The sequence below is a fragment of the Carcharhinus amblyrhynchos genome, chromosome 3 (assembly GCF_965287045.1).
Source record: "Carcharhinus amblyrhynchos chromosome 3, sCarAmb.v2.hapA, whole genome shotgun sequence".
NCBI lineage: Eukaryota > Metazoa > Chordata > Chondrichthyes > Carcharhiniformes > Carcharhinidae > Carcharhinus > Carcharhinus amblyrhynchos.
The window spans coordinates 138830264-138974442 of record NC_137326.1 but is presented as its reverse complement, the minus strand read 5'-3'; the positions used below and the strand labels follow the sequence as shown (position 1 = coordinate 138974442).

The 144179-nt window shown below is 45.6% G+C and overlaps 2 protein-coding genes across 4 annotated transcripts; one reads left to right on the top strand and one right to left on the bottom strand.

The window, feature by feature from the left end:
• The first annotated feature begins 17264 nt into the window (after positions 1–17264).
• Positions 17265–31582, top strand: LOC145341582 (claudin-16-like). Its single transcript, XM_080186556.1, has 5 exons — positions 17265–17496; positions 23655–23757; positions 26567–26731; positions 30200–30391; positions 31409–31582. The coding sequence occupies exons 1-5, from the start codon at positions 17383–17385 to the stop codon at positions 31492–31494; spliced, it is 660 nt and encodes a 219-aa protein (XP_080042682.1). The 5' UTR covers positions 17265–17382; the 3' UTR covers positions 31495–31582.
• Positions 31583–60835: 29253 nt separating this feature from the next.
• On the bottom strand, positions 60836–143624 carry ccdc50a (coiled-coil domain containing 50a). 3 transcript variants are annotated; one of them, XM_080186104.1, is made up of 12 exons: positions 143521–143624; positions 110406–110468; positions 103810–103939; positions 102074–102164; positions 90704–90809; positions 87043–87645; positions 83054–83178; positions 81188–81232; positions 80800–80937; positions 78484–78563; positions 73328–73407; positions 60836–68032 (listed from the first exon to the last, which is right to left on the bottom strand). In XM_080186104.1, the coding sequence occupies exons 1-12, from the start codon at positions 143567–143569 to the stop codon at positions 68013–68015; spliced, it is 1530 nt and encodes a 509-aa protein (XP_080042230.1). In that variant the 5' UTR covers positions 143570–143624; the 3' UTR covers positions 60836–68012. The 3 variants fall into 3 exon arrangements, with proteins under 3 accessions (XP_080042230.1, XP_080042232.1, XP_080042231.1); XM_080186106.1 differs by lacking the exon at positions 87043–87645; XM_080186105.1 differs by lacking the exons at positions 60836–68032; positions 73328–73407 and adding an exon at positions 76172–76197.
• Between the last annotated feature and the right edge of the window lie 555 nt (positions 143625–144179).

Below are 144179 nucleotides of genomic sequence, written 5' to 3'. Positions count from 1 at the left end.
ATGCATTAGTAAAACTTTCCCAAATGGCCCTGATAAATCCCCCCAGTCCCAGATCACCATCGGCTGTTTCCCCTTTGAGACTGAGAACCAAACGGTGGTGATTTAACCTGAAGGTCTCACACCTTAGACAAGGGGCAACTTTGGGAAAGAATAATCCTAGCTGGGACAGGAATTTGAACCTGTATTGTTAGTGTTCTTCTACATAGCAAACCAGCTGTCCACCCAACTGAGCTAACCATCAGGTTATGTATAACTTTGATCAGCACGGTGGTACAATGGTTAGCATTGCTGGCTCAGCTCCAGGAACCTGGAGTCATTGTCTGTGTAGAGTTTGCATGTTCTCCCTGTGCCTTTGTGGGTTTCCTCCCACAGATGTGTGCATTGACCATGCTAAATTGCCCCTTAGTGTACTGGGATGCATAGGTTAGAGGTATTAGCGGGGTAAATATGTGGGGTTACGGGAATAGGGTCCAAGTGGGATTGTTGCCAGTGCAGACTCAATGGGCTGAATGGCCTCCTTCTACACTGTAGGGATTCCATTTTGATCCAGAAAGTATCAGTTTGTAAATGACACTGAAATATTCTCAATAAGAGCTCGTCCAGATGAATAAGCCATTAATGACACCGTTATTGGTGAGTAGCATGGCTCCAGTTAGTTGGAGGCGACTGGGGAATGGAACCTCCTGCCTGCACCGTGATAGGGCAGACATACTCATCTAATGTCCATTCTAATAATGTTCATTTGTTCTTGATAAGAGAGGGGATTAAGGGTTATGGGGAGAGGGCGGGAAAGTGGAACTGAGCCACAACAGATCAGCCATGATCTTATTGAATGGCGGGGCAGGCTCGAAGGGCTAGATGGCCTACTCCTGCTCCTATTTCTTATGTTCTTATGTTAAACAAAGTATTAGAAGATTCTGAACGTGTGCAGTGAGAGAAATGCAAACGAGGTCATTTGTAATTCAGTTAGCAAAGCAGGTGACTCTGAGTCAACATTTCCAGTGAATTTGTCTCTTCCCAGAACTTCAGAACATGGACCTTTGAAGAATCATACAGACTCGCAATATTAACCTTACCTCCCTCCACAGAGCTGCCAGACCTGCTGAGTTTTTGCAGCGTTTTCTGTTTTGATTTCAGATTTCTAACATCCACAATATTCTGCTTTTCTTTAAAGTGGATGAAGTGTCAGCAAGACAGAAACTCCTCTGGTCATTCAATAACAGCATCAATATTTCAAACTTCCCATTCCGCATATAACTTTCTCATCATTACTACCCTGGGAGTGATTTTTAATATGTTAATTCCCAGAGCGTGAATGTCAGTTCCCAGGCCAACATTCCCCGCCTGTCCTTACTTACTCAACTTTAATACAACTCGGTCAGTTCAGATGCATTCCCGTCAGTTTGGAACTGGAATGACTTCTTTTATTCTTTCCAAGGACACTTGGTTTTGATGGCTGGCCAGTGTTTATTATGATGTGGGTATGCCGGCGTTGGACTGGCGTAAACACAGTAAAAAGTCTGACAACACCAGGTTTTAGTCCAACCTATTTATTTGATAATATTCTCACAAGCTTTCGAGGGGACAGCCTCTTCGTCAGGTGAATGGAGAGTTCTGGCCTCAGACAGAGCATATAAAGCACAGTAATCTCTAAACTGTCTGTGCTTTATATGCTCTGTCTGAGGCCAGAACTCTCCATTCACCTGACGAAGAGGCTGTCCCCTCGAAAGCTTGTGAGAATATTATCAAATAAATAGGTTGGACTAAAACCTGGTGTTGTCAGACTTTTTACAGTGTTTATTACCCATCCCTAATTGCCCTTTGAGAAGGTGGTGGTGAACTACCTTCTTGAACTGCTGCTGAACATGTAGTGTAGGTACACCCACTGTGCTGTTAGGGTGGGAGGTCCAGGAATTTGATCCAGTGACAGTGAATATGACATATTTCCAAATCAGGATGCTGGCTGACTCCAAGGGGAACCTGAGGTGGTGTTGGTCCCCATGTATCTACTGCTCTTGCCCTCGATGATAAATAGTGATCCAACACTCCCAGGACAGGTACAGCACGGGGTTAGATACAGAGTAAAGCTCCCTCTACACTGTCCCCCCATCAAACACTCCCAGGACAGGTACAGCACAGGGTTAGATACAGAGTAAAGCTCCCTCTACACTGTCCCCATCAAACACTCCCAGGACAGGTACAGCACGGGGTTAGATACAGAGTAAAGCTCCCTCTACACTGTCCCCCCATCAAACACTCCCAGGACAGGTACAGCACGGGTTTAGATACAGAGTAAAGCTCCCTCTACACTGTCCCCATCAAACACTCCCAGGACAGGTACAGCACGGGGTTAGATACAGAGTAAAGTTCCCTCTACACTGTCCCCCCATCAAACACTCCCAGGACAGGTACAGCACAGGGTTAGATACAGAGTAAAGCTCCCTCTACACTGTCCCCCATCAAACACTCCCAGGACAGGTACAGCACGGGGTTAGATACAGAGTAAAGCTCCCTCTACACTGTCCCCCATCAAACACTCCCAGGACAGGTACAGCATGGGGTTAGATACAGAGTAAAGCACCCTCTACACTGTCCCCATCAAAAATATGATGTGGAGGTGCCGGTGTTGGACTGGGGGTGGGGGCGGTGGGCACAGTAATTAGTCTCACAACACCAGATTAAAGTCCAACAGGTTTATTTGGTAGCACGAGCTTTCGGAGAGTTGCCCCTTCATCAGGTGACTGTACCATTAAATATTGAGAACAACCCAGCTGCTTCACACAGGGACCCGGGTTCGATTCCGAGCTTGGGTCACTGTCTGTGTGGAGTTTGCACATTCTCCCCATGTCTGCGTGGGTTTCCTCTGGGTGTTCCGGTTTCCTCCCACAGTTCGAAAGATGTGCCAGTTAGGGTGTATTGGCCGTGCTAAGTTCTCTCTCAGTGTACCCCCACAGAGTGTGGTGGCTTGGGAATTTTCACAGTAACTTCATTGCAGTGTTAATGTAAGTCTACTTGTGACTAATAAATAAACTTCAAACTTTATTGGGCCACTTACTGTTCACTATTTAAAAGGACATTAAGTAATGATTCGGAAATGGCATTTGGTTCGTTGTGATTAATCTGCTAACCCGAAACCTGTTTCCCTTGGTCACGGTTTCTATGATGCAGCATGGTCCAGAAAACAGCAGGTTTATTAATGAACTCTACTGTCATTCTGGAACTTTTCACCAATCACAGTCTTTGGGAAAATTGCCAGGCTCTGATAAGTGGGACACTCGGCTCCTGTCTCTCGCTGTGAGATCACCCAGACAGAAAGAGGAATGAGTGGAAAACCTGCTCCGAGAAGGTGAATTGTTTGATAAAGTTGGCAAACCCTCGGCTGCGGAGAGCCCAAAGTGCGAATGATGGAGCTGTGTGAGCGCTCGGTGAGGAACGGCTGCCTGTAAACACAAGCTGCAATAAACTGCTCAGGAATCTGATTTGTTGAAGTAAACAACAACAACTCAGATTTACGTAGCACCTTTAATGTTAAGGCGACCCAAGGCACTTAACGAAGCGGCTGGTAGCGAAATGAGACACTCAGCAACAGCAGGCAATAGGGGGACAGCTGGTCAAAAATAGCTTGGCCCAAGCGACAGGTTTTAAGGAACAAGAAACAGAAAGGCAGGGACACAGAGACAGAGAGAGAGACAGAGACAGACCAATACAGAGAGGCACAGAGACAGAGAGATGGACAGACAGTGAGGTAGGGAGACAGTGAGGCAGGGACAGATTGGCAGGGAGACAGATAGAGGTAGGGAGACAGATAGAGAGATAGATTCATAAGAAATAGGAGCAGATTCAGGCCATTCGGCCCATCTTCAGTGAGATCTTCGTGAATCTGACTGTGGCCTGACTCCGCCTTCCTTCTGCCCCCCCCCCAATAATTTCAATTCCCTGTCAGGGAGGTAGTGTAATGTCATTAGAGTGGTCATGCTGGGAGCCAGGCCAACCTCTGGGGACACAGGTTCAAATCCCACCATAGCAGCTGGTGGAATTTAAATTCAACTCATAAATCTGGAATTGAAAGTGAGCCTCAGTAATATTATTTTAAGTTGAAATTAAACTAAATGAAAGAAATAAAGATCAAAGAACAACACAGCACGAGAAACAGGCCCTTCGGCCCAACGAGCCCGTGCCGCCATTTTAGCATTGAGTCCCCCCCTCCACCCATGACCCTTGTCTATGCTTATGGCATTCCACATTGAGGGAAACTAATTTAGGGACAATTTATTACCTCCAATCAGCCTAATAGCACATCTTTGGGGTGTGGGAGGAAACCGGAACACCCGGAGAAAACCCACGCAAGCACGGGGAGAATGCGCAAACTCCCACAGACACCGGCCCAAATCCATGTATCTGCACAGCAAACAGTGATAGTCACTGAGCTGTCGTGTTGCCCATCAGCTGGTCCAGTTTAACCGTACACTAACGACATGAAGCACTAGGCTACTCTCAAAACATCCAAGAGCAGCCCTCGCACGACCCACCCCATGTATGCCCCTTGTTGGACAACAAGGCGGACCAAAGCACCTGTGGATTAAAGGAGAAAAACATCAATAACATGAACATCGTATGCAAACATTCGAGGGAATCCCCAGAAGCGCAAAAGTAAAACAAGTGAGCCAGAAAATATGCTGGAAGGTCCATAGGAATCAATTGATTCGCAGGGACGTCCCAAGGCTCCTGAACCTTATTTAAAACAGTCTCCTATATCCCTCCATCTCCATCCCACTCATGTGCCTGTCTAATGAAGGAACAATTCAAGGGCCTCATAAACGGACACTGCATCAAACACAAAACAAAGTGTAAAGCAAAGTGTGATCAGTGGGGCTGATGAAAGCTCGGTCACTGTGGTGCCCACTGGGCATGAAATGTCTCACTGGCACTGGCAGACTCTGCACACTCCCTCTCCAGGGACAGACAGCCATGAAGATAACCACAGAGCAGAGGGTCGGGCTGGGCACATTGATGGCAAGTTTGGCTAGACCCAGGAGCAGGTTCATGATGAGGTTCTCCTCCTTCCCTGCCCCTCTCTGCACTGGGTGCAGAGTCTCAGTTATGGTGAGCATGAAATCATTGTCGATTATTATAAAAACCCATCTTGTTCACTAACGTCCTTTAGGGAAGGAAATCTGCCTTCCTTACCCGGTCTGGCCTACATGTGACTCCAGAGCCACAGCAATGTGGCTGACTCTCAACTACCCTCTGTAATGGGCTGAGTGAGACACTCAGTTCAATGCTCTGAGTGGGCAATAAATTTCAGCTCAGTGAGTGATGCTGAACAAATAGAACAAAATATATCCAATAGTGAATAAAGATGAAGATGTGTTGTAAATAGTCCTTCTTTGGAAGGGGTAAAAGTATCTTCAAAAAGGAGGGGAATGTCATATTATGCCTTAAGCAAAGCAGAATGACATCACTAGAAGGGAAACATGTCATGTGATTAAGTTTTAGTTTTGTTTTTGTGTTGAGCAGAGCACAGACACACAGCTCTGCCGCTGAGCTCGTCAGCTTTTCTATCCTTGTATGAATATTCTCATGTTCTGAGTCTAAATGTGAGGATGTGTCTAGGGCGGTGGATAGAGGAGAGCCGGTGGATGTGGTCTTTCTGGATTTTCAGAAGGCGTTTGACAAAGTACCTCACAAGAGGTTATTGCAGAAGGTCGAGGGACATGGAGTTGGGGGTAGGGTGTTAGCGTGGATAGAGGATTGGTTGTCAAATAGGAGGCAGAGAGTGGGGGTCAACGGGTGCTATTCGGATGGGCGGATGGTGACTAGTGGAGTGCCCCAGGGGTCGGTGCTGGGGCCTCAGCTTTTTACCATTTATATAGATGATCTGGAGGAGGGAACCGAGTGTATGGTGTCGAAATTTGCTGATGACACCAAGATTGGGGGAACGGCAAATTGTGCGGAGGGTGTGGAGAGTCTGCAGAAGGATCTAGATAGGCTGGGCGGATGGGCCAGGAAATGGCAAATGGAATTTAATGTTGGCAAGTGTGAGGTGGTCCACTTTGGTAGGAATAATGGTAGGAAGGACTATTACTTACGTGGCGAAAAACTGCAGCAGGTGACGGTGCAGAGGGACCTCGGGGTCCTTGTGCATGAGTCGCAAAAACCCAGCTTGCAGGTGCAGCAGATGGTCAGGAAGGCGAATGGGATGCTGGCCTTCATAGCGAGGGGGATTGAATATAAAAGTAGGGAGGTCTTGCTGCGGCTGTATAGGGCATTGGTGAGACCACAGCTGGAGTACTGTGTGCAGTTTTGGGCGCCGCACCTGCGCAAAGATATTTTGGCCTTGGAGGGAGTGCAGAGGAGGTTTACTAGGCTGATACCGGAGTTGAGGGGGTTGAGCTATGAGGAGAGGCTGAATAAACTAGGCTTGTACTCGTTGGAGTTTAGAAGAATGAGGGGAGATCTCATTGAGACGTATAAGATGATGAATGGGATGGATAGGATAGAGGTGGAGAGACTCTTCCCGCTCAAAAAAGACAGTAGGACTAGGGGGCACAGCCTCAAGATAAAGGGGGGGCGGTTTAGAACGGAGTTGAGGAGGAACTTCTTCACTCAAAGGGTGGTGAATCTCTGGAATTCTCTGCCCGTTGAAGTGGTGGAGGCTGCCTCGCTAAATATTTTTAAGACGCGGGTTGATGGGTTTTTGATAAGAGAGGGGATTAAGGGTTATGGGGAGAGGGCGGGAATGTGGAACTGAGCCACGACAGATCAGCCATGATCTTACTGAATGGCGGGGCAGGCTCGAAGGGCTAGATGGCCTACTCCTGCTCCTATTTCTTATGTTCTTATGTTCTTATGTTCTAAATGAAGGAACTCACATCCACTTTACACAATCCCTTAAGAGCAATTGGCGCCTTTATATCATTATAAAAACATGATAGATACAACCAACAGGAAGGATTGCACAAACTGGAACTCAGCTTTAGTACAGATTACGCTGGGGTGACCTGAAAGAGAACTTTAAGAATCGATCGAGAAAATGTTTCTATTCTCGGGAGAGACGGGACTGGGAGACCATCGTTATAAGATAGTCACTGACAAAATAAAACAGGGAATCCGGGTGAAACCTATTTACCCAGATTGTTATAGAATCATATAATTGTTACAGTACAGAGGGAGGCTGTTTAGCCCATTGTCATGATACTGCACATTTGAGAAATATATTCTCATCATGTTTCCTGTGCAGGGTCTGTTCTATGTACTCATAGTAATCGGGTCTGAATCTAGAAGCACTGTGTGGTTACTGCCTGGGCTGGGGTGTTTCAGCTGTGAAGAGAGAGGGGTTAGGCTGGGGTTGTTTTCCGTGGAGCAGAGAAGGCTGAGGGGGGACTGATGGAGATGTACAGAATCACTGGGGATTCAGAAAAGGAAGAAGATTTTCACCCAAAGGGTGGTGGGAATCTGGAACTCTCTACCTGAAAGGGCGGTAGAGACAGAAACCCTCACAACATTTAACACAGAAACAGAAGATAGGAGCAGGAGGAGGCCATTTGGCCCTTCGAGCCTGCTCCACCAATCATTACCGTCATGGCTGATCATCCAACTCAATAATTTAATCCTGCTTTCTCCCCATAGCCTTCAATCCCGTTCACCCCGAGTGCGATATCCAGCTGCCTCTTGAATACATTCAATGTTTTGGCATCAACTCCTTCCTGTGGGAATGAATTCCACAGGCTCACCGGGTGAAGAAATGTCTCCTCATCTCCGTCCTAAATGGTCTACCCTGAATCCTCAGACTGTGACCCCCTGGTTCTAGACTCCCCCCACCCTCAGGAATATCCTCCCTGCATCTACCCTGTCTAGTCCTGTTAGAATTTTATAAGTCTCTATGAGAATCCCCCCCTCATTCATCTGAACTCCAGTGAAAACAATCCTAACCTGGCCAATCTCTCCTCATACATCAGTCCCACCATTCCCGGAATCAGCCTGGTAAACCTTCATTGCACTCCCTAGAGAGCAAGAACATCCTTGCACAGAAAAGGAGACCAAAACTGCCCACAATACTCTAGGTGTGGCCTCACTAAGGCCCCTGTATAGTTGCAACAACACATCCCTGCTCCTGTACTCGAAACCTCTCACAATGAAGACCAACAGACCATTTACCTTCTTCACCACCTGCTGCACCTGCACGCTTACCTTCAGTGACTGATTCACAAGGACACCCAGGTCCCTCTGCACACTCCCCCATCCCAATTTACACCCATTCAGGTAGTAATCTGCCTTCTTGTTCTTGCTCCCAAAGTGAATAACCTCACATTTATCCAAATTAAACTGCATCTGCCATTGATTTGCTCACTCACCCAACCAGATCATTCTGAAGGATCTCTGCACCCACGTCACAGTTCACCCTCCCACCCAACTTGGCATCATTTGCAAACTTTGAGATGTTACGTTTTGTTCCCTCATCCAAATCATTAATCTATATTGTGAATAGCTGGGATCCCAGCACCGATCCCTGTGGCACCTCACTAGTTACTGTCTGACAATTAGAAAAGCATCCATTCATTCCTACTCTTTGTTTCCTCTCCACCAACCAGTTTAAGAAGCATTTACGATGAGTACTTGACGCACCACAGCATACAAGGTGATGGACCGAGTGCTGGAAAATAGGATTAGAATAGATAGGTGCTTGATGGCCAATGTGGACGCAATGGGCCGAAGGGCCTCCCTCTGTGCTGTATGACTCTGTGCCTACAAGGCCATCAGTGTCAGAGCCATTAACATTTGGAAACTGAAGAGGGCAGAAGTGGAGGAGTGCAGATAACTTAAAGGGTTGGAGGATGTGACAGAGGTAGGGAGAGGTGAGGAGGTCATGGAGGGATTTGAAAACAGTATCAGACTGACCGCTGTGGTTCGAGAATCAGCCCATTGGCAACTTGACAAAGGTAGCTAGGAATGGACAATAAAATTCCAGCCTTGTGTGTAAGACCCGTGGCCTGGGAATGAATTAAAAAGCAGAGGCACCTTCTGGATAATCGGAGTTTCCTCTGCTGATGGAGGGGCTGCAGAATCCACTCAAATTGTGGAATGTAAACAGACACTAGAAACTATGGCAACATGGGCAGGTCCGTGTGTTGTGGGACAATATTACTGCACCCCCAGGCTCTACTATCTGTGTCTGGGGAATGTGTGCGAAAGATAAAGAGTTTCGAGAAGGAGGCAGATGCTAGCAGGCAATAAGAACATAAGAACATAAGAATTAGGAGCAGGAGTAGGCCATCTAGCCCTTCAAGCCTGCCCCGCCATTCAATAAGATCATGGCTGATCTGTCGTGGCTCAGTTCCACTTTCCCGCCCTCTCCCCATAACCCTTAATCCCCTCTCTTATCAAAAACCCATCAACCCGCGTCTTAAAAATATTTAGCGAGGCAGCCTCCACCACTTCAACGGGCAGAGAATTCCAGAGATTCACCACCCTTTGAGTGAAGAAGTTCCTCCTCAACTCCGTTCTAAACCGCCCCCCCTTTATCTTGAGGCTGTGCCCTCTAGTCCTACTGTCCTTTCTGAGCGGGAAGAGTCTCTCCACCTCTATCCTATCCATCCCATTCATCATCTTATACGTCTCAATGAGATCGCCCCTCATTCTTCTAAACTCTAACGAGTACAAGCCTAGTTTATTCAGCCTCTCCTCATAGTTCAACCCCCTCAACTCCGGTATCAGCCTAGTAAACCTCCTCTGCACTCCCTCCAAGGCCAAAATATCCTTGCGTAAGTGCGGCGACCAAAACTGCACACAGTACTCCAGCTGCGGCCTCACCAATGCCCTATACAGCTGCAGCAAGACCTCCCTACTTTTATATTCAATCCCCCTCGCTATGAAGGCCAGCATCCCATTCGCCTTCCTGACCACCTGCTGCACCTGCAAGCTGGGTTTTTGCAACTCATGCACAAGGACCCCGAGGTCCCTCTGCACCGTTGCCTGCATGAAAACTAGCAATAAAAAAGAGGGAGAAGAACAGGAATGAGAGGAGTTAAGGATGCAGCAGCGTTCCTTCCTCAGAGGACAAGCTGATACTAACTCTTCCCAGTGAAGAGGAGGTGTTAATATTCAATGTTGTCTTCCAATGCTCACTGGCTGACCATCCAGAAATTACTTGATTTTAAAATTCTCATCAAATCCCTGCATAATCTCTCTCCCTAACTCTGAAACTTCCTCCAGACCGAGAACCCGCTAAGATATCTGGGCTCCTCCGGTTCTACCTGCTTGTGAAACAAAAATTTTAACTGTTCCATCATTGGGAGCCATGTCTTCAGCTTCCTGGATCCTAAGATCTGGAATTCCCTCTCTAAACCTCTCCAGCTCTCTACCTCTCTCTCTCTCTCTCCTTTCTGATACGAAGCCTAACTCTAAAACCAAGCCTTTGGTTATTCATTTCAATTTGCTCCTCATGTAATCTTGGTTGATAATGCTCCTCTGAAGAACCTTAGGACTTTAAAGGTGCTATATAAATGCAAGTTATTGTTAGATTTTACATGACCGTGTTCATTTTTTGTGCAAAGTGTGTTTGGAGAAATTCTTTTGTGTACGGCTACGTGTTGTGTGCAGTGGTTTGCCGTAGTTAAGTGCTGTTATATATTTAAGCAGTTGCATGATTGCTTTAAGAGCAGGTCACACAATTTGATGATGATGTCATTAAGGTGTTCAGGCTATTGATTTTAGTTTCAGTTTGTTCTCTGTACAGGAAACAACGCTTTCAATAAACCCGATGTGGAGATGCCAGTGTTGGACTGGGGTGGGCACAGTAAGTAATCTCACAACACCAGGTTAAAGTCCAACAGGTTTATTTGGTAGCACGCGCTTTCATAGCATTGCCCCTTCATCAGGTCGATAAACCTGTTGTTAGTTTAAATCTACATGTGCAAACCACATCTTTTCATTTTGTTTAAAATCCACAATCTCAAAATAGTTAGGATGTAACATGTGACTCCTGATGCTATATTCCCTTGTCAGTAAAGGATTCTAGCAGAAGTCATTTTTACCCAGCACATGGAATATGAAGTGAGGCGTGTGCAGTTAAACTTGAGTGGATATAAGAGAGCCAGCTGCTTTAAGAAACAGCACAGAATAATTAAAACAACAGTCTGCAACTTAGCAGAGGGCATTGACTGCTGGCTGAGTTTGTATGGATTCGAATGCTCCAGCGCTGACTCCTGCAGAGGTGCAGGGGCAGATTTGAGAATGAATTGGGAAAGCTTCCAGTCTCAATGGCAGAACAGTGAAATTGCCATAGTGCCAAACACGAAACCTGAACAAACAAGGGTAACAACTCTTATTAGCTCTGGGGAAAGAGTGTTATACTCTGTCTAGCACCTGAACCTCACTGCGAAGTAGAAAAGCCACACTTACGACATTTTAGAGGCCTTGAGTACCCAATTTATACTCTTAACCAATGTTATTTATGAATGCTATGTGTTCAAAAGCAGAGCTCAGGGAGAAGGGGGGGACATTGTTTGGTACGGGACTGCACTGAGAGACTTTGCTGAATTTTGTGAGGTCGAGTAACTGCACGGTGATGTGATCAGAGACAGTGTTGTTTTAGCAGTAGGAGATCCTACTGTGAGAGCACATCTACAGAGAGAAAAGAAACCTATGGTTATCTCTGAAACCTGTCTATTCTAATGGTACAGGTGTTCTCTGTCACCTCCAGCAGTCATTGTGGATTCCAGTTTGTCCAATGCCCTGTTCTAACACACTCAGACTTCCTGCGTGGCAAATTTCAGGAGCTGAAACAGTAAGAGGTGATGTGGTTACTCTACCTTCGAATGAATGGACCAAAATATTTTAGACTTTTCTCTCTGTAGATACTGATGTCACTGCTGAGCATTTCCAGCATTTATAGATTTCCAGAATCGGCAGAATTGTGGCTCAGGATCGGGGCTGTTCCTGATTTTATTTTGCCCCCCTGTAATTCAAAGAACAAAGAACAAAATCAGCCCGGGAAACAGACCCTTCGGCCCATCAAGCCCGTGCCGCCGTTTTAACATTACCAGTCCCCCCCGTCCACCCATGACCCTTATCTATTGTTTATGGCAATCCACATTGAGGGAAACTAATTTAGGGACAATTTATTACCTCCAATCAGCCTAAGAGCACATCTTTGGGGTGTGGGAGGAAACCAGAGCACCCAGAGAAAACCCACGCAAGCACGGGGAGAATGCGCAAACTCCCACAGACACTGGCCCAAATCCATGTGTCTGCACAGCAAACAGTGATAGTCGCTGAGCTGTCATCTTGCCCAGTATCTGGTCCAGTTTAAGCACACACTAACGACATGAAGCACTAGGCCAATCTCGAACATTCAAGAGCAGCCCAAGTACGACCCATCACGTATGTGCCCCTCGTTGGACAACAAGGCGGACCAACTTAAAACCTGTGAATTAAAAGAGAAAAAACATTATTATCATACCATCCATTTACATTACCAGGGACGTCCCAGTGCTACTGAACCTTATTTAAAACAATCTCCTATATCCACCCATCTCCAACCCACTCATGTGCCAGTCTAAGTTACTCTTAAACAACTCCAGCGTGCCTGCCTCCACCACCTTACTTGGCAGAGCATTCCATACCCCCACTACCCTCTGTGTGAAAAACCTCCCTCTAATATCTGTGTTATACCTCTCCCTCCTCACCCTAAGCCCTTGGCCCCTCGTACTATGCGTTTCTAACATAGGAAATAGCTTACCTCTGTTTACTCTATCTATACCCTTCATAATCTTATATACCTCTATTAGATCCCCCCTCAGTCGGCGTCTTTCAAGGGAAAAGAGCCCCAATTTCTTCAATCTTTCCTCATACCCCAGTCCTTCCATACCAGGCAACATCCTGGTAAACCTCCTCTGCACTCTCTCCAGAGTCTCCACGTCCTTCCGGTAGTAAGGCAACCAGAACTGGACACAGTACTCTAAATGCAGCCTAACCAACGTTTTATACAACAGCAGCATTAGACTCCAGCTCTTATATTCTATACCCCTTCCTATAAAGGCTAACATACCGTAAGCAATACCATAATTCAGGGGGTAGGTGGGGGGAGGTCGGGTGGGGGAGGCTGTGGGGGTCAGGTTGGGGGTTATGGGAGTTGGGCAGAGGGGTTGTAGGGCTTGGGTGATGGAGGTTGTGGGGGTCGGACGGAGGGGTTGTGGGGGTCGGACGGAGGGGTTGTGGGGGTCGGACGGAGGGGTTGTGGGGGTCAGGTGGAGGGGTTGTGGGGGTTGGGCGGGGGGGTCGTAGGGGTCGGGCGGGGGGGTCGTGGGGGTTGGATGGAGGGGTTGTGGGAGTCGGGCGAGGGGTTGTGGGGGTCGGGCGGAGGCGTTGTGGGGGTCGGGCGGAGGGTTGTGGGGGGCGGGCGGGGGGGTTGTGGGGGTCAGGCGGAGGGGTCGTGGGGGTCAGGTGGAGAAGTCAGGGGGGTCGGGCGGAGCGGTCGTGGGGGTCGGGCGGAGGGGTCGTGGGGGTCGGGCGGAGGAGTCATGGGGGTCGGGCGGAGGGGTCGTGGGGGTCGGGCGGAGGGGTCGTGGGGGTCGGGCGGAGGAGTCATGGGGGTCGGGCGGAGGGGTCGTGGGGGTCGGGCGGAGGGGTCGTGGGGGTCGGGTGGAGGGGTCGTGGGGGTCGGGCGGAGAGGTCGTGGGGGGTCGGGCAGGGGGGTCGTGGGGGTCGGGGTTGGGGGAAGATTGGGGGGGAATGTAACTGGTATTCCCAGTTTTAATGCTGTCACTCCAATCGCTGCTGAATTCAACCTTATTTCCTGATTTTTCTGGAGCTGCCACTCGGATTTGAAAGATTTATTTGGAAGGAGGAGTCTGAGATACTGACTGGATTTTCCATCTTGTCTTGTTCATTCTTTGGAATGTCCTTTCCGCACTGGGATAGGACGGTTATATTTCCCACAAATACAGCAAGTCCTGGATGGGAGAGGCAGGGTTGAGAGGAGCTGTGATCCTGGTGGTCAGTGGAATGGACAGGAGGTGGTTAACTCCGGATGTTGGTCAGAGAGCCCAGCCCTGTGCAGCCTCAGTCCTGACACCTCCACCCCCGGGCAAATTCATTGCTCGCCCGAGGTCTCAGCATCACCGCACGCTGCCCTCGAAACGGCTGCGGGGCTGATGAGACGGTCGCACACCTCCTTGTGGAATGTGCCTTTGCAAAGAAGGTCTGGAGTGAGATGCAGTGGTATTGGTCGAGGTTCGTCCCGAGCAGCTCAGTGACACAGGACTCTGTGCTCTACGGGCTGTTTCCGGGGACGCACACCGAGACAAATATCAACTGCTGCTGGAAGGTCATCAACTCGGTGAAGGACGCACTTTGCTCCGCCCGAAACTTGCTGATCTTCCAGCTGAAAGAACTGTCCTTGACCGAGTGTTGCAGATTGGCACGTTCCAAGGTCCAGGACTACGTGCTGAGGGACGCGCTGAAGCTTGGGGCAGCCCCCGCAAAGGCACAATGGGGAAAGGCCACACTGTAAGGCCTTTTAACGGAGGCAGACCGAGGGCCTGGGAACTGCAGAATACCCTCGGCCTGCGGAGCTGTGTGCCAATCTGAGCACTAACGGCACACAGTAAAACCTGAGACATGGATATAGCTTTAAGTAATGAAATGAAATAACTGTAATTTGTATAGAACTGTAAATCTGTTTTGATTCTGCACTGTTTGCAATTCATAGACATGTAGATTTGCAATGGGTTACTTGAGATTTTTATGAATAAAGTATATTTTTTGGAAAAAAAATTCAGCAACTTCATGCCCCCTGCTGGGCCAGTGTGTGAATGGCCTGGGTCGTCAGAATCTGGGGAAATCGGGCATTATTTGTCTTGAGTCATTTATAAATTGTAATATTCTGTGAACATTTGTAATTGCCATGTTAGACTGAAACATACACTGAAGTATATTTTAAACAGTGTGTGTAATGTACTGTGGATAAAAGAGGCCAGTCTGAAAGGGAATTAGGGTTAGGATTTGATATCACTGATTATTTATGAGTCAGGTTTTATACTGAATAAAATCTACCCGCTGTCATTAGCAGGTGTCATCACTCTGAGCAGTGATTCCTGGCAGTTAAAGGGTTAATTGACTTTCAAACCCCAAATTTCGACAAATGATGGGAATTGGAACTCTTATTATAACATCAGTGATTGGGCAGCACACTGATTAGCACTGCTGTCTCACAGCGCCGGGGACACGGGTTCGATTCCCGGCTTGGCTCACTGTCTCTGTGGAGTTTGCATGTTCTCCCCGTGTCTGCATGGGTTTCCTCCGGGTGCTCCAGTTTCCTCCCACAGCCCAAGGATGTGTGGGTTAGGTTGATTGACCATGCTAAAATTTCCCCTTAGTGTCCTGGGATGTGTAGGCTTAAGGGATTAGTGGGGTAAATGTGTAGGGATTGTGGGGTTAGGGCCTGGGGTGGGATTGTTGTCATTGCAGACTTGATGGGCTGAATGGCCTTCTTCTGCACTGTAGGCTTTCTATGATTCTATCTGACACTGTCTGAGTAATTTAAAATACATCTAAAATCCGGGCCAGTAGCTCAACTGCAAAGATAGAGCATAAACTAACCCATTCACTGCCCATTTATGTTCTTATGTTCATTTGGAACAAACCAGGCTGCCTTCCTCGTCTGTATCAATTTCTGTGACAAACCACTCTTGAGGTTGTCTCATGAGAACTTGCTCGCTCCTCCCCAGGCTTCAAGCTTCTCTGTACACAATGAATTCTCCAATCTGTGAATAATACAGGACCAGCCAGCTGGCCAAATCCAGTCTGCTAATCCAGCTTTTCCCACTCTGCCTGCTCTATCCCCAATATCTCTGCAATTTCTTCCTTCAGACATTTAACCAATATTCTTTCGAAGGATTGGGATTGGGATTTGGGACTGCTAACCTATCAAGAATTCAAGCCACTCGCTGCGTTAAAAATACTTTTCCTCGTGTCCGTTCTCCAATCACTTTAACTTTCTCTGCCTTGGTTATTGAGCCTTTATGATGTGGGTATGCCGGCGTTGGACTGGGGTAAACACAGTAAAAAGTCTGACAACACCAGGTTTAAGTCCAACCGATTTATTTGATAGTAAACTCACAAGCTTTCGAGGTTTCCCTCTTCGTCAGGTGAATGGAGAGTTCTGGCCTCGGACAGAGCATATAAAGCACAGACAGTTTACAGATTACTGATTAGAATGCGAATCTTTACACCTAACCTGCTGTTCAAGTCTTAAAGTGGCCGACAATGTGAGTGGAAGGAGCACTGATCACAGGTTAAAGAGATGTGTATTGTCTCCAGACAGTACAGTAAGTGAGGTTTTCCAAACCCAGTGGTCACGGGCATTCGGCCCCTGACCTTCGGGTAAGCATTCTCCAAGGCGGCCTTCATGACACACGACAGCGCAGAGTCGCTGAACAGAGACTGATAGCCAAGTTCCGCACACATGAGGACGGTCTCAACAGGGATCTTGGGTTCATGTCGCACTATCTGTAACCCCCGTGACTTGCCTGGATTTGCAAAACCTCACTTACTGTACTGTCTGGAGACAATACACATCTCTGTAACCTGTGATCAGTGCTCCTTCCACACACATTGTCAGCCACTTCAGGTCTTGAACAGCAGGTTAGGTGTAAGGATTTGCATTCTAATCAGTAATTTGTAAACTGTCTGTGCTTTATATGCTCTGTCCGAGGCCAGAACTCTCCATTCACCTGACGAAGAGGGAAACCCCTTGAAAGCTTGTGAGTTTACTATCAAATAAATCAGTTGGACTTAAACCTGGTGTTGTCAGACTTTTTACTGTGCTGAGCCTTTAACCAGTGGTGACTTTCTCTTCATTCTATCAAAGTTGTTTTGATTTTAAACACTACCAAATGTCGATTCCCGATCAAAGTCTTGTGGTAGTTTTTTTGTGGAGATTTGGAAAGAATGTTGTTTTTTGAATATATTATGTTTATATTACAACATTCTTGATTTTTGTCTCTGACGAGTGTCCCTGTCCCCCAGGTGCCGCTCGTATCCTTTATTTATCAAGGCTCCAACATTCCGGTTTGTGAAATAATTCACTAACCTCGACCTTTCCCGTCATCCCAGTTTCCCTCCCGTTGTCCTATACAATGTCCTTGAATTCCTCACCAACTTCTTAAAACAACAACAACATGGTGTGATTTGTATTAATGGGGCAGCTCGATTGGCCAGAGTCTCGGACCACATGATGCTGTTGGCTGGTGGCCGGGTGATAGTTTGGGCAGAGTCAGTTGGTCCACGGGGTCTGCAGTGAGTCTGACAGACTCAGCGAGCCCTCGGAGGGGACCAGTTCGACCTGTGCGTCCTGCTCACACCTCCGTGGCCCAGGCTGTGATGAGGGAGGTTCTCCAGTTTGTAGCTTTCTTTATCTCTCTGGTGTCCGCGGCCTTCCTCGTTGTGGCCACATGGACACACTGCTGGATGGTGAATGCTGACGACAGTTTAGAGGTGAGATTGGGCCCGGGAATGTGGAGGGAGGAAATCCAAGTCCAGACTTTTAAAACCCAAAATGTCGACCTTCTCTCTCTGGGCAACAGTGACGTATTTCCAATATTGATCAGAGATTTATTTTAGGTTTAAAAAAAGCCATCTTATTGGAACAGTTCCTCCTGAATCTTGCCAATGCTTTGGTTCAGACGGTGCAGGAATCTTGGTAACTCAATGCAAACTCTGATAGAGTTCTAGAATCTTCCATCAAGTTAAATCAGAATTGAAAGGTTTTTGTTTAGGAAGGAGACGGAGTGATATGAAAGCAAAGTGGACAGATGGAGATAAGATGCAGATCAGTCACGGTCCCATTGAACGGGATTGAGGTGCTGAGTCCTGCTCTCCCTGTTTGTTGGGGGATACAATTGCCTCTTCTCATTCCTGCGTTCCTGCAATGGGATAACTGCAGCTCGCTGGCTGTGGGATAGTCAAGGAGGAGTCAGTTCAGTGAAACCAGGATTGGATTTCCCAATTTAACAGCAGACAGTGAACGTTCGATCCAGGGCCAGAGCTATTGGTGAGGTGATCCGATCATTCTCTGATTGGATCATTCCATGATCAGATCAGTCCCTGATTGGATGATTCTCTAGATCTTTCTCTGACCAGATTCTCCCCCCCCCCCCCCCCCCCCCACCCCGGTCAGAGATCTGCCCAATTGACTCATTCACTCATCTCATTGGTCACTGACCGAGTGTTTTTTCCAGCCAAACACTTTTGTATAAAATGATTCCGCTTCTTGTCATTAAAACATCGTGTTCCCTATTCCGGACAGTCCCGATTCCCCACATTCCCAACAATCCCACTTTCCCCAGTCCCAACAATCCCGCTTTTCCCATTCCTGACCATCCCAATTCCCCTATTCCAGACAATCTCACTTCCTCCATTCCTGGCAATCCCACTTTTCCCATTTCCGACAATCCCGCTTTCTGCATTCCTGACAATCCTGCTTCCCCCATTCCTGACAATCCTGCTTCCCCCATTCCTGACAATCCTGCTTTCCCCATTCCTGGCAATCCTGTTTTCGTCATTCCCGTAAATCCCACTTTCCCTATTCCTGACAATCCCACTTTCTGCATTCCCAACGATCCCGTTTCCCCCATTCGCGACAATCACGTTTTCTGCATTCCTGACAATCCCGCTTCCCCCATTCCCGACAATCCCACTTTCTCCAATCTGTTAATTCCTGCTTTTCCCTTGTCCTCCGCGGTATTTGCATTCCGCTATTTGTCTGCGACTGTCCTGAACTTTCAACCTGAAATGTCTCTGAGCTGAATGTCTCTCCTGCTCTGTTCTGCATTGTACTCTCCAACAATCTCTGTGTTTCCACATGTCTGATTTTCTTTAGAATAATTTTCTCCTCTCTTTGGAGACTTGTTCTCACTGTCAGATCTCTTGCACCAAAGACAATTCTAACTTTATTGCGATCATCTTTTATTTGTCCAGTTTCACAGGATTCTGTGAGCTGTGTCACCGCAGTCACATACTGATCCATTCACAGTTTTACACCATGATCTCTAATGTTGAACACATACTGTTCATAAGTTACACTCACTTGGGGTTGGAAGCATGCCTTCAAGGCTTTCAAAATTCCTGCACTCTGTTTTTTTCCTGTTCCTTGGGTGGATTTAGGGTGGAATATAATTTGTCGCAGTCACTCCCCAGTGAAGTTCAAATGGTTGCGACTTTTATTGGCTCGAGCTTGTTAGTTAAATGTGGTAGTTTTACCAGTACATAAACACCAGTTCAGCCTCATATCGTCTTTCATTTCGACAGGAGCTCGAAGTGACAAATTTACAGCCATTTTTGTCTCTCCCAATATTTTACTTTAATCTTTTGCTTTGTGTTAGCTTTTCCTTGGAGAATTGCAGTGTTCCTCTTCCTGGCTTCCCTTCCAGCTTTTAAAGCTCAATCTCAGCTCCACTCTTAACCTCATGTTACCCGTTTAATGATGACACTATTTCTGGTGTTGTGTTTTACTGTGGCTGTTTACAGACATTCCCACAGGACATGATTATAGGAGGCCAGGTAGGATACTTAACATTTCAACCCCAAACTGCAATAATCATACAGGTAAAACAAAATACTGCGGATGCTGGAATCTGAAACAAAAACTGAAAAAGGCTGGAAAATCTCAACAGCTTTGACAGTGTCAGTGGGAAGAGAATAGAACCAACACAGGGTCATCCAGACTTGAAACTTTGGCTCTATTCTCTCACCATAGATGCTGTCAGACCCGCTGAGATTTTCCAGTATTTTTGTTTAAGCTTATAAAGCTTCGTATGATACTGATGTGTTAGAATAAGTTGCTCACTTATTCTGAAAATGTGTACAGTATTTAAGGCAATGATTAACTTCATTTGATACACATTAACTTGAGTCATTTCAGCCTGATTGGGGATATTACCCCCCCACCCAGAGAATCAGAAGGATGTGAGGATCCCCTTCTTTCAAACTCAATTCTAGCAGCTTACTGGTGATTGGCTGTGACATTATCACTGGGCTTGGATGCTGATGAGAACTTACATCAAAGTCAATGCACAGAAAGAGTCAAATAGTGTGCGCTGTTCACCCTCATATCCCAGTGCAGTGCTAGAATTTCCCACTGATTCACTTAAATCTGGATTGAAAAGTTTTTGTTAAGTAAGGAGATGAAGGCAGGGGTGGCACTGTGGCACAGTGGTTAGCACTGCTGCCTCACAGCGCCTCAATTCCAGCTGTGGGTCACTGTCTGTGTGGAGTTTGCATGTTCTCCCCGTGTCTGCGTGGGTTTCCTCCGGGTGCTCCGGTTTCGCCCCCACAGCCCGAGAGACGTGCTGGTTAGGTTGATTGGCTGTGCTAAATTCTCCCTCAGTGTCAGGGGGATTAGCAGGGTAAATATCTGGAGTCACAGAGATAGGACCTGGGTGGGATTGTCAGTTGCAAAGGTTGAATGGACCACGATCAGTTCAGGAGTGGGATGTTATCTGGTTGGCCACTGGAGTGGGAGTCAGCAGGAATCATCCCTGCACTGGATCGGAGGCAGGAGTGTGCCCGAGTGAGGGCCGCATTGTCCAATAACAGCCCACCATGAAGTTTAAAGGCACATTCAATATTAGACCCACATCCCATCAGCCACTCAGGATAGATCATAGAACATTCCAGCGCAGTACAGGCCCTTCGGCCCTCGATGTTGCGCCGACCAGTGGAACCAATCTAATGACCCTCTAACCTAAACTATTCCAATGTTATCCATATGCCTATCCACTGACCATTTGAATGCCCTTAAAGTCGGCGAGTCCACAACTGCTGCAGGCAGGGCATTCCACGCCCTTACTACCCTCTGAGTAAAGAACCTACCTCTGACATCCATCCTATAATTATCACCCCTCAATTTAAAGCTATGTCCCCTTGTGTTAGCCATCACCATCCGAGGAAAAAGGCTCTCACTGTCCACCCTATCTAACCCTCTGATCATCTTGCCTCAATTAGGTCACCTCTTAACCTTCTTCTCTCTAATGAAAACAACCTCAAGTCCCTCAGCCTTTCCTCATAAGACCTTCCCACCATATCAGGCAACATCCTGGTAAACCTCCTCTGCACCCTTTCCAATGCCTCCACATCTTTCTTATAATGCGGTGACCAGAACTGTACGCAATACTCCAAGTGCGGCCGCACCAGAGTTTTGTACAGTTGCAACATGACCTCACGGCTCCGAAATTCAATCCCTCTACCAATAAAAGCTAACACACCGTACGCCTTCTTAACAACCTTATCAACCTGGGTGCCAACTTTCAGGGAGCGATGCACACAGACCCCGAGATCCCTCTCGGGATATATTCGCTGGAATTCAGACTGGACTCTCCTCCTGCCCAGCCTGAATTCTAGCGAATGTAATCCCATATCCTCCTGTTACATCACTGATCACAGCATTCCCAATGACTCCCGCTCTGGAACACCATTCTCCATATGGTTGATAGATTTATCCATGGCTTCCTGAGGGATAAACATGATCAGAGAGTCAGAGCGGGATTCCTGATTGAGGTGGTGACAGCCAGGCAGCCCCCACCTGGCAGAGGAGACCCTGGGCAGAGGTGGCAGCTGGGGGCAGTGGGTATAACCGGTGTGCCTGGATCCAGTGCTGGTAAAGACTCAGTGTGTTTCTATGCTTGGCCTGGGTGAGTAATGATTGTGTCCAGTGTGGGCACTGGGGAAAGGTGCCCGTCCGTTCAGCATGTGGTTTCGGGGAGTTTCAGATCACAAATCTGCTCACACATCCCTAAAGTGACAGAGATGAGCCGGAAGCCCTGCGTCCATCAAAGGGTCAGATGTCCAGAGGGCTGGGAAGGCTGTCCATCCTTTCGGGGGGTGGTTGGAGTTGGGGGAAGGGTGATGTGGTACTGGCGTGAGGAATTCAGTATCCAACACTCAGAGCCACAGCTAATGGGAGAGAGCGGCAACTGGTTCTGGAGTGCCAGTCCCCTGTCCCGAATGCAGCAGCTCCCTGTGCCACGCACTAAGTATGCACATCACGAGCGACACTCTGCCCATGAAATGGTTAATTGAGTGTAATACAGATGAATGTTGAGCCTCAGAGAGTTTGGTTATATTCAGAATGCATTAATCAGGCAGAGTGGGTTTTATATTCCGAGTGTCAAAATATCCTGCTCACTCATTCTGCAAACTGCAGTGTAATTCAAGGCAATGATTAACTTCATTTCACACACATTAACTTTCCTCATTTCACCCCACTGGGGAAACTCACAGGTTTGGTGAACTCACGTTTTTCAGTCACTGTTAGATCCGCATCCCTTCAGCCACTCAGGACAGCTCCGACTCTCTGATCTTGTCCGAACCTCAGGAAGCCACGGATAAATATATTATCCATATGGGGAACGGAGTTCTAGAGGGGGTGACAATGGGAACGTTTCCAGAGCAGACACTGTTACAAAGGGTAACCTATTGAAACAATAACAATTCTTATCAGACTGGTCAGCATTCGGGATTCTACACCCAGACATGATTGGGATCAGATCAGAAATTGTAAGGAATAAAGTGAAGTTAGACTAGACTCTAATTGTTTTTGATTTTGGTATTAGGGTAAGAATAAGATGTTTCACTCCAGGTCAGATCCTGTTGACACACTAGGAACCTTCTGTTAAAACAAATTTTATTTAACAATACAGTTTAACTATAACAAAGAGTATTAGCAAAATTTTACCAATTGATATATGTACATGACAAGCTACTATTCTTAATTGCTAGATTATCACCATTCGTTCCAATTTAAGCAATATTCCTCATAGACATAAACTCCTCTTTCAAATCAGTTAGCAAAGAGCAGACTTACATGCTGGTACGCTTGTTGCTAGGCTTCAAGCCTCCACAATACCTCTGGAGAGAGATATCTATTTTCTGGCAGGTCCCAAATTACACTCTCCAGACAGAGAGAGAGAGAGAGAGAGCTCCTACTCCTTGCAGACCCAAGCAGAAAACTGCCTGCTTGTCACTGTAAGTGTAATGCCACTCATTGGCACATGCCTCGGCCTCTGTGAATCAACTTAATCAAACCCTACTCTGAAATCCCAAGAGGCACCAAAATGGAGAGTATTCCATCACACTTCAGACTTATCCCTTGGAGATGGCGGACAGGCTTTAGGGAGTTAGGAGGTGAGTTAGTTACTGTTGGGTTCCCAACTTCTAAAGCCACAGTATTTATATGGATAGTCCAGTTCAGTTTCTGGTCAATGGTAACTGCAGAATATTGATAGTAGGGAGTCAGCATAGTTATGTCATTGAATGTCGAGGGGGAAATTGTTAGATTCTCTCTTGTTGGAGACAGTCATTGCCTGGTGTTTGTGTGGTACAAACATTCCTGCCACTTGTCAGCCCAAGTCTAGATATTGTCTGGATCTTGCTGCATTTGGACATGGATTTCTGTGACATTATTCAGAAACAATTGGTGAAATGCTGGCCAATATTAGAAACCCGGTTCCAGAGGCTACAAATCTTGTGGCTTTGTAAAGGTGGAAAGGCCAATATTCTCCAGGTCTGATAACCAACGTCACCTTTGGACGGATTAGTTCCTCCTGGATTCATTTATTTTTCAGCTCTGACTATCTGTTTGTGATATTTTTGCTCAGGTGAGTCAGAAGTGTCGTGGTCTCTGGTGGGAATGTGTCACAAGTACAGTTGATGGGATTCGAACATGCGATGACTATGATTCAATTCTATCCGACCTTCCCTGTGAGTATCGTCTGGACTGCTGTTGTGCCTTAGTTCTGTGATACGTTCAATAAATTCAATTTTTGTCAGTTTCCATCAGATAACACATTCTAGTCACCCAGACAGTGTAACTCCAACCCTAACCCACAGACTGAGAATGGTCTGAGCGCCTGAACCAAACTCGACGGTCGTCAGTGGTGGTGGAGGCGAACTCGCTGGGGTCTTTTAAGAGGCTTCTGGATGAGTGTATGGGATTTAATGGGATTGAGGGTATAGATAGGCCTGGTAGGTTGGGATATGATTGGCGCAACTTGTGGGCCGAAGGGCCTGATTGTGCTGTAGTTTTCTATGTTCTATGTCCTATTCAGACAGGAAGTGAGCTTGGATTTCAGTCAGGCCAAGTACTCACGCCGACACATTTCCACAAGTAAACCGAGCGAGTTGTGTATTTCCTTGGCTTTGGCCTTTGGATCCTGAGGTGGGGGGAGGGGAGGAGAGGAAGTTCTCCCAGAAATGAAGTTGAGCGCAAGATCCCGCTCACTGTAAACCCACCGCTCCACACTCCCATCCAAACAATCTCAAACCTATTGGCCAATAAATTGTGGCTCTCCTACACCTAAGGAGATGTGAAGAAAGCTTGGTCAAAGAGGTGGATTTAAGGAAGGTGTTTAGCGAGAGGATTCCAAAGCTGAGGGACCAGGAATCTGAAGGCATGGCCAACACAGACTGAACTTTTAAAATTGGGGATAATTAAGAGGCCGGAATTGGAGAAGTGCAGAGATCCTGGAGGGCGGTAGGACTGATGGAGGTTACAGAGATGGAGAGCGCTGGGACTGTTGTCATATTACATGTTTCATGTAGCCTGTGGTCATACTACATGCTTCATGTCACCCCATTATCTCTCTGTTTTGTTGCGGCTTCCCTGGGCCAAGTGTTTTTCAAAGGGAATATTGTGCAATGTCCAACAGAGCGGAGCCACTTTTCCAGCTCACACTCTGTCACCCGGCAACAGCCACCAAATGGATCCAAAAAGTGAAAGGTCCCTTTCATTCCAGCTCTGCCTCACTAATGTGTGATTATAGGTGCACCAGAGGGTTTCCCAGAATAACAGACACCGCGAGTGGGGATCCACGATTCCCAGGATTCGGGTTTTCCCTTTAAGCCGTTAACAGGATGTTACATCATAAGAAACAGGAGCAGGAGTTGGCCATTCAGCCCGTCGAGCCTGCTCTGCCATTCAATGGGGTCACAGCCAACACTAATGTGGCCCAAACTCCACATTGCTGCCTATTGCCCCAAACCCTTGACCCTCTTATCAATAAAAATCCGTCTAACTCAATGTCCCAACATTCCCTCTCTCTGGTCCAGAGAATCCCAGAGGTTACTGACTCTCTGAGGAGTGAAATTCCCCCTCATTCCCATCTAGAAATTGTGCCCAGAGTTCTAGCTCCCCCCACAAGAGGAAACCCCCACCTCACCCCCAGCCTTTACCCTGACAAGTCACCCCAGAATGTTAGGTTTCAACAAGTTCAGGAAATCTCTGCTGGCCCCGAACTCCCCGTCACCAACTGCTTTGGTGATTTTGAACAAACTGATTTGATAGGTCAGTGCGGAGAAATGATTCCCACTAACTGCGATCCAATCATCAAAATGGAAATCTTAAAATTCCAGCAAGGCCTTTCAGCCAAACAGGTGACACCTAAAAGCTGGAACGGGTTGGTTTATTTTGATAAGGATAGTCACGGATACGGGGTTCACAGGGTGTGGGCATCATTGGCCAGCCCTATTGCCCATGCGGAGCTCCAGGTGAGCTGCTGATTTGATGTCCTGTGGTTGGTAAATAGAGATGAAATATAATCCAACCACAATCTAATTGAATAGTGGAACAGGTTGGAAGGGCTGAATGGCCTCCTGTTTTTGAATTGAAAATTATAAAGATTTCACAAAACTCCTTTCAGTTAATAGACAAACTGACAGACAGATAGAAAGATAGACAGGTAGAGAGATAGAGAGATAGGTAGCTACATAGATAGAAAGATAGATAGCGAGATAGACAGACAGATAGAGAGATAGATAGATAGATAGATAGAATCATAGATAGATAGACAGACGGATAGATAGATAGACAGACAGAGAGATAGATAGATAGAATCATAGACAGATAGATAGATAGATAGGCAGACAGAGAGATAGATAGATAGAATCATAGACAGATAGATAGATAGATAGGTAGACAGAGAGATAGATAGATAGATAGAATCATGGACAGATAGATAGAATCATAGATAGATAGATAGACAGACGGATAGATAGATAGATAGAATCATAGATTCATAGATAAATAGATAGATAGGCAGATAGATAGATTAATAGATAGATAGATAGATAGACAGATAGACAGACAGATATAGATATTCAGAGAGACAGGCAGACAGAGACAGGGAAAGGGGCAGACCCTGGGGTGGTCTGCATTGGTCTGGGCTGTTTTCACAGTATTTGTGATGAGCTGGTTCCCCTCACTTTCACCCCAGGATGTCTGGCTCTGATATCACACAGGCCAAGTTACAAAGTGAATATTGATGCTGGCTGCTAGAACTTTCCATTGGCTGTGACGGAGAGAGAGTTGGACAGACCGTAAATCAGGGAATTGACTGAGCCTTCCGATTTTGTATTCCCGGTTCCAGATTAAATATCTGCCCAACACCATCACATTCCAGAGCAAATACTCCCAGCTCCCAGAGCAGCCCAACCAAATGGATTTATTCTGCAGGATAATTGTGATAAGGAACAAGGGGTGAAAGGTGAACCCGGTTTGTTTTTGTTCTGACAGTGAAGTTGGTGATGACTCGGGCACTGATGATTACTGCCGATATCCTGGCTGGATTTTCCTTCATCATCCTTATCCTCGGCCTGGACTGCATCAAGTTCCAGAGAGACAATCCAGACATGAAACTGAGGATGTGTTTTGTGGCGGGGATTACGTTGCTGATTGGAGGTAACTATCCGGCCCCTTACAGACCTGGAGACAATAAGCTTCCAATCCTATCCTCCAATCACCATCGTGGAACGTCCCAGTTGCTTCACAACCAAGAAACTTCTCTCAAATTCTAATCACTAATGTTCTGGGAGAGATCAGTTTGCTGAGAGCTGTTCTCACGGACCCCAGTGTGATAACGATCAGATAACCTCCCTCAGTGATGCTGATTGTGGGATTAATTTTGGATCCAGGTACACGATGGAGAACAGTAACTCGGCATCTTCCACACGAGAGGACAGAGGGGCCTCAGATTAGCATCTCCAATGACAGTGCTGTAACAGAGCAGCACTCCATCGGTGCCGCGCTCCCTCGGTGCCGCGCTCCCTCGGTGCCGCTCTCCCTCGGTGCCGCACTCCCTCGGTGCCGCACTCCCTCGGTGCCGCTCTCCCTCGGTGCCGCGCTCCCTCGGTGCCGCTCTCCCTCGGTGCCGCTCTCCCTCGGTGCCGCTCTCCCTCGGTGCCGCTCTCCCTCGGTGCCGCTCTCCCTCGGTGCCGCTCTCCCTCGGTGCCGCGCTCCCTCGGTGCCGCTCTCCCTCGGTGCCGCTCTCCCTCAATGCCGCTCTCCCTCGGTGCCGCTCTCCCTCGGTGGCGCTCTCCCTCAATGCCGCTCTCCCTCCAAGCCGATCTCCCTCGGTGCCGCTCTCATAGAATCACAGTCATAGATATTTACAGCATGGAAACAGGCCCTTCGGCCCAACTTGTCCATGCCGCCCTTTTTTTAAACCCCTAAGCTAATCCCAATTGCCCGCATTGGCCCATATCCCTCTATACCCATCGTACCCATGCATTTCAAAAGACAAAATCAAACCAACGTTACTACTGCCTCTGGCAGCTTGTTCCAGACACTCATCACCCTCCATGTGAAAAACTGCCCCTCTGGACACTTTTGTATCTCTCACCTCTCACCTTAAACCAATGCCCTCTAGTTTTAGACTCCCCTACCTTTGGGAAAAGATATTGACTATCTCGCTGATCTGTGCCCCTCATTAGTTTATAGCCTTCTATAAGATCACCCCTCAGCCTCCTACGCTCCAGAGACAAAAGTCCCAGTCTATCCAGCCTCTCCTTATAACTCAATCCATCAAGTCCCGGTAGCATCCTAGTAAATCTTTTCTGCACTCTTTCTAGTTTAATAATATCCTTTCTATAATAGAGTGACCAGAATTGCACACAGTATTCCAAGTGTGGCCTTACCAATGTCTTGTACAACTTCAACAAGACGTCCCAACTCCTGTATTCAATGTTCTGACCGATGAAACCAAGCATGCCGAATGCCTTCTTCACCACTCTGTCCACCTGGGACTCCACTTTCAAGGAGCTGTGAACATGTACCTCTAGATCTCTTTATTCTGTAACTGTCCCTCAGTGCCGCACTCCCTCAGTGCCGCTGACCCTCAGTGCCGCTGACCCTCAGGGCCGCACTCCCTCAGTGCCGCTGTCCCTCAGTGCCGCTGACCCTCAGGGCCGCACTCCCTCAGTGCCGCTGACCCTCAGTGCCGTGTCCCTCAGTGCCACACTCCCTCAGTGCCGCTGACCCTCAGTGCCGTGTCCCTCAGTGCCGCTGACCCTCAGTGCCGTGTCCCTCAGTGCTGCACTCCCTCAGGGCCGCACTCCCTCAGTGCCGCTGTCCCTCAGTGCCGCTGACCCTCAGTGCTGCACTCCCTCAGTGCCGCTGTCCCTCAATGCCACACTCCCTCAGTGCCGCTGTCCCTCAATGCCACACTCCCTCAGTGCCGCACTCCCTCAGTGCCGTGCCGCTGTCCCTCAGTGCTGCTGACCCTCAGTGCCACACTCCCTCAGTGCCGCTGTCCCTCAGTGCTGCTGACCCTCAATGCCACACTCCCTCAGTGCTGCTGTCCCTCAGTGCCGCTGACCCTCAGTGCCGTGTCCCTCAGTGCCGCACTCCCTCAGTGCCGTGTCCCTCAGTGCCGCACTCCCTCAGTGCCGTGTCCCTCAGTGCCGTGTCCCTCAGTGCCGCTGACCCTCAGTGCCGCACTCCCTCAGTGCCGTGTCCCTCAGTGCCGTGTCCCTCAGTGCCACACTCCCTCAGTGCTGTACTCAAGTCTGAAACTAGGAAGCTTGGATTGTGAATCCAGTAAGGAGAAAGCTAGCACGAGGGGGCATGGCTTTAAATTAAGGGGGGGTAGCTACAGGACGGATGTCAGGGGTAGGTTCTTTACCCAGCGGGTGGTGAGGGATTGGAATGCCCTGCCTGCTGCAGTTGTAAATGCGTCTAGTTTGGGGGCGTTTAAGAGATCTCTGGATAGGTTTATGGACGAAAAGGGATTGGTATAGGCTAGTGGGTCATTGTTTTTGTAACTGGTCGGCGCAACATCGTGGGCCGAAGGGCCTGTTCTGCGCTGTAATGTTCTATGTTCTATGTTCTATGTTCTATGTAACTCTGCCCTCAGGTGTTGAACCAGGAACACTTGTGCATCAGTCAGTCTCATAGCTCAAAGGATGGTGCGATTCGAAAGAAATTATAATCCTCAGAGTTATCAGATCTTCACACAGAGAGTGTTGGGTGTGTGGAATGAGCTGCCGGATAAAGTGGTAAACGTGGAGTCACTTTTAACATTTAAGGAAAACTTGGACAGGTTCATGGATGAGAGGGGTGTGGAGGGATATGGTCCAAGTGCAGGTCAGTGGGACTAGGCAAAAAATGGTTCAGTACAGACAAGAAGGGCCAAAGGGCCTGTTCCTGTGTTTTAATGCACTCGTCTGACATACGGATGACATGACCTGCCCACCGGGTCTGCATTCTCATCAGCAGTGTGTGGACTGATGGTAGACTTGCTCTAGAGAGAACTTCAGTGTCTGGCTCTTTGTCTTGCCATCGGATGTGTAATATTCTGCGAAGACAAGTCATGTGGAAATGATTGAGCTGTCTTGCATGCCTTCGATACATTGTCCACATTTCACAGGCATACAGGAGGGTAGTGAGTACCACGGCGCTGTAGACCTTCAGTTATGTTGCTGGGCTGATTCCTCGACATTCCCATACAGTGGAGTGCAATCTACCAAAAGCAGAACTTGCCTTTGCTATTCTGCAGTTAACTTCTGCATCAATAGTCACTGTTCAGGAGAGAGCGCTGCCGAAATAAGTGAACTGGTCCACTGCATGTAGTTTCTGCCCGTTGATTGTGATTATGGATTCTGTGTACGGTGCATGAGGAGCAGGCAGGTGCATGACTTCGGTCTTTTCAATGTTGATGGTGAGTCCAAAGTTGTCACAAGCTTGGAAACTTGTCCGTACTGACTTGCATCTCTGGCTCTGAGCCAGCATACAGGGTGCAGTCATCAGCAAAGAAGAAATCTCTCAGAATAGTCTCTTTCACATTGGTAACAGCTTGAGGTCTCCGCAGGTTGAAGAGCTTCCCATCCACTCCAAACAGATAATAACTGGTTGCTGTATTGAACCTGACAGGGATCCCGGGGATGGCTGGTTCCGTCTTGTACGCTGTCGATGTGTATGTGGAGAGATCCACTCTGGTGATTCAGAATGTCTTCCTCGGTGTCCAGTATCAGTGGGGCTGGTCTTGCTGGCTGGCCATGGCTGGATCAATGGGCTGTTTCCTGTCGGGTGCTGTCCTTACCTGCTGCCTCTATCCTTTTAAAGGTAAGAAACTCTCCCTCGTCCTTGCACTCCGATATTACTCTGTTCTCTGGGGAACCTGTGGAGAACAAGTGTCTCCTCCTTCTGCCCATTCTCCACGAGCTATTTAGCTGTGGCAAAATGTAAGCTGGGCCCAGTATCATAGAACGATAACTCTAAGAGTCCCATGACCTTGTTTCAATAGATCTCACTTGATCCCGGTGAGAGACTCTCTCTTTGTTGTAGCTGAGGGGAGTTCCTACATTAGAGGTTTGACGTGTTCTGGACTCTAAACCAGAGGATGTCTCTTCAGGATGGCAGCTCACCACCACATTCTCCAGGGATGAGCGATAAACACTGGCCTTGTCCCATCAGCAAATGCTGTAAATCTCATTCGGACAAATAGTGAAACCAAATCCATTAAATTTGGTGATTTGGCAACAGTAAACCAGCTGCGTTGGTGTAAAAAGTCAAATGTCTCCCATTCTGGCAGGGGGTAAGATCCTTATCCCCAGTGTGGGCTGTTCCTCCCTCACTGCTTGGTCAACTCTCTACTGCAAACTACAATGTTTTGCTGATGCCATTTAGCGAGAGGGGGACTCCCCTCTCTGTGTCAAATCGCAGCAGCAGTGACGGCGCTGAGCTCAACTGCTGGAGCGAGGTCAGGAGAAGCTCAGTTTAATCAGCGGACATAACAGCAGGGGATGTGTCAGTACCAGGACCCCAGCTCAGTGAGGAGAGGGAGACTGAGAGAGGGAAGAATATCAGAGAAAAAGGCAATGACAGAGACAGACAGAGCAAAAGATGAGAGAGAAGGGAGAGGGGAGGCAGACACAAAGAGGGGGGAGATTTCTAGGGTATCTGCTGGTGAAACAGTGGAATAATAAAGACTTTGTAATGATTTCTCACGAGATGTGAATAAAATGTCTGATGTGTTGACACAAACTGGACTGGAAAATGTTGACTTCAAACTTCCCCGAATATCCCTGAGAATCAACTCAATAGAGAAACTTTTCACAATTGTCTTCATTCTATCCACAGACACAACTAGCAGAAGGAATCAGCCCCTGTATCAGACTGGCAGGAGTGAAATTGGAAAGATGTACGCCATTGATTCTCGGGTGTAGGAAACGGCAGGATTCTAAACCATCCACCCGAGGCCAGGGAGAGTCGGTGCAACAATGTGGAACATTTCACATCAGACCAGCACACACACACACACACACACAGGCCATTCAGCCCCCCGAGGCCTGTGCCAAGAGGTATCCCACACACCAACTTCCATTTGGGAATAAAGGAAAAACAGTCTGAAAGGAATTCCAACAAGGCTTTTTAATGATTTATTGTGAAAAGCCAAAATAATCTGCATCAGCATCAAACACTCCCAGGACAGGTACAGCACGGGGTTAGATACAGAGTAAAGCTCCCTCTACACTGTCCCCCATCAAACACTCCCAGGACAGGTACAGCACGGGGTTAGATACAGAGTAAAGCTCCCTCTACACTGTCCCCCATCAAACACTCCCAGGACAGGTACAGCACGGGGTTAGATACAGAGTAAAGCTCCCTCTACACTGTCCCCCCATCAAACACTCCCAGGACAGGTACAGCACAGGGTTAGATACAGAGTAAAGATCCCTCCACACTGTCCCCCATCAAACACTCCCAGGACAGGTACAGCACAGGGTTAGATACAGAGTAAAGCTCCCTCTACACTGTCCCCATCAAACACTCCCAGGACAGGTACAGCACGGGGTTAGATACAGAGTAAAGTTCTCTCTACACTGTCCCCCATCAAACACTCCCAGGACAGATGCAGCACAGGGTTAGATACAGCGTAAAGCTTCCTCTACACAGTCCCTATCAAACACTCCCAGGACAGGTACAGCACGGGGTTAGATACAGAGTAAAGCTCCCTCTACACTGTCCCCCAGCAAACACTCCCAGGACAGGTTCAGCACGGGGTTAGATACAGAGTAAAGCTCCTTCTACACTGTGCCCCATCAAACACTCCCAGGACAGGTACAGCACGGGGTTAGATACAGAGTAAAGCTCCCTCTACACTGTCCCCATCAAACACTCCCAGGACAGGTACAGCACAGGGTTAGATACAGAGTAAAGCTCCCTCTACACTGTCCCCATCAAACACTCCCAGGACAGGTACAGCACGGGGTTAGATACAGAGTAAAGCTCCCTCTACACTGTCCCCATCAAACACTGTAAAATGTCTGACAACACCAGGTTTTAGTCCAACCGATTTATTTGATAATAGACTCACAAGCTTTCGGGTTAGTCCCTTCGTTAGGTGAATGGAGAGTTCTGGCCTCAGACAGAGCATATAAAGCACAGACAGTTTAGAGATTACTGATTAGAATGCGAATCCTTACACCTAACCTGCTGTTCAAGACCTGAAGTGGCTGACATCAAACACCCCATCAAACACTCCCAGGACAGGTACAGCACAGGGTTAGATACAGAGTAAAGCTCCCTCTACACAGTCCCCCCATCAAACACTCCCAGGACAGGTACAGCACGGGGTTAGATACAGAGTAAAGCTCCCTCTACACTGTCCCCCCATCAAACACTCCCAGGACAGGTACAGCACGGGGTTAGATACAGAGTAAAGCTCCCTCTACACTGTCCCCCCATCAAACACTCCCAGGACAGGTACAGCACGGGGTTAGATACAGAGTAAAGCTCCCTCTACACTGTCCCCCAGCAAACACTCCCAGGACAGGTACAGCACGGGGTTAGATACAGAGTAAAGCTGATTAACTTATTTTAATTTGTGATAGGCAACAGTGTGATAAACGTGCATGAATCCTGGATAAAACAAGCTGATCTCTAAATGGTGAAAATGTAGAAACAGCGAAGGTTCAAAGAGGCTCATTTCAGATGATTGAAATGTCTCAGACAGGTCTAGAGAATAACCTTTATATTGGGAGGGTGTGGAGGGGAGGGGGGGGTCAGAGACCACGTCCTGGTTAGAGCGATCCTGCTGTTACTGTGAGTGAGAAAGTGAAGTTGTGATTGATAGAACTGACAGGGTGGACTGAGAGAATCTGATCAGGGTTACTATTGCAACAACACTTTGTATCATCAGTAGGGTAAAACCAATCTGCCTCACGATGGTCTAAACCCAGCTCAAGTTCCCTATTAGTGGGTGAAGGGCCTCAGCCCTCCAAGCCTGTGCTGATCACGATGCTCCAACACAACTGAAAAAAACCTTCTGCCCTTTCTCAGTCCGTATCCCTCTGTTCCCTCCCTATTCCTGTACCCATCTAGATTCCTCTTAAATGTTGCTAATGTGCCTTTATATAAATCACAAACAACAGAGATCCCAGCACTGATCCCTGCGGAACACCACTAGCTACATATCTCCACTCTGAAAAACACCCTTCCACCGCTACTCTCTGCCTTCTAGAACCCAGCCAGTTCTGTATCCATCTAGCCAGCCCACCCCAAATCCCATGTGATTTTTAGTTTTTATACCAGTCTGTCGTGTGGGACCTTGTCAAACACCTTAGTAAAGTCCATATAAACTACATCCACAGCCCTTCCCTCATCAATTATCTTTGTCCCCTTCAAAAACAACTCAATCAAGTTGGTAATGACATGACCCTCCCCATACAAAACCATGCTGTCACTAACTAGTCCATTTTCCTCCAGATGTGCATATCTCCTAGCCCTCAATATCTTCTCCAAAAGCTTCCCCACCATTGACGTCAGACTCACCGGCCTATCATTTGCTGGATTATCCCTGCTTCCTTTCTTAAACAAGAGAACAACATTGGCTATTCTCCAGTCCTCTGGAACTTTGCCTGTGGTCGAAGAAGATGTGAAGATATCTGTTAAGGCCCCAGCTATTTCTCCCCTTGCCTCCTGTCGTAACTTGGGATGGATCCCATCCAGCCCCAGGGACTTGTCTATCTTAATGCAATTTAGGATACTCAGCATTTCCTCCTTTGATATATTGACACTCTCTAGAGTGTTCACACACCTACTTCTGACTTCAACATCTGTAATATCCTTCTCCTTGGTGAATACTGATACTAAAAGTACTCAAGGATCTCACCAACTTCCTGTAGGTCCACACATAACTTCCCTCCATTGTCCTTGAGTGGGCCTACTCTTTCACTTGCTATCCTCTTGTTCCTAATATATGCGTAAAAAACCTTGGGATTCTCCTTGACCTTTTTTGCTGAAGGTATTTGATGGCCCCCTTTTAGCCCTCCTAATTCCATGTTTAAGTTCCTTTCTACTTTCACTGCCTGCCTCAAGGGTTTGTCAGTTTTTTAGGTGCCTCGACCTATCGTATGCTTCCTTTTCTCTTTTGACTAAGCTCACAATTTCCCTTAATCCTGCCATTTCTATCCTTCATGTTTACAGGGACACGCCTGTCCTGCATTTCAATCAACCGGCCTTTAAAAGCCTCCCACACGTCAGACATGGATTTGCCCTCAAATAACCGGTCCCAATCCACGTTCCCCAGTTCCTGTCTAATTTGAATGTAACACCCCGATCCGAGGGCCACTCTTATCCTTATCCACGACTATCTGAAATCTTACGGAATTATGGTCACTCAGCCCAAAATCTCCCCCACTGAAACAGTGCCCAGCACATCAGTGCAAAAGATAAGGCATTTGCAACATGGGTAAGATGGGTATAGAGGGATACGGGCCAAAGGCAGGCAATTGGATCTAACTTAATGGTTAAAAAAAGGGTGGCATGGACAAGTCGGGCTGAAGGGCCTGTTTCCATGCTGTAAACCTCAATGACTCTATAATAATCTTCAGCTGGAAGTGCCGAGTGGATGATCCATCTCAGCCTCCTCCAGTGGTCCCCAGCATCCCAGATATCAGTCTCCAGCCAATTCCATTCACTCCCTGTGATATTAAGAAACAGTTGAAGGCACTGGATGCTGCAAAGGGAATGGGTCCTGAGAACATTCCAGCAATAGTACTGAAGACTTGTGTTCCAGAACTTGCCACTCCCCTAGTCCAGCTGTGCCAATGCAGTTACAACACTGGCATCTACCCGGCAATGTGGAAAATCGCCCAGGTATGACCTGTACACAAAAAGCAGGACAAATCCAACCCTGCCAATTACTGCCCAATCCGTCTACTCTCGATCATCAGTAAAGTGATGGAAGGGGTCATCGACAGCGCTATCCCCAGCACCTGCTCAGCAATAACCTGCTCAGCGATGCCCAGTTTGGGTTTCTCCAGGGGGTCACTCAGCCCCTGACCTCATTACAGCCTTGGTTCAAACACGGACAAAAGAGCTGAATCCCAGAGGTGAGGTGAGAGGGACAACCCTTAACATCAAGGCTGCATTTGACCAAATGCGGCATCAAGGACCCCCAGAAACTGGGAATCAATGGGAATCGGGGAAGGTCGGGGGCAGGGGGGGACTCTCCACTGGTTGGAGTCATTCCTGGCACAAAGGAAGATAGTTGTGGTGGTTGGATGTCAATCATCTCAGCTCCAGGATATCTCTGCAGGAGTTCCTCGGGGGAGAGTCCGAGGCCCAACCATCTTCAGCTGTTTCATCAATGACCTTCCCTCCATCATAAAGTCAGACATTCACTGATGATTTCACAATGTTCACGTCTCCTCAGGTACTGAGGCAGTCACTGTCCAAATGCAGCAAGACCTGGACAATATCCAGGTTTGGGCTGACAGCTGGTAAGTAACATTTGCACCACACACACGTGCCAGGCAAGGACCATCACCAACCAGAAAGAATCTAAACACCGTCCCTTGATCTTTAATGACATTTTCATCGCTGAATTTCCCATCAGCAACATCCTGGGAGTCACCATTGATCAGAAACTAAACTAGACTAGCCATATAAACACTGTGGCTGCCAGAACATATCTAGCGAGGCAGCCTCCACCACTTCAACGGGCAGAGAATTCCAGAGATTCACCACCCTTTGAGTGAAGAAGTTCCTCCTCAACTCCGTTCTAAACTGCACCCCCCTTATCTTGAGGCTGTGCCCTCTAGCCCTGCTGTCCTTTCTAAGCAGGAAGAATCTCTCTACCTCTACCCTGTCCATCCCATTCATCATCTTATACGTCTCTATAAGATCCCCCTCTCATCCTTCTAAACTCCAACGAGTACAGACCCAGTCTATTCAGGCTGGGGATACTGCGGTGAGTAACTCGGCTCCTGACTCCCTAAAGCCTGCCCACCATCTGCAAGGCACAAATCTGGAGTGTGATGGAACACAGAGAGACTAAATAGACTGGGTCTGTACTCATTGGAGTTTAGAAGGATGAGGGAGGATCTTACAGAGACGTATAAGATAATGAAGGGGATCGATAAGGTAGAGGTAGAGAGATTCTTCCCGCTTAGGAAGGTTAGCAGGACTAGAGAGCACAGCCTCAAGATAAGGGGGGCGGTTTAGAACGGAGTTGAGGAGGAACTTCTTCACTCAAAGGGTGGTGAATCTCTGGAATTCTCTGCCCGTTGAAGTGGTGGAGGCTGCCTCGCTAAATATATTTAAGTCACGGGTAGATAGGTTTTTGGTAGGCAACGGGATTAAGGGTTATGGGGAGAAAGCGGGAAAGTGGAACTGATCCACTTCAGATCAGCCATGATCTTATTGAATGGCGGGGCAGGCTCGAAGGGCTAGATGGCCGACTCCTGCTCCTATTTCTTATGTTCTTATGTTCTCCCCACTCGCCTGGATGGATGAAGCTTCAACAACATCAAGAAGCTCAACACCATCCAGAATAACGCAGCCCCACTGGATTGGCACCACATCCACAAATGCCAAGGCTCCTGAGGGAGCACATTCTGAATCTACAACCTCCAGCACCTAGAAGGACAAGGGCAGCAGATACCTGGGGACGCCACCAAGTCACTCACCATCCGGACTTGCAGATATATCACCATTCTTCCACTGCCGCTGGGTCAAAATCCTGGAACTCCTTCCTAACAGCACAGTGGGCACAACCTCGGGAACTGCAGCGATTCAAGAAGGCAGCTCACCACCAACTTCTCAAGGGCAACTAGGAATGGACAATTAATACTGGTTTAGCCACTCACAACCGCATCCCTTCACTGAATTTAAAAAAAGAGATGAAAGTGTTACCAGGAAACACAGAGACAGTTTCATCATTCGGTCAGGGGTTGTAGGAGAATCGTGGGGGGCAGAGCAGTGGGTACAGCCCAGGTGAACAGGGGTATTTGGGATACTTCTACCAGCCACAGTCAGGCTAATCACCAGGATGTTAGAATTACAGCAAATCCCCGGATTCTGAGTGGACAAGGCAATAGAGAGGAGGAAATAAGAGAAGAATAAATTCCCCGAGGGATTGGGAATGGCTCACACTCAGCTTTTAACAATCACAGGAATTGTTGGAAGCAGAATCTCAATTATTCACCAGTGAATTTAAACCAAAACAGACTTGCATTTCTGTAGCACCTTTCCCCACCTGGGAACAAAGTGCTTTTTGCCAATGAAGTTCGTCATGGTTGGGAAAGCCTGTAAAATCTCAGAGAGAATAAGCACAGGGGATGTCATGCTGCTGGGGTTTAAAGCTGGCCCTCTACCTGCCAAGGAATATAACTTCACCCCACAGCAGTGACTGAGTCTCCAACCAGAAAGTTACTGCCCCGAGTCTCAGCAACTTTTCAGAGATTGAGCTGTCTTCTGGCGCCCTCTCCTGTCCATTCACATTATCTCACTCACAAACCAACAGTCCATAGTATAGCGATTCTCTTTATATTGGACAATATTGATTCTGAAAATCTCTATTTCTGTTGGGGCACATTCACGAATTGTACCAAGAACAAAGAACAAAGGAAATTACAGCACAGGAACAGGCCCTTCAGCCCTCCAAGTCTGCACCGACCATGCTGCCCAACTGAACTAAAACCCCCTACCCTTCTGGGGACCATATCCCTCTATTCCCACCCTATTCATGTACTTGTCTAGACATCCCTTAAAACTCACTACTATATCCACTTCCACTATCTCCACCGCCAACGAGTTCCAGGCACCCACCATTCTCTGTGTAAAAAAATCTGCCTCGTACATCTCCTTTAAACCTCACCCCTCACACCTTAAACCTGTGCCCCCTAGTAATTGACTCTTCCATCCTGGGAAAAAGCTTCTGACTATCCACTCTGTCCATGCCTCTCATAATCTTGTAGACTTCTATCAGGTCTCCCCTCAACCTCCGTCGCTCCAGTGAGAACAAACCAAGTTTCTCCAACCTCTCCTCATAGCTAATGCCCTCCATACCAGGCAACATCCTGGTAAATCTTTTCTGTATTCTCTCCAAAACCTCCACATCCTTCTGGTTGTGTGGTGACCAGAATTGAACACTATATTCCAAGTGCAGTGCCCCGGCCAATGAAGGCAAGCATGCCGTACGCCTTCTTGACTACCTTCTCCACCTGCATTGCCACTCTCAGTGACCTGTGTATCTGTACAACCAGATCCCTCTGCCTATCAATACTCTTAAGGGTTCTGCCATTTACTGTATATTTCCTATCTATATTAGACCTTCCAAAATGCATTACCTCACATTTGTCCTGATTAAACTCCATCTTGTGCATGAGTCGCATTGTGCATGAGTCGCAAAAACCCAGCCTGCAGGTGCAGCAGGTGGTCAGGAAGGCGAATGGGATGCTGGCCTTCATAGCGAGGGGGATTGAATATAAAAGTAGGGAGGTCTTGCTGCAGCTGTATAGGGCATTGGTGAGGCCGCAGCTGGAGTACTGTGTGCAGTTTTGGGCGCCGCACCTGCGCAAGGATATTTTGGCCTTGGAGGGAGTGCAGAGGAGGTTTACTAGGCTGATACCGGAGTTGAGGGGGTTGAGCTATGAGGAGAGGCTGAATAAACTAGGCTTGTACTCGTTAGAGTTTAGAAGAATGAGGGGAGATCTCATTGAGACGTATAAGATGATGAATGGGATGGATAGGATAGAGGTGGAGAGACTCTTCCTGCTCAAAAAAGACAGTAGGACTAGGGGGCACAGCCTCAAGATAAAGGGGGGGCGGTTTAGAACGGAGTTGAGGAGGAACTTCTTCACTCAAAGGGTGGTGAATCTCTGGAATTCTCTGCCCGTTGAAGTGGTGGAGGCTGCCTCGCTAAATATTTTTAAGAAGCGGGTTGATGGGTTTTTGATAAGAGAGGGGATTAAGGGTTATGGGGAGAGGGCGGGAAAGTGGAACTGAGCCACGACAGATCAGCCATGATCTTATTGAATGGCGGGGCAGGCTCGAAGGGCCAGATGGCCTACTCCTGCTCCTATTTCTTATGTTCTTATCTGCCATCTCTCTGTCCGAGTCTCCAACTGATCTATATCCTGCTGTATCCTCTGATGGTCCTCATCGCTATCCGCAAATCCACCAACCTTTGTGTCGTCCGCAAACTTACTACTCAAACCAGCTACATTTTCCTCCAAATCATTGATATATTTAGGCACTGTTATTAAGTTTGTAGATGATACAAAGATATGTAGAGGGACAGGGAGTATTGAGGAAGCAGGGGGGCTGCAGAGGGACGGGGACAGGTTAGGAGAGTGGGCAACGAAGTGGCAGATGGAATACAATGTGGAAAAGTGTGAGGTTCTGCACTGTGGAAGGAGGAATGGAGACAGAGACTATTCTCTAAATGGGAAAATGCTTAGGAAATCAGAAACACAGAAGGACTTGGGTTTCCTTGTTCAAGATTCTCTTAAGGTTAACGTGCAGGTTCAGTTGGCAGTTAGGAAGGTAAATGCAATGTTAGCATTCATATCAAGAGGACTAGAATACAAGAGCAGGGATGTACTTCTGAGGCTGTATAAGGCTCTGGTCCGACCCCATTTGGAATATTGTGAGCAGTTTTGGGCCCTGTCTCTAAGGAAGGGTGTGCTGGCCTTGGAAAGGATCCAGGGGAGGTTTACAGGAATGATTCCTGGAATGAAGAGCTTGTCGGATGCGGAACGGTTGAGGACTCTGGGTCTGTACTCGTTGGAGTTTAGAAGGATGAGGAGGGATTTTATTGACATTTACAGGATACTGAGAGGCCCTGGATAGAGTGGACAGGATGTTTCCACTATTGGAAAATCTACAGCCAGAGGGCACAACCTCAGGCTAAAGGGGTGAACCTTTAAAACAGAGATGAGGAAGGATTTCTTCAGCCAGAGAGTGGGGAATCTGTGGAACTCTTTGCCGCAGAAGGCTGTGGAGACCAGATCATTGAGTGCCTTTAAGGCAGAGATAGATAGGTTCTATCTCAGATAGAACAGTAGATGGAGCTGTGAAGAAGGCTTATAGTGTGTTAGTGTTTATTAACAGGGGGTTTGAATTTAAGAGCCGAGGGGTTATGCTGCAACTATTACCGGACCTTGGTGAGACCACATTTAGAATATTGTGTTCAGTTCTGGTCACCTCACTATAAGAAGGATGTGGAAGCATTGGAGAGAGTGCAGAGGAGATTTACCAGGATGCTGCCTGGTTTGGAGGGTAGGTCTTATGAGGAAAGGTTGAGGAAGCTGGATCTGAGGAGGATGGGAGGTGACTTAATAGAGGTTTATAAGATGATGAGAGGGATTGATAGAGTGGATGTGCAGAGACTATTTCCTTGGGCGGATGTAGCTGTTACTCGGGGGCATAACTATAAGGTTGATGGTGGGAGATATAGGAGGGATGTCCGAGGTAGATTCTTTACTCAGAGAGTGGTTGGGGTGTGGAATGCACTGCCTGCTGTGATAGCGGAGTCGGACACTTTAGGAACTTTCAAGCGGTTATTGGATAGGCACATGGAACACAGCAGAATGATAGGGAGTGGGATAGACTGATCTTGGGATTGGACATAGCTCGGCACAACATTGAGGGCCGAAGGGCCTGTACTGTGCTGTAATGTCCTATGTTCTTGATTAATAAGGGGATCGGGGTTATGGGGCAAAGATAGGAGAACGGGGGTGAGAAAAATATCAGCCAAAAATATGATTGAATAGCGGAGCAGACTCGATGGGCTGAGTGGCCTAATTTTGCCCCTATGTCTTACGGAGTTAGTAGTTGCTGAGCTGGTGAACAAGCTGCTGTTTGTGGTTAATGTTTCACTGAGACCCATCGGCGCAGATCAAGAAAGAACTCCACACTCGAGTCTTCAGGGGTAAGAGTTGAAGGAAATGGGGGAAAGCTTTAGTGCGGAGAGGAGGGGAATCATCTTCACCCAGAGAGCAGTCAGTTTACCGCAGGAGGCAACTGACCAGAGGGAGACACATCACACCCAGGGGTACAGGGCCCTGGCCAATGGGAGGGAGCCATGCTGGCCTGTGGGCTCTGGGACACCAATCAGAGCCTGGGAGCCTCTGAATTTCCTGATGGGCTAACTTCCTATCAGCAACCAGTGCCGAGGAACCTTGGTCTCTGATTGGTGAAGGGTCCTTTGAGTGGGAAAGCAGTACGTGAAACGGTTTGGTGATGGGGGCTCCGGGTGGGGGGGCTCCGGGTTGGGGGGGCTCCGGGTGGGGGGGCTCCGGGTTGGGGGGGCTCCGGGTGGGGGGGCTCCGGGTTGGGGGGGCTCCGGGTGGGGGGGCTCCGGGTGGGGGGGCTCCGGGTGGGGGGGCTCCGGGTTGGGTCGGGAGGCGGGGGAGACAGCAGCGACCGGCATCTGAGATTTATTAAACCAGCTGCAGCCCAGCTTTCTTACCCAGAGCTGAGGGGCCGGTATCCAGGCAGGCGAGGCTCTGAGTTTACCCTGGGGAGGAGGGGGGTGGGGAGGTGGCGGTGAGCTAGCAAGGGGCAAGGGAGGAGGGCAAGTGTTGGCTGGCGGTCATCGGGGGGAGCAGCAAAGCGACTCTCAACTCCCCTCCCCCCCGCCACCCCCGTGTCGAGCAGAGGTGAGGTCCGAGGGCTGGCGATTGGCGAGGGAGGAGCGGAGGGACTCGGCCAGGCCAGCAGGACTGAGGAGGGCTGGGCAATGAGCTGAGGGTGAGGTGAGTAGACCAGACAGCCAGACAGGCAGTGAGCCAGACAGCCAGACGGGCAGACAGGCAGTGGGCCAGACAGCCAGACGGGCAGACAGGCAGTGGGCCAGACAGCCAGACGGGCAGACAGGCAGTGAGCCAGACAGCCAGACGGGCAGACAGGCAGTGAGCCAGACAGTCTGGCAGTTGGTGAGCCAGCTGAACAGCAGGGCAATTCTCCATGTGTAATGGTCTACTTAGGGATTGTGGGTGTTGTTTGCACGGATATTTGGATTGAAGGAGTTATTATCGGTTCAGAGGACAAACTGAATGTAAAACAACAGCAGCACCTTAATGACATCACCATCAAATCATGTGACCAGCTCTTAAAGCAATCTGTAACAAAGTAAATATATAATAATTCTTTAAAAATTCCATGACGTTGGTTTGACATGATCATTCTTTATAAATCTTTGCTGCCAATCCTTTATCAATCCAAGCCTTTCTCGATAATGATTAATACTGTCCCGATGACATTCTTCCAACAATTTCCCACCACTAGTTTTAGGTTGATTGGTCAGTAATTTGGGGAAAGATGGGGGTGATTTCAATCCTACGTCCCAAACTAATCTCACCACATCGATAATGACATTTCCGTTCAATGAATTATCCTGGAATATAAAACTCAGCCAACACTGATATTTGTAAAATCCATTCTGGAAGGAAATCTGCCCTCCTTACCCGGTCTGGCCCACACGTAACTCCAGATGACAATAATGTTCATCTTAACCACTGTCTGCATTGACCTAGCAAACACTCGCTTCAGAGCGATTTAGAGTTGGGCAGCAAATGCTGGTCTTGCCAGAAATGCCCACATCCCATGAAAGAATGTTTAAAAACTTACTCAGTCCTTTTGACCCTGTATAAATTATACTAGAACACACACAGTGAAGGTAGAGCTGAGGGGTGGAGATCCCCAGCACAATGGGGTCAAATAGCCTCCTCTCTCTGAATCTATGATCAGAATGTTCCGGAAATAATGCCTGGCATGGTTACAATACTGGACTGAGAACATGAGAACCTTGCACCTGAAGTGAATAAGGCCCAAAGAACAAAGAAAATGACAGCACAGAAACAGGCCCTTCGGCCCTCCAAGCCTGTACTAACCATACTGCCTGACTTAACTAAAACCCCCTACCCTTCTGGGGACCATACCCCTCTATTCCCATCCTATTCATGTACTTGTCAAGATTCCCCTTAAAAGTCAAAACTGTATCTGCTTCCACTACCTCCCCCGGCAATGAGTTCCAGTCACCCACCACTCTCTGTAAAATACCTGCCTCGTACATCTCCTTTAAATCTTGCCCCTCGCACCTTAAACCTGTGCCGTAGTAATTGACTCTTCCACCCTGGGAAAAAGCTTCTGACTATCCACTCTGTCCGTGCCCCTCATAATCTTGTAGACTTCTATCAGGTCTCCCCTCAACCTCCGTCGCTCCAGTGGAAACAAACCAAGTTTCTCCAACCTCTCCTCACAGCTGATGACCTCCATACCAGGCAGTTGGATGTTAAACACAATATGGGTAGAGATTTGCCTGAGGAGATAAGTAAGAATTTAGATGTTAATTTGCTGGGTTTCAAAGGGAAGTAAGAAGGAATTTAAAATTTAGAAAAGTCATAAATAAATGAGACAAATTTGTTAAAATCTCACCGACATTTTAGGAATTTGAATTTATTTTTTCAAAAAATTGGAAATAAAATTTGGAAGTCAGTAAATTGTTGTATCAACTGCACGATTTCAGGAATGCAGTTAAGGGACAATAGCCTCCTGCTCTTACTGTGCTTGGACTGTTTGTGACTCCAGTCCCACTCCAACATTGGCCAGTGTGGAAGTGTATTGTGATACAGCTCGAGTCAAACACACTGCAGGGGGTTTAAGGAGGAGGTTCTTGTCTTTCAGGGCAACAAGGGAAATGGTGGCATTCCCAGTGACAGCCACATCCCAAGGTTAACCCTGAGAAAGAGGAGCTTCAGAAAGTATGTGAGTGTGGAGAATAGAAACACAGTAACATAGAAAATAGCACCAGGAGGAGGCCATTTGGCCCTTCAAGCCTGTTCAGCCATTTATTACAATCATGGCTGATCATCCAACTCAATAGCCTCATCCTGCTTTCTCCCCATAACCTTTGATCCCATTCGCCCCCAAGTGCTATATCCAGCCACCTCTTGAATACATTCAATGTTTTGGCATCGACTCCTTCCTGTGGGAATGAATTCCACAGGCTCACCGGGTGAAGAAATGTCTCCTCACCTCCGTCCTAAATGGTCTACCCTGATCCTCAGACTGTGACCCCTGGTTCTGGACTCCCCCCACCATTGGTAACATCCTCCCTGCATCTACCCTGTCCAGTCCTGTTAGAATTTTATAAATCTCTATGAGATCTCCCCTCATTCGTCTGAACTCCAGTGAAAACAATCCTAACCTGGTCAATCTCTCCTCATCCATCAGTCCCACCATCCCCGGAATCAGCCTGGTAAACCTTCGCTGCACTCCCTCCAGAGCAAGAATATCCTTCCTCAGAAAAGGAGACCAAAACTGCCCACAATACTCTAGGTGTGGCCTCACCAAGGCCCCTGTATAATTGCAACAACACATCCCTACTCCTGTACTCGAAACCTCTCACAATGAAGGCCAACAGACCATTTACCTTCTTCACCACCTGCTGTACCTGCACGCTTACCTTCAGTGACTGGTGCACAAGGACACCCAGATCCCTCTGCACACTCCCCCATCCCAATTTACAGCCAATCAGCCATGAATCAGAATGATGGCAGATAGAGTTTAAAAGGCTTGGGTAAAGTGAGATGGGAAATGAGAAATCCATTCTCCACAAGGGGTTAATAATGGAATCAAATTCAAGTCCCAGCTGAAGGTACAACTTCCACTTAAACTATTTATACATTCAGGACGGTAAAAGAAGACAGTCACAGAGAGGATGCCAGACACAAACAGGATATGTTACTGACAATAGAAGTTCCCTGGTTATTCCCTGGCTCAGCTTGCTGAGGGCAGATTGAAAAGTGTGAGACGTGCAGACGTGGCAAGTTGTGGGAAGTGTGTGGCTGCCGCGATTCCATGCCAGTTACTGCACCTTTCAAAAACATTCACATAGGCGTGGAACTGGTTAGGTCTGATTCCTGAAACAGACCTTTATTGACAGACACACAACTATTATCTGTGCTCTGTGCCTTGGCAAATGTTTCTCTGGAAGAGTTTGGAACTCAGCGAAATGGAGGGACACAAAATTCAACAGCTTAAAGTTGGCTTTCTCTGAACCCACGTCCTGGTGTTCTGCAGCTTGATGCTGATTGTGAGGTTTACATGAAGCTCACAGAGTTTGTTATCAATGTCCTAATCAGATAATAATTCACCCTCAGCAAATCAAACCTCTTCTTGTTTAATATTTCCAGGCAAACTCCGACCTGTAGCTTTCTCCATCTCCAGAACATCTGTGAATGCGCTGATTCTGCTGTCTGTCAGGGTTGGGCCTACTAGACTCTAGCAGGGCCTAAAGCATCATCCCTTTCACTCTGCCCCACTGCTAACTCCTGCAGTAGGCAAAAAAACCCTTCTTTGTGTGTGTGCGTGCGTGCGTCTGTATGTGCATGAGTGTGTGTGTTACATGTGTGTGTGCATGCATGTGTGAAAGGACGAGGTTTGAAAGGCAGGCACCTGAAGTAAATATGGCCCAGGTGGATATTCTACTGGTAAACACAGTATGGGTAGAAATTTGCCTTAGGAGATAAGTAAGGATTTGGATTTTAAGCTATTGCATTTCAAAGGGGGGGTAAGAAGGAGTTTACAAGTTAGAAAGAGTCATAAGTAAACAAGGCAAAGTTGTTAAATTTTATTTCACCTGTGAATGGTGGCCATTAGGACAACATAAAAGATTTTTATATCCTGGGAAAGGTATATTTCAAAGAAGGATGAGGAGAATGGGAAAAGATGAAAGAGAAAAAACATCTTAAGAGATTTTAGAAGATTTACCTGGTGTGACTATGGAAATTAAAATCCTCAGATTGAGGTTTCACAGCGTAGGAACTAAACTGTCCAGCTTCAAGTTTTGATAAGAGAGGGGATTAAGGGTTATGGGGAGAGGGCGGGAAAGTGGAACTGAGCAGCGACAGATCAGCCATGATCTTATTGAATGGCGGGGCAGGCTCGAAGGGCTAGATGGCCTACTCCTGCTCCTATTTCTTATGTTCTTATGTTCTTAAGTTTCATGCTCTTTGTGTAACAGCGAATGGGAAATGTTTATCAGCTTACAGTCCTTCAAAGGCGTCAGTGTCTTCTATTTCCAGCCAATCTTCAATAAGCCCCATAACATTCTGCTTTTCAGCCTTCGTCAGAGGGGGAGCAAGACCAGATTTTTCAATAACAAATACCAAAGGCGAGATATGGGGATATGCTATGCAAATGAAGGATTAAACAAACTCAGTTGTTATCGAAGGGGAAAGGGCAAAAAGCCAGGATTTAATTGGCAAAAATTTTTGCAAATTGCTTGTTTCTGATTTGCTGCAATTAACTGTAATTGCTAAGTTGTTTTTCTGTAACGTCGAAACACTTTCAGGACAGCTGTAAGGTGGCTTCCCGTGTGCACAAGTCATTAAAGGCCTCACATCGGATTATGCCTGGCATCCAGTGCGGTTTGTACCCAAGTCGACCAAGAGTGCCTAAGGTTGCTGGTACCCTACGTCTCTGACATGGCCATACAGGCTCTCCTGAGGCAGATGTGTGAAGTGAAGCTTTCAGCCGCCCCAGAAAAGTGTCTGACAAAAAGTCTGAGGACTTAAAACACTAACTCTGCTTGTCTCCTGATAGATGGCAGCAGACCTGCTGAGTTTTTCCACCGTCTTCTGTTCCAGACAACTGCTTGTTCCAGGGGGCAGGGTTTGGATTTGAAGCCTTGTGTGTGTGTGTGTGTGTGTGTGTGTGAGGAAGAGAGAGAGAGAGAGAGAGAGAGAGAAGTTCTGTGAAATGCTCCCCTACATTAACACTGGGCTGATGCTTATGGTGATATTACTGGAGTTTCAGTGGTTAAATATCACTAGGGATCATTGTCTAAGGAGCTGATTGTGAGTCTAACTAAGTAACAGTCTTTTAGGGAAACTAAGACTAATTTTTACTGTGTAAGTGTAATCTTGTGTGTTTTATTAGTAAATGCTTTAATATTGATATTTTAAATCTCCAAAAGAGTGGAATATTTGACTCCTGACTTTAGTACACGTATCTTCTTGTAATAAAATACAAATAGTAAATAGCTGTAATCATATGTCTTCCACGGTGGCACAGTGGTTAGCACTGCTGCCTCACAGCACCAGGGACCCAGGTTCAGATTCCCAGCCTGGGTCACCGTCTGTGTGAAGTCTGCACGTTCTCCCCGTATATGCGCAGATCCCCTCAGAGTGCTCCTGTTCCGTCCCACAGTCCAAAGATGTGCTGGTTAGGATGCATTGGTCATGCTAAATTCCCCCTCAGTATAGCCGAACAGGTGCCGCAGTGTGATGACTAGGGGATTTTCACAGTAACTTCACTGCACTGTTACTGCAAGCCTACTTGTGACACTAATAAATAAACTTTACCAACTGCTGGATCATAACATACTTCATCTCTTAGCAATACATTTCAGCCAGGCCTCATAGGAATGTAGGACTTTGGAACATGAGTAGGCCATTCAGTCCATCAATCCTGTTCTGCCATTCAATAAGATCATGGCTGCTCTGGTTCTGGTCTCAGCTCCGCATTCCTGTTTGCCCCGATAACCTTTGTTATTGATGTGTTTCCTTCATTATGAAGAATGAAAGGGCCCCATTGGCTGTGAGGGAGGTTATAAAAGGCGCTATGTAAATGCAATTCTTCCAGCAGCAGAAACAGGCGCGGTTAGTGTTGGCCACACAGAAGAGGTTTGATCTCCAGTCTCATCAGGAGGGGAGCATCTGGAAACAGTTTAGTTTTTGATGAGTTTGTAAGTTGGGGAGAGATTGTTGATGGAGAAGAGGATTTCGGCAGGTTGAAGGAGAACTGAACCATCCACCCTGAATATCAGTTTCACAATCTCTCTCTTTCTCTCCCCATCAACAACCGGTTTTTCCTGTTACAAAGAATTCGAGCTAAAATGAAAATGAAATTGATTGAATGATTTGTCTTAAATTAGTTTCCTCCCTGAAGTCTGTGTCAGATCGCAGTGTTCTCCCCAGGAGGTGAGGGACAGATGAGGGGAATGAAACACAGAGAGAGAGAGAGAGAGAGAGAGACCAGCTCCAGCCTGCCTGTCTGAGCCACAAGGACACACTCACCTGTACAGGTGAGTCCCGGCAGCACAGGTAAGCAGGATGCGAGTTAAAGAAGAAATGTTACCAGTCCGTAACCCAGTCTATTAACCCCTCACTCCCCCCACCACAGGGCACAGTCTGCCCTCTGCACAATCTCTATTCACTATTCCAGAAATCTGCCTCTCATATGAGTAGATTTAATCTCATCCCAGAACATAGCCTGAACTTTATCTTGTTCCAGGAGTTTAGCTCTGGTCTATCCTTCCCCCACTCAGCCCAAGTGTTTGAGTGACTGGCTTCAGTGATTGGAAAATCCAAAATAAATTTATTATAACTGGGCCAGAACATCATTAACAATCAATGTGTGAGACAGTGTGTTTGTGTATTGGTGTGACAGTATGTGTCTATATCAGTGTGAGTGTATGTGCTGGTGTGTGCACGTATTGGGCTGCGTGACTGTACACAGAAGACCAAAACACACAGGAGCAGAATTAGGCCACTCGGCCCATCGAGTCCGCTCCACCATTCAATCATGGCTGATATTTTTCTCATCCCCATTCTCCTGCCTTTTCCCCATAACCCTTGATCCCCTTACACATAATCCACGTTACAGTGTGACTGTGTGTGTCTATATCAGTGTGTGTGTGTGTGTGTGTGTATCAGTGTAGGTGTGTGACTGTGTGTGAATATCAGTGTGGGTATGTGTATGACTGTGTGTATGTATATCAGAGTGTGTGTGTGTGTGTGTGTGTGTGTATCCGTGTGTGAGACTGTGTGTATCAGTGAGACTGTGTGTGTGTATTTAGGTGTATATATCAGTATGGATGTGTGTGACTGTGTGTATGCGTATCAGAACGTGTGTGTATATATCAGTGTGTGAGACTGTGTATCAGTCTGTGTGTATCAGTGTGCGTGTGCATGCATCAGAGTATGATGCATGGATGTAAGAGTATTAATCTAAGAGTGTATCTCTCGGTATCCTCAGTGAGGATGTGTGTGTTGTCTATATGAGTCAGAATGTGTTTCTATGTGTGTCTTACCTCATAATTGACGGGTTGCTCTGACAATGAGTCTCCTGGACTCGAAATGTTGGCTTTAATCTCTGTCCACAGAGGCTGTCAGACCCGCTGAGATTTTGCAGCATTTCCTGTTTGTGTTTCAGATTCCAGCAGCGCTATTTTGATGGGTTCTAGTATCCAGTTGGGCTTGAGTGGATTCTAAATCTCAGTTTCATTTTACTGCCCTTCAGATTTCCTTATCAATGGATGTTTGGATGTTTGTGTCTAGACAAGCAGTGAGAAACCTCCGAGAGCTCACTGTTGTGTGGTTACAGCTGGCTGAATCCCAGCAGAACCTGGATCCAAACTTTACCCAAATTCATTCTACTGATGTCCTGAGAAACATATGGAGACTTACCCCCAATGCCAGGTGTCTGTGAATTGCCCTCGAGTTAAGGGTATAGGAACGCCCATTGCAGGGATGTTATGTAAAGTCTTAAATCATTGGTTTTGCCTGAACAGTGTTACTGCGTCCACATCTGGATGCCATGCCTCAATAAGATGTGAAGGCATTAGAGAGATTCATGAGAATAGTCCCAGAGATGAGGAACCTCAGTTACGTGGATAGTTTGTGATGTTTTCCTTGGAGGAGAGAAGGCTGAGAGGAGATTTACACAGAACACTACAGCACAAACAGGCCCTTCGGCCCTCAAATTGCACTGATCATATCCATACCTACCAAGCCATAGAACTATCTGTAACTCCCAATCCCATTAAATCCCATTTACTCATCCAGAAGTCTTTTAAAAGACCCCAGCCACTACCACCACCGACAGCAGCCGATTCCACTCACTCACCACCCTAAGTGAAAAACTTTCCCCTAACATCTCCTCTGTACTTGCTTCCCAGCACCTTAAATCTGTGTCCTCTCATAGTGACCATTTCAGCCCTGGGAAATAGCCTCCGAGAATCCACCCCATCTATTCCTCTCAACATCTTATAAACCTCTATCAGGTCACCTCCCAACCTTCATCTCTCCATGGAGAAGAGACCTAGCTCCCTCAACCTATCTTCATAAGACATGCCTCCCAATCCAGGCAACTTCCTTGTAAATCTCCTCAGCACCCTCTCAATAGCTTCCACATCCTTCCTGTAGTGAGGCGACCAGAATTGCGTACAGTACTCCAATTGGGGTCTGACAATGGTCTTATTTGTAAAGGTCTTTGTGGTATGGACAGAGTGGATAGGGAGAATCTGTTCCCTAATGGACGAAGGATCAAGACCAGAGGGCACAGATTTAAGGTAATTGATAAAAGTAATGAAGACACGAGGAAAACATTTTTCATGTAGTGAGTGGTTAGGATCTGGAATGTACTGCCTGAGAGCGTGGTGGAGACAGATTCACACAGCGAGTGGTTAGGATTTGGAATGTACTGTCTGAGAGTGTGGTTCAGGTAGATCCAATTGCAGCTTTCAAAAGGGAGTTGAACTGTTATCTGAAAAGGAAGAATGCACAGAGTTACTTAGAGAGCACAGGAGAATGGCATTAGGTGAGTTGCTGATTCAGGGAGCTGGTGCAGGCAGTATGGGCTGAATGGCCTTTCTCTGCAGAGTGATAATTGAATGAAAATGTTGCTTTAATGAAACTGTGAGGCAGAAATTGGGAATGTGAGCGAAGGAAGTGGTATCAGGAAATTCAGAATCATCAACGTGGAATAACGTCTGAGAGAGGACTGAAAAACAACTGGACACTAAAACAGAGGAATCCGGATCTTTCCGGATGGATGAATCAATGGTGCTGAATTCCCACTAACTCCACTTCCTGGATCCCCTCTGTGTCTCTCTATCTCCCACTCTAACACAAGCATTCCCACCTTTTTGACACAAGGCCCTTTGTCAACAAAGTAAAAATCCCACGGATGTCAGTGATACTTTTATTTTAGATAAAAATGTGTTCTACGGTTAAAGTAAAGTTCATTAGTCACAAGTAAACCTTACATTAACACTGCAATGAAGTTACTGTGAAATTCCTCTATTTGTCACACTCTGGTGCCTTTTCGGGTCAATGCACATAACCAGCATGTCTTTCAGAATGTGGGAGGAAACCCACGCAGACATGGAGAGAATGTGCAAACTCCACACAGACAGTGACCCAAGTCGGGAATCGAACCCGGGTCCCTGGCGCTGTGAAGCAACAGTGCTAACCCACTGTGTTACCATGCCACCTAGTTACCAGTTATTTCTGGTCTGTTTACTTGGGGAATAACAATATTACTGTTACCCAACTAATAATCCAGAGACCTAGACAACTGCACCAGAGACATGGGTTCTCATTCCACCACGGATCTGGGAGAATTTAAATTAATAAATGGAATAAAAAGTCAGTTTTAATAATAATGATCCCAAAACATTGACTGTTACAAAAACATACATGCCTCACGAATACCCTCTTGGGAAGGCACTCTGCCATTCTTACCTGATCTGGCCTACATGTGACTAAGTCCACGGCAATATGGTTGACTCTGAAATGGTGCAGTAGTCACTCAGTTCTGTCAAAGCGATACAGGAACAATAACAGCGTGGGTGTAAAGCTCAGTATGAAATTTGTTGCTGTTACTGAGCAACAATTCTGTAAAGATGCAAAATTATCTTTGACCACCACATGCGCACACACACACACTGACACACAAACTCATACACACACAATGTTGTGAAAACAGTAAATGCTGGAAGTGTTCAGTAGGTTTGGCAGTGCATCTGGAGAGTCATCCAAACATTTTAGTTTGTGATCATTCATTAGAACGTTTGGATTAATAGTCAAATGTTATTCCTTTCACCATTGCAGAGGTAATGCTGCTTTCATCACAGCCTCCTCCCACCCTCTCTGTACCTGGAACAGCAGCTCTGGGACAGAACTGTAATAAGTCGTTCCTGCCTTCTCACTGATCTCTCAAAGGTCATGGATGCTCCAACTCGCTCTTGAAACTGTGCAACTCCACCCCACCCTCTTCACACCTCCATTTTACATTCTGTGTCCTACATTTCAGTCTCTGGATCCTCAATTTTTATTTAGAAAAGCCAGAATAATGTTGACTGATTGGAAGATCACAATGGACATTGCAGAGCGTCCCAATGATAAAGGCCGCTTGTGACTGCTTTATACAGACCTAAAAGTCAGAGCAAGCTGTCAGTCAGTGAAGATTTAGTTCATCTCCATAGAATCAGAGAAAAGTTACAGCACAGGAGGAGGCCATTTGGCCCATCTCAGGGTATTACAACAGATTTTAACATCAATAGTTTGGAAATCCAGCTATTTTCTGACCCCTGATCACGATCCATTGATTACATTGGTAGACACTGACAAGGAGTGGTCTTTATTGTCAAATATCCCACTCTGTCAGCATGGCTGTGTGGGAAGCACACCTGCCTGAATCACAAGCTCGTGCATTCAAGTCCTGTTCTGGGGCTTAAGCACACAAGGCTCAATGTGTACAGCCTTGAGGAAGTGCTGCACTATCAGAGGTATGGGTTTTTGTAATAAGACTTTAAACTGGGACCTGTAAACTGTAACTGCACCTCACTGAGGGCTCATATAGCTCCTGACAGGAATCAATCAGACCCATTTTAAACAGCATTAAGTGGCTTGTTTTGGCTTTTAAAACTTTTGTTAACTTTGTATCTTTGGGAGAATATTATTCAATTAACAACCACCTTGTAAAAAGTTTTAACAATGTTGTTTTTCATTGTTATTGGGGTGTTTGAGTAACAGCTTTGTGGGCTTTAATATAGCATTTTTGATTAAATTTAAAAATGTTTTTTCTGGTTAAGATTGCCTGCTTGTGCTGACGTAAAAGGTCCCACGGCATTATTTGGAAAAAAAGGAGGGGAATTATCCCCGCTGTCCTTGCCAATATTCATCCTTCAAGAAATATCACAAATCATCAGATGACTTGGTCATTATCACATTGCTGCTTGTGGGATCTTGCTGAGCACAAACCGGCTGCCATATTCCCTGCATTACAACAATGGCTACATTTCAAAAAGTATTTCACTGGTTATAAAGGATTTTGAGACGCGAACGCTCAACATGCAGCACCTTGGGGGTATAATTCTCACTTGAATAAAATAAGAGGCAGACTCTGCCCCAATAAAACCCTAATCTCAGCACCCTGGCAGGACGTGAAGAGGGGAGATAGTGAATATTTAGAAATGTTTTGGTACTTTTTGTAAGATTGAAGCTTCAGGTTCAACACTCTCAAAACTGCCTTCACATCCAGAAAATGCACATTCATCTCCTCATCAAACATTGTGAAAGTACATCTGCAGGACCAACTGGACACTCAGCGACTCGGAACAGCCTCTCCATACTTTACAGAGTTTAGCTGCAAATAAGCCAGGATCTAATTGAACGGTGAGTCTAGAGGCGCTGAAGTGCCTTCTTTTCCTAATGATGCTGGCAGCAGCACGTAAACATCACCTAATAAATTGATATATTCATGATCAGTAACTTGTACTCCTGCCATAGCCCATTCCAGCTTAATATATAAATTAATTGATGTTTTCCCAAGTGGAACTGTGTCCTGTGTTTGTGCTATAACTCTGCAGGTTCATGATAACTAGTTGCATCGACTCTCTCCTAGGGACTGAATGTCTTAATTTATCCTCATCAGTTATTTCCACTACACCTGTCATGTCACAGTTTCTACTCTCTTGTCTGGTCTTTCACTTTGCACCTTTCGTAAATATTCTCTCATCCAAAGTTGATTCACATCACATCCTTTCCAAATGTCCCCTCCAGTCTACATAACACTTGGACCGCAACGCCTCGACCTTCAAATTCTTATCCCAATTTTCAAATCCCGTCACGACCTTGCCTCACCCTCCCTCTGCTAGCCTCGTCCAGACTAAAATCCCTCAGAGATTTCTGCACTCCTCCCATTCTGGCCTCTTTCACATTTTCAATTTGAATCACTGTGCCTTTAGCTGCCTTGGCCTTTATCTCTGGAATTCCCTCTCCTCCAGGATGCTGCTTAATCACTTCCTCTTTGACCTAACTTTTGGTTGCATGTTTTAAAATCGCAAGCGGTTTAGTTTTAATGAGCGCTCCTGTGAAAGACTTTAGAAAATGTTGTGTTAAAAGGTGTTTTAGTTGTTTCTGTAAATTATCACAAGGAACAATTCCAAAGGGTTATCTCAGAGGTCAGGGGCATTCAGTGCGAGTTAAGGGGAGTGACTCGCTGATGCAAGGCAGTGACTCCATGTCCCCTCCAGTTTAAATGGAGAATGCCACATTTAAAAACCACAGTGCAGAAACCTCAACGGATTGACCATGCAACAGAATTTACTCATCATTGTGAAAAAAAAATCAATACAGCTTCCTTTTATAACCCTAACCCCCTCACTAATTCCCCACTGGATTACTCCCTTAAAGAGCACAAGTGCATCCCTTTCTCAAGTAGCCATTTGTCAGTGTCTCTCGGAGAGAAAATACTGATCTCCTCTCTCAAAGGTGCTGCATTTATCAATATCCTCCAATCCTTCACACAACTGATTCTCATCTAATAAACCAGTGCTGAGGGGGTGTGGCTGTCTGTGGATTTGTCCTATCAAGAGAGACTGAATAACCTGGGCCTGTATTCCTTGGAGTTTAGAAGAGTGAGGGGTGACCTTATTCAAACATATAAGATCCTGAGGGAGTTTGACAGGGTGGATGGTGAGATATTTTCACAAGTGGGAGAGTCTCAAACAAGGGCCAGTCATTTAAAACTGAGGTGTGTAGAAATTTCTTCAGCAAATCTCTAGAATTCTCTGCCCCAAAGGCCAGTGGAAGCTGGAGCATTAGAAATATTTGAAGTGGAGGTGGATAAATATTTGATAGATCGAGGAAGAGAGGAAAAGGCACAGAAAGAGAGGCGAGACCGGCATAGATCAGCCCTGATTGTATTGAATGGTGGGGCAGGCTTGAAGGATCTGGTGGCCGACTCCTGCTTCTATTCCTTGTGTGTCCTCTAATTACAAATGAATGACTTTATTTCTAACTGCACGACTCCTGCATTTATTCACGCAATCTAACGAGTTAAAATAAAATCACGTTTCAGTAATATGCAGCACTCTCGGTCAGGTGAATCGTTCAAAGTATGAAATTCATGTAACAGTGATTTGACAGAGAAGGGATTGTATTGAAGAGGGTCCAGTCAGAGAACTTTGCACAAAGAAACCTGTTATTTCTGGAAGTTTTTCTGTGGCTTGTTCACCTCACCTGAACCAGTGCCTGAGGTAATGTTCTGGGATTTCAGTCATTGTTTTGGGTGGAGTGCACAAATCATTAATCTGTTCCAACTACGTCCAGAAACACGGCACCATATTTAAAAGAGACAGTCCACTGCAACCTCCCACTTGAAGATACGAGCTCTTTGACAAGGGTTAAAGCTCAAATTGTTGGTAATATCAATTATCAGGAAGTGGGGCTACTAAGCACGTCTCCTTTAAGCAAAGTCTCCAAGGGAATTGAAGGACATCAATGATTAACAGAATGGGCAGCCGGGAGTCAGATACGAATGAACAGGGATAACAGGTGATGTACTTTGAGGGAAAACAAGGATTGGAGCATACAGATTGAGGCTGACATACAAGGGTGACCCAGAGATTTCCGGAAAGTAAGAGGTTTCAGGGTGATTTAGGCAAGTTGAGTGAACTTGGATAAATGTGAAGTTACCCACTTTGCTAGGAAAAGCAGAATGGCAGAGTAATATTTAAATTGAGCTAGATTGGGAAATGTTGATGTATAAAGGGCCCTCTCCCAGTGGTTCAGTCACTGAGAGCAAGCGTGCAGGTACAGCAAAAGCAGTTAGGAAAGCAAATTACGTTCAGCTTCATTGCAAGAGGATAAGTGCAGGAGCAAGGAGACCACACCTGGAATAGTGTGTGTAGTTTTGGTAGCCTTATCTAAGAGGGAGTGCAGCAGACATTCAGACTGATTCCCAGGATAACAGTACGCAGAGAAATTGGGTTGACTGGGCCTGTGCTCACTGGAGTTTCAGAAGAATGAGAAGAAATCTGATTGGAATGCATAAAATCCTGACAGGGCTGCACAGATGAGATGCAGCAATGATGTTCCCTCTGGCTGGGGTTTGGGTGTCTTTAACAAGGGGTCTCAGTCTCAGGATACGGGTGGCCATTTAAGACTGTGATGAGGAGACATTTCCTCACTCAGAGGGTGGTGAAACTGCGGAATTATTTACCACAGAAGGATGTGGAGACCAGGTCACTGAATATATTAAAGAATTAATTTCTAGAAACTAATGACTAGAAGGGAGTAAGGGGAGAGAGCAGAAGTGTGGTGTGGAGGTTAAGACATGATCATACTGGCTGGCAGAGCAGGCTTGATGGGCTGAACGATCTACACTCGCTATGTTTTCTAAACATCGATTGGTTGTTTAAGATCATTATCTGCTCCAATCTTTTTTTTTAAGGAAACAACTTTATTGATCCTGGTGTTCACTCGAGCTCAGAAGATTCGAAGCAAGCTCTGGATTCCTCCCCAGGATCATCCGGATGTGGATAATGGGCCTGTACTCGTTGAAGTTTAATAGGGGGGATCTTATAGAGACATATAAGATTATGAAGGGGCTAGATAGGGTAGAGGCAGAGAGATTCTTTCCACTTAAAAAGGAAACAAGAACTAGAGGACACAGCCTCAAAATGAGGGGGAGACAGTTTAGAACAAGAGTTGAGGAGGAACTTCTTCCCTCAGAGGGTAGTGAATCTCTGGAATTCTCTGCCCATTGAAGTGGTGGAGGCTACCTTGCTGAATTTGTTTAAGTCACGGGTAGATAGATTTCTGATCGATAAGGGAATTAAGGGTTATGGGGAGCAGGCGGGTAAGTGGAACTGAACCACTCTCAGGTCAGCCATGATCTTATTGAATGGCGGGGCAGGCTCGAGGGGCTAGATGGCCTACTCCTGATCCTATTTCTTATGTTCTTATACTGTGGGAGAGAGATTGAGAGTCAGAGCATCCACCCTCCCCATGTGTCCCTCAGCTGTCCACACGCTGCAAATATAAATGGTTACCCGGGCAGGGTCCGTGAGCAAACCAATCTGCATTAGGGGATCAGTGTGGAATTGGAGAGGGATTGAGGCACTTTACATGTAGAGATGGCCCACAAATGCCAGCCCGATTCACAATGCCAAAATCATCACGAACAAACATTAAAGATAGGGGTGAAGTAAGGGTTATGAAGCAATAGTAACTTTGCACAAAATACTGGTCTAGTGATTGTCTTAGGGACATTGTCAATTCACCAGGGATAATTCCAGGGGTCGAAAAGTATAGATTTGGCTATTTCCACTGGGACACGCCTTTAAAACCACAAAGAATTCTGATGTGGAGATGCCAGCGTTGGACTGGGGCAGGCATGGTAAGAAGTCTCACAACACCGGGTTAAAGTCTAACAGGTTTATTTGGTATGAAGAGCTTTCGGAGCTCTGCCCCTTTGTCAGGGCATATATAGACACAGACTCAATTACAAAACAACGGAATGTGAGTCTTTAAAGACTGATGAGAGATCAAGGTCAGCAGTCGCTGTTCCGTCAGCAGAATGCAGGCCGGCTGGAATCAGGGAAACAATATAGAACATACAACACTACAGCACAAACAGGCCCTTTGGCCCACAAGTTGCGCCGATCATATCCCTACCTACCAGGCCTATCTATAACCCTCAATCCCATTAAATCCCATGTACTCATCCAGAAGTCTTTTAAAAGACCCCAGCGAGTTCGCCTCTACCACCACCGACGGCAGCCGATTCCACTCACTCACCACCCTCTGAGTGAAAAACCTACATAAGAACATAAGAAATAGGAGCAGGAGTAGGCCATCTAGCCCTTCAAGCCTGCCCCGCCATTCAATAAGATCATGGCTGATCTGTCGTGGCTCAGTTCCACATTCCCGCCCTCTCCCCATAACCCTTAATCCCCTCGCTTATCAAAAACCCATTAACCCGCGTCTTAAAAATATTTAGCGAGGTAGCCTCCACCACTTCAACGGGCAGAGAATTCCAGAGATTCACCACCCTTTGAGTGAAGAAATTCTTCCTCAACTCCGTTCTAAACCGCCCCCCCTTTATCTTGAGGCTGTGCCCCCTAGTCCTACTGTCCTTTCTCAGCGGGAAGAGTCTCTCCACCTCTATCCTATCCATCCCATTCATCATCTTATATGTCTCAATGAGATCTCCCCTCATTTTTCTAAACTCTAACGAGTACAAGCCTAGTTTATTCAGCCTCTCCTCATAGCTCAACCCCCTCAACTCTGGTATCAGCCTAGTAAACCCTCTTTACCCAGAGGGTGGTGAGGGATTGGAATGCCCTGCCTGCTGCGGTTGTAAATGCGCCTAGTTTGGGGGCATTTAAGAGAGCTGTGGATAGGTTTATGGACGAAAAGGGATTGGTTTAGATTAGTGGGTCAGTGTTTTTTTTTAAAAAAAAACTGGTCGGCGCAACATCGTGGGCCGAAGGGCCTGTTCTGCGCTGTAATGTTCTATGTTCTATGTAAACCTCCTCTGCACTCCCTCCAAGGCCAAAATATCCTTGCGTAAGTACGACGCCCAAAACTGCACACAGTACTCCAGCTGTGGCCTCACCAATGCCCTATACAGCCGCAGCAAGACCTCCCTACTTTTATATTCAATCCCCCTCGCTATGAAGGCCAGCATCCCATTCGCCTTCCTGACCACCTGCTGCACCTGCAAGCTGGGTTTTTGCGACTCATGACAAGGACCCCGAGGTCCCTCTGCACCGTCGCCTGCTGCAGTTTTTCGCCACGTAAGTAATAATCCTTCCTACCATTATTCCTACCAAAGTGGACCACCTCGCACTTGCCAACATTAAATTCCATTTGCCAGTTCCTGGCCCATTCGCCCAGCCTATCTAGATCCTTCTGCAGACTCTCCACACCCTCCGCGCAATTTGCCGTTCCACCAATCTTGGTGTCATCAGCAAATTTCGACACCCTACACTCGGTTCCCTCCGCCAGATCATCTATATAAATGGTAAAAAGCTGAGGCCCCAGCACCGACCCCTGGGGCACTCCACTAGTCACCAACCGCCAATCCGAATAGCACCCGTTGACCCCCACTCTCTGCCTCCTATTTGACAACCAATCCTCTATCCACGCTAACACCCTACCCCCAACTCCATGCCCCCTGACCTTCTGCAATAACCTCTTGTGAGGTACCTTGTCAAACGCCTTCTGAAAGTAGGTCTGCTGAGGAACAGTGGAGGATCTTTAAGGAGATCTTTCTTGGTGCTCAGCAGAAATTTATTCCGATGGTCAAAAAGGACTGTAGGAGGAGAGGTAATAAGCCGTGGATAACGAAGGAGGTGAAGGAAAGTGTTAAATTAAAAGCGGAGGCGTTTAGAGTAGCTAAGAGTAGTGGGCGAGAAGAGGATTGGGAGAGGTTTAAATGTCAACAAAGATTGACAAAGAAGTTGATAAAGAAGGGTAGGAGAAACTATGAAGCTGGGCTAGCGCTTAATATAAAAAAGGATAGCAAGACTTTTTATAAATATATAAAAAGGAAGAGGCTGGCTAGGGTGAACGTTGGACCCTTAGAGGATGAGAAGGGGGAGGGACTTAGTGGTAGGGGATGGGGAAATGGCTGAGGTCTTGAATAACTTTTCTGTTTCGGTCTTCACGGAGGAGGACGCGAATAATTTGCCGGGTGTTAGCGATGGAAAGATGGTAGGAGTGGAGGGCCTGAATGACATTATTGTTACTAGAGAGGCGGTGCTCGACAGACCGGAGGGGCTGATTGTGGACAAGTCCCCAGGACCGGATGGAATGCATCCGAGGGTTCTGAAAGAAATGGCGGAGGTGATAGTGGATGCCTTGGTGGTTATTTTCCAAATGTCGCTGGATTCTGGGGAAGTGCCGGAAGATTGAAAAACGGCTAACGTTACGCCGTTGTTTAAGAAGGGTGCCAGGCAAAAGGCAGGGAATTATAGGCCGGTTAGTTTAACGTCTGTTGTAGGTAAAATGTTAGAATCCGTCATCAAGGAGGAAATAGCGAGGCATCTTGAGGGGAATTGCTTGATAGAGCAGACGCAGCACAGTTTCGTTAAGGGGAAGTCGTGTCTGACAAATTTACTGGAGTTCTACGAGGATGTGTCTAGGGCGGTGGATAGAGGAGAGCCGGTGGATGTGGTCTTACATAAACACATAAAACAAGCTGGAGAACACTTCCATGAAAATACTGAAGAAAGAAGTACATCTGTCACTTATTCAACTTGAAGCAGCATCTCATCAGTTTATTGTCATAAGCAATAATTTTAAACATAATTAAAAAGAATTTACAAAAATAATCTGGATGACATGAACAAAAGCTGAGCCTTAACAGTCAGTAACATACAGTGCACGGCATAATATCGGACGTCATGTGTAGTGTGCTCGGAACAATAGTACAAAGTAAAAATTTGGCAAGTAAATGCTGCTATCAACTCAGTATTTGGTCATATCTGGAATATATTTACTGAGCTGGGATGAGCAGAGAAAAGACCAATAACACTGTTTAATAAAACAACAAGGAGGACTCAACTGTCCAAATACTGATTCGGTATCTTATATTGGTAGAGAAAGGCTCGAATCGGCAAAAAGTAGTCAGTTTTACTCTGTATCCTGGGCATTCCCTTATCTCATCCACCAACTATACTCTATATATCTTCAAGACCCAAAATAACCATTAAATGATTTACCTTGTCTTCTCGTTTCACCCTCGGTGACGGCCTGCACCTAGCTTTCTTGAGGAATGAACTTAACATTGACCCAAACTTAACCCTGGCAACATATGGCTTGTCTTTGGGATTGATAGATCAGAAAGTCATTGTCTGCAGCCACTATGGATCCATCTCTCATCAGCCTGGCTTCCAAAGGGTAGTGGGCATTCTGAGGAGACATCACTGAGCGAGTCAGACTTATCTAAATTGGACAACCCATCAGGATAAGAGTTTGCTAGAAGGCTCACATAAGACTCAATTTCATATATAACTACAATGTACATTCATCATCAGTGGCAGTCTGGATTGAATTGCTTCTTCAGTGATCAGAAACTTATATTTTGCAGAATAATTTATGTCCCACCATCTGATAGATTAAAAACTGCCATGGGAGCAAAGCATAGCTCGTGCTCAATTTGAAAAGTAGCCACATTCAAACATCAAAGTGAGGAAACTGCTTTGAAAATGACGCAAAGGTACATTCCTCAACAGTTCAAGCTCAACGACCCAAGATGACAATAGTTTTCAATCCAGAGCACAGAATAATAACATACATTTCTGCCACAAAAGCAGACAAGGGCATTAAGGGTTATGGGGAGAAAGTGGGAAAGCGGAACTGAGACATGACAGATCAGCCATAATCTTATTGAATGGCGGGGCAGGCTCGAAGGGCTAGATGGCCTACTCCTGCTCCTATTTCTTATGTTATGTTCTTAAAACCCAATGGACGGAGACCTGTTATTAAAATACAAGGGGCTGGAAAAATTCAGCAGTCTGTGAGCATCTTTGGAGAGGGGGAAGAGTCATATTGGACTAGAAGCAATAACTCGATTTCTCTCGCTACAGATGCTGCCAGATCTGATTATTTTCCAACACAGTAATAAATGCAAATTACTGCGGATGCTGGAAAACCTCAGAGAACAGAACCAACGTTGAGAATCTGGATGACTCTTCAGTAGAGCTCTGAAAGTGTCATCCAGACTTGAAACGTTAGCTCTGTTCATGCTCCACAGATGCTGTCAGGCCTGCTGAGATTTTCCAGCATTTTTTGAATTTTTCCAGCACTTTGTTCTTGTTAACTGAAACTTCCACAACACTCTTCAATGACACAAAGATATCCCAGTGTCTCAGGGCACTTTACGGGGCAGTAGATAAAACTGAAAAGTGTGGGGTGGGGAGAAAATAGTGAACAGTAAGAGTGAAGGAAGGAATCAAAAGCTTGAAGGGATTGAGGGGGAGTTTCTGAGGGTAATGTGACTGAGGCTAAATGAGTATCTTCCACTGGTGTAGGTGGGGGAGGAGGAGGTGATACAAAGAGCACGCCAGCACTGAATTCACGAGTGCAGTATCTGTGGGACTGGACTTCAAAACCTGCACTAACAATCCAGAGGAATTCAAATTCCATTCTGGCAGTTCCAGAATTTTACACAAAAAGCTGGTCTCAAAGTGACCATGAAACTGTTGGATTGTGGTAAAGATTCAACTGGTTCATTATTGTTCTTTACTTAAGGAAACCAGCTGTCTTCATCCAATCTGAGCATATATGTGACTCCAGTCTCACACCAATGTTCCCGACTGTTCATTTCCCTCTGAAATACCAAGTTGCTTAAACGACTGGTGGCACAATGAGGATGACCTTTGCCTGTGCAACTAGGGACGATATATGGCAGCCTTTCCAATGATGTGCACATCCTGAGAATTAAGTAAAAAGGAGCAAAGCACTGGTGGGTGTTGGGAGAACATGAGTGGGTATGAGTGGAGCGTCACTGACTTCAAGCACTGCCCTTCCTCAATTAGGTGAGGAATGGGCACAACTTGGCAAAGTAACAGGACCGCAATCATGGCTATAATGTTGAATAGCACTCAGTAGCAAACAGGGTGACAGCGGCCACATAGGAGGAGGAAAATTGCCTGTTGAAATGTGCTGGGAGCTAACCAGATATTCTGGATCTGGGGCTCATGTACAACCTGAACAGAACAAGGGGACGTTGACATACAAATCCAAGCAGAACAGGAGCAGATTCAGCAGGACATGAGAAAGCTTACGGAGTGAGAGATTGCACATAGATCACTTAGATCAGTGTGAAGAGGTACAATGGAGGGTAATGCAAGTATGGAGGTGCTATCTGCTCCAACAGATAGTACTACAGGAACAGAAAGGCACAGGACATTGTAATGGGGACATAAAGGACAGATACAGATCTCAGGACAACATCAGGGAACATGCAGAGATACTGATCCCAACAAAATCATACTAATTTTTCTTTATTATTTCATGGGATGTGGGTATTGTTGGCAAGGTCAAGATTTTTCAGCGTGATTTGGACAGGCTCAGTGTGTGAGCATATCCATGGCAAATGCAGTATAAAGTGGATAAATGTGAGATTATCCACTTTGGTAGCAATAATAGGAAGACAGATCATTACTTGAATGGGGGTAAATTGAGAGGCGGATACTCAACAAGACCTTGGTATCCTGATGCATCAGTCTCTGAAACTGAGCTTGTAGGTACGGCAGGCAGTAAAGAAGGCAAATGGTACGTTGGCCTTCACAGCGAGAGGATTTGAGTATAGGGATAGAGATGTTTTTCTGTAGATGCATAGGGCATTGGTGAGGCCACACCTGGAACTGTGTGCGCGATTTTGGTGTCCTTATCTGAGGAAGGATATCCTTGCTATAGAGGGAGTACAAGTTTACCAGGCTGATTCCTGGGATGGCAGGTCTGTCATATGAGGAGAGACTAAGTAGGTTAGAATTACATTCACTGGAGTTTAGAAGAGTGAGTGAGAGGAAACTTATAAAATTCTAACAGGGTTAGACAGGGTAGATTCAGAAAGAATGTTCCCGATGGTGGGGGAGTCCAGAGCTAGGGGTCAAAGTTTGAGGATAAGGGGTAAACCTTTTAGAACTGAGGTGAGGAGAAATTTCTTCACCCAGAGGGTGGTGAATGTGTGGAATTCACTCCCACAGAAAGTAGTTGCGATCAAAACATTGTCTGATTTCAAGAAGAAATTAGATATAGATCTTGGGGCTAAAGGGATCGAGGGATGTGGGAGGAAGGGGGGATGAGGACATCGAATTCGATGATCTTCCATGATCAAAATGAATGACAGAGCAGGCTTGAAGGGCTGAATGGCCTACTCCTGCCTCTAGTTTCTATGTAATTCTTGATGGCCATTCTAATTGCCCTTGACCTGAGTGTCTTGTTCGGTCATTTCAGAGGGTAGTTGAGAGTCAGCCACATTGCTGTGGCTCTGGAGACACATGTAGACCAGACCAGGTAAGGATGGCAGACTTCCTTCCCTAAAGGACATTAGTGAGCCATATGGGTTTTTCTAACAATCGACAATGGTTTCGTGGTCATCATTACTGAGACTACCTGTTCTTCAGAGCCTGAGACCCTGGATTACTAGTCTAGCGACATCGTCACTACGCGACCTCCTTCCTCAAGTACTGGTACAATGAAAAGTAGAGGTGCACAGTAGAAGGAGCATTGGAGGGAAAGCCATACGCGGAACTGATTGCCACAAACCAGACCGGCAGGAAACAGATTCGCAGTTGCTATAAAAAAGGCAGCAGCAATAGTGAAAACTTCTCCAAAGCACTTAGGTCCTCTAATAGTTTTAGTACCAGTCACAGACTGAGAACTGCCAAAGATTGGGTCCACAAAATCAAGCACAGAAACCTTGGTACTTTCTCTAAATAGCTGCTGTCAATATGGGAGAAAGACTCGCAGTGCTGGATCTCTCATGGCCTTGTGCTGCACTGCTTCAATCAATTCCCAGCTTATGTCACTGTGCAGAGTTTGCACGTTCTCCCCATGTGTGCATGGGTTTCCTCCAGATGCTCGTTTCTTCCCACATTCCAAAGATGTGTGGGTTAGGTTGATTGGCTGTGCTAAATTGCCCCTTAGTGTCAGGGGGATTAGCATGATAAGTACATAGGATACGGGTTAAGGTCAGGCTGGGATTGTTACCGGTGCAGGCTTGATGGGTCAAATGGCCTTTTTCTGCACTGTAGGGATTCTAATCGTACTGTGGACATTCAGAACACAGTAACTGATTTCTGGGGGAGCAGGATTAAATTTAGAGGAAAGTAATGTTCTACACTGATGAACAAAAGCAAGTGTGATGGTATAATTTTGCATTTCTGAAACACAGCACAGGTATGCTGCTACCTCATTCACACAGATGCTGCTCTTGTACAACTGTCTATATTTTATTTTCTTCACCTTCTATGGGTTATTACTTTAAAACATTTGCAAACTACTTTGGGTTAAAAAGATGGCATTCTCTACCAGTATTAGTTTAAAAAAAGGGGCGGCATGGACAAATTAGACCGAAGGGCCTGTTTTCATGCTGTAAACCTCTTTGACTCTAAACTATTTACAAGCTACTCTGGGTTAGTTGAAAGCTCTGGCCTCACATTTTTGGCACAGTCTCAGGCCTCTGCTCATCCCTGCCGCTCAACATACATGAAACACAAGCATTGTAAACACAGAACATGCAGCAGTGACTTATATTAGTTTGACATATACACAACATGCAGCACAGGCAGGGGAGCGTAGCACCTTCATTTAGAGAAAGACAACACTGGATTCTGCAAAATCCAATTACAAAATGCTGTATCCTGTCACAACGGAAAGCTGGTAAAATATTTCCTACACATCTAAGCAAAGAGCATTTGATTGCTAATTTGCACGGCATTTAAAAGGAGCATTGTGTAAAGAGCAGGGTTTTAGAATCCTATCTGGATGATGATGGGGGTAAGTGTGCTTTTCCTCAGAATGTTACAGATTTGTGAACATCCTTCAGTTGAATTACAGATACCCAGGCAACAACAAAACAACCAGTGGTTACTCACTCACCTGTGTTTCACACTCTGTATGGAACAGGCCACGCTCATCCAGAGTCCCTACAACGACTAGATAAAGCTGAGAAACAAGCATCTATTAATAACGGCTGAAAACTGCAACTTCTGAAATACAATCCTTCAAATACCAGCAAAGTTAACTGAAGAACAGCAGAAGGAATTCTTCCAACCAACCAAGCTCCTGCACATTAGAATCTCAATTCCAAATCCACAATAGGAAAATTGTAAAAAGCAATATTTGAACCAGTTTAGTTATTGCATACAGGGAGTTAAGATCAAAAATAGTCTTCAGGTAAAGCAGAGTGATAACAGGGCTCAAAGGCTTAATTCAGTTCCCACATTTAGTCGTTATTATTCAATCCTTATTTTTATATTGCCATTATAAATTCCTGTGATACAGTGGTAGGAGGGATGCAAATACAGCAATGACAAGTTGACATAGGCAATGTCTACTTAATACAGACAAGAGAATTTATAATGGAAAAACATTCATGGGAACTGTCTGCAAACACAGCATTTTAATATGTAGATATGTGAAAAGTGAGAATGCAAATTGGCTTCTGGTTTTATTATGCGCACTTCTGAGAGAGGAAGCACAGGAATATACGGTGGTAAATAATGTTGACATTGAAGCTCATGATATATCAAACTGGAAAGATATGTATGCAGTGATCTTCCCAGTACCTGAAGATCAGTAGCACAGTGGTTAGCACTGCTGCTTCACAACTCTAGGGACCTGGGTTCGATTCCCGGCTCGAGTCGCTGTCTGTATGGAGTTTGCATGTTCTCCTCATGTCTACGTGTGTTTCCTCCAGGTGCTCCAGTTTCCTCCCACAGTCCAAAGATGTGTGGGTTAGGTTGATTGGCCGTGCTAAACTGACCGTAGGTTAGAGGATTAGTGGGTAAAATATGTAGGGATATGGGGGTACAGCCTGGGTGGGATTGTGGTCGGTGCAGACTTGATGGGCCAAATGGCCTCTTTCTGCACTGTACTGTAGGGTTTCTATAAATTTCTATGAAAAGGATCTTGTGCTGTGAAGTTTGTTTAATCAAACCTGGTCCAGGTCCAGATCCAGATTAGTTGTCCTTCCTCAACTGGAAAATGGGTCTCACCCACAACAACAACAACAGCATCTGCGATCCCACCCAATAGCAAATTAAGAATTGCACAACAACACTCAGACAAATTGTGATTGCCCAAGAAATGTTATGGCCACGGTAAATTAGATGGAGTTAATTTGACCAGAAGCTGGAAAATGTCAGAAAAAAACCAGAGAGAGAATGGGAAAGACAGAGGGAAAACACAAATTTCTATCAAAATTTTGCTGCAACTGCAAGTGATTCAAAGTGCTGAGCACAGCTTGGAGACAACAGTGAAAGCCTGAGTTAAATGGTTTAAAAACAAATATTTATATAAAATAAAAAGTTAATACAACTTGACATTCTTGTTAATTTTTGTTAAAAACATTTTAAAAAGTTCTCTCTCGTGGGTTATTTGTGCAAAAAGATTAACAGTAAAGATTTTACACTCCAAAACAAGACCAGGTCGGCACTGAAAGGTAGCTCACTACAATCTGCTGTGTCCAACAGGAAAACATCTAGCCGTTTTGCTTTTCCAACTTGGACGTATCGGAGGGAAGCACTGGGTGAAGCTCTTTCGATAACTTTGGGTTTAATCCACACGGGACAGGAACTGGCGAAACTCTCAAAGCTTTAATTCTCTTCATGTACGGATCTGCTCAATTCTCTCCATCACTGCCTGTAATAAGAAACTGGACACACAAACTGCAGTTAGAAAAAGAAAACAAAGTGTAGAGACTTTTATTGAACCCAAGTCAGACCCCAGTGTTCCTCGCTGAATGGTCCATTTTCCAGGAAGTGGACACAGTGCAGATTATCAGTATAATACCATGAGGAAAAGGGTGACAGGCTTCCCTGGTGAGGTTTGGATTCCCTTGGGTTTAAGATTAAGATTTGATCCAATCAAACTGTTTAATACGATTGAAGGATTCAACAGGATCGATTTGGTAAACTTGTTCCCTCTGATACAGGAGCCAGAAAAAGGGGCACAACCTTATAACCAGAGCTCAGATGTTCAGAGGTGAAATTAGAAACCACTTCTCACTGCGGATTCATGGAAATCTGGAACAAATTCACCCAAAAAAGTTCCAGATTTAAAAAAAAATAAATTCATGGGATGTGGGTGTCACTGTGCATGGTGGCAGTGGTTAGCACTGCTGCTTCACAGTGCCAGGAACCCGGGTTCATAAGAACATAAGAAATAGGAGCGGGAGTAGGCCATCCAGCCCTTCGAGCCTGCCCCGCCATTCAATAAGATCATGGCTGATCTGTTGCTGCTCAGTTCCACTTTCCCGCCCTCTCCCCATAACCCTTAATCCCCTCTCTTATCAAAAACCCATCAACCCGCATCTTAAAAATATTTAGCGAGGCAGCCTCCACCACTTCAACGGGCAGAGAATTCCAGAGATTCACCACCCTTTGAGTGAAGAAGTTCCTCCTCAACTCCGTTCTAAACCGTCCCCCTTTTATCTTGAGGCTGTGCCCCCTAGTCCTAGTGTCTTTTTTGAGCGGGAAGAGTCTCTCCACCTCTATCCTATCCATCCCATTCATCATCTTATACGTCTCAATGAGATCTCCCCTCATTCTTCTAAACTCTAACGAGTACAAGCCTAGTTTATTCAGCCTCTCCTCATAGCTCAACCCCCTCAACTCCGGTATGAGCCTAGTAAACCTCCTCTGCACTCCCTCCAAGGCCAAAATATCTTTGCACAGGTGCGGCGCCCAAAACTGCACACAGTACTCCAGCTGCGGCCTCACCAATGCCCTATACAGCTGTAGCAAGACCTCCCTACTTTTATATTCAATCCCCCTCGCTATGAAGGCCAGCATCCCATTCGCCTTCCTGACCACCTGCTGCACCTGCAAGCTGGGTTTTTGCGACTCATGCACAAGGACCCCGAGGTCCCTCTGCACCATCACATGCTGCAGTTTTTCGCCCCGTAAGTAATAGTCCTTCCTACCAAAGTGGACCACCTCACACTTGCCAACATTAAATTCCATTTGCCATTTCCTGGCCCATTTGCCCAGCCTATCTAGATCCTTCTGCAGACTCTCCACACCCTCCGCACAATTTGCTGTTCCCCCAATCTTGGTGTCATCAGCAAATTTTGACACCCTACACTCGGTTCCCTCCTCCAGATCATCTATATAAATGGTAAAAAGCTGAGGCCCCAGCACCGACCCCTGGGGCACTCCATTAGTCACCATCCGCCAGTCCGAATAGCACCCGTTGACCCCCACTCTCTGCCTCCTATTTGACAACCAATCCTCTATCCACGCTAACACCCTACCCCCAACTCCATGTCCCTCGACCTTCTGCAATAACCTCTTGTGAGGTACTTCGTCAAACGCCTTCTGGAAATCTAGAAAGACCACATCCACCGGCTCTCCTCGATCCGCCGCCCTAGACACATCCTCATAGAACTCCAGTAAATTTGTCAGACACGACTTCCCTTTAATGAAACCGTGCTGCGTCTGCTCTATCAAGCAATTCCCTTCAAGATGCCTCACAATTTCCTCCTTAATGACAGATTCTAACATTTTACCTACCACAGACGTTAAACTAACCGGCCTATAATTCCCCGCCTTTTGCCTGGCACCCTTCTTAAACAACGGCGTAACATTAGCCGTTTTCCAATCATCCGGCACTTCCCCGGAATCCAGCGACGTCTGGAAAATAACCACCAAGGCATCCACTATCACCTCCGCCATTTCTTTCAGAACCCTCGGATGCATTCCATCTGGTCCTGGGGACTTGTCCACAATCAGCCCCTCCAGTCTGTCGATTCCCAGCTTGGCTCACTGTCTGCACGTTCTCCCCGTACCTGCATGGGTTTCCTCTGGGGGCGCCAAATTCCTCCCACAGTCTGAAACATGTGCTGGTTTGGTGCATTGGCCATGCTAAAATCTCCCGAACAGGCACTGGAGTGTGGCGACTAGGGGATTGTCACAGTAACTTCATTGCAGTATTAATGTAAATCTACTTATGATATTAATAAACACTTTTTGCGCATCCCTAGCTGCCCTTGAGGTGGTGGTGGTGAGCTGCCTTCTTGAACCACTGCAGTCCATAGTGTGTAGGTACACTCACAGTGCTGATAGGGAGGGATTTTCAGGATTTTGACCCTGCGTCTGTGAAGAAGTAGCTTATATATTTCCAAGTCAAGATGACGAGTGACTCAGAGGGAAACCTCCATGTGGTGGTGCTGCCACATGGCTACAGACCTTGTCCCTGTCCTTCTAGATGACAGTGGTCATGGGTTTGGAAGTTGCAGTGAATAAATGACATTTTTAAACACATTGACAGATTTGTGCTGGGTAAGACTACCAAGGGATATGGAGCAACAGTGAATAAATGGAGATGAGAGTCAGATCACCCATGGCCCTCAAACTCTTGAGCGTAAGCTTGATTAATATCCTAGTCAGATCAGTTAGGGAGTAGAGAGCCCTGAACTTGGTTTGGAGCCACTCTCTTATGATAGTGCAATCTTCTTCCAAAAGGATGATCAGAATGAAATAAGTATTTTTGTTCCATCAGGCCGACATTCTGGATTAGGTATTGTGATGTTTGTGCACCTTTTTTTTAAGTCATGCTCGCTGCAGCTCATTGCCTTAGCTAATGTCATTGTTGCCAGAGTGTCTACAAGGAGCTCTTCTATTGCTCCTGAAGTGGTTTAAATGGGAGCCGTTTATTTTTATTTTGGGAGTTAGTTTTATGACACTGCATCGTCAGGAGGAAGAACGTTTGCAGCTCAGGTGACTGGAGCTCTTTCATTTTCAGTTTTAATTTTAAGAGACATCAAGCTGGAAAGGAGTTCTCCCTGTGTCTATGTGCGTTTCCTCCGGGTGGTCTGGTTTCCTCAATAGTCCATAAGAAGTGCTGGTTGGGTTCACTGGCCATGCTAAATTCTCCCTCAAGGCATCCAATCAGGCGCCGGAATGTGGCAACTAGGGGATTTTCACAGTAACTTCATTGTAGTGTTAATGTAAGCCTACTTGTGCTGCTAATAAACTCTCTCTCCCTGGTTATGGGAAGTTCTGCTGTTTGGCTAAAAGGCTTCCTTGAGTAGAAAATCTGCTGGTGGTGGCTTGACCAGAGTCTCCTTGGTGTTACGGGAAACTGTTTTAACTTTGAACTGTTCTGAGTGTATCATTCATCCAAAGGATTCCAGTATCAGGAGTATTAGTCTTTGCTGTGTTAAACCTGTGAAAAGGGCTTTGTCTAAAGGAAGATTTGGTTTGATTCAAACAACTTAGGTATATTTGTTACACATTATTGTGGTTGTTTTGTTTTTGCTAGTAATTGATAAAAACTATGGCTAATTTTCTTTCCATACATGATACCTATATTCTTAAATAAACTCTGTTTGTTAAAAGCTCCCTGATCGATCGTTTGAATCATACCGGAGATGAACCACACCATGCTTATCCTAGCCAAATTCAAGATGCAAAACGTATGATCCAGACAGGCTTCATAAAGCACTGTAGAGCTCCTGAACCATAACGGTATTCCAAAATGTACTGCAAAATTATATGACCTATCAATCAGCCCCACATTTAGGGGTCACCAAAAATGTAGCAACATTTGCGATTACAAAACCTATTGCTGTTACACAAATAGAACCTGGAACTTTGTAGCACTCTCAAGCATAACAAGAGATTTCCTAGTCAACATCTCTCAACCGTCATCGACAACAAGACTACACACCTTATTGCTGTATGTGGGTTCTTGCTGTTCACCAAATGATTCCGAGACAATGACAATTTTAAAAGGGCATTAGGTGGACATGAAGGAAACAAATTTGCAGGCCATGGGGATAGAGTGGGTGAACGGGACTGACCACATTGCTCTAGAGGGCCAGTATGGATTTGATATGCCAAGTGGCCTCCTTCTGTGCTGTAGCGAATATCCGCCACACTCGCCCTCAGAATAGTCACTGCACTTTGTGAAATCCTTGTACTTGGTCTTAATCCAGTTGCCAGGTCACAAGCCCAGTGCACAGAGTTTGCATGAATTGTGTTAAAATTCCATTTAAAGTAGAGAGGAAATTGCACCCTGAGGGAAAATGTGTGCAGACTAATTCCTCCCTTATTCTTCTCAGCAGATTTGTAAAACTCGAGACACCACTATGGCTGAGAATTCCCTCAATTTGTTTCAATACATTCATCTTAAGACTTAACATAGCTCAAACCAAACACAACAGTGTAGAAACATTTGCAGGATTCCTGAAACGCATCACTGGATGATGGAAGAGGAAAGATCATTCATGAATCCTCAAGAAAAGTGATTTTTTTTATATTCATTTGAGACATGGGCGTCGCTGGCTGGCCATCAGTTACTGCCCATTCCTAGTTGCCCTTGTTCAGAGGGAAGCTGAGAGTCAACCACTTTGCTGTGGGTCTGGAGTCATGTGTAGGCCAGACCAGGTAAGGGCATTAGATTTCTTTCCCTAAAGGACATTAGCGAACCAGATGGGTTTTTCCAACAATCGACAATGGTTTCATGGTAATTAGTAGATTCTTAATTCCGGATGTTTTTACTGAATTCAAATTCCACCATCTGCTGTGGCGGGATTTGACCCACATCCCCAGGACATTAACTGGGTTTCAGAATTAATAGTCTAGTGATAATACCACAAGGCCATTTCCTCCCCCCGTGCAAGGCAGGGAGGTGACTGGCAGAAAATTAGAGAGGTTTAGACCAATAGGGAGAAAGAGAATGATGTTAGGCAATTTGTAATTGAAGATCCCACAAACAACTGAAGAGTAAAGTACAAGTCATGGGGTATGGAGAAAGCAGCAGACAGCCAGCTCTTAGATCACCATGGCTGTATCTTTGTGTAGAGCAGTTATAATCCATAAAACATGGATCTACAGCTTTAATGAAACTGAATTCTTGAATGTGAATTTCCTGCCCCTACAATCCCAATCAAAACTAGGCACCTGGCCCACCAGGCTCCAGACTTCACACTTCCAGTATACTCTACCTTTCTCTGAAGAATCAGAAGATCTGGAAACAGGGCGAGGGGGGCGCTGCGGGATTGACTCTTCTCGGTATGCGGGAGGCCTGAGAGAATGAAAACCGCAGCGTAAAGATATTGAAATGTGGCAAATGTCAATCCCCCCTCCCATATTATCCAGCTTCACTGCATCCTCCTCTAGCTGAGATCAAACAGGCCAGCATGCTCGCAACCCAGATCAGAAATGGCAAAACTGCAGAAACTAAAGCAAACGACATTACATTTCCCATTCTCCACAATGGGCTCCTTCTGACTGTTCTGCCACAATGTGGAGATGCCGGCGTTGGACTGGGGTGGGCACAGTAAGAAGTCTCACAACACCAGGTTAAAGTCCAACAGGTTTATTTGGAAGCACAAGCTTTCAGAGCACTGTCCCTTCATCAGGTGAGTCACCTGATGAAATACCGGCGCTGCGAAAGCTTGTGCTACCAAACAAACCTGTTGGACTTTAATCTGGTGTTGTGAGGCTTCTTACTGTTCTGCCACATGACAGTACAAGATGACAATATTTCAGGCATTAGTATGCAGCAATATTTAAACTGCAACCAAGCTACAATCTCAACCACAGCTTTACTTGAACTGCACAAGTAATTGAGCATTAATAGGGCATTATTTCTATAATTATATTTGACTTACAATCATTGCACCTCAGCTAGATGTGAAAAATGAACAACCTCTGCTGCTGCAGCCTGAAATAAACAGTACACTTAACACAACATAGCTTTCAACTATTGCTTTTCATATAAATTCAATACAACTGTTCCATTTTAATTGTAGCTGTTTTAGTTGGTGGGGAAGGCATTGGGAATTAGATGTGTCCTGGGATAGTCATGAGCTTTCTCTGATGCACTGTGGCACCATGGTTAGCACCGTTGCCTCACAGTGTCAGGACCTGGGTTTGATTCCCGCTTTGGGTCACTGTCTATACGGAGCCTGCACATGATGAGAGAGGGGATTAAGGGTTATGGGGAGAAAGCGGGAAAGTGGAACTGAGCAGCGACAGATCAGCCATGATCTTATTGAATGGCGGGGCAGGCTCGAAGGGCTAGATGGCCTACTCCTGCTCCTATTTCTTATGTTCTTATGTCTGCGTGGGTTTTCTCTGGGTGCTCAGATTTCCTCCCACAGTCCGAAAAACGTGGTTAGGTGGATTGGCCGTGCTGTATTCTCCCTCAGTGCACCTGGACAGGCGCCGGACTGTGGCGACCCAGGGGATTTTCACAGTCACTTCATTGCAGTGTTAATGTAAGCTTACTTGTGACTATTAAAGAAATAAACTTTTCTGTGATTTCCTTCAACTAAACGTTCTTATGCTGTCACTCCCTGGCACTGCTCATTTTAATCAGAGTTGTGGTGGCTGCTGGGAATGGCCTGTGGGCAGGGAGGTAAGGAAGAGGGAAGATGAGTCAGAGAAAAGGTTTTCGATAGCTTGAGACATGGTTCAAATTCACCCAACAGTTGTTGAACAGGTTTGGTCATAGAGTTAAAGAATCATAGAATCCTTACAGTGCAGGAGGCTGCCATTCAGGCCCATGAGTCTGCACCAGCCCTCCAAAAGGTCCTGGAACCACTGCCCTGCCCTATCACTGTAACTCCATGCATTGATCACGGCCAAACCACTTAACCTGCACAGCTTTGGAGTGTGGGAAGAAACTGAAGCACCCGGAGGAAATCCACGTAGACATGGGGAGAACGTGCAAACTCCATACAGTTACCCAAGGCCAGAATCAACCCGAGTTTCTGGCACTGTAAGACAGCAGTGCTAACCACTATGTTGTCCTGGACTCAGAGTTATACAGCACAGTAGCATAGTGGTTAACACTGCTGCTTCATAGCTCCAGGGACCTAGGTTCATTCCCAGCTTGGGTCACTGTGTTGAGTCTGCACATTCTCCTCGTGTCTGCGTGGGTTTCCTCCGGGTGCTCCAGTTTCCTCCCACAGTCCAAAGATGAGGGGGTTAGGTTGATCAGTCATGCTAAAATTGCCCCTTAGTGTCCTGAGATGTGTAGGTTAGAGGGATGAGTGGGTAAAATATATAGGGATAAGGGGTTAGGGCCTGGGTGGGATTGTGGTCGGTACAGACTCAATAGGCTGAATGGCCTCTTTCTATACTGTGAGGTTTCTATGATTTTCTATGAAAAGGCCCTTCAGCCTTTTAAGGCAAGGATAGATAAATTTTTGAACAGTAAAGGAATTAAGAGCTATGGTGACTGGGCACAGAACAGCACAGTACAGGCCCTTCAGCCCTCAATACTGTGCCTTTATTCTACCTGTCATCTTTTCATGTCTCCTTTTTGCTCTCCTAATTTCCTTAAGTTCCCGCTCACACATTCTATACTCCTCTTGGACTTCAGCTGTTTTGAGTCCTCGATGTCTGCTAAGAGTCTCCCCCTTTTCACTTGATCCAATGCTGTATATCCCTCCATATCCAGGATTCACTGGATTTGTTGGTCCCACCATTTTTCTTTATTGGAACATGTTGGCCCTGTACTCTCCCTGTTTGCTTCTTGAATGCATCCCACAGTTTACCTCAAAAAGTGTCTGCTCCCAGTCCACTCTGGCCAAATCATAATTGATTTGATTAAAATCAGCCTCCCCCCAGTTTAGAACTTTGATTTCAGGCCTACCCCTGTCCTGTTGATCCTCAATGTGTACCTTGCACACTGTTCAGTGTCAGGACATCTCAAAAGAATCCAACACAACACAGAACCAATTCCTACTCCCCAAGGGGCAAGAGTTCTACTTGTCAAAAAAAAAAAGCCATGGACGACGAAAGAGTTATGTGACAACATAAAACCAAAAGAAAACTTACGAAAATGCAAAACGTAGCTCAGGTCCTGGCAAGTGGGAAAGATACAAAGAACAGAACAGGGTAAAACATAGTGAGAGCTATATAAAGAAAACAAAATTGCACAGGAGATGAAAATCAACGCGAATAATCTATCCAATATCTGGAAAATGAGGGTGGCCAGGAGCAATGTGGGGCTGTGAAAATTGATGTGTTCTTGTCAATGAAAGTAAGGGAATAGCAGACATGTTTAAAGTGGCGTGTGTCAGTATTTACAGTGGAGGAAGACAAAATGCATGTTGGCCACCCCAAGAAAATTAATATTGAATCAGGGACAGGAAACCATCAGCAATGAGGAACAGCACTCAGCAGTAAGAAATCCCCAGGACCCACGATGCTTTCAATCCCAGGTTTAAAGGAAGGTGAGCAAAATTTGCAGGTGCACTAGTGGTTAGCACTGTTGCCTCACAGGCCAGGGACCTGGGTTCGAATCCCAGCTTGGGTTCGAATCCCAGCTTGGGTCACTGCCTGTATGGAATTTGCAAGTTCTCCCCATGTCTGCATGGGTTTCCTCTGGGTGCTTTGTTTCCTCCCACAATCCAAAAGACGTGCTGGTTAGGTGCATTGACTATGCTAATTTGCCTGCTATTGCCCTGAGATGCATAGGTTAGAGGGATTAGCAGGGTAAATATGTGGGGTTACGGGGATAAGGCCTAGATGTGATTGTTGTCAGTACAGACACAACGAGCCAAATGGCCTCTTTCTGCATTGTAAGGTTTCTATGATTCACTAACTATAATATTCGCCCACCCCCAGCTATGTCATTCCCTAAGGCAAAAAAAGGAGAAAGAAAGAACAAAATCAGGACCAATAAGGGGAAAAAGTACTCTGAAAAACACCTCAAATGACAGATGACAGGAACCTATTCCAGGAGATCGGAATCATGTGTCTGTCTTGGGAGTGACACTGCGTGATGGCAGTGACTAAGAACAATGTGACTAGGGTGGCCATTTCTAAATTTCCAAAAAGGAGGACATTGCATATATGGTCATAGATTCACAACATTGTGCGACAAAGATGGCAGCTGCGCGTGCGCATGGTCCCACGAAAGATGGCCATTGTGCTGCATATCGCATCAATTAAGATGGCAGCCGTTAATGCAGAGTTGAACAATGGAACTGTGGCCTGGCTCGGTGCAAATACGACATCAGGAAACTCTTTTTTGGGGTTTGGGCTTGTACAACATGCTTGTAAAGCCTTCCTCATCACCGTCCAGATTCATCGCTCCCTGATCGCTGCCATTTTTCTCTTATCGTTTGTCAATACGAGAGATAAACCCTGATCTGCCTGCCCATGACTCGCACTGCGCACGCTTAAATCGCGGCGCAGCTCCATCTCCCCTCATTCAATCTGACTGTCAGTCCCACACCTCTCCTTATTGGCCTGTGCTGCCATCAATCAGTACCCGGGCATTGTGACCCAAAAAAAGGACAAATTAACGTCTGGCTCGAGGTGGCGCTGGATGGAGGACGGAATGCTCAAAAGCCGGACTGTCCAGCCTAACACTGGGCATCTGGCCTCCCTGAATGTGATACTAAATGAGCAGGATGTATCCCATGTCACTGGTGAACTGGAACCCGGACAAAACCCCCAGGGAACACAACAAACCCTGTGGCACAACACAACAATGAGATGTTTACAAATTAAAACGTGGCACACAGGCTTCCCGGACAAATCAATGGGTGTGTGTTACCCAGCCTTAGGGACCAGCACAATCTGAGCCCATACTCTGGCTTTGTGCCAAGTTAAACTAATCCCTGTTCAGCAGCCAATGGAACACAATACATCTTTGCCCTGAGAAATGAATGAAAGAGAAAAAGATCTTTTTTAAAAATTCATTCATGGGATGTGGATGTCGCTTGCTTGGCCAGCATTTATTGCCTATCCTTGAGGGCATTTAATAGTCAGCCACATTGCTCTGGAGTCACAGGTAGGCCAGGCTGGGTAAGCACGACAGATTTCCTTCCCTAACGGATATTAGTAAACCAGATGGGTTTTTACAACAATCGACAATGGTTTCATTGTCACCATCAGGCTTTGAATTCCAGCTCCATGTCACCACTTCGCCTAAATCCTGGATGATTCTGGATTGTGTTAGAATGTGATACTTTCCAGAGTTGATTAAGCGGCTGACCCTTACTGTATAGCTTTGCACACTCAAGCTGCCTGTGTGTACCAGACAGCCTCAACGATCAGGGAAACACATCACAGGACTAGCCTTCACATCTCGAGAAGATTGGAAAGGGGAGAAAGCTACCAGAAAATCAAAGCTTACCTTCCTGGTTTTTCAGGTCTCCCTGTCAGTTGTTCCGGTCCCTCCCGAGGCTTGGGCCTGATGTATTCACTGGCATCGTGCTGCATGGGGAAAGAGGAGTAATCATAATAATCAGTAGAACAGGAAACTACCACACAAACACTCAACTATTGCAAGTGAAATAATTACTGGGTTACTGCGCTATCAAAACTTGATTCGCAACTTTCAATATTTGCCATCAAGGAGTGTGTGTACTCTCAATAGATTCACTATAAGACCTGGCCAGTCACACCATGATAACACTGCACATTTTCACACGTGGCTTAGTGTCCCTCCCTCTCTGAATCAGAGTTTGTGGATCTCTTCTGAACACCACACTCACAATCTGTACAATAACCATTGTACCCTAACAAGAATTCCTTGTACAATAACAACGCATTTGAGGCCAGGGAAGGTGAAGTGGGTAGAGGGGCACTGGACAGTAAATGTCTTTGTCATTGCCCCCCTTACACACAGACCTTCCCGCCGACAGTATTCCCTGAAGAAGCCACAGTCTCTGAGTAGCACTTCCCAATTCCCCTCTGCTCTGACCATTTTGCAAAGCTGCTCCATAAACACTTAAGACCACGATAACAGGATGGTTAAAGTTTTCCCACCTTTCTCCCGCCACTTCCAGTGATGACGTTGAGTGCTTACTGCAGCTACCAATATTAACACACAACATCCTTTACTGAAACCCACAAAAAAACAGCTTCGGATTGAAGATCAATGATCTGAAACATCAGCTCTTGTTTTTCTCTGGCTACAGATGCTGCCCGACCTGCCGAGAATTTCCATTGTTTTTTTGTTTTTTATTTCGGAATTGCACAGTATCTTGTTTTTGTTTTCCAATTAAAGAGGGGTAGATGAACACCATTTTCCAAGCCAAATCGTGTTACGCCTGAGGGTTGTTTCACCAACACACAGGTTAAATCAAACACCAAGAGAAGCAAATTTGGGTGAATGATCTCAGCAAGAAACTGAGCTCTCAGGGGGCCACAAGATTGAAGCTCAACCTGTTTACAGCAATCATCTGGAACCTTGCATCAAATTAAAGCCTCACAACTACAGCCTGTCGCAACTGTTACTGAGAAAGCAAGTTTTTACAGCACTCTGTAGTCAGGTGACAGAGCAGGATAAACCTGTTACTAGTTCAGGTCTAAATTACGTTAGATCCGACTGTGTGTCTAACTGCACGCCGACATCCACTAAACAAAGTCTGGACAACCACACTCAACGTCACATGTGCATGTCCGAGATAAAGATATTTTGCAGCTTTATGCAACATTTTGGGATCTCAGAATGGCCAAAGTCCCAGTGTGACTTACAGTGTGAAATAATTTCCAAATGTACCAATGGAATGTCAGAACTAGCACAGGGTCCCCAAACAAAAATGCAAGTGACCAGATAGTATATCTGGGTCTTGAATCCACAAGCTTCATACTCGGGCAAGAGTGTTCTCCACTGAGCTACAGCTGACCTCAGCAAAAGGCAGCAGCATTAGAATCGAGGGGTGGAAGAGCACAGCATGGGGCCTGGGACACAAGATTGGAGGAAGCCCAAACTGAGGTGAGGTGGGGAGGAGGGGAAGGACAGACAGGGAGCTGTAAATGGGAATTCTGAACATTAATGCTCTTATGATTGGGGAATCAGTGAAAGTCAGTGGAGAGAGACACAAACTGTAAAAGGGAATTTAGTGGAGCATCAGATACAGTCAGTGGAACTCAGTGACAGACTTTGGAAGAGAATGAAGTTGAGCCTCCACTTCAGAAGGCTTCAAGGCAGCATTCTTATCAATATTGAACAGAGAGGGATTGTTGGAATGGGCCGGCAGATAGATGAAATTTAATTCAGAGAAACATAAAATGATTTATTCTAGTTGTAAGAACAAAGCAAGGTGACATGACGTAAAGGAGGTACAGGAGCACAGGGACCCGGGGGTTTACATTTGGTCTTCAGCCATAGTCAATGGGAACATTTCAGGACAATACTGAGACAGTACTGCTTTAATGGAAGGGCTATTAAAAAGCAGGGTCCTGTCCACCAGATTGTGTCACCCTACAAAGGATGTCACGCTCAAATTAAAGCCAAACATAGTCTCCAGGAACAAGTGACCCACAGGCCGTGAGGCGCTCAGGGATGTGGTAAAACACCACAAATATGAAAATTCTTTATATAGAATTAACATTCTTTTTTCTCCCAATTCTAGTAATTGAAAAATATTCAAAGAGAAATCTCAGCAGGATTAGGATTTTTATGCTTAAATTAGATTGCAATCTAACTGTGGTCCAGCTCTACCTTCCTTTCCTGCTCATGCCTCCTACGTTCTGAAGATCCCTTCCTCCTATCTTCCTCTGTTCTCCGTGAAGAATCTTTTTCCTTGTATTTCTTGTGGGACTGCTTCTTCTCTTCCTCCATTAGTAACCGGGCAATCTCCTGCAGTGGGCAGCCAGAGAAAGATTTAACCATTAATTCCAGTCTTTCAGTGCCACACAATCCTTCCAGCCCAGTTTTAATACCTCAGAGAATGAAAGACAGTGTGTGGGGTTTTAAACATTAAATGGAGATGACACATGGGGAACAATTCTTCCCAGGAAAACTAATTGGAACAATAATCTGAAGCAGCATCATACAATGTCTGCCTGACAAAGCCCCGACTGGCATGGACTGCAAAGAATAGTCTCACCTCATCTTGTGCCATCTGAGCTGCTCTCTTGGAACTTTGGATAGCCTGGAGCAAGGAGAAGAAGAAACAAATTGATCAGTTAGTTTTCTACTTGGAGACTGTGGTCCTTCACAGGTAATACATAATTTGCAGACAACTCCTTCTGGAAGGGAAATATACTGACAGTGTTGTTTTATAGACGATTGGAAAGCTCAGCACACACTTGGTGCTGGTGGAGGGGTGGTGTGGTCAATCAGGCTTGTGTATTTGAATTTATCAATTGTCCCTGATGGACAGTGGGTCCGTACGAGAAAAGAGAACATTGTCCCAAAGCAGGAAACTGCATCACATTAAAGAGTCATCTAACCTTTGGACCAGGTTTCTAAGAATAAACACATCCTAAAGAGATACAAGGAAAAATAACTTGCATTCATATAGCGTACGAAATGTTTCAGGACTTCCTGAAAGGCATTACATAAATGAAATTCAATATAGCAGGTAACTTAAGAGTTGGCATCATGAAACTGCCAAATAAGGGGATCAGGGGTTATGGGGAAAAGGCAGGAGAATGGGGATGAGAAAAGTATCAGCCTGAGTGAATGGTGGAGCAGACTCGACGGGCCGAGTGGCCTAATTCTGCCCCTACATCTTGTGGATGGTCATAAAGAGCAAAGTGGTTTGAGATTGTGCTTGAGGGTAGGGAGCCTGTCAGCCTTGTGCAATTTACCCAAGAATCCAATTCCCACAATGTGATTGATGCCTGATACCTGACAGGAAATCAGGGACAGAAATAAATGCTGGAGTGCCTCAGCATCATCAACAGAGAAACACTGGCATAGTTCCCTTTGTTTAGGGAAGTGCAGTTAACACAATCAAAACAAAGTTTAATTATTTTTCTTTATTCATTCATGAGCATTTATTGCCCATCTCTAATTGCTCTTGAACTGAGTGTCTCGCTCAGCCATTTCAGAAGGCAGTTCAGAGTCAACCACATTGCTGTGGCTCTGGAGTCACATGTAGGCCAGACCAGGTAAGCACAGGAGGTTTCCTTCCCTAAAGTGAACCAGACAGTTTCTTAGAAGAATCTATGAAAGTTGTTGTGGTTGGCATTGCTGTGATTCACCTTATATTCCGTATTTATTGAATTTAATTTCCTCCATCTGCCTTGACGGGGTTTGAACCCATGGCCCCAGAGGGTTAGCATGGATTGAGTGACATTACCACGCCACTACTATCTCCCCCCAGATTTAACAGAACCAAAATAAAATTTCTGAAACTAATTTTTGATGTTAATGTGTGGTTTTGGACTTGCATTTTGGACCAGCATCTTTTGTGATGACAAGATACCACAAATGTTTCCAACAACAAAAGAAGTAACTTGAACAAGTAGTCACTGTTGGAATGATGGGAAAACACAGTTAAAAAGTCTCACAACGCCAGGTTAAAGTGGAGTTTAACCTCTGTTTACCCCAGTCCAACGCCAGCATCTCAACGGAATGATGGGAAGCAGGGCAGGGCAGCTAATTGGTACACAACAAGATCTCAAAGTCAAATATATCAACAATTAATCTGCTTAAATGAAGGAGATTGAGGGTAAACATTGGCCAGGACACTGGACGAACTTCCCTGCTGTGCTGAGCTGTGTTAAAGAAGCGTTTACCTTTCCAAGACAGGCAGACACAGCATCAGGCTTAATGTCTCAGACAGATGGTACCTCTGGTAGTGTAACATTCTCTCAATACTGCACTGGGGATATCAATCAGACATTGTTCTGAGGGGAGAGGGTGAGTGACTGAGCCACAGCTAACACTGTTGCACAGAAAGCTTGGAGACGTTAATGTGAGCAGAAATTAAATAAACAGCGAAAAGGCCAGTTTCCCAGCTCACCATAATCTCTTCCTCTTGAAGCTTCCGTGCGAGTTCAGCATCTTTCCACTCCAGATCTTTGGCACTCATCCTTGAAATTCCATGCATGGTTTCCTTCACTGCATTATCCATTCTTGGATTCAGCCCTGTTGGAGATAATTAAACTTGCCGGTGAACAGCTTGCTAAAAAACACAGACAAGCTCGGCCCCCCCCAACCCGAGCAGCAATTTCAACAGTTTAATCATCCACCCTGCAGGGGTCTCTCCTGCCACAGTGTGTCTCTGTGTTTTACACAAAAAGCTCAGGTGTGTTCTCTGGTCACTGTCTGGGCCTCTATGATGCTTTAGTTCCCACTGCAAGACAGATTCCATTGCATCAGTTACTGGAACCACTGAAATATACAACATACAGAGAAGTCGTTCGCTTCATCATGTCTGGGATGGTTTTTAAATGATGTGGGTATGCCGGCGTTGGACTGGCGTAAACACAGTAAAAAGTCTGACAACACCAGGTTTTAGTCCAACCGATTTATTTGATAATAGACTCACAAGCTTTCGGGGTTAGTCCCTTAGTCAGGTGAATGGAGAGAACTCTCCATTCACCTGAAAACCTGGTGTTGTCAGACTTTTTACATGGTTTTTAAAGCCCAGTTCCTACCTCTGCTTCAATTACTTACTCAATCTTCCCTTAACCTGCTTCAAACATTCTCAGGCAACGCATCCCACACTTCAATAGCCGTCCACGTAAAGATATTTCTGCTAAGCTCTCTTTCTTGCTTTGTGCTCATTTTACACTGACAGCCCCTCATTGATGGTTCCCATCAAGAGGGGAGATCAAAACCTTTCACAGACATTAAGATCTATTAAATCTCTTAGTCCTGTCTCTCCAATGGAAGTAGACTGAGTGCTTTGTGAGTTTGTGCATAACTGCAGTCATTGACATACTGTCTTAGGATCTGCCAATTGATCTCCCTCAGTGCCTGCAGGGCAATTCCTGCGAGTGATCAGAAATCCCCCAACAAGAGATGATGCCTCAAACTCAACGTTAGCATCAACCCAGAGGAACTCCCATCCCGAGTAACTCACATAAACCCATGTTCCGATGCTGGCAGATGCAATTACTCCCTGTGATGTATTTCATTCTGTTCTTGGATTGTGGCTATCTCTGGGAAGCCAATGTTAACTGCGGTGGTGGTGGCGGTGAGATGTCTTCCTCAACCAGTGTAACTCATGCAGTGCAGACACACCCAAGGTGCTGTTGGGGAGGGAATTCCAGGATCTAATTAAGTAGCATTGTGGGATCTTTAATGGCAGGTATTGGTCATCTGAAAGACAGCACCTCTGATAGTGTGGCACGTCCTCAGTGCTGACCTTGTGACAGGATGGCACTCCCTTGGCACTGACCCTCTGACACTGTGGCACGCCCTCAGTACTGATCCACTGCAGCGAGGCACATGCACGGTGCTGACCCTCCGGCACCAGCTCTGACAAAGGGTCATCTAAACTCAAAACACTGGCTCTATTCTCTCTCTCCCCACAGACGCTGTCAAACCTGCTGAGATTTTCCAGCATTTTCTGTTTTTATTTCAGATTCCAGCATCCGCAGTATTGTGATTTTATCGAAGAGACTGTGCGTCCGGGTCTCTGAACTGGAATTAAACACAATCCTTTCACTCGGGAGAAGTGTGCCAAGCTCCAAGCCGAGGCTGGTACTTGTACTAAAGATTATCACTAGGGCGATCGAGCTGAAGGGAATGTGAAGGGCAATGCCAGACATTCAACTCGTTACAAACTCACTGGAACAAAGGATTCACCTTCCAGCACTGGAGGGCTCCAGTGAGCTTCAGAAAACTCAACAGGCCAAAGGCAGCAGCTCGAGGGTTTATTACAATTAACCAATCAAAGCTGGACACAAAGTTTGTGGTGTTTTTTCCAGCACTCATGCCTTTCCGGATTACTTAAAGGGGCAACAAATCACTAACACATTACAATGGGTTTTCTCCTCTCTGAGATAGATATTACAATGAACACTCAGATCCCTGACAGGGGAGAAACACAGTAAGAAGTCTCACAACACCAGGTCATAAAGGGATCAAGGGATATGGGGGAACGGGGGTCAGGGCATTGAATTTGATGATCAGCCATGATCAAAGTGAATGGTAGTGCAGACTTGAAGGGCCGAATGGCCTACTCCTGCTTCTAGTTTGTATGTCATGATGTGGTGATGCCGGCGTTGGACTGGGGTAAACACAGTAAGAAGTCTCAACACCAGGTTAAAGGCCAACAGGTTTATTTAGTAGCAAACGCCACTAGCTTTCAGAGCGCTGCCCCTTCTTCAGGTGAGTTTGGAATTCTGATCATAAACATGCCAGTGTAATGAAAGACAAATCAGGTACCAATGATTATATCATGGTAAGGAACTAAGAATGAACTGGAATTAAGGCACAAGGTCAAAGAAGACAGAATATTTTCTGAATGGGAACAGGTATAGCAGAGGCATGTAGGGCAGGTGGCAGAGACCATGGGAGGGGGTTAATCGCTGGTGGTGGAGATTAGGGGATAGAGAAGAAACAGCGAAGCATTGAGGGCACGACGAACAAGGAGGTGGGGCTGAGGAAGATCACGGAGCAAGGGAGGGCCAATGGTAAGTGGTAATGTCACTGTATACGTGATTCAGAGACCCAGGCTAACGCGCTGGAGGTACTGGTTCAAATCCCACCATGGCAGATGCCAGAACTTAAAGTCAATTAATAAATCTGGAATTTAAAGTTAGTCATTAAAGGCAAATATGCAACGATCGTCAAGAACCCACCTGGCTTACTAATGTCCTTTAGGCAAAGGAATCTGCCACCCTTACCTGGTCTGGACAACATGTGAAGCCAGAGCCACAACAATAAGGTCAGTTTTTAACTGCCCTCAGAAATGGTCTAGCAAGTCGCTCAGTTCAAGGGCAATCAGGGAGGGGTAACAAATGCTGGCCCAGCCAGCAGCAACCCCACCCTTGCAACAATCAAGGAAGCACCTGAATGCAAGGATATTGAAACATGGAGAAGCACATGGAAAAAGTGAGAATTTCGGTAATCGATGTGTAATCCTTTGTGCACAGACAAGGCCATTGGCTATAACACTGTGAATAACTTACTCAAAGTGGACTTGGAAAAGGTGGTAAGGAAAACACAGGAGATGGATAGCTGCATATATTACACTCAGTGGCAGGGGTCGCAATGGACAATGCTGAAGTCCACCTTTCTGGTTGGATATATTTAAGGCTGAGGGGCAAACGATTTGAAATTTCCCAGAAAAGCCCAGAGTCCTCTGGGGCTGTCTCTTTGCAAAATTAAGGGATCATTGCCCTTACGTCAGTTGCCCTACAATGCGAGAATTGCTCTAGGGTCATGGGTCATTTACCGTATTGACAGAGAGTTAATTATTGCCCTTTTATCATCTCTTGCACCACAACAACAACTTCACTTCCAAGATGTCAAAGGCACTGAAAACACTCATCAGCATTGTCCTTTGTACACAGCCTCTTCGTTGCACTGTGGTGTGCCTTTAGGATTGAAGGCCACACATGCATCTTAAAGGGAATGCTGGTCATGTGGGCTTGGTTTATGCCTAGATTGCTGTATGGTCAGGTATCTGCACAGTTTAAAGGCAACACTGCCCATCGGGTTCTGGTACTTCAGCAGTGTGTGTTGCCATGGGGACCAATTTCTATTATTTTACCAACATACTGGATTTCCAGCCAATTACACCATTTTTGCCCCAAACCAACCTCGATGTACGAGGTTCCGAGGACCAACCTCAATATAGCATTAGCCACAGTAATAGCAAAGAAATTGATCCTCACCATGTGGACAGATATGGAGGGTACCCAAGCACAGACAACCCTTCTAGAAAGTCACTTCCCTTCATCAAATGTATTGTTTATTCTGAGATACGAAGCAGTAGACAGTGGAGGAAAGTCACACATTTGGAATGGAAACGTAAATGAAAATAGAGATTGCTACCTTGCTCCTGGCTGTGGCTGCTCTCATCCTGCAGGTCCGGTGATCGGGAATGTGCTGCTCGCTGCCGTTCGTTCCTCGTCATCCCATCATCCCCTCTGTATCTGCGTCCTCTTCCCTGGAGCTCCTTGGGATCAGGGGCGCAAGCGCCGAGAGTTTCGGGCGTATGGTCATGCGGAGTTCTGTCATGGGGTGTCGGGCAGTGAGCATCGCAATTGGATGAGTCACAGTGCTCATCGCGAGCCTCAATAACCTTCGGCCGAGCACCCTGACTGTAGTAGCTGGAAGAAGCTGCCTGAGCTGAGTTCAGGACTGGGGGAGGAGGTCTCCTTGGTGCTTCCTTCCTGCGAGGGCGGTTCTCGAGCCTCCGTCTGTCAGTGTCTGGATCATTATTACCCAAGTCACGTTCTGAACAACGGGCCTTGTCACTGGAGCTTCGCCTGGCTGGCTCTGTGGCCCAGTCATCATGTCGAGATTTTGAGCTTGGTTCTACGGGAGGTCCTTTCAGTCGACTGTCCCTTTTGTACCTTAAATCACTATTTCTATGGGAGTCACTTCCAAGCCTGCTGGATCTATCGTGTTTGTGCACCCTGCTTTTCATGTGATCTGAGTTGCACGTGGACACAATAGGATATGAAAACTGGTTAGCAAATGTTAAACAAAGCAAAACGAGGACGAAACTCAAACAGGGGGACTGAGTGTTAAACCACAAACACACAGGACATGCCCACCGAAAGCCATGCAGGTAAATGACAATGCCTCCATTCACCCCCTCCCCTAGCCCACAACACACACACACACACACACACAAACACACACAAACACACACAAACACACACAAACACACACAAACACACAGCTGGGAGGAAAAAGCACCATAACCTACAGAATGAACAAAACATGCAAGTTGATCAATAACAGCCTGGCACACAAAGCTTTAATCACATTTAGCAGACAGCTAAGTGAGATGGAGATGATGAGCTGGATTAACTAACAGACTCCAAATTCCTCAATTTAAATACTTCAAGAGTGGGTCTGGGAGGACAACACTTGATACTAATTTAAACTATACAATTAGTTCAGGGACATAAGGAAAGAAGGAGGCCATTCAGCTCCTAGCCCTGTTCCACATTTTATTAGATCATGGTTGATAGGTACCCTATTTCCACCCAGCTGCTTTACTTTAACGACTCGTCGAGCAATAATCCCTCAGCTACAGATTTAAAATCACTGGCCCCCAGCATCCAGTGCTTTCCGTGGGAGACAGGATGAAATACCTATCACCCGGGATGTGAATAGTTTCCTTAATTTCTTTCCTGAATGCCCTGACTCGGGGTTGAGAATTCCGTCCCATTGTTTCAGACTCCTCATCCCACCCCACAGGAACGCAGCTCCTAATTTACCAGAACAATTATTTTCAAAACATTCTTAACTTTCATCAAAATAGCCCTTAGTTTTCTATATTCCAAGGAATAAATATGGTACATTCCAGAGAATGCATACAGAGTTTATGCAATCTCTCCTCATTATCTAACCCTTTCAGCCCTGGTAACATTCGGGTGAATGGCGCACTCCTTCCAACATCAATTTAACCTCCGATGGTGCAGCTCTGATGGCTGAACACTATTCCAGCTGTGGGCTACTCAGGACTTTGTTCAGCTGCTGCAGAATTGCCTTTCCTTTATATTCTAGCCATCCGGTTACAAAACGCTTATTCTTCAATAACATTTTTGATTATTTAATTTTAATATATTGAATTGAATAATAATATATTGATTGAATATAAAAGTAGGGAGGTCTCGCTGCAGCTGTATAGGGCATTGGTGAGGCCGCAGCTGGAGTACTGTGTGCAGTTTTGGGCGCCGCACCTGCGCAAGGATATTTTGGCCCTGGAGGGAGTGCAGAGGAGGTTTACTAGGCTGATACCGGAGTTGAGGGGGTTGAGCTATGAGGAGAGGCTGAATAAACTAGGCTTTTACTCGTTAGAGTTTAGAAGAATGAGGGGAGATCTCATTGAGACGTATAAGATGATGAATGGGATGGATAGGATAGAGGTGGAGAGACTCTTCCCGCTCAAAAAAGACAGTAGGACTAGGGGGCACAGCCTCAAGATAAAGGGGAGGCGGTTTAGAACGGAGTTGAGGAGGAACTTCTTCACTCAAAGGGTGGTGAATCTCTGGAATTCTCTGCCCGTTGAAGTGGTGGAGGCTGCCTCGCTAAATATTTTTAAGAAGCGGGTTGATGGGTTCTTGATAAGAGAGGGGATTAAGGGTTATGGGGAGAGGGCGGGAAAGTGGAACTGAGCTACAACAGATCAGCCATGATCTTATTGAATGGCGGGGCAGGCTCAAAGGGCTAGATGGCCTACTCCTGCTCCTATTTCTTATGTTCTTATGTTCTTATATTCTGGATATATGCATTAGAACTATTAAATCAAGTGAAAGGGTGCCAATGGATAGATAGGAATGGGAATCCAGTTTTGATCTCCCTCAAACAGCCAACCTGGATATCAGAGCCTAACTCAGCTCTCACTGAGAATCAGACTGTGAAACTCCCTGCTATGATTAGTCCTGGGTGGTGCATTCATCATTAGGTAGGGGTGCGGGAGTTAAATGAACCACTGTGGAACTGCTTCAGATTTACCAGAGTGCTGACTGCTTACAAAGAAATTCTGAGAAAATGCTGGAAAATTTCAGCAGGTCTGGCAGCATCTATAATGGGAGAAAAGAGCTGATGTTTCGAATCCATCATCTGGAAAGGGTCATCTGGACTCGAAACATCAGTTCTCTTCTCTCCTTACAAAAGCTGCCCGGCCTGCTGAAATTTTCCAGCGTTTTCTCTTTTGGTTTCAGATTCCAGCATCCACAGTAACTTGCTTTTATTAAAGAAATTCTGAGTGTGCTCTACAGGGAGGGAATGGTTCAGAGTGGGTGTGAGGCCTGCAAGCAACACAAGGTACAAAACAACACAGGATGAATAAAAACAAGACGTGAAGTAACATTTAACACTACAGAAAAGGAAAGACACAAGCAGGATAGAAATGACCAATCAGGAAAAGCACAGGTTGGTCAGTGTTATTGATTAGATAGAAAAATCGCAGTATTCCAGAAGCTTCCAATCATCCTGATCTTTGCAGTGAGCGATGAACTGAGCAGCCATCATTGTCCCGAACATGTACTGATTTCCAGCGTAGATCAATCACCAAGCATGCCATCGCCACCAACCACCACCAGCAACAGACCAACAATGCCACAGAGCCACCAACCAGCGAGTCCTCTCCAGCTGCCAGTCATTTACCCACAGAGTAGAACAAAACTCAGTAAAGAAACCCACTAAGTGCTGATTTCCACGACACTGCCCACAACAAAAAGTCACAAGGAGACTTTGCACTTTTTGAACAAATCCAGTTGACACTTGTTGTTTTGACAGCTCCGTGTATACAGGTGCAAAGAGTTCCAATTCCATTCCATTTTCACACAAAACAAACCAAGAATCTTCATTACCATCGTGGATCCTCCAGCTGAATCCACAGAAAGCTTCAATTCAGCAGGTTGAAGGTGCCTCAGTTGGTTGAATTAACAGTTCCCTTTAACACACTGTTTAACACAGTAATCTCCATTATTTCTCTTTACATGAATCACCAGAATGTGTTTTGAAACATTACCTCCATTTTCTTGGAAACCAGCATCATATTGTTCACGGCCTATCATTTCCTGTTGATGTTTCCGTCTTAGTTTCTCCTCCTTCTCCTGAAGTTTCCGGGCAATGGCCTGGGTGAAGAAAGGTTTAAAAAGGCAATTGTAAACAGCATTCAACATCGGACAGCTACCATCATAAGAAACAGAAAATGTTTGCTTCCAGCCTCCCTGTTCACCCACAACCTGTGGAAACCTGTCTGTGCTGAGCTGGTATCTCAGCTAATCCGGCAATTGGAATGTAATTCATCTTGGCGCCTGGGTTACAGAGCAACCCCTCCCTAATTACTGCCAAACAACCCATCAACAGTACATACATGGGTAAGGATAAGATCAGGCCCTCACTCACAAGCAACCTGGTTAGTGAGGGTTAAACACGAGTACTGGCCATTTGGACAGGAAGCAGAAAATGCCCAACATAAAAGGAACAGTAATCCAGCAAAGAATTCCAGTGGATAATTGCAGTGCATTTATATGATGCAGAGCCACACACACAAAGAAAATGCCACAGGTTCAATATTGCAGAGCTCTGAAATGCAGAGGGGTCTGTGGTCCGAGTGCACAACAGGCTAGTATGCAGGTACAGCAAGAAAATAGGAAAGCTAATAGCAAAAGTTTCTACAAATATATAAAAAGATAAAGAGTTGCTAAACACTGGTCCTTTAGAGGATGAGAAGAGGGACCTAATAACTGGAAATGAGGAAATAGCTGAGGCATTGAACAGGTATTTTGTGTCGGTCCTCATAATGGAAGACAAATAGCATGCCAAAAATTAATGACAAGAAGGCTATGGCAGGTGAGGACCAAGAAACTATCATCACTAAAGAGGCAAGTTAATGGGGCTAAAGATAGACAAGTCTCCTGGTCCTGATGGAATGCACTCCAGGGTACTAAAAGAGATGGCGGGAGAAATAACAAATACACTAGTGGTAATTTACCAAAATTCGCTGAACTCTTGGGTGATTCCCACAGATTGGAAAACAGCAAATGTGACACCACTGTTTAAAGGAGGTAGACAAAAGGTGGCTAATTATAGGGTGAGTAACTTAACTTCTGTAGTAGGAAAAACGCTTGAATCTATCATCAAGGAAGAAATAACGAGATATCTGGATATAAATTGTCCCGTTGGGAAGACACAGCAGTGGTTCATGAAGGGCAGGTCACATTTGACTAATTTGGTGGAATGCTTTGAGAACATTACACGTGCAGTGGACAATGGGGAACTTGTGGATGTGGTGTATCTGGATTTCCAGGAGATATTTGACAAGGTGCCACACCAAAGGCTACTACGTAAGATAAAGGCACACGGTGTTACAGCTAATGTATTAGTTAACTAACAGAAGGCTAAGAGTGGGGGTAAATGGGTGTTTTTTCTGGTTGGCGATCAGTGTATATTGTGTACCTCAAGGATCAGTGTTGGGACCACAATTGTTTACGATTTATATAGATGATTTGGTGTTGGGGACCAAGTGTAATGTGTCAAAATTCACAGATGACACTAAGATGGGTGGCAAAGCAAAGTGTGCAGAGGACACTGAAAGTCTGCAAAGGGATACAGACAGTCTAAGTGAGTGGGCGAGGGTCAGGCAGATGGAATACAACGTTGATAAATGTGAGCTCATCCATTTTGGTAGGAAAAACAGCAAAATGGACTGTTATTTAAATGGTAAAAAATTGCAGCATGCTGCTGTGCAGAGGGACCTGGGTGTCCTTCTGCATGAATCACAAAAAGTTGGTTTGCAGGTGCAGCAGGTAATTAAGGTGGCAAATGGAATTTTGTCCTTCGTTGCTAGAGGGATGGAGTTTAAAAACAGTGAGGTTACGTTGCAGCTGTATAAGGTGTTGGTGAGGCCACATCTGGAGTACTGTGTATAGTTTTGGTCTCCTTATTTGAGATAGGATATACTGGCACTGGAGGGAGTGCAGAGGAGCTTCACGAAGTTGATTCCTGAATTGAGAGTATTGGTTTACGGGGAGAGACTGAATGGCCTGAAGCTATACACATTGCAATTCAGAGGAAGGAGGGGAGATCTTATAGAAACATAAGACTATGAAGGGACTAGGTAAGATAGAAGCAAGGAAGTTGTTTCCACTGGCGGGTGAAACTGGAACTAAGGTGGCAATGGCCTCAAAATAAGGGGAAGCAGATTTAGGACTGAGTTGAGGAGGAACTTCTTCACACAAAGGGTTGTGAATCTGTGGAATTCCCTGCCTAGTGAAGCAGTTGAGGCTCCCTCACTGAATGTTTTTAAGGCAAGGATAGATAAATTTTTGAATAAAGGAATTAAGGGTTATGGTGAGCGGGTGGGCAAGTGGAGCTGAGTCCACAAAAAGATCAGCCATGATCTTATTGAATGGCGGAGCAGGCTTAAGGGGCCTGCTGCTTCTAGTTCTTATGTAATAGAAAGTTATAACTTATTTCAAAGGGAATTGAATAAAAAAAGTAGGGCATTATAAGGACAGAAGAAATAGGAGGAGTAGTAGGCCATCTAGCCCCTCAAGCCTGCCCCGCCATTCAATAAGATCATGGCTGATCTGAAAGTGGTTCAGTTCTACTCACCCGCCTGCTCCCCATAACCCTTAATTCCCTTATCGATCAGAAATCTATCTACTTGTGACTTAAACATATTCAGTGAGGTAGCCTCCACCAGTTCAATGGGCAGAGAATTCCAGAGATTCACTACCCTCAGAGAAGAAGTTTCTCCTCAACTCTGTTCTAAACTGACTTCCCCTTATTTTGAGGCTGTGCCCGCTAGTTCTTGTTTCCTTTTTAAGTGGAAAGAATCTCTCTACCTCTACCCTATCTAGCCCCTTCATTATCTTATACGTCTCTATAAGATCACCCCTCAGCCTTCTAAACTCCAACGAGTATAGGCCCCAGTCTACTCAATCTGTCATCATAAGCTAACCCCCTCATCTCCGTATCAACCTGGTGAACCTTCTCTGTACTCCCTCCAAGGCCAAAATATCCTTTCGCAAATAAGGGGACCAAAATTGCACACAGTACTCTAGTTGCGGCCTTACCAGTGCCTTGTACAGTTGCAGCAAGACCTCCCTGCTTTTATATTCCATCCCCCTCATTATAAAGGCCAATATTCCATTCGCCTTCTTGATCACCTGCAAACTGAGTTTTTGCGATTCATGCACAAGGACCCCCAGGTCCCTCTGCACAGTAGCATGTTGTAATTTATCACAATTTAAATAATAGTCCACTTTACTCTTATTCCTTCCAACTTCACACTTGCCAATGTTATACTCCATCTGCCAGATCCTTGCCCACTCACTCAGCCTATCCAAATCTCTCTGCACACTTTCCGTGTCCTTCATGCAATTCGCTTTCCCACTCATCTGTGTGTCATCAGCAAACTTGGTTACCCTACACTTGGTCCCATCCTCCAGATCGTCTATGTATATGGTAAACAGTTGAGGCCCCAGCATTATGCTTCCATTACTACAGAACTAGTAAGACCATATCTGTGGTACTATGTACAGTCTTGGTTTCATTGTTTATGGAAAGATGTAAATGCATTGGGAGCAGTTAGAAAAGACTTACCAGACCAACATCTGGAATGGACAGGTGGCCATGTGTGGATAGACGGGACAGATTAGACTTGTATCCACTTGAGTTTAAAAGAGTAAGAGGCAACTAGATTGAAACACAAGATCCTGAGGGACTGACGGGGAAATGGGGAGAGGATGTTTCCTGTTTTGGGAGAATCTAGAACTCGATGTCACTGTTTAAAAAAAAAGGAGTTGTCCATTTAAAATGAAGATAATGAGGAAATATTGCTTTCAGACAGTTCAGAGTCTTTGGAACCCTCTCCCTGAAAAGGCAGTGGAATATTAGAGTCTTTGAATTTTTTTTAAGGCAGCGATGGATAGATTCTTAGTAAGCAAGGAGATGATAGAATACTGGGGGTAGGCAGGACGCAGATTTGAGGCTGCTATCAGATCAGTCATGATCTTATTAAATGGCAGAGCAGGCTCAGCGGGCCGAATGGCCTGCTCCTTTTCCTTGTTTGTATGAATGAAAGAATGAAAAATAAAGAAATGGCCACATCCTGAGCAGAGGAAAGAGCGTGCCTGTATGTAGAGTTTGGATAGGATTAGCCCCAACTGTTACATTTCCCACAAAACAATCAGATTCTCTGATCCTCGTGCCTGAGGGCAGGTGAGGAACGCAGATGTATAACACAAATCAGGGCCATCAGGAAAAGAGGGCAGAATACTGAAATAGAACAGGTCAACAAGCTCAGTATCATCTACCTGCCTGCCGCAACTCACAAAGCTTCACTGAAGAACAAGACTCCAATCAAAATATTCCCCAGCACTTGAGTCACACGTAAACTTAATTAATACAGAAGCAGCAAAATCACTTTATAAAACCCCTTAATCACATCACTGAAAACAATGTTAATTTGTAAAACTAATTACACCCTTCATGTTCTGCCACCCAAGCCGTTCACATCTTTTCTTCCCACACTTGCAGTTACCAACAAATAAAAACCCATCATTTCCAAATGTTCTTGTAACTGGTTACTAGGTAACTGAAGATTAAAGTAATAATGGGGTATTTACACACTGCAGTGAGAAGTCAATGTTTGGACCATTTTTCATTAATGGAATAGACTGCTTGCAGGGCTGTGAACACAGGTTGTATGGAGTAGCATTTCTCTGGATATTCATATTTTACAGGCTGTAAATTGAACATTGCCTCTTGAAGGATGGTGTGTGAAGCGTTCAACACTGTGATATAAATGGAAAATGCCTGCAGCATCCTGTGAGTGCTGCTTTCTTTCTGACCACTTGAAGCCGTTCTGTCACTCCCCAAGGGCTGACTGAAGAGCAGAGAGACACAGAGTAGGATCCTCACTGGTTAGATCCCCATACTGCACTGCACTAAGAGGGGGAGCACTATTTTAGACTATAATGCAAGAGAGCAGTGATTGCTGAGGACGGCAGGGGTGACTCAGGGGAGGGGGAGGGGAGACAATGAATTTGAAGAACAGAACTGATGGCATGGCTGAATCAGATTTCAAATTACACAGCACAGTTAGCTTCCCAGCTTATCCATTGAGAAACAGGAGGCAAAGCCAGGGATGAGCTGTTTTGGCAACAAATTCTGTTTGTTATTCCTTCTACAATTCAGTCAGGCACAGAACTGGATCTCAGGTCCAACTCCATAGACTATCACATTGCATTGAAACTCTCTCCTGCTCCAGAGGTGGTGACAGTGTTTGCAGATTTCCAAAATCTACAAACAGACAGTCTCTGATCCAATAGTTGTAGACGCAGTAACACTTTACCATATAAGATGATGAATGGGATGGATAGGATAGAGGTGGAAAGACTCTTCCCGCTCAAAAAAGACAGTAGGACTAGGGGGCACAGCCTCAAGATAAAGGGGGGGCGGTTCAGAACGGAGTTGAGGAGGAACTTCTTCACTCAAAGGGTGGTGAATCTCTGGAATTCTCTGCCCGTTGAAGTGGTGGAGGCTGCCTCGCTAAATATTTTTAAGAAGCGGGTTGATGGGTTTTTGATAAGAGAGGGGATTAAGGGTTATGGGGAGAGGGCGGGAAAGTGGAACTGAGCCACGACAGATCAGCCATGATCTTATTGAATGGCGGGGCAGGCTCGAAGGGCCAGATGGCCTACTCCTGCTCCTATTTCTTATGTTCTTATGTTCTTATATACTCCATTAAAGCAGTTTTAGTTGACACCATGAATGATCTGTGCCAACTTTCAGTTTTGGACTCAGTAGGGACTCAGCCATCTAAGCTTTATGATGGAGACATTTTGCCCAACTGGACTGACTCAAGGAGCAATTCAGGAACAGGAAAGAAAATTTGGTTAAACATCTCTTAAAGAAAAGGAATAAAGATGAGGGATAAGCTACTGCTGAAGTCAACAATGTACATAGGTTGAGAGACCATTAGGTGTTTCTGGAGAGCAAGCCGCTAACATCTGGCGATAAATGTTGTTGGGGCCACGGGACAAGGATACGTTGAATTCTTCTTTGCTGTTTCAAAGTCGCCAACCACATTTCTGATGTTAAGCACTTCATAGAATCCCTACAGGGCAGAAGGAGTCCATTTGGCCCATCATGTATCAACCACAGGTCCTACTTGCGCAATCCCACATATTTACCCTGCTAAACCCCAACACTAGAGTCAATATAGCATGGCCAATTAACCTAACCAAACATCTTTGGGCTGAGAGAGGAAACTGGAGCACCCAGAAGAAATCCACACAGACACGGGGAGAATGTACAAACTCCACACAGACCGTGACCCGAGGCCAGAATTGAACCTGGGATCCTGGTACTGTGATGCAGCAGTGCTAACCACTATGCCACCTTGTGATCCCCTGGTGCTAATGTCTTTAAATTGATCATCCGCCAGTAAATTCAAAGCCATGTTTCACGAGGAGTTGCTTAGTGAGAATCAACTGAAGCACATTATATAAACACCTGAAAAACCAAAGAATCTACCAGGATGTTAGGGGTAAGTTTTTCACTCAGAGGGTGGTGAGTGAATGGAATCGGCTGCCGTCAGTGGTGGTGGAGGCGAACTCGCTGGGGTCTTTTAAAAGACTTCTGGATGAGTATATGGGGTTTAATGAGATTGAGGGTTATAGATAGGTCTGTAGGTTGGTAGGTGATGTGGTCGGCGCAACTTGTGGGCCGAAGGGCCTGTTTGTGCTGTAGTGTTCTATGTTCTATGTTCTATGTTCTATAAGTTAGGATTTGATGATTGACTGATGTGAAAAAATGGATTTTGAAATACACTCAATAGTAGGAAGAAGTAAATAATTCCACATCCAGGGAAAGAATGAGTTGGGACATCAGACAGATTCCCCACCAAGCATTATCAGGCAATTATAAAAATAACCATACCAATTTTATCAAGCTCCCTGAAGATCACCTTCCTCAACTAATCAGCTGTCAGAGAACCAGCCTGAATTTCTAACACCGACACAAAGGATAAGAATGCATTGATAATGAGTTCCCTCGATAGCAAATGGGAAGAATCTCTAGTCAGATGCTCTGATACACATGTGGAAGTGCGTTCGTATACCAATATCAAGAATGAACGGAGCACAATAACGAGATGGACTGACTTCTAATCATTCCTTCAATAACAACGGGGTCTTGATCAATTGGGCCAGTGGGATGACGAATGGCAGATGGAGTTTAATTTAGATAAATGCGAGGTGATGCATTTTGGTTGATCGAACCGGGGCAGAACTTACTCAGTTAATGGTAGGGCGCTGGGGAGAATTACAGAACAAAGAAATCTAGGTGTACAGGTTCATAGCTCCTTGAAAGTGGAGTCATAGGTAGACAGAGTGGTGAAGAAGGTACTTGGCTTGCTTGGTTTCATTGGTCAGAACCCTGAATACAGGAATTGGGACGTCCTGTTGAAGCTGTACAAGATATTGGTAAGGCCGCACTTAGAATACTGTGTACAATTCTGGTCACCCTATTATAGAAAGGATATTATTAAACTAGAAAGAGTGCAGAAAAGATTTACTAGGATGCTACTGGGACTTGATGGATTGAGTTATAAGGAGAAGCTGGATAGGCTAGGACATTTTTCTCTGGTGTGCAGGAAGCTGAGGGGTGATCTTATAGAGGTCTATAAAATAACGAGGGGCACAGATCAGCAAGATAGTCAACATCTTTTCCCAAAGGTAAAACTAGAGGATATAGGTTTAAGGTGAGAGAGGAGAGATACAAAAGGGGCAACTATTTCCACACAGAGGGTGTTGAGTGTCTGGAACAAGTTGTCAGAGGTAGTAATAGAGGCAGCGGGTACAATTTTGTCTTTTAAAAAGCGTTTAGACAGTTACGTGAGTAAGATGGGTATAGAGGGATATGGACCAAATGCAGGCAATTGGGACCATCTTATGGGTTAAAAAAAGGGACGGCATTGACAAGTTAGGCCGAAGGGCCTCTTTCCATGCTGTAAACCTCTATTTGGCAATAGATAACATTTGTTCAACTTCCAGGTTAGAAGTGAGTTGAAGTGAAAGGGCAAGTCACTGAGCATCACTTTGAATATAATTAGCTGGAATATGGGGAAAGACAAAAAGTCGGATTAATTAGATACTTAGTTCAAGCCAGCACATGCAAGGTGAGCCAAGTAGTCTCCTCCTTTGCTGTGTAATTATATGGCACTGATCATAAAATATTTAATGCTCTTCATCGATAGATAGCAGAATTAAAATGATTTCCGGCTGTTTGCTGGTTAAATGCATTGCCCAGTAATTGAACATTCCAAAACAGGACAAGCTCTGGTTAATCCGAGGTCTATGTCCAATTAATTGAATAAATTACCACGGCAGTGGGGGCACCACTGGCCACAGCTCACTGCGTCAGCGGAAGGAAAATCCGACAATAACTAACTGTTGCCAGCAGCTAATCGGCAAATCTTGCTGAAAGGGCAAGGGGATAAAATGTGTGAAAAAAGACCAAGCTCAGCTATAACGTCCAGAATAACTGAATCACTCACAGGCCTTAAACATGAACAGTCAAATTGGACTAAATATTAGAAGACTTGACACTAGAAATCAACCAAAGTTAGAAATCAGAAACAGGCCAAACTGGTCAAACAGTTCATAATCTTCCATAGCGATCTTATTCAAACATAAATCCTGAGGGCCATTGACAGGGTGGATGTCCCTTTGTGGCAGAAACTAGAACTATGGGCACAGTTTAAAAATAATGGGTCTCCCATTTAAGACACAGGAGGCGGCGGAGAATTTTTCCTCTAAGGGTCATTGGTCTGTGGAATTGTGAGGAATATGGGGTCAAGGGTTATGGGGGGGGGGCAGACAGGAAAGCTGTGTTGAGTCCACATTAAGATCAGCCATAATCTTATCAAATAAAGAAGCAGGCCTTTGACAAGGTCCCTCATGGCAGACTGATGCAGAAGATGAAGTCGATCAGGATCAGAGGTGAGCTGGCAAAGTGGATACAAAACCGGCTCAGTCAAAGAAGACAGAGGGTAGCAGTGGAAGGGTGTGTTTCTGAACGGTGGGCTGTGACAAGTGGTGTTCCTCAGGGATCAGTGCTGGGACCTTTGCTGCTTGTAATATATATAAAGGATTTGGAGGAAAACGTAATTGGTGAGGCCGCAGCTGGAGTACTGTGTGCAGTTTTGGTCGCCGCACTTACGCAAGGATATTTTGGCCTTGGAGGGAGTGCAGAGGAGGTTTACTAGGCTGATACCGAAGTTGAGGGGGTTGAGCTATGAGGAGAGGCTGAATAAACTAGGCTTGTACTCGTTAGAGTTTAGAAGAATGAGGGGAGATCTCATTGAGACGTATAAGATGATGAATGGGATGGATAGGATAGAGGCGGAGAGACTCTTCCCACTCAGAAAGGATAGTAGGACTAGGAGGCACAGCCTCAAGATAAAGGGGGGGCGGTTTAGAACGGAGTTGAGGAGGAACTTCTTCACTCAAAGGGTGGTGAATCTCTGGAATTCTCTGCCCGTTGAAGTGGTGGAGGCTGCCTCGCTAAATATTTTTAAGACGCGGGTTGATGGGTTTTTGATAAGAGAGGGGATTAAGGGTTATGGGGAGAGGGCGGGAATGTGGAACTGAGCCACGACAGATCAGCCATGATCTTCCTGAATGGCGGGGCAGGCTCGAAGGGCTAGATGGCCTACTCCTGCTCCTATTTCTTATGTTCTTATGTAATTGGATTGATTAGTCAGTTTGCGGACGACACAAATGTGGGGGGATTTGCGGATAGCGATGAGGACCATCAGAGGATACAGCAGGATATAGATCAGTTGGAGACTTGGGTAGACAGACGGCAGACGAAGTTTAATCTGGATAAATGTGAGGTAATGCATTTTGGAAGGTCTAATACAGATAGCAAATACACAGTAAACGGCAGAACCCTTAAGAGTATTGATAGGCAAAGGGATCTGGGTGTACAGGTCACTGAAAGTGACAATGCAAGTGGAGAAGGTAGTCAAGACGGCATACAGTATGCTTGCTTTCATCAGCCGAGGCACTGAGTTTAAACTTGGCAAGTCATGTTGCATCTTTATAGAATCTTAGTTAGGCTGCACTTGGAATATAGTGTTCAATTCTGGTCGCCACACAACCAGAAGAATGTGGAGGTTTGGAGAGGGTACAGAAAAGATTTACCAGGATGTTGCCTGGTATGGGGGGCATTAGCTATGAGGAGAGGTTGGAGAAACTTGGTTTGTTCTCACTGGAGCGACGGAGGTTGAGGGGCGACCTGATAGAAGTCTACAAGATTACGAGAGACATGGACAGAGTGGATAATCAGAAGCTTTTTCTCAGGGTGGAAGAGTCAATTACTAGGGCACAGGTTGAAGGTGCGAGGGGCAAGGTTTAAAGGAGATGTATGAGGCAGTTTTTTTTTTGTACACAGAGTGGTGGGTGCCTGGAACTTGTTGCGGGGGGAGGTAGTGGAAGCAGATACAGTGGTGACTTTTAAGGGGCGTCTTGACAAATACATGAACAGGATGGGAATGGAGGGATATGGTCCCCAGAAGGGGTTTTAGTTAAGTTGGGCAGTATGGTCCATGCAGGCTGGGAGGGCCAAAGTGCCTGTTCCTGTGCTGTAATTTTCTTTGTTCTTTTGCTTGACGGCCTCGTCCCAATTCTTGTGCTTTCGCATTATGGCCAGGAGCACGTTTATTCCATATTTTGCGACCAGCCTCACCATCAGGAGACAAGTGAGGAATACAGAAGTGAAGCCAATTACAGCAAGTAGGAGAGTTAATCTAAAGGGTAGTCTGACTGTCATATTAATTGTGGTTGTGTGCACAAGTCAATTACTTAAAGTGCAATCATTTATACCCAGCAGCTTCTGAATGGCACACTGAAGCAGATTACAGCACGTAATATAAAGATATGCCTGGCTTATAAACAGCAACAGATGAAATGGATTTGCTCCATGAATCACTTTGACAGGTCTGCTCCTCAGATTTCATCATCATTTACAATGACAGACAAAAATCAATTCTGAGCTCACATTTCACCAGGGCTGAAAACTGGAAATTATTGAAAATATTTATGAAATTTATGAAAAGCAAACACAGTATTATGTTTAACAGACATTCGCAGGAAGAGTTTGCTCGGTGCGAATTTTATACAGCTTCTTTCTGGTTGAGGAATTTTCCATTTCCCTCATTCTATCATATTGAACACGTGTACAGATTTTTCATCTTGCTGCGTTCAGCTGCATTTTAATGAGGCTTGCCCATGTCAGTGTCCTGCTTTCTCTCTGCAGCAGCGCTCAGGCATCAGCAGACTGGAGGACAGGGAAGGTGCTGTCACCCACAGGTTCCTACCTCATCCTTCTCTTCTTGTCGTCGCCTCTTCTCATTTTCCAGCGTCAGCTCATCCTGAATGACCTGAGCCATCTGATTGTCCCGGTGCTCCCTGAAACATTTACAAATACTGCTGTCAGCTGGGCACGAAGAATTGAGGCGAAACGCAGCAGGCAATGACACATCATGACACTCCGGGCCAAATGCCATCAGGACTGCTGAAAGCAGAACGCCAGAACAAATCGGGACTTATAACAGAGAGCTGGCCTTTTAAAAGGTTCCTTGTCCCCACAGGGAGAACCCACTGAAGCACTGCTAAAACGGCTGTTTGGATATGCAAAAAGGTTGCTGGAACACCCATCCAGATAATTCTTTAACCCTCACTGTCCCTTTGTAGGGATCAGCATCTCCACCACCAGCCTTTTGATTTACTCATTAACATAATGCCTCTGGCTGACTTGTACATCAGCTTTGGATATAAAGTTTAAAACAAATTCTTTGTACATTGGTTGATTTTATGCCACAAATTATGCCAGTACATTTAGGAATGAATAGAGTTAATTAGACCCATCAATGCAAATCCCCTCAGCAGATATATTTAATTCCTCAACTCCATTTATATGTCTGCTTCTGTGTTCTTAACTGACAATTTATTCCACAATTCAATCATCCTTTGAGTGAGTTATCTTCTTATTAATTTAATTTACAGCTTCTATCCCATGGGATTTGAACCTTTCACATTTTTCTTTCACGAGGTGTGGGCGTAGCTGACATAGCCAGCATTTATTGCCCATCGCTAATTGCCTTTGAGAAGGTGACGGTGACGGTGAGCTGCCTTCCTGAGCTGCAGTCCATGTGGTGTAGGTGCACCCACGGTGCTGCTGAAAAGGGAAGGCCCTTTCAAGGGCACGTAAGAATAAACAATAAATGCTACAATTCCCAGCACTGCACAGATTCCAAACCAAATATTAACATCCTTTGTGCAACTGGGTCCCCAAAACTGCACACAATGCTACAGATCAGTGCTGACCCCTCCAAAAAGCAACTTTCCCTTTATGAGCCCAATGCAGGTTAAATAAAGGCAGTAGGTCCTGCTCCCCCTGCACCAACACTGCTCAACACAATGAAACCCAACCTCAAGATACATTTTCCTCCCTCCCCTGAAATACATCAGCCTAACTTGCATATTTTCCCCAGGCCAGCTGCATTCCTGCGACTACTTTGAGTAAGCAGAAATGGCTCTTTGATCACAGTTTCCATGACATGGCACCAAAAGCTTCTTTGAGTTCATTTAGGGGTGGCATGGTAGCACAATGGTTAGCATTGCTGCTTCACAGCACCAGGGATTCAGGTTCAATTTTTTGCTTGGGTCACAATGTATGGAGTTTGCACATTCTCCTCGTGTTTGCGTGGGTTTCTTCCGGGTGCTCCGGTTTCCTCCCACATTCTGAAAGACATGCCGATGAAGCATTGACCCGAACAGGCGCCGGAGTGTGGCGATTAGGGGAATTTTCACAGTAACTTCATTGCAGTGTTAATGTAAGCCTTACTTGTGATTGATAAATAAATTTTAAACTTTATTAACCCAGAACAGGGAGCAGTCAAAGGACGACAAAAGTGTGCTGTTTATCAGGACAATGAAGACACATACAGCATTCTGGTTACATAGGCTTTCAAAATCCAAACCTGGTCTCACCAATCCATTTCATTACGACTCTCAACCCGTCAGCTATGTAGAAATGCATTCAAGCACTTACATCTCTCGCTGCTGTTTCTGAAGGCGGACCTGAGCTTTCTTATTCTCCTCCTCTTGCAGCTTCTTGGCCATTTGTAGGTCATTCTGAACCAGACGGTTTCTTTGTACATTCGATGCCAAATGATGCTCAACTGGAGAGAGTGACACAGAGTCAGTTAAACTTACACTGGGCTCCCATGTCAGCAGCACATTTACAATGCAACCCTCTGGATATGCATACATTCAAAAATAAATTTTAAAACTCATAACCAAGGGTTAGCTGCGAGTTCACTGGGTAAGTACTCTCACCTTGGGGAGTTGTGGATACAACTCCCACTCTGAAGTCAAAAGTCCTAATTCTGACTGACATTTCAATGCAGGGCTGAGGGGGTGCCGCAACACTTAGAGGGTTGGGGAGGCAGTGGAGTGGTGTTACTGTCACTGGACTAGTAGCTCAGAAGCCCATAGTAACGCTCTGGGGAGCTGGGATTGAATCCAACCATGGCAGCTGGTGAAATTTGAAATCAATAAAAATCTGGAATCAAAAGTCCATAATGACCAGGAAACCATTGTCCATGGTTGTAAAAACCCATCTAGTTCACTAAAATCCTTTAGGCAAGCAAATTTGCCATGCTTACCTGGTCTGGACTACAAGTGACTCCAGATCCAAAGCAGTGTTGACTCTTAACTGCCCTCTGAAATGACCATGCAAACCATTCCATTCAATGGCACTTAGGGATGGGCAATAAATGCCAGCGATGCCCACAGCCCACGAATAAATAGATAAAAATGTATACAAGTGTAGGGAATAAAGAGTTCACAAGACCAAGTTGAAGATATACAATCCACTCTCAGGCTGTAATCCCAACCTTCAAATATCCATTCAAGATTTTCTATTTTTCCAGATGGAAAAGTTTATGCTGGGAGTTTGCAAGATGTTGTTAAACTGTGCTCTCCCCAGTTGCGTAAAGTTTTCAGCAGTTCTCAGGGAACTCACTTTCTGAAAAATTCCCAGCATAAAATGTCACTGTGCTACCGCCAAGAAAATTAAACTAGAACTCTCTTTGATGTTTAGCATTTATTAATCCACTCCCAATGTATGCTGCCCAGGAGACGACAAGTGCACCGAGACACGAGGAGCAAATTAAAGGAAATTCCCACTCAACATGGTTTAGAATGTCTTTCTGTAAATTGAAAGAAGTCCACAGGATACTGTGGAAAAATGCATAGCAATTCCAGATCACTGGAAGTACACTGGCCTGTTGAATTATACAGCAAATCCTACAGCTTCAAATTATTAATAGAACATAGAAAACTACAGCACAAACAGGCCCACTGGCCCACAAGTTGCGCTGATCATATCATAAGAACATAAGAAATAGGAGCAGGAGTAGGCCATCTAGCCCCTCGAGCCTGCCCCGCCATTCAATAAGATCATGGCTGATTTGAAATGGATCAGTTCCACTTTCCCACTTTCTCCCCATAACCCTTAATTCCCTTGTCTATCAAAAACTTATCTGCCCGTGACTTAAATATATTTAGCGAGGCAGCCTCCACCACTTCAACAGGCAGAGAATTCCAGAGATTCACCACTCTGAGTGAAGAAATTCCTCCACAACTCTGATCTGAACTGTCCCCCCCTTATCTTGAGGCTGTGCCCTCTAGTCCTACTATCCTTTCTAAGTGGGAAGAATCTCTCTTCCTCTACCCTATCCATCCCCTTCATTATCTTATATGTCTCTATAAGATCCCCCCTCATCCTTCTAAACTCCAACAAGTACAGACCCAGCCTATTTAGTCTCTCTTCATAGCCCAACCCCCTCATCTCTGGTATCAGCCTAGTGAACCTCCTCTGCACTCCCTCCAAGGCCAATATATCCTTGCGCAAGTGCGGCGACCAAAACTGCACACAGTACTCCAGCTGCGGCCTCAGCAGTACCCTGTACAGTTGCAGCAAGACCTCCCTGCTTTTATATTCTATCCCCCTCGCTATAAAGGCCAACATTCCATTCGCCTTCTTGATCACCTGCTGCACCTGCAGACTGCGTTTTTGTAACTCGTGCACAGGGACCCCTAGGTCCCTCTGCACACTAGCATGTTGCAACTTTTCGCCTTTTAAATAATAATCCCTCCTACTATTATTTCTGCCAACCTCACACTTGCTAACATTATACTCCATCTGCCAGGTCCTCGCCCACTCGCTCAGCCTATCCAGATCCCTCTGCAGACTTTGCACACCCTCCACGCAATTTGCTTTTCCACTTATCTTCGTGTCATCAGCAAATTTCGTCACCCTACACTCAGCCCCCTCCTCCAGATCATCTATAAATGGTAAATAGTTGCGGCCCCAGCACCGATCCCTGCGGCACTCCACTAGTCACCAACCGCCAATCAGAATAGCACCCATTGATACCAACTCTCTATTTCCTATTAGACAGCCAATCCTCTATCCACGCTAATACCTTGCCCCCAACTCCATGCACCCTAACCTTCTGTAGCAACCTTTTATGAGGCACCTTATCAAACGCTTTTTGGAAATCTAAAAACACCACATCCACCAGTTCCCCTCTGTCTACTGCACTAGTCACATCCTCACAGAAATCCAATAAATTCGTCAAACACAACTTCCCCTTAACAAATCCGTGATGCATCTGCTCGATCAAACCATTCTTTTCTAGGTGCCTCGCTATTTCTTCTTTGATGATAATATCTTCTTCTAGATATCCCTACCTATCAGGCCTATCTATAACCCTCAATCCCATTAAATCCCATGTACTCATCCAGAAGTCTCTTAGAAGACCCCAACGAGTTCGCCTCCACTACCACCGATGGCAGCCGATTCCCCTCACCCACCACCCTCTGAGTGAAAAACTTACCCTTGACATCTCCTCTGTACCTACTCATAAGAACATAAGAAATAGGAGCAGGAGTAGGCCATCTGGCCCTTCGAACCTGCCCTGCCATTCAATAAGATCATGGCTGATCTGCACCTTAAACCTGTGTCCTCACGTAGCGATCATTTCAGCACTGAGAAATAGCCTTGAGAATCCACCCGATCTATACCTCTCAACATCTTATAAACCTCTATCAGGTCACCTCTCATCCGTCGCCTCTCCAGGGAGAAAAGACCGAGCTCCCTCAACCTATTCTCATAAGGCACGCCACATCCTTGTAAATCTCCTCTGCACCTTTTCAATAGCTTCCACATCTTAATATACTGAAAAACTCTCTCTTGGGGTTAGATAGAGTAAATCCCTCTACACTGTCCCCATCAAGTACTCCCAGGGCAGTCACAGCACAGGGTTAGATGCAGAGTAAAGCTCCCTCTACACTGTCCCCATCACAGTAAGAAGTCTCACAACACCAGTTTAAAGCTCAACAGGTTTAATTGGTTGTAAAAGCCACTAGCTTTCTGAGCACTCAGTGCTCATCTGACAAAGGAGCAGCGAGCACTCCAAAAGCTAGTGGCTTTTGCTACTAAATAAACCTGTTGGACTTTAACCTGCTGTTGTGAGACTTATTACATGTTTACCCCAGTCCAACGTCGGTATTTCCACATCATGGCCATCAAACACTCCCAGGACAGGTACTGCACAGGGTTAGATACAGCGTAAAGCTCTCTCTACACTGTCCCCCCCATCAAACACTCCCAGGACAAGTACAGCACAGGGTTAGATACAGCGTAAAGCTCTCTCTACACTGTCCCCCCCATCAAACACTCCCAGGACAGGTACAGCACAGGGTTAGATACAGAGTAAAGCTCCCTCTACACTGTCCCCCATCAAACTCCCAGGACAGGTATAGCACGGGGTTAAATACAAACTTTCTGCCCCTAAAACGTGTTTGAGCACCAAAATATCAAAAATGCATTTTCCATTTCTCACACCTGTAACGCAGGTGATGGCAATTAACTGGGGATTCACTTGTGCTCCTGTATATAACAGACTAAAACTGTGGCTGTTGGATTAGGAAGTTCATGTTTGTATCTGTACATGTGTAACTAAATGTTCACGAATTGTATAAAATTGGCTCCTTTACCTCCTGATGCTCTGTCATCTCAGTGCCTGCTGATATGAGGAGAAATTTTGTTGTGTGTGTCCGGTGGAAACTCACTCGGAAACTGGCAAAGCACATTTCCTGCAAGTCTGACAGATACTGCTAGATGATTGCAATCTAGGTGCTTTACCTAATGTGCTAACTGGCCATGAAGCAATTGTAAAGCAGCACTGTATGAGCCTCTAACATGGTCCTGGAAAGCAAAGTTGCGCACTCTGGGTGAAGTGTGTGACCTCTCTTTTACAGTGAGGACTTTGTTTACTCTGCATTGTGCCACACCCAGGCAACAAGCCCCAACTTTTTTTGGTCTTGCTGGTATTTAATTCCAAGACCTACAGCTACAACTTATATCTTTCTCAAAGAGGGAGGAACCTGTTTTTTTACAGGTCAGGAACTTCCATTCTAACCTGTTGTTCAGCAACATGGCTTCCATCAGGTTCACAACAAGTGAGGCAATGCTGGGAGTGGAGTTTTCTAAATCAGAAGCAGTTCAGTGTGTGATGTATAAAACAATTCTGCTGCATTTTTTATAGCAGTTTCAATATGTTATAATTACAGGCAGTCTGAAGCACTGCTTTCTCGCTTGTTCAATAGTTTGTGAGACGCATGTTACAAAAGTGTAGGATTTCTGCAACCGCTGGCCCAGAAGCATGGCAGAAACTTACAACAATCTCCAGCAAAGTTTCACTGAGCACAGTACCCACTCAGCAAGATCCTGAGCTGATCAGAAAATGCTGCATTCAACTTCCTTTCGTGTCAAGTCACACATGACAAGTCTGTTCGCAGATATTACTGTTCTGATATTTCAATTCTGATTAAAGGTCACAGACCTCAAGTGTTAACTGTTTATCTCCCTCCACAGATGCTGCCTGACCGAGTATTTCTGGCACTATTTTTGCATACAGATATTGCAACTGCTTCCGACAGGCTTGGGCTTAGGAGAGAGGGGAAAGAATGGTTTGTTTGATACGGTGGACGTGGAGAGGATATTTCCTCTTGTGGGGGAATCTAAAACTCAGGAGTCACTGTTCAAAAATAAGGAGTCACCTATTTGAGAGAAATATTTTCTCTGAGGGTGGTCAGTCTTTGAAACTCTGTTCCTCAGAAGACAGCAGAAGCAGAGTTTAAGATGGAGCAGGATAGATTTTTCAAGAAAGGGAATAAAAGGTTATCAGGGGTCGGCAGGAGTGTAGGGTTGAGGTTACAATCAGATCGGCCGTGATCGTGTAGAATGGGGAAGCAGACTCGAGGGGCTGAATGGTCCACTCTTGCTCCTAATTCGTATGTTCATATGTAAGAATATAGTTTAAAACTTAAAATCAGCCCTTTTGGGAGGGAAATTAGTGGACAATTCTTCTCTCAAAGTTTGGAAGGTTTGGAGCTTAATTACACAAATAAATGATGAGTCAATTGTTAATTTAAAAATATGAAATTGTTTAATTTTTGTTGGTTTAACATATTGTAGGATATGGACAAAAGCAGTTCCACTCAGTCAGGACACTGATCAGCCACAATCTCAGAACGGTACAGCACAGTACAGGCCCTTTGACCCTTGGTGTTGTACCAAGCTTCGTCCCAACCCAAGATCAGTCTATCCCACTCCCTATCATTCTGGTGTGCTCCATGTGCCTATCCAATAACCACTTGAAAGTTCCTAAAGTGTCCGACTCCACTATCACAGCAGGCAGTGCATTCCACACCCCAACCACTCTCTGAATAAAGAATCTACCTCGGACATCCCTCCTATATCTCCCACCATGAACCTTATAGTTATGCCCTCTACTAACAGCTACATCCACCCGAGGAAATACTATGCATGTCCACTCTATCTATCCCGCTCATCATCATATAAACTTGTATTAAGTCACCTCTCATTCTCCTCCGCTCCAAAGAGAAAAGCCCCAGCTCCCTCAACCTTTCCTCATAAGACCTACCCTCCAAACCAGGCAGCATCCTGGTAAATCTCCTCTGCACTCTCTCCAATGCTTCCACATCCTTCTTATAATGAGGTGACCAGAACTGAACACAATATTCCAAATGCGGTCTCACCAACATCCGGTATAGTTGCAGCATAACCCCACAACTCAAACTCAAACCCCCTGTTAATAAACGCTAACACACTATAAGCCTTCTTCACGGCTCTATTCACTTGAGTGGCAACCTTCAAAGATCTGTGGGTATGAACCCCAAGATCTCTCTGTTCCTTCACCTTCCTCAGAACCCTGCCGTTGACCCAGTAATCCTCATTCAAGTTTGTCCTACCAAAATGAATAACCTCGCGCTCCTGCTCCACATCACCATCCAAAACCTGCTCCTGGGGCTGGACATACATGGAAAAGGTGAGAACCAGTCCAAGCTCAACTCACATCACTTCTGGGCCCAGACTAGATAAGGGTGGCAGGTTACATTCTGTTAGGACATATTTGGGAACTACTTAGGTTTTTACGAAAATCCAACATGGTCACTTTTACTGATACTGACAGTTTATTTCCAGATTTGTTTTTGAGTGAAATGGTTCAGCTCTCTGATCACATTATGATGTGTAGAAGTCTCTTTACTTACTTTCCTGTTCCTGAAGGTTGTGGGCCAGACTGTGATCTTCCCGGACTGCAAACTCCCGACAAACTGAAAAAGGAAACATGGGTTTAAAGTCTGGTTTCTCTCTGAGCAGGTCACACACCATCAGCTGCCCAGAAACCGATGCCAAACAATTTAAAATTATTTCTGGCAGAGCAAAGAAAATTCACTGGATTGATTGCTGGGATGAGACACTGTTCTATTGTACAGAATGGGCCTCAATTCTCTGGAGTTCAGAAGGATGGGAGGTGATCTCATTAAAACAACTGTGAGATCTTGATAAATGCTGAGAGGATTCCTCTGGCAGGAGAAGCCCAAACTACAGGCAGTGTCTCAGAATAGGGAGTCAGCTATCCAGAAACATAGCAACTAGAAGTAGGAGGCAGCCATTTGGTTCTTTGAATCTGCTCCACCATTCATTATGGTCATGTGTGATCGTCAAATTTAATATCCTGATCCCCCTCTGCCCCCCCCCCCCCATATAAGAACATAAGAACATAAGAAATAGGAGCAGGAGTAGGCCATCTAGCCCTTCGAGCCTGCCCCGCCATTCAATAAGATCATGGCTGATCTGTCGTGGCTCAGTTCCACTTTCCCGCCCTCTCCCCATAACCCTTAATCCCCTCTCTTATCAAGAACCCATCAACCCGCTTCTTAAAAATATTTAGCGAGGCAGCCTCCACCACTTCAATGGGCAGAGAATTCCAGAGATTCACCACCCTTTGAGTGAAGAAGTTCCTCCTCAACTCCGTTCTAAACCGCCTCCCCCTTATCTTGAGGCTGTGCCCCCTAGTCCTACTGTCTTTTTTGAGCGGGAAGAGTCTCTCCACCTCTATCCTATCCATCCCATTCATCATCTTATACGTCTCAATGAGATCTCCCCTCATTCTTCTAAACTCTAACGAGTACAAGCCTAGTTTATTCAGCCTCTCCTCATAGCTCAATCCCCTCAACTCCAGTATCAGCCTAGTAAACCTCCTCTGCACTCCCTCCAGGGCCAAAATATCCTTGCGCAGGTGCGGCGCCCAAAACTGCACACAGTACTCCAGCTGCGGCCTCACCAATGCCCTATACAGCTGCAGCAAGACCTCCCTACTTTTATATTCAATCCCCCTCGCTATGAAGGGCAGCATCCCATTCGCCTTCCTGACCACCTGCTGCACCTGCAAGCTGGGTCTTTGCGACTCATGCACAAGGACCCCGAGGTCCCTCTGCACCGTCGCTGCCTTTAGCTTCAAGAGCTATACCTAATTTCTCTTTGAAATCACACAACATTTTGGCCTCAACTACTTTCTGTGGTACTGAATTCCACAGATCCACCACCCTCTGGATGAAGATTTGGAGAAGTCCCTTCCAACTCGGAGGGTTGTGAATCTTTGGAATTCTCTATCCTGGCAGCTGTGGATGTTCAGCCATCGAGTAGATTCAAGACAGATAGATTTTTGAAATCGAAGGGAATTCAGAAGTACAGGAAGAGGGTAGGAAAATGGAGTCATGATAGAAGATAAGGGCTACTCCTGCTTGTATTTATGTTCTTAATCCGGGGTGCATTGTCACAAGTGCATGCAAGTGCGGGCACACAGACAGCTGGCACGCGCGCACGCAGGCAACACATGACAGTGTACATACTGAAATCTCCTTGCCCATTGTTTTGTGAAGAGGTGTCGAGATGGCATTTCTACACAATAGTATGTGGACAAATCACACCAACTTGGCAGTGGGACATTCTCTCAGTTGTGAAATTTGGATTAAAACAAAAAGCAGAAGCACATTTCCCCGCTTGCTGTAAATAGTTCCCTGAAGTCAACTATTTTCGGAGTTTTAGAAAGAGATGGGGAAGCAGTCAGAAACTATTAGGAAAACCCCCCCCCCCGCCACACATACAGAGACAAAACCAAGCCCATCTGGTATCTCCCTGCCCGTGAAAACCTTGCATTTTTACTAAACCTCTGTAACTGTTCTGTCACTGAACACTGCACCATTCTTCTTTCATTCTATTTCAGCTGTCCATCACAATGCGTGAAGGGTTTAGCTAGAATAAGTCTGCATTAATACTGAAGAGAAAAGAGCTGTCAAGATCAGATAATTAGGTAGACAGGATTCAGTTCTTTTTTCCGCATAAAGACAGCTATTCAACCTGTGCAAATATTGTCACTACGAAGTGTGTAGGGCTGAGGAGCAGAGCACTTTCCAACGGTGGCAGGGTCAGAGTACTCCACATGTAGGAGACAAGGCAGAGCTCCTTCTACTCTACTCCACAATGATCCTCAATCACAACCTTAGTAGAGCAGCCACTTTCCATTTCCACCAACTATCACTTCCTATAACAGTGACCACTGAGGTATTAAGATTGTATCCAGGTAGGAATGCTGTTTAACCATCTGCTAAACCCCCAATTCCATTCTACGCTGGAATGAAATAGTTTAAGTATAACCATTTAAAAACAAGACATTCCAAACACCTCCATGAGAGACTTGGAAACAGTCAGTAGACCCACAATCGTCACAGATGTTCTTGCCGTCGTCTATAGGTGTAAACATTTTGCACCTTCTTCCCGGTAGACCAACTTGGGGCCCCCCTTGAATAAGCAAGCCACCCAAGTTGGGCAGAATTCAGAACAGATCGCATGACCCCTTCATTCTTCTATTTTATTTAAAATTAAATAGACAATCCTAAAATATTATAACCTTATAAATTCCATTTTATAACAATGGTGCAATGATGATTGAATTATTGATGAATATTGAATTGCGATGGATTAATCTGCAACAAACCCCAAGGACAACCCCACTCAATGACGAGAGCTGTGGGAAGCACTGAGACAACAATTCACAATGCCAACAAATTAGTTTTTGAAACAAAGTCACTATTCTTCAGGCAAACAGATAATACACTGCACGTAGCAATGTGATAAATAGCCAGCTCTCACAGCCTTGGTTCTGGTTCAGAGATGAATCTTGCCAGAATATCTGGAGAGCTTCCTTGACTTCTTCAAATAGTGTCCTGCGATCTTTTCCAACCACCTGGACATGCCTCAGGTTAATGTTTCACCTGAAAGCTGGCATTGCAGACAGTGAAGTATTCCCCCAGGACTGCACGAAGTGTCAGTGTGGATTTGCCATTCCAGCATATTTTTGAATTTCTCTTTTTGAGAACATAAAAAATAGGAGCAGGAGTAGGCCATCTAGCCCTTCGAGCCTGCCCCACCATTCAATAAGATCATGGCTGATCTGAAGTGGATCAGTTCCACTTTCCCGCTTTCTCCCCATAACCCTCAACTCCCTTGTCTATCAAAAACCTATCTACCTGTGACTTAAATATATTTAGCGAGGTAGCCTCCACCACTTCAACGGGCAGAGAATTCCAGAGATTCACCACCCTTTGAGTGAAGAAGTTCCTCCTCAACTCCGATCTAAACTGCACCTCCCCCACTTATCTTGAGGCTGTGCCCTCTAGTCCTGCTATCCTTTCTAAGCAGGAAGAATCTCTCTACCTCTACCCTGTCCATCCCCTTCATTATCTTATACATTTTTCAACATTGTGATATTTTTATCCATTTATCCTCGAATTTCTGCTCCCTTCATTGTGAGTCTGAGTTGCTAGGTCCGCTCAGCACTCCGACTGTTGATAATGAAACTCAGGTCAGTTCGCAGCACTGCCAACTGGTGACCTGAGGCTGTAAAGCTCAGGGAAATACAGGTCATATACTGTTCTGCCAAAATTCTCCCTCAGCATATTTGAAAAATATCTACTGGGGCAAACCTTTCTCCAAACAGACAGCTAGCAATGCTTGTCCTGGTCTGTATCATGTGACATTACTGATGTCAAACCAGACATGCAGAACCCAAAACAGATGAATAAACAAGCTGGAACCAGGACATGGGAGTAAAATAAAAGCTTCTCAAGTCCTGAAGAGTCACAAACAACAGGAAGGGATTAGCTCAAAGAGAAAAAACAACTAGTTTGGAACTGAGAGTTGGACAATCACAATTAATACTCCCATAGTTCTCCAGTTCCGTAGTTGAACATCAACAATAAAATTTGCCAGAAAGAGAAACAACTAAATTAAAATAAATGGAGTTCCAAAACAAACATCACCACTGAGTGTTTATCACAAAGTTCCAAGAGATAGGGAAGGACTTTGCTGAGACACAAACAATTACAAGATGGTCACTGGATGCAAGAAACATTTTAATTCAGTGCCCATAAATCGAATGGCCACCAGCAGTTACAAATCCCACTTAACCCACTTCCTCGGTGCCCCACTATGCAATGTCCTACTGCATAGGCTTTAAAGTATTTTAAAAAGTCCATTTATTAGTGTCACAATTGCTTATATTAACGCTGCAATGAAGTTACTGTAAAAATCCCACCAGGTACTTAATCTTGCAAAGATAATCTGGAAAAGTTTTACACAAAAGCATATTTAATTTCAAAGCAGTGAGGATTCAGAGAGTGGGAATGAATGAGGAGTTGGAGGGTGGAATACTAGTTGGGAATCACATCAGGCCAGAGAACAGTATCGAGTGAAATAAAACATGCGTATGGGGCAGAACAATCACAGATACAAATTAGTGCTATTAAGTGTGAAGGAATGCATGCAAGAGAAAAACAAATATATATCCCATGAATGATGTTGCTAAAGTCAAGGGAACAGGAAGACAGACTCTTCAATAGTCAACGTAACCCATCAATGCACAGCCACGATCAAAACTAAAAACGTTTACAAAAAGGAAACTCTGCAGATTCTGGGAATCTGAAATAAAAACAGAAATGCTGGAAATATTCAGCACCTGTGGAGTGAAACACAGCGAACCTTTCAGTGATCACTGACAAACACAACTGGCTTTTTTTCCCACAAATGTGATGTGATGCATTTTGGTAGATTGACCAGGGCAGGACTTACTCAGTTCATGGTAGGGCACTGGGGAGAGTTACAGAACAAAGAGATCTAGGGGTACATGTTCATAGCTCCTTGAAAGTGGAGTCACAGGTTGACAGAGTGGTGAAGAAGGCATTCAGCATGCTTGGTTTCATCGGTCAGAACACTGAATACAGGAGTTGGGACGTCTTGTTCAAGACATTGGTAAGGTACACTTGGAATGCTGTGTACAGTTCTGGTCACCCTATTATAGAAATGATATTATTAAACTAGAAAGAGTGCAGAAAAGATTTACTAGGATGCTACCGGGACTTGATAGTTTGAGTTATAAGGAGAGGCTGGATAGACTGGGACTTTTTCCTCTGGAGCATAGGAGACTGAGGGGTGATCTTATATAAGTCTATAAAATAATGAGGGGCATAGATAACATAGATAGCCAATAGCTTTTCCCAAAGGTAGGGGAGTCTAAAACTAGAGGGCATAGGTTTAAGGTGAGAGGGGAGAGATACAAAAGTGTCCAGAGAAGCAATATTTTCACACAGAGGATGGTGAGTGTCTGGAACAAGCTGTCAGAGGTAGTAGTAGATGGTACAATTTTGTCTTTTAAAAAGCATTTAAATAGTTACATGGGTAAGATGGGTCTAGTGGGGTGTCGGCCAGATGCGGGCAATTAGGAATAGCTTAGGGGTTTAAAAAAAATGGTGACATGGACAAGTTGGGCTGAAGGGCCTGTTTCCATGCTGTAAACCTCTATGATTTGTTGCGTGTTGAACTACATTATCTGGAAGTCACAGTCTGAAACGATAGTGGAAAGCGGATTCAAAAAGGATAAATACTGAAGAAAGAACAACTCTGTAGGGCTTAGAAGAAAGGACGGGGAAGTGAGATAATTGGATAGCTCTTCTAAAGAACTTACACAAGCATCGAGGGCTGAATGGCCTCCTTCTGTGCTCAATACAATCAGGCAGAGTCAACATGGCTCTGTGAAAGGGAAATCATATTGGAGTTATTGGAGGAAGTAACAAGCAATGTGAATCTTAAATACCCAGAAGGTATTTGAAAAGGTGCCACATCAAAGGTTTCAGCTGTTGGTATATAAAGTAACATATTAGCATGGATAGAAGATTGGTTAGCTAACAGGAATAAATGGGTTATTTTCAGTTTAGCAAGGTAGGACAAGCGGAACGCCCCAGGAATCAGCGCTAGGACCTCAACTATTTATAGTTTATATAAATGGCTTGGATAAAAGGACTGAATGATTGGTTGTTAAATTTGCTGATGACACAAAGGCAGGTAGAAAGCTAAGTTGGGAAGAGGGCATAGGAGCCTTGAAAGGGATACAAATACATTCAGTGAGTATTATGTGGGAAAATTTTAACTTGTCCACTTTGACAGGAGGAATTTTAAAAACTGCATATTATTTAAATGGAATGAGTTTCCAGAACCCTTAAGGTACTGAGGGATCTGGGTGTCCTGGTGCATAAATTACAAAAGGTTAGTATGAAGATACAGCAAGTGATTAGGAAGACAAATGACACTTACATTTATTGAGGAGAATATTAAAAAAAGGTAGATTTTGCTACAGTTGTACAGGACATTGGTGAGATCATGTCTAGATTAATGTCTTCAGTTTTACTCTCCCTAAGGTTCACTTGGCTTAGGGCAGCATGGTGGCACAGCAGCTGTTGCCTCACAGCGCCGGGGACCTATTTCAATTGCCGGCTTAGGTGAGGAGTTTGCACATTTTTCCTGTGTCCATGTAGGTTTTGTCCAGGTGCCTTTTTTCCTCCCACAGTCCAAAAGACATGCTGGCTAGCCATGCTAAATTCTCCCTTAGTGTACCCAACCAGGCATTGGAATGTGACAACTAGGGGATTTTCACAGTAACTTCATTGCAGTGTTAATGTAAACCTATTTGTGAGACTAATAAATAAACTTGACTGATAGCTTGGATTGGGGGGGGGGGGGGGGGGAGGAGGGTGTGGCTATTTTACAAGGCAAGGTTGGAGAGGTTGGATCATTATCCACTGGAGTTCAGACGAATGAGAGATCTTATTGAAATACATGTGGTGACTTGACAGGCTGATGCTGAAAGGATGTTTCCTCTTGTAGGAGAGACTAGAACCAAGCGGTACAGTTCAAAAATATATTTAATTATATTCCCATTTAAGATGGAGAGGGCTGAGAGTCATTGAACTGTTCCCCAGACAGCGGTGGAGGCAGGGATATTGAATATTTTAAGTCAGAGGTGGGTAGATTCTTGATGAACAAAGGAGTTAAAAGCTATCAGGATAGGCAGCAATGTGGAGTTGAGGCCACAATCAGAACAGCCATGATCTTATTGAACGGAGCAGGCTCTAGGAGCCAAATGGCCTACTCCTGCTCCTAGTTCATATGTTCTCAGAAGATCCTACGTAGCAAAAAAGTACAAGTTAAGTTTTGACGATGTTACAGCCACTTAGTGCTCTGATTCCAAAGGAACATGCGAGACACTCCAAGTCAGGGCAGAGATGTCACGAGGTTGAATTCTAACGTGGGTGGATGACTGGGGCTGTTCAGCGTAAATGTGTGCTGTCCATATTGAGATACACAAGATAGTTAATACAACACGAAAGGGAAATGTAGAACGTTAAAGTGCCTAAAAAAGGCAAGCAGATAAGTTTAGGGCTGATACCAGAAAATTCTATTTCAGGCAGAGTTTGACATTTTGAATGGTAAAAGCAAAAACCTATCGTCAGATAGTGAACTGGAGGATGTTATTGTCCTTCTGGGTTGATGAAGTTAGAAAACTTTCCTCATTCAAAGCTACCTAAATGGACACAATTCACTGCCCTGAGAACTGTGGCTCAAAAAAAAACAGCCTTGGAATCAACCAGGAGCTGCCCTGCTCTGGAAAATAACAACCTTAACTACCACTGCTGAAAATGTAAGCAACATCGGAAAGTATTACCTTCAGGGCCGAGGGCCATAGCCAGACTCATGCCCATGAAGGGTAAAAGGCTGCTCTCACTGGAGGACATCAGTGAAGCACTTTCAAAAATAATCTACCGGCTTTAAAGGTCGCTTTCTGGGGCCAGCCATAAATTAGCAATATTATCAAATTCAAACTCAATGTGTCAGGGTGATCTCTGATCTCTAATCTTGTGGAGGCGTTGGACTAGCACCACTAAACCAACAACAGGACCTAGATTGTGGCTGTGAAGCTGATAAAACAACAAGCTATATTTTAATCAGTGCATTTTTAAAATCATTAACATGGAGATTAATTTGAACAACTTGCAGGCCTATCGGCTTTTCGGTTTCTCTTTTCTTTCAAATTATTGAAGGGAAGGGGATTAAGAGCCTTTCTGCTATTTATGGGTTATTTTAGACGCTTCCTGCTTAAAGAAGGTTGCTGATTTATTTTGCAGATAAATGGGCAAGAGAGGAAGCCAGGCACTCTCCTACATCTGCAGACACCCTGATTAACAATATCTCCAGAGATCAATCGTTACCCTCTATAAATTCTGCACTATTCATAGTTTATATATGAAAAGCAACATGGGAAGAAAAGGGGGCCTTGGGTACAGATAACCCACTTTAAAAGCGGTTAATGACTGCTGCACTGGGCCATCCATCCCTTTAAAATTGCCATGGGCTCTCTCTCTCACACACACACACTTAAAAGGGAATATTGGCTGAACACAGCCAATTGTGTTTATTGCACTTTGTGTAAATTCTGGATCTCTGCACATGCTGGTGGGAATCAGTACTGTACCCCAGCGTTATACAGAGACAGACCCGTCTCCACCAGTACTGTATCCCGGGGTTATACAGTGACAGACCCGTCTCCACCAGTATTGTACCCCAGTGTTATACAGTGACAGACCCGTCCCCACTAGTACTGTATCCCAGTGTTATACAGTGATAGACCCGTCCCCACCAGTACTGTATCCCAGTGTTGTACAGTGACAGACCTGTCCTCACCAGTACTGTACCTCAGTGTTATAGTGACAGACCCGTCCCCACCAGTACTGTATCCCAGTGTTATAGTGACAGACCCGTCCCCACCAGTACTGTATCCCAGTGTTGTACAGTGACAGACCTGTCCTCACCAGTACTGCACCTCAGTGTTATACAGTGACAGACCCATCCCCACCAGTACTGTACCTCAGTGTTATACAGTGACAGACTAGATGCCACCAGTACTGTACCCCGGGGTTATATAGTGACAGACCCGTTCCCACCAGTACTGTACCCCAGTGTTACACAGTGACAGACCCGACCCCACCAGTACTGTACCCCAGTGTTACACAGTGACAGACCCGACCCCACCAGTACTATAACTCAGTGTTATAGTGTGGCAAATCTCTCACTAACCATTTGTTCCACTGAGTTCAGCTCTGCAGAAAGAGATTCAAAAGGGTTGAATTCACCTTTGTACTGAAAATATCTGTTATTCTGAAAAATCACATGACAGCCACGAAACCTTACTGAAATTGTCACAACACTGCTGTGAACTCAGTAATTGACTTCAAGTTATCAAAGGCAATAGTTCAAAGTTAGATTTTATAGACTCCCAAACCAATGAAGAACTGTCATCAATCTGACATGTTCTGATGTACGTTACTGATCAGCTGGACTCGACATGAATGAAACACCCCATTCAACTCAAAGCACTGCTGAAAGTATATCAATTCCTTTTCAGAGAGAGAGTTTGGCAGCTTATGCTGCATTTATGCAGCACCTAGTCACGTCACTCATACACATGACAGATACTGAATCACTTTTCTGGGCCATGATTGAAGAGGCAACGTGGCAGAATTCTACACACACCTATGTTGTGGTCAATTAAGTTGCTTAGTAGCACTGATTCAGGGAGACAGGTAGGGCTGGAGCACAGGAAATACTTCCAGCTCTGAATTGTGGAACTGGATTATAAACCCCACCTAACAACTTGCGCAGGAGGGTCACTTTAATGTCTCCTTCAAAAGGCAGCAACACTCAGTCAGTGCTGCACAGGCGCCTCAGCCTGGATTACGGACTCTATTCACGGGATAAAGAATAAACCCATCACCATTCTGTCTTTGGAAACAATTACCAATTAAACCAGGCAGGTACCAATCCTTGATCTCATGAGTAAAAGCACACACAGCAATTGTGTGTGTTCATCCAGCAACACTGTTTGCTTGCAAATAAAAGTTTGTGATGTTTGCCTGGATGGGTAAGGAAGGGAAATGTGGAAGCAGTTAAGATTTGTTTAGCAGCACTGGAAGTGCACCTTTCAGCTGGATTCCTGTTGTTCCAATGAATAAGCTGAAATACCAGCCTGCCTTTTCTCAATTCAGATACTGATCAACATTCCCTTCAGCCGCAGAGCTAGTGACAAAACACAACCCTGAACTGTACTCCAACCTGAGCATTACCCCTGTTCAATCCTTGGCTCACTCTGGAAAGAGAAAATTAAATGGAGTAATTAGAAACATGGCAAGATTTATGGCACAGAATGAGGCCAGTGAAATGGCTGCTAGCCAAGCACTTAACTGCAGCTTAATCTGGGAGCTGCGAATTGGAATAATATGAATATTTATTCTGCTGAAGGATGAGGCTTACATCTTCCACTTTTGTTCAGCCCATCCTCAATTAGCAAACATCCAAAGGAGATTTTGTATAGATATTAGAAATGGTGTGATGTAAATCAAATAGTGATACTGGAAGTGTACCACAGCCGATACTTACAGAACACTGGGAGAGCCTGTTAAAGGAGAAAGGACAGAAACCAAGAGACTAGTACTGCACTTCCATATTAAAAATATCACGTCTCCATGCAGTTCCTATCTGCGTCTCTCAACTTTATTGTTGCATTGCTGAATATGTATCACGTTTTCCTCCAATTAGAAATCCCATATTCACATTTCTTACAGGATTTGCCAGTGTAAATTCACCATTTTCCTACATAAGCTAACAGTCCAGGTCCCACTTCTCCCAAAAACCTTTGAAAACTTGCCCGTTCTTTCCTCAGTAACAAATTTTGAATATCCAAGATTAGGTTTGAAGACATTGCTGCTTCCATCATGTATTTCACAACAACATGGTTAAACTTCACAACTGATTTTTTTTTGGGTCTTTCAATTGTCTTCAACAAGACATTTTCACAGACAGAGAGATTCTAATCACATTGGTACATTGTCAACATATGTATTTTGAAGTTTTGTCCAACACGGCACCAACACATCCAGTGGAGCCAAAGGATGGGAGGATGTCGCTTCTCACCTTGGGACAATTTGAGTTTCTTTGCTTCTTCCAAATCACAGAATCCCTACAGTGCAGAAGGAGGCCATTCGGCCTACTGAGTCTGCACCAACAACAATACCACCCAGCCCGATCCCCGTAACTCCATTGATTTACCCTTGTTAATTCCCCTGGCACTAAGGGTCAACCACATATCTTTGGTTGTGGCTTAGGTGGATTGACAACGCTAAATCAATGATTGTCTATCTATTAATTTTAACATGGTCAGAGGGACAGGCCAGGAAATGATAGGCTGGTCAGTCGATGGTGGGTAAATTATTGGAAACAATTCTGAGAGTCAGGATAAATTGCCATTTAGAAAGGTATGGATTGATTAGAGACAGTAAGCATGGTTTCGTTAGGGGAAGATTGTATCTTACTAACTTAAGAATCTTTTGAGGAAGTAATAAGAAGGATTAAGGAGGGTATTGCAATGGACATTGTCTTCCTTAAATCCATAGAGACATTGACAAGATGCCACATGGCAGAATAGTCAGAAAAGTGAGATCCCATGGGATACAGGAGAAGGGGAAGATGGCAAGTTGGATGCAAAGTTGACTCAGTGATAGGAAACAAAGGGTAATGGTTGATGGATGTTTCTGCAAATGGCAAACTGTTCCCAATGGTGTTCCACAGGGCTCAATATGGGGCCCCTTGCTGTCTGTTGAATATATAAATGATTTAGACTTAAATGTGGATGACGTGGTTGGAAATTTGCAGATAACACAGAAACTGGCCGTGTAGTTGACAGTGAAGAGGATAGCTGTCAACTCCAGAATGATTTCAGTGGTTTGGCTGAGTGGGCAGAGAAGTGGCAAACGCAATTCAATCTGGAAAAGTGAGGGAATGCATTTGGGGAGGGCAAACAAAGCAAGAGAATACAAAGGGAAGTGAAAGAGCTGAGAGTGCGTGTCCACTGCCAGCCAGTATAATACTGCATTAACAATGCAACCACAGCTGGCAATGGGCTTCAGTCAGGCCCCAATGTAAGATTCAAGCCCAGGTCTTTGAATGCTTCTTTTATAACCCAAAATCCACAATAAACTAACCTTCAGAGTTTCTAAGGTGGAACTCCTAGGAATCATTTTTATTTCAGTGCAATTCTTAAAGGAATGAACTGACTTGCAGTGGCAGAAGGATTCAGAAGCAGAGGACAGAGATCAAATGTGATTGGCAAAACAACTGAAAGGGAGGAAGGAGACTTCCTATTTTTACAGCAAACTGTGATCTGGAATTCACAGCCTGAAAGAGACATTGATTCAACAGCAACCTTGAAAAAGGAATTGGATACATACTTGCAAGGAAAATGATTGTGAGCTATGGGTAACAGGAAGTAGTACTAATTGGATAGCTCTTTCAAAAATCCAGCTGATGCAAGCCTTGTTCCTTTCCATGCTGCATCCTTCTCAGATTCTCTCCCCAAAAGAAATGGTCTGTGATGCTTGAAGCAACATTCAGCTTGGCTCAGTTAGAATCAGATCATGGGTTCAAATCCCATTGGAGCGCAGTGCTGAATGGGTGCTGTAACACTGGAAAAGTCATCATTTGGAGCAGGAATTAAACCAAGTCTGCCTGCTGAATTTATTGTAAATCACTGTGTGCCACAATTCAAAGGCAATAAAGGGGGCCTTTCCCAGCACCCTTCCCACAATTTAATTTCAAAAACGAAACTCACTGCAGCTCGTGGAATTCTGCTGGGCACAAACTGGCTGCTGCTTTTGCTTACACTTCAAAAATAATTCATTGGATTGGCAGCTACTATTACTCAACCCTCCCATCACTGGTTTGCGTGAAACCACTGCTACCAGCCTGGAATTTGACAAATTGCATTTCTTTTAATTGCTGCCAACCTCACAATAGGCGCCCGGCAGAAGAAAACAGGAAACCTTAAAAATCCCTCCTAACTGCATACAGTATGAAACTGAGAAATCTGGCTGAGTGCCAAGGATCTGCAAGGAACAGGAAGATTAGGAAGGACAGAAGGATACACTTAAATGATTAGTTAATACAGGTTCAGTGTTTAAAAGTCTACTTTTCCCTTCAGAAGCACAGAGGCCGTGAGATCCGAAACACACTCCCCCAAAAGGCTACAGAACTCTGCAAAACTTTCAGTCTCCATCTCTAATCTACAGTAATGTAAATCTCAGACTGATCACCTACTGCCAGTCTATCATCTAGCTCATCAACATCTCTGATCTGCCATGCTCCTCTCCCTTAATTTCTCAACAACCTGCAGCCTTAGCTTCCTACTCAAGTGACCATGTAAAAATCAGACAGCTTGGCAGAGATTTTCAGCCTCTGAGTTCAGACTGTGCCCACCCAGCATCCAAGATTCTAAATTACATCCTCAATTTATTATACAAATATCGAGCGGCTGCATTCACTGATGTTGGTCATGTTAGAACAATGAAGATAGTGACTTCCTGAAATAAAACAACTGCACTGAGATGCAACTGAGGCTATCACTGTCCATCTCCCCAAAGCAGCTACAACCAACTGTGTCAGTGGTTTTAGTAAAGCTGTGAAACAATGATGAACATGTGCACCCGCACACACACTCAAACATACATACATACTCACTAAAACAAAGAAGCAGCGTTGGAACAGAGTTTCATTAAGGTTCCATCTGGAGTCCCGAGTTCAGTCTGGATGTCACACTCAGAGGATATACTGAGCTTGCAGAGGGTACCGCACAGAATGCAATGGGGCTTAGAGAGATAAATTACTGGAATAAGTGACATAAATTTAGTTTGCATTCTCTTGGTATATTCAGTTGTTGATTTAGAGGGTCAATGAAACACTCAAGACTGAGATTAAGCAGACTTTTGTTGAGAAAGGACACCAGGAATATGAATCAAGGGGAGAGGAACTGAATTAAGATACAGGCCAACCAGGGGGCAGAATCAGGTGAAATGCCAAACAGCCATCTCCTGTTCCAATGCAGCTTGTAGGAGGAATGAAAGATTGAGGGGAGGCAAGGATGTTCATTTTTAATTTCATTCTTTTCCAGTGCCAGCAAGTACATTAAATTCAAGTATGTGGGTGAAAGGAGCAGACTTGATTTCAGTGCAGGGTTTACAACGGCCAAAGAAGGTGCCTGTCAAGAGGGAAAGCACAGCGCACTAAACAAAACATTATCAACGACGGAGACAGAATAGCACAAGAAGCTGTAAGTTAACACAAGAGAAAGATTGTCATTGAAGCTGCTGTCCTAGTCGTAAAATGTCACATTGACCAGCGTTTAAAACGTGATTTTCAGCTCTGCCATGGTGGCTGCACGATTGCAGCTCACATACAGCAGGACTGGTCCCAGAGCAAGGGCAATAAGCCAAGCCATCTCTCACTGTGAGTACAGCTCATGTCAGAGACCAACCACATCCATTTTGTGGTTTACAAAAATAAAGTCGATCACAGTTTACAAGTTTTGCCCAAAATGGCCATAGCACATCCAAGCCACAATGTTTAAGGAAGTGAAGCAGCCACAAACTTTCAGCGACATGAGCAGATGGCTGGGCTAGAGCAATTTTCAGTGAGGCACTGCCAAGAGTATGATTTCATCAAGTCCACAACGTGTGAAATCTTCATCCATTTGAACCGTGAGACAGCTTGCCCTGGCTGAACCTGGGTTATTTGGCGTGCTCTTTGAGCTACATAGCACTAAAGCACAGGGCTGGTGGAAAGAGAATTTGGAGAGGAACTAAAGCCGCTGTTATGTTGTATGCATCGCTGTTAGTAACACTAACTTCTAGTGTGCAACCACTGATTTACTGATAATAGTTATCAAAGGCCTGTTGTCCCTCAAAGGGGCAAATATGGTTTACTCAGATTGCAGCTTGTGTACGGACCCAGAGAATCAGACACAGCAGTGGTGACACAGTCACTGCACAATCATAAAAGCAGCCCAAGGTACACTGGCACGGAACGGTCTCAATGGAACTTTCTCTTAGCCGATCAGTTTGAATGCATGAATTAAATTTCACCAGTCATTTTCATCTAGTTCAATAAATCACTAATTACAATTATCAGCAAATTGCTGAAAGTATTGCTTTTCCACAGAACCTTGCGACCTCAGGGATTCCCCAACCAAAGACATGTTTCTGAAACACAATCACTCACCTGATGAAGGGGCAGCATTCTACAGGCTTGTGATTCCAAATAAACCACTTGGACTTTAACTTGCTGTTGTGAGACTTTTCATTGCTGTAAAAGATAACACTCTATCTGTGCACAGATAATTGTGCAAGCGATACTGATCGAGGGATACATAATGTTCAGGACACCGGGAAGAACTCCCCAGATCTTGTTTGAAGTACTGCCATCGAATCATTCACATCCTTACCGAGTGGGGGGAGATGCAGATCGCTTCAACACCTCACCTGAAAGGTGGCACCGCTGGCTGCTCTGCTACTGTAGATTAGTGCTCTAGCGTCTGAAGTGGGCTTGAACTCAACTCTAACTCAATGGAAAGAGTGTGATTACTGACTGTTAGGGTACTGGACCAGAACCCCAGGTTATATAAGAACGCCAGCCATGGCAACGGCTGAAGGACAGCCAACCCAGCACAGGCAATTGGTAAAAAAAAAGGTGACATAAGGAAAATCATTTTTTACACTGAGTTATAATCTGGAATCTGCTGCCTGAAAGGCTAGTGGAAGCAAATTCAAGAGTAACCTTCAAAAGACAATTCAATTATTAACATTAATTGAAAGAGAAAGATATCAACAAAGAGGAGAAATATAACAAACTGGATTGTTCTTCCAAAGTACTGGTACTAATTCAATGGGCTGAATAGCCTCCTTCTGTGCTGTAGCATTCTATAAGGAAGATGCGAAGGCAGGCACGGGGGATGGGGCGGTAGGGGCTTTAGGAATGAAGGAACCACTTAAAAAATTTGTTAACACGGGCAAAAGTTTTGATTTTGATGTTTTGGGGCACAGGTGGACTGTTGTGAGGCCAGGAATGGGTGAAAAGTAGGCCTTGGTGTGGGACTGGTGCCAATGGCAGTGCTCTGCACATAGACAGTGTTACCTAGGAGAACACAAACCTGAAAAATTTTACACTGCGCACAGGAGGCCAGGATTAGAGTTGAAGATTTAGGTGACAGAATTTTCAAGCAGACAGAGGCCAATCAGCCCACCCATATGGATCTCAAAGACTCCATAAACTTTTCTTTCCCCAATATTGTTTTAAAATTTTATTTAAAAATTCATCCCATTCCTTTTATAAACTAATTAGGATTGTTTTGTCCATTATTCCTGATAACCCAAGTTCGAGCTTGAACAACTGCCTGCAATTAGAAAAATAAAATAAATAATTCTGGACACCTCTATCAATCCTCTCCATCTTGTGCTACAATAAAAAGCTGCCCCAGTTTCTTTAGTCTTCCCATAACCCAAACCTCTCATCCTGGGGATCATCTTTGTAAAATTCTTTGCATGGTCTCCGTGCCATTTCTTCTGGAAGTAAGAACAATAAAAAGGGCCACAACATCTTCAATTATACCAGGGTTTCATTTAAAGCCCTTCCACACATTTTAAGTTTTTTTTGGGGTCACAAACACAAGCACATTAGCACTGCAATGAAGTTACTGTGAAAATCTCCTAGTCACCACACACTGGCACCTATTCAAGTATGATGTAGAGATGCCAGTGTTGGACTGGGGTAAACACAGTAAGAAGTCTCACAACGCCAGGTTAAAGTCCAAGCAGTTTATTTGATAGTAATCCCACAAGCTTTCAGAAATCGTGTTCCTTCGTCAGGTGCATGGAACTTCCACACACCTGACGAAGGAACACCGTTTCCGAAAGCTCGTGGGATTACTATCAAATAAACTGCTTGGACTTTACCTATTCCGGTACACGGAGGGAGAATTTAGCATGGCCAATTCATTTCAATGATACACCTGATGGATAGTAACAGTGCCCATCTCCGATCCTCATTCAACTTAGTAAGAGATTGAAAAGAATCAAACAGCAGATTTCAGTTCCCTTTGGCAATTCCTGTTATGGAGAGATTGGAGAAGTTGTGGTTATTCTCCTTATAATAGAGACAGTGAAAGGGGCACTTCTTAGGAGGTGTTATAAACAAAAAGAAACGGTTTTGCACTGGCAGAAATCAGTGATCAGAGGATACTGATTTAAGATAATTGGCAAAAGGAAAAACGAAGGGACATTTACAAAGCAGGTTATTCGAACTGGAATAAGTTGCCTGAAAGAGTGCAGATTGAATAGGAACTTTCAAACAGGAGTGGGAGAAATCCTTGAAGTAGTAAACTTGCAGGGAAATGCAGATAAAATGGGAAAAATCAGACAATTTGGACAGTTCTTCCAAAAATGTGGCATAGGAATGATGCGACCACTGGCCTCTTTCTCCACCTTATATCAGACAGCATGGTGACAGAGTAGTTAGCATTGCTCTGTGTTGAGACATAGGCTCAGCTAATCATTCACTATTCTTGCTGAGGACCTCTTAGCATTCTTTCAGTCCCCATCTCTGTAATGTAAAACCCAGATTGATCATCTAACCACCACTCTATCATCTAGCTCAAGTACATCTCTAATCTACATTGCTCTTTTCCTTGATTTCTCAACAACCTGCAGCCTCAGTTTCCTACTCAAGTGACCATGTGAAAATCTGAGTGGCAAAATCAAGGCAATTTCGAGCCAGAGGAAGCAGCTGCATTCATTGCTGTCGATGGCGTTAGAATGGTGAAGATAGTGACTTCCTGAAATAAAACAACCGCACTGATGAAGACAGGTTGATGCAACTGAGGCTATCATCACTGCCCATCTCCCTAAAGCAGCTACAACCAACTGTGTCAGTGGTTTACATAAAGCTGTGACACACACACACTCTCACTGAAATAACAAGGAAGCATTGCTTCAGGTGAACAGAGTTTCATTAAGATTCCATCTGGAGTTCTGAGTTCAGTCTGGACATTACATTCAGGAGCGATATATTGAACTTGCTGAGGATACTGCACAGAATGTACTGGGGTTCAGAAGATGAATTATGTGAACAAATTACGTAAACCTGGTTTCTATTCCCTCGAGTTTAGAAAGCTAAGGAATGTAACTGAGATGTCTGAAATGCAGGGACTGACTAGGCTAACTATAAATAAAGTCGCAGCTCTAGGAGCAAATCCACAACAAGGAAAGACAATCTTATGATTTGAGGTCATCTTTTCTCTTGTGTGTTTGTGGGATATGGGCATTGCTGGCTGGGCTAACGTCAATTGCCCATCGCAGAGGCAAATTAACAGTCAACCACATTGCTGTGGATCCGGAGTCACATGTAGGTCAGACCGGGCAAGGACAGCAGATTTCCTTCCCTAAAGGTCATTCTGATTTGATTTATTAGTATACAGTGAAAAGTACTGTTTCTTGCGTGCTATATAGACAAAGCATACCATTCATAGAGAAGGAAAGAACAGAGTGCAGAATGTGGTGTTACAGTCATAGCTAGGGTGTAGAAAAAGATAAACTTAGTGTCAGGTCGGTCTATTCAAAAGTCTAACAGCAGCAGGGAAGAAGTTGTTCTCGAGTCAGTTGGTACATGACCTCAGACTTTTGTATCTTTTTCCCGAAGGAAGGTGGTGGAAGAGCGAATGGGGTGTGGGGACCTTGATTACGCTGACTGCTTTGCCGAGGCAGCGGGAAGTGTAGACAGAGTAAATAGATGGTCATCATTAGGCTTTTCATTTGATTTTTTTATCAAATTCAGCATTTCACCAATTGCTGTGGATTCGAACCCAGTGCCCCAGAGCACTACCGAGTCTCTGGATTCCTAATTCAGCGGCAATACCACAATGCCACACCACCTCCTCTTGATTCAGGGAGCACTATTTCTACCCAAAAGATAATGGAAATCTGCCCTTCCTTTCCTCCAACAACTGTGGTACACATAGTCTGAGATTTGGACGGTGTGGTAAATTGGCCACACAAAGACAGTCAAACACATTGAGATTTTCAATCTTCTTTAGTTATGGAAATAGTGTGTAACATAGCCATAAAAGTGGAGGCAGCTAGTTACACAGGTCCCTCATAGTAAACCTAAATCCAACGATGTCACTCCCACATGCTCAGACCCACTAAAGAAACCAGTTGATGAGCATCTGAAACGTCACAGCAAACAAGGCTTTGGGGCAAGTGTTGGAAAATGGAATTCGAATAGATAGGTGCTTGTTGGCCAGCACATACATGATGGGCTGAAAGGCCTCTTCCTGTGCTGTAAAATTCAACATTTTTGTTGATCACAGACATCAAGGAAATGAGATACAAGTCAACTAAGTCTGACTGAATGGTAGAACAGACTTGAGGTGCTAAATGGTCCCCTTCTAATCCTATGTTCTTCCCATGGTCCTGTTGGTAAATGTACAGCACACTGTAGAACAGAACAGTCAGATAGCTGGCCACACACTGCTCAGCACCGTTACCTGAACACTGCTGGCTTGACAGTGGAGCTACAACAACAAATCTCAGAGTTTGTTGCCTCGCATCTACCTCCACATACATCGTGACTGCCCATTTTGGGAATGCTCTGAAGGAGAGCTGACATCTGTGGAACTTTACACACTGAGTTACGAGCTTCTGGAGAGGAAGGAAACAATGAACAAACACTCTGGAATGTTGAGTGTTATGAAGTGAAAAGTCATTATTCTGCAGCGAGTGAAGAGAGCTGAGTACCCAAATCCAGTCAATCGTAGGCTGAACAAGCCAAGAGGTTTTACCACTTTTGATCATTCAAATCATACATTTGCAAATTGCTCGGTCTGTCCTCAAGCTGGAGTCTAAGATCAAGTGTAGTATCGACATGCTGCACTTGGTTGAAGTCATTAGGTTACATTTCAGCTTCATTTGAAGCAATTTTTTAAAGCGGCATCTCGGCTATTTGGCTAAGATGCAAATAAGATCACGCTCTGGAGGAGGAGCTACATCTACTCCAGTCAGCTTGGATCATGTAAATCAAGCCCAAGACAGGAGGTGAGAGCCCTGTCTTGTCAGCTTGGATCGGGAATGTCCCAACTTGTTGGGACTCTGAATTGTGTTTAATTTGACTTGATTGGATTGGAATAAAGTTTTTAAAAAAATGCTTTTAGTGAGAATGGGACTGGTTGCTGTGAGCTGTTACTAAAAACAAAAGCTGCACATTGAGTGACCAATGCAGGAAAAGTGACCCGAGGGCTGTAAGAACACAATAAGCTGACCGAGGCAAAAGTTAGGAAGCAATCTGGGTCACACACATTTCAAGTCGTTCAGATTCAAGTGGAATTTCCACAGCCAGAACCAGGTCCAGCATCTGCCCCACCAACCCTCTCCTCAACACATTTTCAACTCAGAGTTAACAATGTTTGCATTGTTCCACTTACTCCCTCCGCTAGAAATTGGTGATTCATAATATAATAAAACCACACAACACTCTTTGAACCTGCTCATATAACCATTATGTGTAGGAGTTGAAGACAGAACGGAGTAAGAGTTTCGACAGAGTACACTTTGCTCATTTGCACAACTGGATGGTTCGTTAACACATCAACACACAGGTCAACCAGTGTATCAGCTCCAGCCTCAACTTCAGCAGAGGACTTGCAAAACAACAGAAGAGACTAAGGCCAATTAAATTCTCCTTCCATCATCCTGATGGGCGCATTTTATTTTACTTTCCCACAAGATGTGGGTGTTGCTGACCAGGATAGCGTTCATCGCTCATCCCAAATGGCCCTTAACAAGGAGATGCTGAGTTACCTTCTAGAACCACTGCAGTCCACAGTCCATTTCGGGATTTCCCACAGATTGTAATACCGATATAATGTCAAGTCAGGATGGTGTGGGGGCTGGACAACTTGCAGGTAGTGGTGTTCCCGTGTGTCAGCTGCTTTTGTCTTTCTTGGCAATACAGGCCACTAGTTTAGAACGTGCTGCCGAAGGAATCTTGGTGAGATCCTGCAGTGCACCTTGAAGATGATACACACGGCTGCTAGCAGTGGAGGGACTGAATGTTTAAGGTGGAAGCAGTTGGGCATGTTGTGGACGATAATGGAAGTACTGATTCACCATGTGATCAACCTCCATCAACAAATCTACAGCAAATCTACCCAAACAGGGGGCTTGGAGGTCTCCACCCAACCCCCATTGTCCCAAGTTGTGGAGAGCTTCGGGAATCAGAGGTCCAAACCCAACTGTTCTTCCTAAAGTACACTCATCTCATGTCTCCACCAGTTAATTACATCTGCTTTAAAATACAGGAAATCAACAGGCAATGGCTGAAAGCTGTGTTTTTTTTAAATTATTCAGTATTAGGCTTGTAAGAACAGCATATGGCACTCGACTCATCGATCAACAGTTCTGACGCGCCACAATGAAAAACTGCACCGACCTCCTCAGAAGACAAACGTGGGACACGGCGGACAGATTACCCTTCGTCGTCCGATACTTCCCCAGTGAGGAGAAACTATGACATCTTCTTTGGAGCTTTCATCATGTCATCGACGAAGACAAACATCTTGCCAAGGCCATCCCCATTACTTGCCTTCAAACAACTGCGCAACCTCAAACAGACCATTCTTCACAGGAAACTACCCAGCCTTCAGGAGAACAGCAGCCATGACATTACAAAACCCTGCAAGACGTGCTGGATCAACATGGATACCACCATCTCATGTGAGAACATCACCCACAAAGTACACGGTACATATTCATGCAATTCGGCCAACGTTGTCTACCTGATATGTAAAAAGTCTGACAACACCAGGTTTTAGTCCAACCTATTTATTTGATAATATACTATCAAATAAATAGGTTGGACTAAAACCTGGTGTTGTCAGATTTTTTACTGTGTTTACACCAGTCCAACGCCGGCATACCCACATCATACCTGATATGTTACAGGGAAGAATGTCCCGAGGTGTGGTACATTGGCGAGACCATGCAAATACTACGACAACGGACGAATGGACACCACGCAACAATCGCCAGGCAGGAGTGTTCCCTTCAAGTTGGGGAACACTTCAGAAGTCAAGGGCATTCAAAGTGGCTTTCAAGAGCAACACAACAACACAGGATCGCTGAGCAGAAACTGATAGCCAAGTTCCGCGTGCATGAGGACAGCCTCAACCAGGATCTTGGGTTCATGTCACACTACATGTAACCCCCACCATTTGGCCTGAGCTTGTAAAAATCTTACTAACTGTCCTGGCTTGAGACAATTCACACCTCTTTAACCTGTGATTATCTCTCTCTCCACTCACATTGTCTGTACCTGTAAAGACTTTCTTTACCTGTAAAAGCTCACATTCCAATCATTATATTGCAATTGTGTCTTTGTCTATATATGCCCTCTTTGTGAGTCCAACTCGCCACTCACCTGGTGAAGGGGCAGTGTTCTGAAAGCTCGTGATTCCAAATAAACCTGTTGGACTTTAACCTGGTATAAGACTTTTTACTGAATTAGGCTCAAACAGTGCTTGTTCAACCTTCGATTTTAACTGAGATAAAAGATTCTGCTCAGATTTAGGCAGCTTGCTCAAAACAAAATCTCAAAATGAATCTGAAACAAAAACCTGCACTGGGAATTTCAAACACATTCATTCTGGACTGAATGGAGTGCATGAGATTAACATAAGCAGCAATCTCCACACAAATCAACCAGCCTTTCAGACAGTGAGTTCCAGACTCCCACCACCCTTTGGGTGAAAAAGGTTTTCTCACATCCCGCCTCAACCTCCTGCCCCTTACTTTAACCAACATTTATTGCCTGCCCTTTGTTGCCCTGTAAAGATGATGGTGAGCTACTTTCTTGAACTGCTGGTAGTTTGAAAGGACTACATGTCTTGCTAGGCCACTTCAAAGTTGACCACATTGGTGTGAAACTGGGGAGGCCCAGAGTGAGAGTGGGCAAGGCCAGGAGGTGATCTCTCATCCTCTGGGTTGAGTGCAATAACTGCTACAGCACTATGTTTCACTGCACCCCCCACTGACTGTCCACTAGCCTTTGCATTGAAATTCTCTGATGCAAATGTTTTAAAAGATACTGGTTGTGTGAGAGTGATGCGGTGATGTATTACTCATAATGTTGTTGGCACTCTCAAAATCAATTTGCAGATGACGAAGAGTCCAATTCTGGGAAGTATGTGGTTGTGCTGGGCAGTAGAATTTTCAGCCCCGCGTAGGGATTCCTCTCTCTCCTCCACCACCATCATTTTGCCTCACTATTAATTCGCTGAGCTTCAAAGCAGCCTTGCCATTGATAGATCAGGTAGAGCAATGCCAAGTGGTGTGCAGCCTTCTCCCAGCCAGTGGTGTCAATACCTCCCTGCATTAATGCAGTCTTGAGGCATCCTTGTACCTTTCCCTTTGCCCGTCCTTAGACCGTTGGACATGGGAGAGCTGGGAGAAAAGAACCTGTGGAGGGAGGTGGTTTCTGGGCATCCGGACACAATGGCTTGTCCATCAGAGGTGGTTCTGCAGTAGCAAGGTTTCGATGCTGATAGATGCACCAGCTTCATGGAGGACCACGTACCTGCCCATTGAAGCGTCTTTGCATCCTCCTCACAACTCATACCTCAACCTAGTTTTGTGTCACACGTAAAGTTGGAAATAATACTTTTAGTCCCCACATCCAAATCGTGGATATAGATTGGCCCAAGTACTGATACCTGTGGTACCCCACTGGTCACAGCCTGCCAATCTAAAAATAACCCAATTATTCCTAATCTGTCCACTGACCAGTTCTCAATACACGCCGGTATATCATGTCCCTATCCAATCCCATGTGCTCTAATTTTGTTTACTGACTCTTTGTGTGAACCTTAACTAAAGCTTTCTGAAAAATCAAATGTAGCATTTTATTGATCTGTATCTTAATTTAATAGTCTGCTTATACTTCACATTCTTTGCTGCCCTTACAAATCAAAATTCCATCAATTTCAGTCTTGAACATTTCACTCAACTCAGCATTCAGTTTTTTTGGAGGAAGGATACTCTGAGAAAATTCCTGGTTTCATTGCTGAACAGCTTCACTCAGAATCCCTACAATGCAGAATTTTATTTCCCAACAGTTGAAGTAGGTTTGCTCCATTTAAAACAAATTCCTTCATCATTACAAGCATCTCATTCAGATCCTCTCCAACCTTTTTAACTCAAACACAGAATCACTGAGAATTTATTCTGTTTGATCTTTGACAGAGTGTACCTTCTCATCCCACACAGTACTTACCCTTCATCTGTCAACAGTCACAGCTCACTAGGGGTTGCCCTGAAAACTAACAACTTTAGGTAGTTTTTAGAATTACTCATTTGCAGATCTTCTCCATGGGGAAAACGGCCAAGAAAAATCCCAAAGCGTTTTTTTTTGAAAATTCATTCTCAGGATGTGGTTGTTGTTGGCCACCCCTGGTTCCCCTTGATAAAGTGGTGTTGACCAGCCTTCATGAACTGCCTGAAGAAGGAGCAGCGCTCTGAAAGCTCGTGATTCCAAATAAACCTGTTGAACTTTAACCTGGTGTTGTGAGACTTCTTTCTTGAACTGCTGCAGTCCATGTGGTGAAGATACTGTTCGGGAGGTGGCTCTGGAATTTTGACCCCCAGCTTGATCAAGTGTGAAAACTCACTTTTAATGAAATACCTGAATTTTGTGTTGAATCAATGAGTTTATTTTAGAATTGCCAACACCTTACAGTTCAGAAAGGCAGGCCCATGCTGGGAGATCCAGTCCAGTACACTGGGCTTTAACCTGGCAGCTCACAGATCAAGACTGACAAGATTGCTGGGCCGAGAGGTCCAAACACCCTACAAATCCTGAGCAAAATTCACTTTATGCAGCCAGAGCCAGCTGCTGTAGATGCATGCTGCAATGTTGGTAAGCTGGATCAGAAAGGTCCCAGGATGTCTGGTGAGAAAATGGAGATGTAAAGAGACTGAAGCACATTGTCAGGGCAGAGAAGAGGCACATCATGCATCCAAATATGTTTTGACTGACAGGGGCTTGCTGTGAACAAGAATTGAAAGTAATCTATCCTCTAGCAATCTATCCCAAAGTGAAAGATGGTGGCAAAGTGATCCTATCATTTAGGAACATAGAATCCCTACAGTGCAGAAAAGAGGCCATTTGGCCCATCAAGTCTGCACCGACACTCCAAAAGAGCATTCCACTCATGTGCTCTCCTCCACCCTATCCCCGCAACCCAGCACATTTCCCACGGCTAATCCCCCTACCCTACATATTTTTGGATATTAAGTGGCAATTTAGCATAGGCAATCAACTGAACCCACACATTTTTGGACTGTGGGAGGAAACCAGAGCACACGGAAGAAACTCACAGAGACACAGGAAGAAGGTGCAATATCCACACAATCACCCACTCAAGGCTGGAAATGAACCCGGGTCCATCACGCTGAGGCAGCAATGCTGACTATTGTGCCACTGTATGTAGTCCTCAGTGAGAACACTGACACAATGCACGAATCCTGCCAATGGATTTGCAGGATCTGGTGTAGGCAGCATTGGTGGTACTTCACCAGGGTTTGAAGTAGCTGCTGTACATTGTCCAGGTCTCTGAGCCAGACAGGAGGGCAAATATCATAAGAACATAAGAAATAGGAGCAGGAGTAGGCCATTCAGCCCCTCGAGCCTGCCCCGCCATTCAATAAGATCATGGCTGATCTGTCGTGTCTCAGTTCCACATTCCTGCCCTCTCCCCATAACCCTTAATCCCCTTGCCTATCAAAAACCTATCAACCCGCGTCTTAAAAATATTTAGCGAGGCAGCTTCCACCACTTCAACGGGCAGAGAATTCCAGAGATTCACCACCCTTTGAGTGAAGAAGTTCCTCCTCAACTCCGTTCTAAACCGCCCCCCCTTTATCTTGAGGCTGTGCCCTCTAGTCCTACTGTCCTTTCTGAGCGGGAAGAGCCTCTCCACCTCTATCCTATCCATCCCATTCATCATCTTATAAGTCTCAGTGAGATCTCCCCTCATTCTTCTAAACTCTAACGAGTACAAGCCTAGTTTATTCAGCCTCTCCTCATAGCTCAACCCCCTCAACTCCGGTATCAGCCTAGTAAACCTCCTCTGCACTCCCTCCAAGGCCAAAATATCCTTGCGTAAGTGCGGCGACCAAAACTGCACACTGTACTCCAGCTGCGGCCTCACCAGTGCCCTATACAGCTGCAGCAAGACCTCCCTACTTTTATATTCAATCCCCCTCGCTACGAAGGCCAGCATCCCATTCGCTGAAGGCCAGCATCCCATTCGCCACACTTGGTGCCGAGTCTGAGATCCTGGTCTCCAAGCACTCTCTCCCTCAGACGACTGCAGGTTGCGCTGGCACACCGAAGGCAGTTTTGAACCTCATTGTCAATGTACTCATGCCAAAACAATGCCAAACATTAGCAGACCTTTGAAAATTAGACATGTGCCCCTTGGCCATGAAATTAACTCAATCTACACAACAATATATTTAATAACCCTTTGATGCTGAATGGAGCTGCAAGACACTTGTAGACAGCTAAATCCTTATGGAGCCAATTACCCCTCTCAAAACAATGCAGATCGTGCCAGATGAAATCACTGCCACAAATTGCAATAGACATAAGAAACCATATTCCACTAAAATAAAGACTAATGTTGAGTCAGCACAGCACTGCCTGTGCAAGTGTACCTTTCAAATATTATACATGCGCCTCGCTCTCACAACGTAAGGATACATTTCAACAACCCTTCCTGAATCATTAGAAACAGATGTGAATCATGAGCTATGTACATGGAGTATGGAATAATATCACACCAAGGATATAGCTAGCAGATTGTACAGTTACCACAGCACACAAGCTCACATCAATCTAAAATATAAGGGTCCTAACTATACAGGAGGACACTGGCTCAACTTTCAGCAATCCCCAGAATTCCAGCCTAGATCTGTTGTCCAATAAGCAACAATCCCTTTGCCCTCATAGAACAATTGAACGATGTACATGTGGAAGAATATTAGCGATCAAATAGCATGGTTACCCACTGATACACTACTCAAGTTATACAGTGACAGACCCATCCCCACCAGTACTGCACCCCAGTGTTATACAGTGACAGACCCATCCCCACCAGTACTGTACCCCAGTGTTATACAGTGACAGACCCGTCCCCACCAGTACTGCACCCCAGTGTTATACAGTGACAGACCCGTCCCCACCAGTACTGTACCCCAGTGTTATACAGTGACAGACCCGTCCCCACCAGTACTGTACCCCAGTGTTATACAGTGACAGACCCATCCCCACCAGTACTGCACCCCAGTGTTATACAGTGACAGACCCATCCCCACCAGTACTGCACCCTAGTTATACAGTGACAGACCAGTCTCCACCAGTACTGAACCCCAATGTTACGCAGTGACAGACCCATCTTCACCAGTACTGTACCCCAGTGTTATACAGTGACAGACCCATTCCCATCTGTACTGTACCCCATTTGAGATCTACATGGCCTCCCCCGTTCCTTTGAAGTGAAGCTCGAGGAGATGAACCCAGGCTGACACCTCAGATTTCAGTTGCCTAATAGCTAATTGCTTGCACTGTTTTTAATAACACACTGGGGACAAAAGTGATCCTCGGGCAGTCTCAAGATAGTCTGAACAATTGCTCTGTTGCAACTGATGATTGTGGGAATGTAGCTGAAGCATGTTTACAGCTCATATAGTCAGTCAGTCCACAAAGGACTATAGGAATCTCTCTGCTTCAATGATTACATTGCATACATCTCAGGCTCTGGGGAAATTGATGCTGCATGTTTTATTTTTAGATCATTACTCTAAGTAAACAGGAATAAGCTTTCACTCTCGAGTATCCTAAAGTCTTGTTGAAAATGCAGCAAATTCATTGGCTCACTTTGGCATTAACCAACAGCACTTCCAACTCAGAATGCGAAGATTGTGGGTTCAGCTTCCAGAAACTGAAGCACATACTCCAAGCAGTTCCATCTCTCAAGTGAGATGTCAGTCCCACTAGGGTAGATGTGGAAGATTCCACTTCATTATTGGAAGGGAAGCAGAGGGTGCTCTCCCCCTCACTACGGTCAGCATTTGTCCTTCAGTCTACATCACAGATAAAGAAATTAGCTTGTCGTTTATCTCACGGCTGTGTGTGGGAGTTTGCTCTACTTAAATTGGTTGCTGCTTTTCCAATATTACAGAAGTGACAGAAGTTCTTCACCAGCTGCAGAGTGCTTTGGGGCACCCTTGAAATCATGAAAGGTACAACAGAAATGGAAACTCCTCTCTCTGGCCTGGGCTGACATGTCGATTTATGCTGCTACGTCCTCAGTGCAGAACTTCACACTGGAGTAATTTTGAACATAAAACAGCTTGGAGCTGCCGAAGTGTCAGGAGAGTAAAGGAGAAAATTGGCAAAACAATTTACATGAATACAAATACTGACAGCAACATATTCAACAATAACTTTTCAATAATAAGTGCTTTTGTATTATCACAGATAGTTTAGATATCATGTCATAATTGGAACAGAAGACATCAGCAGGCTGTTACTGCCTTTTGCAAGAGCTGATGCCCGTACAATCCCAAACTATGAAAAGCATTCCAATGCAGGATAGAGTGTGAACTGGAGGGTCAGCTACAGCAACTGAAGTTCTACATCCCTCAATTTGAGTAATGCCTTTCAGAGAGTAATTATTTTGTATTCTGGACAGAATCTTCACTTTGTTGAGTGTTCCTCCATATCACCTTCCACTACAATCTTCACTATTCACTGATGCCACAACTAGTACGAGACTAACGCTGAACTTAACACAAGTGAGACACTCCAATAATGCGCTTTACCACTGGATTTAAATAATGATAAATCACTGACTGGATCCTTATTAGATTACTACCTTAAAATGACCTATGTTTCATTAAATTAGATTCTGACAAGATCCTGGTTTGATTTTCAATTTACAAAAATTCAAGAAAGGAATTCAAGTATTGATGATAATTCTTACATAATGATTGCCAGATCTACAGAAGAATGTATCGCTCATTTGTGGCTACACCCAGTTTTAATAAAATGATTCTGACAGAAACCTTGAGGGGGAGGATTAAGATATCCAAACCAAAGACAGGGGCAGCATTCTCTCATTTGCTGAATTAAGGATTAACAAATGGCCCTGCCAATACTAGCTACAGCTCTGCCTAACAGCATCAACATATCAAGTTAATTTTGGGATGGGGGCAGAGGGAGTGGTAAGTCAGGAGGAGGAAGAGGAACTGGTCTGCTCCTGATCCAAAATGTTGGTTAAGGACATAATGGTCATCAGCAGGTTGAACAGACATGAGACAGCACCCCTCAGCGAGAAATGCTGCACACGATCACATCAGACCTTTTGTAGTCTGGCTGTTTCAGCTTGAATCCCAAATGACAGATCGGAGCCGGGGGGGGGCGGAGGGGGGAGAAGAAAAGATTGACTAAAGCAGGGGTGAAGACTTGAAGATACGTTAGGGGAATATTCACCATGGATGAAGAATCAGGAAGAAGTCCATAATCTTACAATTAAACTGTTCAAGGGTGATAATGAGCAACTTCTTCATGAATGAAAATCTGCAATACTCTCCCCAAAGTTACAGGTGCTGAGGATTGAAATTGAAAAATTCCAAGTCTCAAATGATTAGATGGGTATAAGTAATAAACATTACAGGACTAAGGCTGGGAGATGGACTTAAGATTGCATAGCTGCATGACCTGATAGAAAGGCGGGAAAGGCTCTAGGGCTGAATGGCCTCCTCCTGATCTGAGGACCAGAGGGGAGAGTTAGAGGGGAAAGGGGAGGAAATGGGTTGGAGGAAGACCCGGGATGAGGGGGAGGTGAGGTGAGGGATGAGGGTGAGGTGAGGTGAGGTGAGGGATGAGGGTGAGGTGAGGTGAGGGATGAGGGTGAGGTGAGGTGAGGGATGAGGGTGAGGTGAGGTGAGGGATGAGGGTGAGGTGAGGTGAGGGATGAGGGTGAGGTGAGGGATGAGGGTGAGGTGAGGGATGAGGGTGAGGTGAGGGATGAGGGTGAGGTGAGGGATGAGGGTGAGGTGAGGGATGAGGGTGAGGTGAGGGATGAGGGTGAGGTGAGGGATGAGGGTGAGGTGAGGGATGAGGGTGAGGTGAGGGATGAGGGTGAGGTGAGGGATGAGGGTGAGGTGAGGGATGAGGGTGAGGGATGAGGGTGAGGTGAGGGATGAGGGTGAGGTGAGGGATGAGGGTGAGGTGAGGGATGAGGGTGAGGTGAGGGATGAGGGTGAGGTGAGGGATGAGGGTGAGGTGAGGGATGAGGGTGAGGTGAGGGATGAGGGTGAGGTGAGGGATGAGGGTGAGGTGAGGTGAGGTGAGGGATGAGGGTGAGGTGAGGGATGAGGGTGAGGTGAGGGATGAGGGTGAGGTGAGGTGAGGGATGAAGGTGAGGTGAGGTGAGGGATGAAGGTGAGGTGAGGTGAGGGATGAGGGTGAGGTGAGGTGAAGGATGAGGGTGAGGTGAGGTGAAGGATGAGGGTGAGGTGAGGTGAGGGATGAGGGTGAGGTGAGGGATGAGGGTGAGGTGAGGGATGAGGGTGAGGTGAGGGATGAGGGTGAGGTGAGGGATGAGGGTGAGGTGAGGGATGAGGGTGAGGTGAGGGATGAGGGTGAGGTGAGGGATGAGGGTGAGGTGAGGTGAGGTGAGGGATGAGGGTGAGGTGAGGGATGAGGGTGAGGTGAGGTGAGGGATGAGGGTGAGGTGAGGGATGAGGGTGAGGTGAGGGATGAGGGTGAGGTGAGGGATGAGGGTGAGGTGAGGGATGAGGGTGAGGTGAGGGATGAGGGTGAGGTGAGGGATGAGGGTGAGGTGAGGGATGAGGGTGAGGTGAGGGATGAGGGTGAGGTGAGGGATGAGGGATGAGGGTGAGGTGAGGGATGAGGGTGAGGTGAGGTGAGGTGAGGGATGAGGGTGAGGTGAGGTGAGGTGAGGGATGAGGGTGAGGTGAGGGATGAGGGTGAGGTGAGGGATGAGGGTGAGGTGAGGTGACGGATGAAGGTGAGGTGAGGTGACGGATGAGGGTGAGGTGAGGGATGAGGGTGAGGTGAGGGATGAGGGTGAGGTGAGGGATGAGGGTGAGGTGAGGGATGAGGCGAGGGATGAGGGTGAGGCGAGGGATGAGGGTGAGGCGAGGGATGAGGGTGAGGCGAGGGATGAGGGTGAGGCGAGGGATGAGGGTGAGGCGAGGGATGAGGGTGAGGCGAGGGATGAGGGTGAGGCGAGGGATGAGGGTGAGGCGAGGGATGAGGGTGAGGCGAGGGATGAGGGTGAGGCGAGGGATGAGGGTGAGGCGAGGGATGAGGGTGAGGCGAGGGATGAGGGTGAGGCGAGGGATGAGGGTGAGGCGAGGGATGAGGGTGAGGCGAGGGATGAGGGTGAGGCGAGGGATGAGGGTGAGGCGAGGGATGAGGGTGAGGCGAGGGATGAGGGTGAGGCGAGGGATGAGGGTGAGGCGAGGGATGAGGGTGAGGCGAGGGATGAGGGTGAGGCGAGGGATGAGGGTGAGGCGAGGGATGAGGGTGAGGCGAGGGATGAGGGTGAGGCGAGGGATGAGGGTGAGGCGAGGGATGAGGGTGAGGCGAGGGATGAGGGTGAGGCGAGGGATGAGGGTGAGGCGAGGGATGAGGGTGAGGCGAGGGATGAGGGTGAGGCGAGGGATGAGGGTGAGGCGAGGGATGAGGGTGAGGCGAGGGATGAGGGTGAGGCGAGGGATGAGGGTGAGGCGAGGGATGAGGGTGAGGCGAGGGATGAGGGTGAGGCGAGGGATGAGGGTGAGGCGAGGGATGAGGGTGAGGCGAGGGATGAGGGTGAGGCGAGGTGAGGGATGAGGGTGAGGTGAGGGATGAGGGTGAGGTGAGGGATGAGGGTGAGGTGAGGGATGAGGGTGAGGTGAGGGATGAGGGTGAGGTGAGGGATGAGGGTGAGGGATGAGGGTGAGGGATGAGGGTGAGGTGAGGGATGAGGGTGAGGTGAGGGATGAGGGGTGAGGTGAGGGATGAGGGTGAGGTGAGGGATGAGGGTGAGGTGAGGGATGAGGGTGAGGTGAGGGATGAGGGTGAGGTGAGGGATGAGGGTGAGGTGAGGGATGAGGGTGAGGTGAGGGATGAGGGTGAGGTGAGGTGAGGGATGAGGGTGAGGTGAGGTGAGGGATGAGGGTGAGGTGAGGGATGAGGGTGAGGTGAGGGATGAGGGTGAGGTGAGGGATGAGGGATGAGGGTGAGGTGAGGGATGAGGGATGAGGGTGAGGTGAGGGATGAGGGATGAGGGTGAGGTGAGGGATGAGGGTGAGGTGAGGGATGAGGGTGAGGTGAGGGATGAGGGTGAGGTGAGGGATGAGGGTGAGGTGAGGGATGAGGGTGAGGTGAGGGATGAGGGATGAAGGTGAGGTGAGGGGTGAGGGTGAGGTGAGGTGAGGGATGAGGGTGAGGTGAGGGATGAGGGTGAGGTGAGGGATGAGGGTGAGGTGAGGGATGAGGGTGAGGTGAGGGATGAGGGATGAAGGTGAGGTGAGGGGTGAGGGTGAGGTGAGGGATGAGGGTGAGGTGAGGTGAGGTGAGGTGAGGGATGAGGGTGAGATGAGGGATGAGGGTGAGGTGAGGGATGAGGGTGAGGTGAGGGATGAGGGTGAGGTGAGGGATGAGGGATGAAGGTGAGGTGAGGGGTGAGGGTGAGGTGAGGGATGAGGGTGAGGTGAGGTGAGGTGAGGTGAGGGATGAGGGTGAGATGAGGGATGAGGGTGAGGTGAGGGATGAGGGTGAGGTGAGGGATGAGGGTGAGGGATGAGGGTGAGGTGAGGGATGAGGGTGAGGGATGAGGGTGAGGTGAGGGATGAGGGTGAGGTGAGGGATGAGGGTGAGGTGAGGTGAGGGTGTGGGGTCTGAGGCCTCCTCCCCCCCCCCGGTTCCTACCTGTGTTGACGGCGGGGAGGCTGCTGTGGTCGATGCTGAAGTCCGCCATGTCCGCCGCTCCTGCCCCGCTCCCTCTCCCAGCCTCTCCGCCGGGCGGTGTCTCCAGCGCCCCGCACGGTCCGTCCCTCTCTCCACTCCCCCCGCCCCGCACGGCGTCCGACCCGCTCCACTCTCCCACCGCCCGCCCGCTCCCGGAGATTGGTTCCGCCTGTTTCATGCGCACTACCTGCGGCCGGGAGCAGAGAGCGAGCAATCTGCCGGCCACTGGGCATGCGCAAAATCCCTGGCCCCATAGATACAATGTATACCCATACATGCACCTCACAATGTATACCTATACATATACCTCACAATATATACCCATACATATACCTTACAATGTATACCTATACATATACCTCACAATATATACCCATACATGTTGTGTGTGGAACCGGAGGAGATTGGAGAAGTATTGAACCAATATTTCTCTTCGGTGTTCACGCAGGGGGACATGAATATAGCTGAGGAGGACATTGGGTTGCAGGGGTGTAAAATAGACAGTATTACGGTTGATAAAGAGGATGTGCTGGAAATTCTTGAGGGGCTGAAAATAGATAAGTCCCCTGGTCCGGATGGGATCTACCCTAGGATTCTCTGGGAGGCTAGAGAGGTGATTG

Coding starts and splice junctions, on each gene's coding strand:
- ccdc50a (XM_080186104.1), bottom strand. CDS start 143,569: ATGGCGGACTTCAGCATCGACCACAGCAGCCTCCCCGCCGTCAACACA. Junction 102,165..103,809: donor CAGAAACAGCAGCGAGAGAT/GTAAGTGCTTGA, acceptor TAAATGTTTCAG/GGAGCACCGGGACAATCAGA. Junction 78,564..80,799: donor GGCATGAGCAGGAAAGGAAG/GTAGAGCTGGAC, acceptor TTCCCCATGCAG/CACGATGCCAGTGAATACAT.
- LOC145341582 (XM_080186556.1), top strand. CDS start 17,383: ATGAGGGAGGTTCTCCAGTTTGTAGCTTTCTTTATCTCTCTGGTGTCC. Junction 17,497..23,654: donor ATGCTGACGACAGTTTAGAG/GTGAGATTGGGC, acceptor ATTTTTGCTCAG/GTGAGTCAGAAGTGTCGTGG. Junction 26,732..30,199: donor GATTACGTTGCTGATTGGAG/GTAACTATCCGG, acceptor TGAACCTGACAG/GGATCCCGGGGATGGCTGGT.